The 144,179-nt window shown below is 34.5% G+C and overlaps 2 protein-coding genes across 5 annotated transcripts in view; one reads left to right on the top strand and one right to left on the bottom strand.

The window, feature by feature from the left end:
* The window catches only part of LOC142347925 (uncharacterized), a 7,854-nt gene extending 1,599 nt beyond the window's left edge, over positions 1 to 6,255 (bottom strand). Inside the window, exons 1-4 of the mRNA XM_075399093.1 lie at positions 6,034 to 6,255; positions 3,349 to 3,416; positions 1,363 to 1,587; positions 83 to 324 (exon numbers count right to left, since the gene is read on the bottom strand). Of these exons, the coding sequence (XP_075255208.1) occupies positions 83 to 324; positions 1,363 to 1,587; positions 3,349 to 3,416; positions 6,034 to 6,236 (738 nt within the window). The 5' untranslated portion in view covers positions 6,237 to 6,255. The remainder of the gene's footprint in view (positions 1 to 82; positions 325 to 1,362; positions 1,588 to 3,348; positions 3,417 to 6,033) is intronic.
* A 63,239-nt stretch (positions 6,256 to 69,494) lies between these two features.
* LOC142337586 (uncharacterized) lies at positions 69,495 to 133,746 on the top strand. Of its 4 annotated transcripts, none has more exons than XM_075386928.1 (10): positions 69,495 to 70,106; positions 94,208 to 95,316; positions 105,591 to 105,915; positions 108,841 to 109,017; positions 109,797 to 109,990; positions 110,402 to 110,689; positions 111,361 to 111,835; positions 113,837 to 114,021; positions 125,169 to 125,495; positions 132,943 to 133,746. In XM_075386928.1, the coding sequence occupies exons 2-10, from the start codon at positions 95,052 to 95,054 to the stop codon at positions 133,176 to 133,178; spliced, it is 2,472 nt and encodes an 823-aa protein (XP_075243043.1). In that variant the 5' UTR covers positions 69,495 to 70,106; positions 94,208 to 95,051; the 3' UTR covers positions 133,179 to 133,746. The 4 variants fall into 4 exon arrangements, with proteins under 4 accessions (XP_075243043.1, XP_075243059.1, XP_075243068.1 ...); XM_075386944.1 differs by lacking the exon at positions 69,495 to 70,106 and adding an exon at positions 92,022 to 92,278; XM_075386953.1 differs by lacking the exon at positions 69,495 to 70,106 and adding an exon at positions 92,935 to 93,208.
* The last annotated feature ends 10,433 nt before the right edge of the window (positions 133,747 to 144,179 follow it).

Here is a 144,179-nt window from a genome sequence, read left to right as displayed (position 1 = left end):
GAGGGGGTCGATTTTAGTATTCTCTAATTTGATGTTGGGAGTTAGGGGTCTTCACCCCAACTGAAGAAACAGAAATACTTGCGCCGTTATGGGCTAAATTTCTTTTAAGATCGTCCTGAACTGGACCAAGAGAGCCTTGTGGTTTGATTGGAGACGTGTCTTTGTTGGCCTGGAGTGTGAGGTTGTTGCACTTCTGGATGTAATCCACTTTGTATGTCACAGTCAGCTTCTTGTACACTTTGGGGGGTGATGAACTGAAAGCCTCGTCTGTGGAATCGTAGTACTTCTCAATCTCTTTACAACATGTCAGAGGCGCTTTGAATGCTGAAATGATGTTTGGTGGAACCCCATATCCATTTCAAATGAGTTTCACACTTTCTTTTGATACCAATTACTCCTATCAAAAATAGATCAATCATTCCACTCTTTTTTTTAACTTTTTGGATTTTCTATATCAAAATTTGATCACAGTTCTCGACCAGGGCTAACGGACATTTTTTTTATTTAATAATTTAATTTAAGGTTTTACTCAGGGTAGCTTTTCCTCTTAATAGGAACGGGGTTATATTAATTGATGAACTACTAAATGCTAGAGCCCTCATGATTTGACTCATTAAAGTGTCAGCATTTAGAATTTGTCCAAATAATAATAGGATGCATATTGAGATCACAATTCTACCATCTAAATTCACCTGCGGATGTTCATACAAAAAACAATCGATTTCAAAAAAAAGTTATCACACCACCTTTGGAGACTCTTGAATGACTCTTACCTGACCCTTCATTAAAAAATTCCTGAGTAGGGTCTTTTCATAAATCCAGGTCAAACTAGGCGGCAGGAATGCTTACAGATGATCAGAGCCAGCTCTCTGTATGTTTCATGGTTTTTAAAGACCACATGGGGACGGAACAACTAATATTGACCAATAGGGGGTTTAGCCAAAGGAAAAAATAGGACATTAAGCCGACAGATTAGTTCTGATTGGTCGACAAATTAATTGGTCAAAATATCTCTAGTTCGTCCAACCATTAAAATTGATGCGCGGTCGGGTTATAGGCTTAAATTATCTTTTTTGCATGGTCGGCGAAACTTCTGTCGATATTTCGCCCTCGGGGACATACCATGAAATGAAGTAGATGGATTTCTCTATAATTGACTCTCTTTTTGCATAAGGGGAGGCAGTTCTTGAAAAGAGTTTAAACGAGAAAATTATTGACCAATCAGAACTTAACTGAGCTGTAGGCCTATGTGAAACGTCGAAAGTTGTTTGTTATAACGTTGACTATAGCTTAATGTGTAGTTTTTGTTCTAGGGAACAAAATGGAGGCCATTGTTCTAAAGATTGAATTAGATGGACTAACGTTTGTTGTTCTTGTGCCATACTGAGTCACTATAGTCACCTGGTCCGTGCACCCCACAGGATTTATACTCCACTTGAATCGCATTCCAGTTAGCAGAGAAGGGGTCTGTGTTGTACTCGCCAAAATACAGATTCTTTAGAGTGAAAACCAGATTTTTCTCTAACTGTGTTCTGTCCACCAGTTTATTCATGCTTACTATGTACCCGGCAAACAAGCCGATGCACGCTAAACATAAACAAGACCGACTAACGTCGGGGCGAATTGCTCTCAAACGACTGGCGAGCTATTGGATTTGTTAGTAGCTAGCTGCTGCTTAGGAAGGGGTCAAAAGCGCGAGGGGTCAGACTATAGAAACCATCGTTCACATCAGGAACTTATGTCTCTGAAACTGCTTCGTTGAATCGCATTACATACTTAAATAGTTAGAGATAAGTGAGCAGTAAGGCGGCTGGCGTCCTCAATAGCTGCAGTTTAGAGAGCTATTATTAGCTTAATTGAAGGGCGTGGGGTGAGCATGGGGAAACTGAGTGGGGGGGCGGTAAAGTTGGAGGGTTCAAGTTCTAAGAAGCGCATAATTTGGGTCTAGTAAACCGTGCAGCTCTAAGAAACCTTAACGCCATCCGGGCGTTACCTGTCTATCCCGTTTTAGAGGAAGAGAAGGATTGGCGAGCCATTGGCTTCGGTAGTACCCAGCTGTGGCTCAGATATGCAAGCATTGGGAGGAGGGGGGGGGGGGGGTCAACTGATTGGAGAGGTGGTAAGATTGAGATGGCTGGACGAGAAGGGGATCCAAACAGCCAACGCCAGGTGCAGGAAGGTGGACGGAATTAGTAGGAGAGGGGGTGAGTGGGTAGCGGGGGTGATTTAGTGGGGGGTCAAACTCTCAAGATTAAGAACTTCCCTTCAAACCATAAAATTGTCGCCTCAACAATTTTGGTGAGTTGTTTTCTTAGAGACTAACAAGGTTTGACAAACATGCACACTAATTAAAGTTAAGGTAACACACTTCAACTGTTAAGGTAAATCTCTCTTTCCTTAACTCACCTTAACTTAAGCTAACTTCACCTGATTTTTACCTGAAAAATTAAGGCCTCAATACATTAAAAAACTTAAATTTACACTAACTTGCCCTAAAATTACCGTAATTAGTTACCATAACGTCAACTGTAAATTTCCCTCAAATGTGACTTAACTAAGCTGAAATTTGTAGCCTGAAATTAGGGTAAGCTATTTAAAAACATAATGTTGATGAGAAGAGCAATTGTTACATTATGATTACTTATCACTCCCCTCATTTAAATTGGTAATGTTTTTGGTGCCTCATGTTTGGTAATGTACTAAAAATATACAATTATGTACTGCAGAGCGTTACAAAAAAAATTAAGCTGATTTTACATAATCTTATCTTAACAAAGTTAAGGTCAGTTAATAACTTATTTCAAATTAAATTTAAGTCAAACGTTATCTTAACTTTGCCTTAACAACAATTTACCTTAACTCTGTTAAAATAATTTTTACTTAACTTTATTTCTTGTGTGCAGTTCAAATTTTTGCAGTCGAAGCGCACAGTTTTGATGTTTAGCTCTGCTGTAAAATAATTCAGCTCAATTAAAGTTTTTGCACCGAGGAGTGCTAATTTATTTAAGTTTTCCTATGACATCTCTAAGTCCGGTTCACTTGAAAAAGATCTATTACTTTATGGGGGTACCAAAACAAAAGATTTCCTTAAGCACAAAAATAGATATTCAACAAAGAAGCAGCGATTATATCCGAATGTAACTCTTGATGCAAATTTGTTTATCTTTAAAAAAAATGAAAATTTCGTTTGATTGAGGAAACTGAAAATCATTGTAAGTTTTGGATTTTTAGCACCATTTCATTGTTTCAAATTAATTCTATATTATTTTTTGCATACTCATGCATATTTGTAAAGTGTATAGTCAAATGTATCTTTAAATTGTGAATGAGGATTAATGATTGTCTCACCAAACATGACGATGAGTCTCGTAATGATGACCATGTGGAAGCAGCACATGTTCACATACGCTGCACACCTAAACGAACAGCAACTCGGCTCTGCAAGTTTTTTTAATTATCATAAGACAACCTCAACTTTTGTCTTCACTGATCATTACTTTGAAATGAGGAGGCTCCATTGCGGAGTTTTTGATTGCAGGAGTTTACCAATACTGAAAAAACTATTCTCTCAAGCAAAAAATTGCACTAAAAAGACCACAGGACTAATATAATTGCTGCAAATTTGTTTGCGAGCAATTAATGAGTAGTCAGGTGGTGTTTTGAGGTTACGAGAATAAGTTATTCTATTGAATACCTATTTAAAAAGCAAGATTATTACCACAAAAAATTGTAAGAATGATTGGTATATGATTGGTGTCAAACAAAATAATGATTGTCCAACACTATTGCAACATAGAGGAATATGTATGCGAGGCCGTTTTTTATCTTCCGTCGTAATTTCACATTTTGCTTGCGTGGTGTCGTAGAAAAATATCATTTTGTGGCCCTCAGAATTGACTCCAGATCTTTATAAAAAGCCTGCAAAGTTCATCGTAGGTTGAAAAAAATCTCAAGTTCTTTAAAAAGTGGAAGTAAAACAGGGAAAATATTTGGGGGTGGTGGATATGATAATTGTTGTAAATTGTTATAAAGCATATTTTAAAAATTAAATAAAGGACAAAACTGAAAACGTTTCTAAAAATTCACGGATTTTCTTATTCTCAGAACTTATCAAAGATTTCTATCTATTGTAGTTCAAAAAATTTGCGATACAGTCAAAAAAGAAAAGCCCTCTAAACGTGGCACCCAAAAATATTGAAACAGACGCAAAAATGTTATTAAAACGACAATTTTACCGTTTTTCCTTGAATTTTTTCAATAGCTTCTGAAAGTATAAATTATCTTGTAAATAATTTTGTGGGAAATACATACAAAAACGATCAATTGATAGACTGATTTAATCCTGATGTAGAAACAAAGCTTCAGAAAACAAATTTTCTTGATAACTAGAAAAAAAACCAAAACAAATATGAAAAATTTTACACATCATTTTTCTGACCTTTCTTGCTTTTTCATCAAACAGTCTTCTGCACAGGTTTGGAACTTTATATTACAGAATATTGGTTTAGGAAACCGCCAGGTTTTTGGTTTCAGAAGTATAAAATAATTTTTTTTTGAAAAATAATCCAATTTTGAACATCTCTGCAGGCCGTCACCTTCATACTGGAAACCTCGTCCAAAATCAATAGAAAATTGATTTGATTCGCCATATATGGGATACTTGAGACAATATTAGCCCGAAACTTAATTTCGTATGAAATAAATGAATTTTTTTCTCAAATGTATATGCTGTTGATTGTTCCCAATGCTTCCCGTGGCTTTAAGAATTAGGCAATCCATTTGCTTCCTTTCAGAAGCAAATCTGAAGAAGTTATCTGAAGAAGTTGTCATTTTATCATAATTTTACTGCTCTAGACATAAAGAAGAAAACCTCCAATCAGAAACTTTTATGAAGTAGATAATCTTTTTCGTACATTTCTGGGCAATTTTACAAAACATCTTGAAAATGTTCCTTTTAAGGTTTTAGAGGATTTTTTGACATTAGTTTTTCAGTTGTTTCTTTGGGATTTTCAAATACATCACAACAGGAAACAACTTTAGGAAAAAATGAAAAATTTTTCTACTTATAATTTGATTTTGTAAATTAACTGAATGTTCGAATTGTACATTTTGTGTCAAAATATGGTGCAGTTTTGCTTTGGAAAACTTATAGAAGTATGATTGATAGAAGTTTAAATTTTTTTTAGTGAAGTAGAAAATTTAAGGTTCTATTTGATCAACAGTTAGCTAGCTGAATTGTCCGCATTGTCGTAATTAGTAACAAGAAAAACAGAAAAAGCGGCCTTTGCGGATGAAATTAAAACTCAATTAAGATTGTTATCTTCTCTAAAACTTCTGCGTATAAAAGATGCGCAAAATGAAAACTAAATGAATTTATGTCCAAAAGTAAAAGGAACCTTTTCCTTTTATTCGGTTATATTTTCACAAAATTTTTATAAAGGCTCTTGATTTGGACTGATTGCAAAAGATTTACAAGTCTGATATATTTTAATTAATAAAAAAAGAAAATTGAAAAAAATGTAAAGGTGATTTTAACTTTTTACTTTGCTTTTTGAATTCTTGATCCGGTACTTGATAGTTTGCTGTTTTGATCGTATTGCAGCGAATTGTTTTGTAAATTAACGTCTGTGTTCGTATAAGCTACTTTTTGGCCAATTACTGCTCTTTTTGTGCTTGAAGTTTCTGTGAAGAGCTATTTTATTTTATAAGATAATTGAGATTGCATTTAGTTTTACATCTGGTAAAATTATATCAATATTAAGGTTCTGAGTTTTTCATTTTTCATAATCAGGAAAATTGCACTGAAGTGTAGTCTGGAACATTTGGCTCATTTTAGCTTGGCAAAACTGATCACCCAAATAGTTTTTTCTCCAGTTTTTGACAAACTTAAGACGTATATTGAAACATTCCGTGCTGAATTGTCCCACAGCCTCACATGAGCCATCTTGTTCTTTTTACCTTTTCCGTTTACGTTTACGTTCCTGTATTTAATTACATTTGAACAAATTATTCATTCGGGATTGGGCAACTAACCACAACACGAACTCGAACAGTATTGACAAGAATCCAATGGCCACGAACACTGTCAGCAGAAGGACAGCAATGTCCAGATTCCGTCTGTCCATTAGAAATACTATGTACTGGAAGCGTGTCATTACTGAACTGAACACTGCACAGATCACAATCAGCAGAATGATCAGAACCAATAACAGGAAGAAAGTCACCACACATGACATCAAGTGTGGGTTGTCCCCAGTGCACTGTTATATTGGGGTTATTTCATAGTTTAAGACGCTCACAGGGCGTATTATACAAAACTTCAAACTGCGAAAATTATTACCTCTTTGAGTCGAAATCTTTTGTCGAACTTTATTTAGGGATGTCATCTTGTTTGAAACTTAATCTGCATATAATATTCGTTCATTCAGCTTATAACGAATCTTCCAAATTTGGGGTTTCAAAAATTTAATTTTTTACAGTGACCTATACAATGTAGCCAAAATCCATTTTAGGGTATCAAACTATCACACAATCTGTAAGAAATGCATCATCATTAAGTGGTGCCCTAGTTGTGAAATTGTCAGCTTTTAAACATAAGAAGTTGCCGGTATCGTCGGTTTTTTTTCTAGCCAAAAAACGACGTAAATTCCAATAATTTTTTTGTCTGTATCAACGTTTTTGTTTGGTATTTAACATAAGAAAGAATCGGTATCGTCGTTTTTAAAATTAGAAGAGATTCGTTATCGTCGTTTTTCAAACATAAGACGATTTCGGTATCGTTGTTTTAAAACGTAAGAGATATTCGGTATCGTCGTTTTTAACGCAAAAGAGATACTGTAATGTCGTATTCTTGAACAATGACGATAATAAGAAATATTGTCAGAAAAAATAACTCAAGTTGATTTAGAAAACCAACATTTGACATTTTCCTGTATTTTCTAGCGATGTTTGCCTCCTCTTTTCTCATCCGGCTAAGGTGGAGTTACAAACAAGCAATTATAGGAGAAATGAGTCCGAGCAAACGGCAAAACGTTTTTTACGTCTATTAACCGAACATACCGAATCTGGCTAAACCAAAAATACCGAATCTTTCTTACGTTCCAAACCAAAAATACCCAATTTGTCTAAACCGAATATACCAAGGCATTTTTACGTTCCAGAACAAACACATCGACGATTTCTTACGTTTGAAATCAAACATACCGAACCAACCGAACGTACCGACGATTTCTTACTGGAAAATCGGACATGCCGAACATTTATTGCATCGTTTTTATTCGGTCTTCTGGACTAGGGTGACACCTTTTGGGGAATCAAAAAATGACCAGGGCCGTTGAATAAATTAAGTGCCATTTTTGAGCATCACAGAAATGGCACTGCGTAAGTAATCAAATTAGTTCTCCGGGCAATACACTTTTTTTGAAATCTGTCAATATGTCCTTACTGATTTTTGAACGATGTAACTATGTTTATAAAATAAATTGAGTAACTAGGTAATGAAAATCGATTAACAAGATCGAAACAAACTAAAACAAACTAAAATCGAAATAAACTTTAAAAAATGTCTACAACTTAGTTCTAGGAATTCTGGTTAAGGAAATCTAACAATTGAATTCTGGTATAGATAGTAGGAAGTGTTAGGAAATTATAAAAACGTTAGGAAGTTTTAGATAAATCATGAGAAAAAAGCTGTGAAAACAGCAAAGCTACTGAAAATCAATGTAAGTATGTAAAATTTGGGGCTGGAAGATGTTTATAAAAAAAAAGATCATCGACCTCACAAATTTCTTCTGGCAAAATTTTAGCTCTTTCAGCTTATTTCATACAAATTACCAGCGTATTGTTAAAGGTGTGATGTGGTTTAAAGCTCGATATCGTGCATCTGATCCCTGTCTCTCTGCACGTGTCAATAGATCTCAATTCTCTACAATTGTTTTTGTTTGTTTTGGACAAAAACATTTTGCAAGAAGTGTAGACAAACGCAAAAACGCTGAAAGAGTTGAATAAATTTGGGGAAAATGGCTGAAAATGCTGCAAATATGTAGCTGAATGAGAATCGCACTCAATGCTGGAATTTTGCTTAATGTGATCTTTAAAGCGCGGAAAAATTAAAAATTATTTCAGGGGAGGTGCCTCAACCCTATCATCAACACAACTTTGCGCTGACAGTGCGCGGGCTGCTCAACTCGGGTAACAGGTTTTGTTGGAAAATTCTAACAACAGTTTTTACATTTGTAAAATGATCATCCAAGAAAAATTGTTTTGATAGTAAAATGATAACGTGCTATCTGTTCGATAGCTGAGAAACTCCTATTTTATGCAAAAGTTCGAGCCATTCGTATATGCACTTGAATGTTGAGAGCAAAAACATAGCCGAAAAAATTCCGGAAGCAACTCGAAGCGTCAAAACTTCACAAACAAACCGCAATTGCAGCTGAAGCCATTACATTTTGTATTAAAGTATTAACTCATAACCTCCTCAGGTCTGAACTAATTGGTGAAATGTAAGCCACTGTCACCAAGAGAAACGAAATGCGGCAAAATTTTAAGTTAGTGATAACGTTTAGTAACGTGAAAAAGTCCCAAGTAATTGGGATGGCGAAAATACTGAGAGGTTGAAAAACCACTACAATTAGATTTCTAATCATTGCAAATAAAACAAAGCAAAAGGTATTTTTTTTTCTTCGCTGGAAATATTCTAGAGATGATTTCATACTAATTCAAAAATCAGGTTAATCATAGAAAAGACATAACAAACAGGATAAATATCAAAGGCAAAAAATCATTTAAGGAGAATGCCAAGGCTGAAAAATTGCATTAAATTGTGATAAGTGAATTATTTCAAAAAAAGTGTTCTAGTAAACTCTCAAAACTGCCTCATACTGAATGAAATCAATTGTAAGCCAAATAAATAACAAAAAACTAAGAAAAAGCTGAAATCAATCAATTTTTGAACAACTGAAAAAATTAATATAACGAATAGAAATGTAGGTGCTAGGACAAAGTTAGAATGATTCAATCTAAAAAGTGAAGAATATGGTCTCAATTTAAGGAACACCGAAACTAAAAGATCAATTCTTGATTTTTGAAAATTAAAAAATCAAATTTAAATAATCAAGAAAAACGAATAGATTTCATTGTTCAGCATTCGAAACATAGAAAAGACAACAGGTCTTCCAAGACAAAGATCCATCCTCATGAACTCATGAACAGAACAAAAAGAATCAAATATACGAAACAATGAAACGCTTTGCAAAAAATGTTCAAAAGTCAAAATTTTCTAGAGACTGCATTTATGAAAAAAAATTCAACTAGTTTTCAAAACGTTCACGCCACAAAAGATTGAATAATGAAAAGCAAATAAAATGTCTCATTTTCACAAAAAGTCACAATGACAAATCTCTAGCAAATAAAACGACATTCAAAACAAAAAAAAACAGAAAAATTTTTTTAAAAAATCTACCAAATTGGGATAAGCATATGTAAAATTTTATTAAACAAAATTACATCGAGGTGGAAAGTGTTGTTGAATATATGAGTTATCAAAGGTACAATGCCATATTAACTAATTTTTGACAAAAAGATGGCTGAAAGATCCAGAAAGACGGCTGAAAGATCCAAGAAAAATAATAAAAAAGCCAAAAAATAACTGAAAAATTAAAAAAAAACCAATTTTAAAATTCAAACCCATTTTCAGGCTCTGCAAAACACTTTGGTATCAATTTCCAAGGTTTAAGGTTCAATATAGCAACCAAGAAATATATTTTTACAAAAACCAAATTACAAGAAAAAAAACTTGGCTACTTAGACGAAATAACGGCTGAAAATGGTTATCTATATGCGCCATTCAGTCAGAAATAATTTTTCAAAGTCAAAAAGTCATTCAATAAACGCAGCGCATGATCAAAAAACTTCTCCCGCTCAGAAAAAAATAGTTCACTCTGCAATTTTACGCACTTTCGCTTTTAGGTCAAAACATCGTCTGAACGAATAGCACTTCCGACAAAAACCTCAAGAAAACAAATACTCCTCTTTGAGTCGTAACAACAGCATGCAAGACACTTAACCGTAATTTCAATACCAATTTTATGTAATAATCGTTATAAAATCTTCATTACTGGAAAAAGAATAACTTTACAAGATTTACTGTTCATGAAATGAGTGACATTGCAAAAGGTACACAAGAAAATACTCGAATATAAACAAGTATGCCTAATAAAAAAACCACGAACACCGGAGCTGAGGAGAAGAGAGCTGGCAATTCTAGCAATGCCACCAAATTTTTTTACAGTAATAGACGTTAATTTGATCTAAAGACAGTAAAATTTGTTGTTTATGAACAAAGTTTTGAACAATTATTGCACTGAGAAAAAAAGAAGAAAACATGTATTTTTGTTGCTCAAGTTTAGTTAAGTCTATAAAAATTTTCGGATTTACAGGTTTTGTGCCGAACCCACTAAGTGGCAGGTACGAACTAATTGCTCAATTCGTTATTATATTTCCTTCAATGAACTTTGGCCAATTTTTATTTTTATCGTAGAAAATTGTGAACAGTATCAACTAAAAGCTTGTTCAGCACAAAATATAAAGTAAAAAGTTTCCATTTTTGTTTTTATCGAGAAGTTATCGGAGTTTATAATTTTAGAGAATATTGGCTGATTTTCACTACTTTTGTTCACTTGTCTTGAAATTTCAGATGAAACATTGTTTTATTTTTCGAAGGCAAAATGTTGTCAATGAAAATAATGGTTTCAGTTTTTCAAGTAAATGGATGGTATCTTTGGTTTGGTATTTTGAAAAAAAAACATTGGCTAATTTTTATTCTAATTTAACTGTTTTTCATAAACACCAGAAAAATAAGTCAGTTTAGCTATAACAAGTATTAGCTTTTAAAACACGGGCCCAAAATCTTCTTGTTAAACTTGTAGGATCTCTACTTCCTAGCCAAACTATTTAAAACAGCAGTTCTGACTGTTATTGGCTAATATAGTTTAACTTAACGCAATTTTGTTCATTTTCCTACGCAATTTCATTCAATTCCGAATGTTTTGTTCTTTCGAAGATTTAGGTCTCCAGTTCATTTGCGAAGCAACAAGAGGTTTATTATTGAAAGGATTGTGGCTGCCTACAAACTAAAATCTGATAAAAAATAATAAAATTTGTTGCTGTCTCTTTTTTCGAACTTTTAAAGGTGATTTTTTCTCCTTTTTATATATCAACAAGACGCTCATATAAAAAGAGGTTTTATTAATACATGAGCAGTAAAGGGGTTTCCAATTAATTTGTTTAAAAGCCTTAATCTTTAATACTCTTTTTGGAGACAAATAACAAATTTGTGTTGCAGAAAATTTTCCGTTTTAGAGGGTTTGTTTATCAGGTACGGAAGTTTAACTGAATTGCTGTTTGTTGCTGGCCGTCTTGCGCAAATCCAGAAAAAACCGAACCATGTATCCCCTGTGGTGCATGAATCTGAATAATTACGTTGGAATGAATCAATGGGCCATTCACACCGTCTTTTTATAGAAATAAGTGTAAATGATTGACTTTTGATTTTTTGTCTTGCCTGAGTAAACTTTGATTTTTTGTCTTGCCTGATACTCTCATAACTGTCAAGTCCCCCTTGATTTTCTAAGGACATTTATTTCGCCAAGAAAAACTTATTCACGGTTTTCAATTAAGGGCTTATGATTTCTATATCTTTGACATCATCAGATGCAAAAAAATATAGTTTTGGCTGTTCTTGTCATTGGTACTTTAGTATTATCTTTCAGTCCCTGTGACAGGATTCATCATTTTTCAGGAAAAGTTTATAACATAAAAAAGATTTTCGTAGATATTTTTTGCTTTAACTTAAAAAAAGTTTTTTTTTCAAAGAGCAGTGGCTTTTTTACAAATCTTGTCCCTCTTAAAATTAAATTTTTAATCTGTCTCAATAAAAGCAGTGTCCAGATGCTCTATTGCAAAACAACATTGATTCTATTTTGTTTCTTTCAAAATGAGGATTTCGAGTTTCGCAGTATTTGTTTTTTTTAACCGAAAAGCGCTTTCTCTTGTCGCGTTTTAAAATCAATGGATGTTTGTCAGTTTAAAGTTAATATTTTTCAAAATATCATATTTTCGTTTTTTGAAAGATTATTATTTTCAAGATTTTTTTCTGATTTTCTGAAGCTATCTTTATTTTGTTGTTATTGAATTGCATTGATGTTTTTTGTTAGTTTGCCGTTTACTTTAGAAAAAAACATTCATTGATGTCAAACATTTTTTTAGGATGTTAATGTTTCTAATATTTAGTTACGTTTTCTTTTAATATTGATGACAGTATTTTTTAAAATTACTTTTTCAATGTTTTATCCCAACTACGATGATGTACGAATTTTTGAGCATATATGAAAAACATTACTTTTTCACTTCTTCTTCCACTTTATGTATCTCAATTAGGAACAAAATTTTTAACAACTTATAGTTTAGTCACATTAATGACAGATCTGATTTCCTTTCAAGCAAAAACTAAAGGAACTTTTTTAGTTTTTTAGTGTTGATCAAAGACTTCTTGGACCTCATAATTCCTGATCTCAAAGAGTACTGAATGTTTCGGTTTCACTGTAAATTATGTTGTATCAACAGAGCCTGTTTCGTTTTGAGAATAAAAGGCGTCATATGACCTTTAATATGACTTTTTTCCATTCAAATTGCAGTTTTAGTTTATATCTGATGTTATTTAGTACCTGACCAATTATTTTTTAAAAAATTTTGGTAACTGTTGAAAAATGACTTCATTTGTTCTACATAATTGGCTTTGATGTCTTGTATATTTTCGCATATTTGAATTGAAAGGCATTGTGAGAAGCGCTATAAAATTAAGGATTTGATAGATTTTTTATACGATTGCTTGCTTTTTTAGTCTCATTTCTACACAACCAAAAAAGGCACTTTTTCACGCAAGAGTGGAACACAATGCACTTTTTTCCATTCGAGGTTGCATAATAAAGCATAATCTAGTTTGGTTGTGCAAAAATCATATTTAATAAATAATATATATTTACTTTACTCGTTGTAAAATTTTGTACATGACATCGTCAGTGGAACTCTTAGTTGTTATAAAATGAAACTTTTTTTCTTAAATCCCCTGTTAATTGGTTAAGTAGAAAAAGTTAGAGATTGAGTAGCAACTAAACATTAATAAAAAAATCTTGCCAAATTACGCAATTGTTTCGGTGATATTGAATTCAGATTGTCAATATTGACTGAACAATTTAAGTTTTTAATCTCTTTGTCAACCCTCCCGCTGCTTAGTAGTGCACACTATCAAGGGATTGCAAAAAAAGACATCGTTCATCTTTATGCAAGAGTAGAAAAATATCATTCAAGAGTTTAGCGTATCCATGGGTCCAATAATGAACTGCGCTATCTTAATTTTTTTTTCAGAATTGCTTTAAATTGTAATAGAGACGCCACAAACATTTTTTAAAATTTTCAGTGCAAATTGAAAATTGATGTAGGATATACTGTAATTAACTTCAACATCCTTTCGTGAAATAGAATAACGTTGCTTGAAGCTATATCCTGATTTATTTAATCAAGCTATAAACAAATACATTTTCAAATACATTTTAAAACTCAAAATTTCTATGCAAAAATGTTACCAGGCGGTGTATGAATTAGACGTCATGGTTGTACTATGTTCTTATGGGTATAATTCTTTTTTTACAAAAATGAGTGAAGAGCGATCTATTACTAATCGAACACTTATTCATTCAATAGTTCACTTATACAAAAATTTCAAAGCCCCCAAAATTTTTGTACATTTTTATTAGAACCGCAAAAGCCAATTCTCACAGTTTCAAAAACGTAAAAATACTCTGACGGGTTGAAATTCTTTTGACCATTAAATTCACCCGGCTTCTATATTTAGACACTTTTAAATTCCACTTACTTTCCGACCAGAGAAGACAAAAAGAGCTGTGAAAATGGAAAACAGAAAAGAGAGGGTAAGAAAATGGGCCCAATTTGGAGGTCTTTGGCGGTGCTAGCATCCATCATAAATTGGAACTTATTTGTCATTGTCTGAAGGAAACAACTAATCTGTCAATAACTACTACCCTCAAATCACGCCTTAAATCCCACCCCCCTTCCTCCTGTACTCTTCCACCTCAACCCCCCATCCCATTAGCCTCAAGAGCACACTCGATCTTGCCTCTAACCAGTTTAAGTTCACATAATTGTACATATATTTCTTCAGGAAAAAATAATCCTCTCTTCGTCCTCGATAAATTGCTTCCTTTTTCGCACATCTCTTTTTTCCATTAACTTTGTACCGAAACCAAAATCTCCTTTTAGATTTTCTCCGTTATGGCTTGAGGTTATGATTAACTAGCATCTTTTTTGCAACCAAAATGCAGACAATGTGAAATCAGATGAGCGGAAACAGTGACTAAAAATCCTACGCGAGATTCGAACTTAATTACACAAATAAATTACACATAAATAAATCCTTGTTATAATCCGTTCTCTAAATCCGTTTTCACTCATATCAGATAAAAATGGAAAACTGCTCGTTTTAACCTCTTTTCTGTCCATTTTAATTTGGTTGCCTTTTACGAAATTATCTATTCATTTAGAACGAGTACCTTGTCTTAACTATACACTCAATCAAAAATCCCTTGTAAACGTCGCGTTCAAATTGGTTTAAAAGCCCTGTGAGCTCTTCATCAGAAAACTTCGATTGACCGTAAACAATCTGAAACAAACAGGTAAACTTCTATCAATTATTCGAATTCGAAGCTTTGTAAAATGCTTTTGCAGCGTTTTTATATGAGCGTATCAAAAAATGAGCGTATAAAAAACGCCCACTTATCAACATTTAGGGTCAAATATAAGAGAAAATAGATGTTCTCCCTAACAGCTCATTATGTTTCAGTTTGCGAACACCATAGTGCTTTTAGTTGAAATAAAAAAAACTAGTTGAAACTGACAACAATGTTTGCATCCATAATGTGGGCACAAGAAAACTGAATCAAATATTTCTTTATTTTTAATTTCTAACTTCTCATCTTTATCAATGAAAAGCCAAACTATTTTGACGCATTTAAAAACAGTGTTCGTCCAACTAAAAGCAAAATTCTACTGAAAAGGGTCCATTGCTTTTAACGAGAAGTCTTGAAAAAATGAAACTGTCATCTGAAAAAAACTAATCAAAAATAATTATCGGCGATGAAAAAAAAATTTACACAGCGGCCATTTACTTTACACATTTTTGATTTGTTGTTGGTTAATGCACAATTATTGTGAATGACAAATTTTCAGACATAATTATTGTGAATGACAAATTGAACTTCAGAAAGAGAACGAAAAAAATTGGTTGATGAAACTGAAAACCACAATCGGAAACAAAAAAATTTTATCATGAAATAGGTTAAATTGAAAACAGTTACTGAATTGTGCAATGTAAAAACAAAACTGTTTTTTCTTAAAATAAAATATGAGAAATGCATAATGTATCTAAAAAAAATTAGAAAAGAGAGTATAATTTTTCCAAATTTTTTGAGAACTTCTCCGTGTAAAAAATGGGATCTATTATTTTTCGCCGCTTTCCCCGTGTTTTTATGCCCCCCGTTATAATTTAAGCATTGTTATTTGAGTATTTGTACTCTAAACAGTTTTTCATGAAATAGGTTAACTGGAACACAGTTACTAAATTGTTCGATAAAAAAAAACAAAATTTTTATTGCTTAGAATAAAGTACGAGAAAGATAACGTAACTAAGAAGTAAAAGGAGATGATGAAAATTTTACGCCTAAATTTCATAGCAAAGTCAAATGATTTGAACAATTTATACTCAAAGACTGTTCTTAGCAGTAGTTTTGGACTTTTTCGTCTTACTTTTCGGTATCGTAGTAAAATTAAATTTGAGCAATTTCAGTATTTGTACTCCATTAATTCCAGTTTTCAATTACCTCTAAACTATACATTGTTGGTTCAAACCACTTTTATTGGTTGGAACTAGTTAAATTGTACCCAAAGCTCAAATTAAAATTATTACAAAGGCAAAAGTTTTTTATCGCCCTAAGAAATCCATTGAATTTGAAAACGATTAATTAGTGTTGATGTAAAATGTGAAAAAATTTGCATAGAGACAACTACAAATATAGAACAGTGTAACATTAGAATTATACAAATTAAACAAAATTTAATTTTCTGAAGATCACTTCATTTGCTTTTTTTGGTTTTAGAAATTCAAAATTATGAATATTGAATATTCGAAACTAAAACAATTTGAATGAAAGTTGCGCAGTGTTGAAACGTACAGTTTGGCCCTTTTACATTAGGTGTATCGAGTTTTATCTGCCGCAAATGGCATTTAATGAACACTTAGCATTTAATGAACACAAAGAAAACAACATTTTCCAACATTGCGAACAGTCCCAACAAAGATCCATCTCTAGAAAATGCATGCTTGAATACCAAATATTCATATGCATTTATATTTGTGTTTGTCTTGTAGATTCCCAAAAAAAAAAACAAAAAAAAACGTTTCATAAGGCTAGTATTTTTTTGAACTTAGTATGCTCAGTAAACCAATTAAAACTAAGATCCTTTCTGTTTGTGCCCCCCGGACGTTATGCAACCCCAAATTACAGAGCACGTGCCATTACATAGTAAATTATTATGTAAAAATATGGCGGATCTTTTCCGTTTGTGCCCCCCCCCCCCCAGTACGTTATGCGCCCCCCAGTTACAGAGCACGTGTCATTACATAGTAAATCATTATGTAAAAATATAGCACGTTTGTCTGGGGGGTGCAAATAATATGCGCCCACTCTGCTTGGGGGGCACAAACGGAAAAGCTCCAATATGGCACGTGCGTCTGGGGGGGGGGGGTGCAAATAATTTGCAACCACTTAGCTGTGTTATGCATACACTCCTACTTTTCGTTTAAGTAAACTCCTTTTGCTTGCAAGTGAATAATTAATATAACTTTAAATGAAAAAGCGTTATCGTTACCTTTCGTGTTCGACTTCTTTATCCCTGGATAAAAACAATCTGGATCTAGAAAACTGCGTCGGTTTTTCCTACCCTCTGTCTTTCATTATCTTGCTTCAGCATTTATTTTTATTCCAATTCACAGAAGCTGTAAAATTTAGTTGCAAATTTGTTCTATCTCTTAAACAATTGTCAAAGATCATATGTATGTTGGGCTCTTATACCCCCCCCCCCCCCCACCACCACCACCCAGCTTAGTGAACAGATGACATACCCCAAACTTCTCAAGGTAAACATACCGCCGCAGAGGGCTATTATTTCGTCAGTGTGGGGGATGGAAGCTATTACTGGAGAGACCCTCATTTTTAATGGCTAGCCCCACTTCAAAAATACGTTAACTTGTTGACACATGCCTATGAAAACAAAAACTGTTCGGGGGTTGGTGAGACGCAAAAGTTCCTTTAAAAAGGGAGCAAATCAGTTTCCTAGATCGGCTAGCAGCTGTTTTGGTGCCTGGATTGTTGCTCCGAGGCACTGTTGTCTGCGTGGGAGCACTTGACGTCTGGTTAGAATCCATTTACCCAACTTTTAATTTGTGACTCCAGTTTTACTGCACATCTGTAAGGGAATATTAATAGTCATCACTTGGATACAAAATTTCTATAGTAACATGCGGAAAGGGCAGTTTAGTTTTCGGAAGTCAACTAATTGAGAACGACTGAAGCGCGGGTTTCTGCTCATACGCTCGTGCTAATGAGAAAATTGAAGCGCCAATTTTTATGAAATGTTGGTGGCTATGTATTATTAAAAATGTCAGTACATGGCAGGATCACTTTCTGGCGCAAAATCAAACGTCAATAGGCCATCAGAGGAGTACTCTGAAAAGAGTGCAAAAAAGGAATCCCAGGTTGAGGTCCCTGACCGAAGCCGGATATGTCCAGACCAATGACAACGCACGAGGGGGGCGTCGTGCGTTCAAAATTACACGGTCTGTAAACACGGATGAACGCACGATGGTCTTGACATGAATGCACAAAAGTTTGAACATGAAAGCACGAAAGTCTCGTGAATGCACGAAAGTCTGAATATGAACGCACGGAAAATGTCGTGCGCTCATGATCAGACTTTCGCACGTTCATTTCCAGACCACCGTACGTTCATCCCAGACTTTTGTGCGTTCATGTCCAGAATTTCGTGCGTTCACCAGACGGAAAAAATTTACCTGCTGGGATGCAGTGCAGATCCTTGAAGATGAACCCAGAGGGTACAAAAGTTCCACAAATCCAGATATTTAAAGTCTTTTCTCTAGAAAACTTGAGGTACACGAACATCTCAACTCCAATAGGAAAACAATTTTTTTTGCTGGGCGGTATCAGACTTTCGCACGTTCATTTCCAGACCACCGTACGTTCATCCCAGACTTTTGTGCGTTCATGTCCAGAATTTCGTGCGTTCACCAGACGGAAAAAATTTACCTGCTGGGGTGCAGTGCAGATCCTTGAAGATGAACCCAGAGGGTACAAAAGTTCCAAAAATCCAGATATTTAAAGTCTTTTCTCTAGAAAACTTGAGGTACACGAACATCTCAACTCCAATAGGAAAACAATTTTTTTTGCTGGGCAGTATCAGACTTTCGCACGTTCATTTCCAGACCACCGTACGTTCATCCCAGACTTTTGTGCGTTCATGTCCAGAATTTCGTGCGTTCACCAGACGGAAAAAATTTACCTGCTGGGGTGCAGTGCAGATCCTTGAAGATGAACCCAGAGGGTACAAAAGTTCCACAAATCCAGATATTTAAAGTCTTTTCTCTAGAAAACTTGAGGTACACGAACATCTCAACTCCAATAGGAAAACAATTTCTTTTTGCTGGGCGCAAAATTTAATATGGAGTTTTCCTACCAACATTGAGAGCAAAGTGAAACGCTAAAGAGCCAATTTTGTAATGAAAAAACTCATTCAGCTGGCTGAAATCAACATGAACGCATAAAATCACCAAACCAAAAGGCAACAAAAGCGGGAGACAAGCCAGAGACGAATAAGACGAGCGAGAGACTTATTTATTCTGTTGTGCTCCCGAATTGTTTTCTACGCCAGTACCCCGTTACAATTTATATGTTGTTATTTGGCACGTTATGATGAAAAAAGCACGTGCGACTGGTGTCGTAAAAGATATAAGCCCTGTAACCTGGGGGGGTGGACAGAATAGATCACAAGAAAGAGTAAAAATTTTCGGCATCAGAACTTGGTGGCTTTAACTACGAGTACGAATCTTGATTATGTCAGTTTGACATTTCGTGTAATGACATCGTTAGTTTGCGCTATTTAATTTGACTTTTCGTGCGGCTTCGCATTCCAAATCTTTTTCCCCGGAAATTCACTAGAAGATATGGTCTGTTTAATCAGCGGTGTTTGAATATTTTACAAATTTGAATAAAGAGATAAAACTTTGCAAATCAAATACGGTAATGTATCCAATGTAAAGAAAACAACGAGGAGGCTCAGCAGAGTGCGTTCGCACATAAAGTTTCCACCTCGCTCAAACGCATCCTTGACTTAATTGGTTACCAAATGAGGAAGAGATGGAAAATATTCAGAAAAATACAATCGTTCAACAAGTCACTAATGGAATGAATGATTCCAAATTAGAGGGCCGATGAAAGTTGTTGTTATTATAACCACTAGAAAAGACAACCCTAAAATTCAAATAACCAATATTAATAAGGACAAAAACTCGATGTCTATTTTAAAAATATAATGGTATCAAAAAACAAAAAGCATGAGATAAAGCCTAAACAAAACAATGTAACCTACAATTCATTAGAAAAGGTATGGGATCTGTCCTCAATGCGACTAAATATCAAGTCGACAAAACAAAGAAGAAAGAGGCGATGTTCAAAAAATTCTATTTTCGAAAAAAGTTATTTTCAAAGTGACAAAAATCAATAGATAGTAACTGAAATCTTAAAAATTTTCTTTTTGCTCTCCATAGGAAGCAATAGAGACCCGTCATCATTGATTGTACGTCATGCGACTTCAAAAGTTCGGTCAAATAGCGGCAAAATTGTAAACTTTTATAAAACTTGGTATGAGCAAAAATGGTAGTGAAGCCGCTCAAACCAAAAGTTTTTATCTAAGAACAATAAACATGTTCAATTGAGCAATTTATGAGGAACCAAGGGCAACTAGTTTTTTGTTATAATTTAAAAAAACCTATAAAATGTACAAATCCCAAACTATTTTTAAAATCTTGCAATAGTAAAGCCGAGAGACAAATGTTAAAATTAAAACAACTCTAAGCACTAAATTACAACTCACTGGAAACAATTTTTGACCTGTCTTAGCAGAGATTAACCTACTAATTAACCAAAAAATGATTTTAAAAAATTGAAGACGCTCAAAAGCACAATCATGTTTTTGAAAATAAGTATTTCCAAAAGTCATAGCAGACATAATATTTCAACTAAAAGAGATGGACTAACTTGCAGCACCTTTGAAAAACAATTGCTCGTGCTATTAACGAGATAAAGGCACAAGACTACAAACAGCAACAAACACAGGCAGAAGCCAAAGATTTCGCAAAAATTTTTGCGACAACACAATGTTGAAGACACTATAGTTATAAATCTTTATCCACAAGTTCTGTAGATGAAGCGACAGGGTTTCAAAATTCCTAAAAATCCAGTTAATTAAAGTCAAATTTCCTTATTTAAGAACAATAAAAATGATTAAGTCAAATTGAAATTTTTCGTAATGACAATGTTAACTTGCGCTATTTAATCTGAGTTTTTGTGGGGGCTTGGCATCCCCATTCTTCTTCCCGGGGAAATCAATAAGAGATTTTCCCAGACCAAAACGTCCAGACCGAAATGAGCGCACAAGCGAGCATTGGGCATTCGAAACAACACGGTCTGGAAACGCAGATGAACACACGATGGTCTGCACATGAACGCACGAAAGTGTGGAAATGAACGCATTAAAGTCTGATGAATGAGATGGATTTTTTGCAGCACCATCGAAAGCTAATTTCGCATGTTAATATGGAGATCAAGTCACAAGACTATAAAACAAGAACAAATACAGGCAGAGGCCAAAATTTCACAAATATTCACCACAAAGTTCAAAAACACACCACAAATTTCAAAGCACAAATATTCACCACAAAGTTCAAAAACACACCACAAAGTTCAAAGCACTATAAATGTAAGATGTAATCTGCAAGGTCTGTAAATCATCATCTTCTCTGAATACCACCTGGTATTATTATTTAGAAAATGTGGGGCAAAGCATAATAGACCTCAAAAATTTTGGCATCAGTACTTGGTGACTTTAATTAAGAGTACGAATCCTGGCTATGTCAACTTGATAATTTGTGTAATGACATCGTTAACTTGCGACATTTGGTTGAATTTTGACGGGGCTTCTTATCCCAATTCTTCTTCCCGGGGAAATCAATAGGCAAATTGCCAGATACGTCCGGACCAAAATAAACGCATGAGCGGGCGTCGTGCGCTTAAAATTGCATGATCTGGGAACACCGATGAAAGCGACTTGTTTTGAATATGAAAGCAGGAAGGTTCAGACATGAACGCACGAAAGTCTGGTGTTTCAGATGGATTGATTGGCAGCAGCTTACAAAGCCAATTGCGCCTGTTAGAAAGGCGATTAGGTCACAAGATTAAAAAACAACAACAAATTCAGGCAGAAGCCCAAACATCACAAATATTGTCAAGACACCAAAATGCTGAAGGCACTATAATAATAAGACATAATCCGCAAGATCTTAAATCATCATTTACTTCTCTTCTCAATATCAACTAATCTTCTTTATAAAGAACATGGGGGGAAAACAGAATAGACCCCAAAAAAGATTTGAAAATTTTTGGCATCAGAACTTGGTGGCTCCAGTTAAGAGTAGGGATCTTGACAAAGTCAACTTGACTTTTTGTGTAATAACCTCGTTAACTTGCGCTATTTAAATGACTTTTTGTGGAGGCTTCGCATCCCAATTCTTCTTCCTGTGAAACCAATGGGAGATTTTTCAACCCAGACCGACGCCAGATATGACTAAAATGAACGCCCAAAGGGACTTCGTCATTCTAAAATTACGCGCTCTTGAACTACAGATGTACGCACAATGGTCTGGAAATGAACTCACAAAAGTGTGGAAATGAACACATTAAATTCTGATGAATGAGTTGAATTTTTTGCAGCGCCTTAGAAAGCCAATTGCGCATGTTAACAAGGAGATCAAGTCACAAGACTACAAAACAAAAACAAATACAAGCAGAGGCCAAAATTTCAAATATTTTCACAACACCAAAATGTTTAGAGCAAATAAAAACAAACTGTAATCCGCAAGATCTTTAAATTATCCATTGCTTCTCTTCTGAACATCGACTGGTTCTCTTTAAGAAAACAAGGGGAAAACAGAGTAGACCCCAAAGAAGATTAGAAATTTTTTGGCATCAGAATTTGGTGGTTTCAGTTAAGAGTACGAATCTTCACTATATCAACTTGACATTTTGTGTGATGACGTCCTTAACTTGCTCTATTTGTTTGACCTTTCATGCGGGTCTCGCATCCCAATTCTTCTTCCAATGGAAATCAATAGGAGATTTGCCCAGACCGGAGCCGGATATGTACAGACCCAAATGAGCTCCCAGAGGGACGTCGTGCGCTCAAAATTAAATGGTCTGGAAACACAGATGGACGCATGATGGTCTGGAAATGCACAAACGAAAGTGTAAAAATGAAAGCGTAAATGTCTGGTGGATGAGATGGATTTTTGCAGCACCTTAGAAAACCTATTGCGCCTGCTAATAAGGAGATTTAGTCAGAAGACTACAAAACAATAACAAATACAGGCAAAAACCAAAACTCCACAAATATTTTCACGACACCATAATGTTGAGGGAACTTTAATTATAAGATATAATCCGCTGTATAAGATCTGTAAATCTTCCTTTGCTTCTCTTCTGATCATCAACTGGTTTTTTCATAAGTAACACAAGGTTCAAAGCAAAAAAAAGTTTTTGGCATGAGAACTAGGTGGTTTTAGTTAAGATTACAAGTGTTGACTATGTCAACTTGACATTTTCTGTAATGATGTCTTTAACTTGCATTATTTTTCTTGACTTTTTGTGTGTGCTTAGCACCACAATACCAACTCCCGGGGAAATCAATAAAAGATTTGCCCATACCAAAGCCAGATGCATCCAGACCAAAATAAACGCAAGAGGGGGCGTCGTGCGTTCAAAATTACAAGGTCTGCAAAGACCAATGATGGCACGATGGTCCCCGACATTAACGAATGGAAGTATGGACACGAAGCACGAAAAAATTTTGTGCGTTCATAATCATACTTTTGTGCACTCATGTCCGGACCTTCGTGCGTTCATGTCCAAACCACCGTTTTACATCCCAGATTTTTCTTCATGTGCCGACTTTCGTGCATTCACTAGATAGAAAAAATAACTTAATGGGGTGCAGCGCAGATCTTTGAAGATGAATCCAGAGGGTTCCAAAGTCCCACAAAACCAGATTTTTAAAGCCATAAACTTTTAACTAAGAATATTAAACACGTTCAATTGAGCAATTTCTGAAAAACCAATGCATCTACTATTTCTTTTTAAAATTTAAACAAAGTCCCATAAATTGTGCAAGTATAAAAAAATCCCAAACATTAAATATGAAATCTTGTAGTAACAAAGCCGAAAAACAATTGGTTTAAATTAACATTAATTAACACTAAATTTTAAATCAATGGATATGGGTATGGCCTGTATTTACAATGATTAACCTAAAATCGACCAAAAATTGATTTCAAATTGGCCAAGCTCAAAAATCCGAATATGTGGTTGATAACAAATGTTTTCAAAGTCATAACAGACAAAATATTTCAAAAAAAGAGATGGGTTGACTTTCAGCAACTCAAAACCACACAATAACTTCAAATACAGGCAGAAGGAAAAGCTTCACAAAAATATTCACCACACAACAGTGTTGAAAGCACTATAATTTTTTATTGCCAGGATCAGTAATCAACAATGTCTTCTCTTCTGAACATCAACTGGTTTTCTTTGTAAAAGAACTACGTAGAAATGAAAACAAAAAGAAACCCAAAAACTGAACAATATCAAAAACTCAGAAATTTATAAGGTTTATTAGTCGAAGTGGTCAGTCAAAACTAATCACCATAAGAAAACTGATATGTCCAGACCAAAATGCACGCACGAGGGAGGCGTCATGCGTTCAGAATTACACGGTCATAGGAACAAAAAAACAAGAATAAATACACGGTGAAGCCCAAACTTCACAAATATTTTCACAACACCACAAATTTGAAGTCACAATAATGATAAGATGCAATCCGCAAGATCTGTAAATCGTCCATTGCTTCTCTTCTGTGCATCAAATAGTTTCTTTTATAAGAAACACAAGGGTCAAAGCAAAATAAACCCCCCAAAAAAAATTTTAAAAATTTTGGCATTAGAACTTGGTGACTTTAGTTAAGATTACAAATCTTGACTATGTCAACTTGATATTTTGTGTAATGATATCTTTAACTTGCACTATTTGTTTTGACTTTTCGTGGGTGCTTAGCACCCCAGTTCTTACTCCCGGGTAAATCAATAGAGGATTTCCCCCGACAGAAGCCAGATACGACCAGACCAAAATAAACGCACGAGGGGGGCGTCGTGCGTTCTGAATTACACGGGTGGAAACACCAATGAACGCACGATGGTCTGGATAATAATTGAATTTCTGGACATGACCGCACAAAATTCTGGTGAAAATACCAAAGCCTGGACATGATTGCACAAAAGTTTGGATACGAATCACGAAAAAATTTCGTGCGTTCATAAACAGACTTTTGCGCAGTCTTTTCCGGACCTTCGTAAGTTCATGTCCAGATCATCGTTGTACATCCCAGATTTTTATCCATGTGCAGACACTTTCGTTCGTTCAGCAGTTGGAAAAAATTATATTCTGGGATGCAGCGCAGATCTTTGAAGATGAATCCAGAGGGTGCCAATAGTTCACAAGTCTAGATATTCAAAGTCATATATTTTTAACTAAGAACATTAAACACGTTCAATTAGCGATTTCTGAAAAATCAATAACATCTTTTAATTCTTTTCATAATTTAAACAAATTCCTATAAAATGCACAATTATAAAATAATCAAAACCAATTTATGAAGTCTCGTAGGAACAAAGCCGAGAAATAATTGGTGGAAACTAAAACCGTTTTAAACACTAAAATTTTTTTCAATGAATAAGGGTTTTGTCCTGTATTTACAGAGATTCCCCTACAAACGACCGAAAATTGATTTAAAAAAAGCCCCAGCTCAACAATCCAAATATTTGGTCGATAAAAAGTATTTTGAAAAATCGTAACAGACATAATTTTTTAACTAAGAGGTCGGCTAATTTTCAGAAACTGAAGACCACAAAAAAACCATTAAATACAGGCAGACTTCACAAACGTTTTCTCTAGACAACAGTGTTGAAGGCACTATATTTATAGGATGTTATTGCCAAGATCAGTAAACCAACATTTTTCTCTCTACTGAACATCAACTGGTTTTTTTTGTAAAAGAACTACGTATAAGTAACAACAAAAAGATACCACAAAAAATGAACAATATCAAAAACTCAAAATTTTATAAAGCTAAATAGTCGAAGTCATCAATCAAAAAAAAACCATAAGAAAAATTAAACTGTAAACTGAAAAAAATAGTTGACACATCATATTGATGAGGTTCAGCTACATCATGACAAATTGAGAGCAAAAAGTGGACTGTTGACAAAAATTTTCATTCTATTTTCAAAAGTTCATTAAAACTTTTGAAATTCATTAAAACAGTTAGCTATAATTTGAAATCTTCAATTAGGTTAAACATACGTCTTGTGGACCCAATAGAGACCTATCACTATAAATTATATGTCATACAACAATAGAAAAAAACACAATCACCGATGTCAAATAAACAAACTCACATATATTCAAAAAGACGCACAAAATTATGCGTGTGAACTCTGTCTCAGCCCATAAAACAATAAAATTTTCAACAAAAACATTTGACATATTCGGTTGCGGATTTTTTCCATGCTTTAAATTTTTTCCACTACGCATTCTTCCAAATGAACCTTCCAATAATCTCAAAACTGAACAAAAAACACAATGAACCTAGAAAATGTCCAATTATGCTCAAAGTCAATACAAAATTTTTAAAGCTCGTAGCATCAAAACCAAGAAACAATTATTTAAACATAAAATCGTTAGAAACCGTAACTGATAACTTTCAGGAAATAGGTTTTCGCCTGTCTTTACTGATACTACGCCAGTAATTGAGAGAAATAAGGTAAAAAAAATGGCAACAAATAAAAAATTCATAGACATTTTTTATAACAATTATGTTCAGGGTTCTACTCGGCCTTAGATAACAAATGAAAACATGATCTATGATCCAAAGAGATCAGATCGATTTTTTATTGGGCAGACTAAATCATTGGACTACAAAATTATAACTATTTAAAGCAAAACATAAGGTCTTCAGAAAATTATACGAAAACTTTTTGTCAAAGGCATAAAAACCATGAGCGTAACTCTGAAACAAATACATATGTTTGTTCAGCCCCGTTTGTCAATTCTTATCTGTCAAAAATTGAGCCCTAATTTGAATTTCTTGGCAGTGAATAATACAAAAAAAAAACAATAAAGGCTGAAATTTGTTTAAAAAAGGCCCCGCCTCAATAAAATATGCACCGTATTTTAATGTAATCATACATGGTGGGACCAAGATCAGCCCTGATGACATTGTGCGTCTATGACAACACTTAATTGTTCAAAAGGAATCAAAATAAATCAACTTTTAAACAAACTTTCTGCATATATGAAAAAAATGCATTTTGTATTGTTATCGTTATTGAAATTCCGAAAAACTGACAAACTTATAATTCCAGAAGACTCTTGTGAATACTACTAGCTCTCCTTTTGAGCTAATAAAGAAAATTTCCGTAGTTTTTAACTGTTTAATTCCAGCAAAAATAAATAAAATGCGCTAAAAAAGCATATTTGTTCCTATTTTTGACCAAAATAAGTCTGAATTCTGAAAAAATTAGCTTTATTTCTAATAATAAAAAACTAGGATCGAACAATTCGGTAACCGTCTTCTATCTTCAAATATAAAACCAATAACACTACCGTTAACAATTACAACATATTTTAGCAAAATTGACGAAAATTGGCCAAAAGTTATGGAAAATTTGAATGAAAGCAGCGTATTTCGGCCGAATGTTCGCAAAATTTAAAATCTCGATAGCTCCCTTTAAGGAACGAAATTTGAAAAAAAAATATTCCGTATTCTTCACTGGACGGGCTTCCTAATGATACTCCTCACAATTCTTTTCGATGATTATATCGATCTGCGAAAATTGACTGAACAAAAAAAGCCCATTTGAGTATATAGTTCCTCCCCACACTTAAGTGCGTCGGAACAAAAAATGTGTTTTATTGTGATATCAATCAATTTGATCAGCAAGAGGATCATTGCTAGAACAAACCAAAAAAAATGTAAAGTGGATTTTTGGTGTAGAGGTTGTAGACCTACTGTTTGTCAAATCAAGTATCCAACGCCTGGGTACGTAAAAGATGTATTCCCACTAATCTGGGGGGGGGGGGGGGAATAAGGGGTCGTTCCCCTTATAGCACACCCTGAAAATATAACCCGACATTGTTTTATTAATAGTATGATTGAGGAGATTTACGTTATATGATTTTAGGCTGGGAGGGGGGCTATAATGGGAGAGTCCGAAAAAGAATAGGTCCTCAATTTCTTAGATTCAGTTTGTTCGGTTTTAAGCGTAAGAAACAGTCGGCATGTTCCAAATCATTGAAAAAATTACTTAAGTATTTTACTACTCATACGTATATCAAGACTCAGTGAGTTTTATTTAATAAACTGAATCCAAATCAATGTTCAAAAAGTCTGTTAATTTTTTATCTTAAGTTTTTTAAATCAGCTGAAGATAAAAACTAGATCAATTTTACTTATGAAGGAATTGGAGGTTATTTTACAAGAGGTACTTTTGAAAAGCCAGCGACTAGAACATTATCAAAACATTTTACTACTTAATAAACGAAGCACCTGAATTTTGTCTAGAAAAAACCAACGATAACTTACATTTTGAAAGGAACATACCGAAGCTGAGAAAACCTAACATACCGAATCTAAGAGACCAAACAAACCGAAAATTTTTTATGTTTGAAGCCAAACAAACCAAAAAAAAACTCGACCGACAGTTTCTAACATGGAAAAGTGAATAATCGCAACATTTCTTCGCTCGTTTTTATTCGATCTTCTGGACTACGTTTATCAGAGTTGACTGGGGATATTTAGTTGTTGCCTGCTGTTGATCTGTAGGGCTTGAAGATAGGATACAGTCAAGTAAATGGAACCACCTATGTTGGAGTACAAGCATTTGTTAACTATCAAAGATTCTCCAATCAGAAAAAAAATAAATTGCAATAATGAATGACAAATATCAGTCGTTTTGTCAAACAACGATTGAAACTATCGTCGAAACATTAGACTCAAAAACGTCTTAAAATTGATAATGCCGGAAACGACTAAATTAAAATCAATTAAAGCGTTTCCTTATAAACGATTTATCAGTTCACTTCTTTCCATCAAGTCCTGTTAAAATTTCTGGCAAAAGTAATCAATTCCTTTACTCAGCAGAAATTTTTATTAAAAAATTTCTTTTTCAACAGATAGAAACACTTTTTTACTGCTTCACGAATAACACTTTTGTGTTCAGAATTACAACCAACCGTTGATTGAGATGCAAATTTTTCAGGATACTTTTGTAGTTCTGAAAAAATGTTGAGATCATGTTGAAGTTTTTTTTCTACTTATTTTTATTCAAACTAAATAAACTGCTTAAATTGATCTTTTGAGCCAAAAAGATGGCCTTGACATTTAGACCATTTTGAGAGTGTGAAAATTCGAATACAATTTTCTCCGTTTCGTCACAGCTAAAACTTCTCAATTATTCACGAGTAATTGGGATCCACTCTTTTCGTTAGCATTGAATTATTGGTAAAAACGCAAAAATCTTTGAAACTTTAAACAAGATGAAAAAAGGGAGAACTGTCCCAGAACGAAATCTATATTTGTTCCGACCCTCTTGAGGGGGAGGAACTATATACTCATTTTTTTTTATCAGACAATTTTGACCGATCGATATATTCATTGTACCGAGTTGTGAGTGGTATCATTAAAAAGCCTGCCCAGCGCAGAATATGGAATTAAAAAGATTTTTTTGAATTTCGTCTTCTAGAGCGAGTTATCGTGGTTCAAGTTTTTGTGGATATTAGAAAAAATTGCCTTATTTTTATTCACATTTTCCGGAATTTTCGCCTAAAATTTCGACTATTTTGCTAAAATATGCAAAAATTGTTATCAGAAGTACGGTTGATTTTATTTTAAAAGATAAAAAATATTGTTGACTATTTTGATCTAATTTTTTTGGCCAAAATTTTGGCTAAATATTACAATATTCAGCATTTTTTATCAAAAATTGTCCGAAATAGGCTACTTTAGTCCACTTTGATTAAATTTACCGGAAGTACACACCAAAAAACAACTAAATCAATCTTCATAGACTATAATGGGAGATATGGTTACTTCCATATCCGTTGAGATTTGTCTGGAATTAAAAATTTGCCGTTTTTTGCTAACCTTACTCTATGATTGTCGAATACGCAGCATTTTATTTTGATATTTTAACTAACAAATTAATTAGATCTAAAGCTTTCGAAACAAATATTTTGGTTAAACAAAATAAATGGGACCAACAGCGATAGCAGGGCTTATTTTCGACTGTTAAAAGCGAAAAAATATTTCGGATTGCTTTTTTGTTATAATTTCGAGCTTTTTTATGTTAAATAAAGAACAAAACAATTCAAATCAGAGCTCACAGTTGATAGGTTCAAATTGCTTCCCAAGCAGTTCCAAATTATTTTATCTAGTTTCTTCACCCGAACTTTTATAGTCGTTTGGACTTTTAAAATTATTTTACTTTTAATGAAACAGTTGCTTTTTGAACTTTGCGACTATCTTTTCTTTATTTGGTCAACTTGTAGTGTGTCAACTTACAAAAGAAACAATGCTTCTTCTTGCTCTTCCTTCTATTGAATTAAAATTTAATCTTATTAGTGTTTTTACGCGTTAAGTTATGGTTTTCCTGCTTTGATACTACTAGATCTCATATATTTTTTTTTTATTTTTAGACGTTAGCCCATTTTTCACGTTTTTTCTCTATTTATTTCATTAGTTTATTTATGAAAGTTCACAAGTTACTTTTTTGGGTTCAACAGAATATATAAAAGTCTTTGGAGGCATAGATTAATGTTTTAATGGCTTCGATACCCCTTTCTCAAAGATTTTTTTAAATTTGTTTTTAACTTTCGTTTTCACTCTGTCTTTTTAGTCGCATGAAACCTCCTGGATAATGGCAGGTCTCATTGGTTTTCTTATGGAAAAATAAATATGTCTATAATCGGATCTGAAATGATAGTTGATGGCTTTCATGACTTCGAAAACCACTTTTTTCAAAAACAAAAAACGGTTTGTTACCTAGCCAAAAACCTACCTACAAAACAGGTTTTATACCTAGCCTCGTCAATTACGGGTCATCTATGACAATATTGTTATCAAAAAATGTGTAATTGTACAGAATCTAACGTTTTTAACGAACTCGTTATGGATTTACTGGCTTCGGCACGGGTTTTTCACAAAAAAAAAGAAAACTAATTTTTGATTTTTGACTTTTTTGGACGTTGTTATTGTAGACGTAAGTCATTTACTGAAAAGAAAACAATTTATCCAGCAATTTTTTTGGGACGAACAAACATTTCGATTTAATTATTTCTTTTTATGGCTAATGGCTTTCATGACTTTGAGAATAATTGTTTTCGAAAAACACAAAAGCATTTCTTAATTTTTCCTCTTTTTCTTTTTTTGTCTACTTTTTACCTAGTCTCATTAATGAGAGGTCACATACCACATTTTTTCGTTTATCGAAGAAGGCGCAATCAAATATTTTTTGAGGGGCAAATGTGCCTTACTGGGTCGACAGCTTTTTCTCGCAATTTTGAATTGATTTTTTTTTGTTTTCTCTATTTGTTGTTCTATTTGTAACAGCATAAAAAATCTAAAGGTGACCGGTCTTAATGCCCTCCTATAGAGCCATTAGAGGCATAGGTTTTTGTAAAACATTGAGATGTTTTTAGTTGATATCTAATGGCTTTCATTTCTTTTGAAATTAATTGCTTAATTGTCTTTAAAAAAAATAAAAGTAAATTTTTTAAACTTTGCTGATTTCGTTCTTCTGTCTAATTGTTACCAAGCCTAACTATGGACTGGTCACATATCTGTTCAATTGAATACAAGTTCTTTTCCTTAGTTTCAGTTTTATCTGACGCTATCTTGACTTTGTTATTAAGTTTTTTTAAATGGACATAAGTTTTGGATGTAATTAATGTTTGTTGTTGTTTTTTTGATTTTGTATTTCGTCTAGCCTTGCGGCGTTTTTTTATTCTATCGGATTATCTGCGTTGAAGGCAGTCTTCTTGTCCATGCATTAATTCTTTTGAAAAGTTCTTGTCCATACACCAATTCTTTTGAAAAGTTCTTGTCCATACACCAATTCTTATCTGTTCCTCATTTGATGGACAATTATGCCAAAAATGTGATGAGCGGGGTCGCAACTTTATGTTCGGACGCACATTACCGAGACTCTTTGTTTTTCAAAATATTAAATGATAAAACGTTTTAAAAGGAGTAAATGACAACACATCCAAAAAATTTCAAAAAATGTACAAAAAAATTACTGTATTTCTCGCTCAATAGAAAAAAAAACAATTTTAGAATTAAAATTTGTCTGGGAAAGCGTCAACTTCATAAGCTGTCTGCTAAGCTTCCTAGACAGTTTCCTTAAAAGTTGCATAAACTGAAATCAGTTCTTAATCGAAATTGAGAACGACGTGACGTTTTTGGGCAAGCAAAAGTTCATAGCTGATCAAAATTTTTAATGGGCAGTTTGCGTCTACTATGTTCTTTTCATACCCTTTTTTGGTAGAATTTGATTTTTTTGCAATCGATATCTAAATGGAGCAGGTTAAACATTGTAATCTTTTCCCTTGTTCTCGAACCAGCAGGGCATATTAGTCGGTTTTCACTTCCAAGAAGTAAGCTTTTCCTTTTTTATAAAGTTTGCTTTTTGTTTGGCTAATATTTGTTCACTTTGATAAAGCCAGGCAAATGTTGACAAAAAGCTGAAAATTTTGAAGAAAATAGAACCATACATGAGGCCAATATCCATAAAATACTTATTAATTTAATGAAGTCACAATTACGCTACACTCAAGTTCTTATTCTCATACAAATTTTTCTGTTTTGTAAATTGGGTGTCTTGTAAATTGCATTGTTCATAATGCATAGGGAGGTAAAAAGTTTTGAAAGCCATGCTTTATAACATGTATAATTTTAAACGGGAGGGGGTACAAAAATACGTAGGGCGCAAACTAAAAAACTTTCTAATTTCCCGGGTTGACCACCATACACCGATCTTTGATACCATATCAAAGTCATATATGGAGTGTATGGCTTCTTAGATACCATATCCAAGACCATGCAAAAATTTAAAAGTACTCTAAAACGAAGTGTTTTGGCCTGTTATACAAAGTTCTAGAGGCATTATTTCATTTGGATGCGGCATTAGATTTTTTTTTCAATGGCTTCTTAGATACCATATCTAGGATCATACAGTTTTATGGCCCATATAAGACCATAAATTCAAAAAATTTTTTATCGCTTTTTCCCGTTAAAAGATGTTAGTTGATGCTGAAAAAAGATTTGGTTGAATGGAAAACCTGTATGTAGAAGCTTTCTGGAAACAAGTTTTTTTACGGTTTCTTAGATAACATATCCAAGACCATACACTTTCATGGCCCATCCAAGATCATAAAACTTTGTTTTTGCAACATCCTTTTTTGACATAAAAATGTTTTTAACAACGTCCAATGTGAGTTTCATGCGATGATAATGGAGTTTTAAAAGTCACTCATGGAAAAAATTTTGATATCTAGAAAACCATTTCCAAGACCATAGACTTTTATGGCCCATCCAAGATCATAAAGGTTTGTTTGCGCAACTTATTTTTTGACACAGAAAGGTTTTTAACAACGTCCTATGCGAGTTTCATGCGATGAAAATGGAGATTTAAAAATCACTCATGAAAAAATTTTTAGGTATCTAGGATACCATTTCCAAGACCATAGACTTTTATGGCCCATCCAAGATCACAAGGCTTTGTTTGTCTAAAAATTAGGGTACACTTCCCTCTCTTTTATGATTTCTCCTAAACTAAGGAACAAAATTGAACAAAGATAGTCAAATTTTGCTTGCTACTAATTTTTCGTGCTTTGAATTAACAGTTAGTACCTTATATCTGTCTGATCAAAAAGTTATTCAAGGGAAAATTGAAAATAATTGTTTTCCTGGCTCAAATTGACGTAATTTTTTGTAGTTGGATTGTTTAATTGTCAACAATACATTAGTTACCGGTTTTTTTGCCGCTTTAGAGAGCATTTTGCGAAGATTTTGTTTCACTCAGCCATTATTCTTTTACAAATTTACCTGATTTCTGTGTGTGTGTTGTATTTTGTCAACCCACACAAACGATCACAGCGTAAACCAAAAGTGTAGCATTTTTTTCATCAATTTCAAAAACAAGTCAGTAGTCAATCACGTGCTTTTGCTGCTCAATTTTAAGTTTGCGCCGTTACATCACTGTTTAGAGGGAATTTGACTTTTGATAGGTTCTTTTGACGCAAAACGTAAAAAAAACTTGCAAATTTTTTAATATTGTGATTGGAGTGTTATATTTTCAACGATACGTCTTATCCCTGTTTAATTTGCGTTTCTCAAGTCAAACTCTTGACTATGAAGCCAGTTTTTTTGGTGGTTATAGTTAATTCAACATTTTTTGCTTTTTTGCCGACTTCAACAAATTTCTGTATGTGTTTTATATGTTGTCAAACCAAACAAAACTTTGTAGCCTTCATGACGAGGTGGGAGTTCTTTTCACCTCACCATGAAGGATTGAAATGACCAAGATCTACTAGTTTGAACTAGGATACTGCTGAAAAAACAATAGCAGTGCTGTTCTACTCAGTTATGCTTAAATTTTGGAGAAATGGGCCTTTGTCTCTTGCTTAAAAACGAGATATAATTCAGATATTTAGCAATAACTTCTGGAGCACTCCATCAAATTATCCGGACGTGAGCTTAATTTCTTGATACTGTAATTTTGTAGCACGTGCTGTCTAGATGATGCCCTCAGGCCGTTTTTTATAAAACTTATTCAAGGAAATATTTGAAAAATTTCTTTTTTATGTGATTTTGTTGTTCTCCGTAAATTGGTACTTTAAAAAGCCAGAGTAAACCTACATATATGGGTTCAAATATGGGTTCCCTTGTTTTCCCTGTTGATTCATCTGACGACCATTAACAGGTCTCAAAGGATTTGAGGTACATTTTGCGTTGGTTTTCTTTAAATTTGTTTACCCTCAGAGAACTAAATTGAGGTTACAGTTTACTGTTTTAATGATATCTGCCAAAATATTGTATCAAATTGAGCTGTCGAGGCAATATTTTGTTTCCATCGAACTGTGCTTAATTGTCTTACTTAGTTCGGTCGTTAAATTGACCGGAGCAAATAATTATTAAGGTGTAAATTTGAAGGAATTTATTTTTTTCTTCGTTATTCTGAACTGATGCTGTTTTTATTGTAATGAATGTTGTTGTTACTTGCAAATTAAATTATTTACCCTTCTCTTGGTTCAATCAAGCTGTCTGAGCTAAACGTTTTTAGTAATTTAACAATTTTTAATTTTTCGTGAAATGAAATTCTTGTTCATGATGTTTTTTTCGTCAAAACACAAAAGACCCTGGCCTTTATGGTGAGGCGAGAAATGTTTTCCCAGTTCGCGGTGGAGGTCGTCTGTTTCCTCTCACTACGCAATGGACTTCGAATGCGCCCAGAGTCACGTCCGAGGCGCAGATTTTAGTTGTCTGGTAAGAGTTATCGAGAAATTTAGGCGTCCTAATAGTCCAAAAATAAGGGTACGGCTCAGCTATTCGATTATTTCTTCAGAACTAGCGTACCAAATTGAACAAACTTGGCTACATTTCGTTGATATTGAGCTCTCCTTTCTTGCCCTAGTGAGGGGTTTTTACAATCTGATTAGTAAAAAAAGTTAATCAAGATCAAATTTCAAAAAAAAGTCGAAATATTAGGTCAAGTTGGTGTCACCCAAAAATCGGTACACAATATAACAAAGCAACCCTGTGTATATGCGTTTAATAGCTTCCCCTGATAATGAAAAACATCTCAGTTTATAATTTCGTATGGTTTTGTGGAGTTTAATGGTTCTATTTTTCTCTGTAAGGGTCGAACCACGGAAAAGCAAATTTTTTCTGAAATTTAATGTCTCAGGGGTGTTTTTTGCATTTGAACACGTTTTCTGGCTGGCTTTTTGTGTTTTCTGGACAGCATTTAAGATAAAGAAGCTAATTGAGTCAATCAATGGGGTTAACTCAACAATTTTTCTTTTTTCACGATTTCATCAAATTTCTGGATGTTGTTTTATGTCAAAACACACAAAACATCATAACCTTCATGGTGAGGTGGGAAATTTTTTCCCACCTCACCATGAGGGTTTTCCGTGACCCAGAACGTCGAAGTGGACCAGAATCATAACCACAAATACGCCGGGAACTCTGTTTCACGTTGTTTTACGTCAGTTCCGCAGATTTTGGGCCTCGCTTTTAGCCCAAAAAATGGGGTACAAGTCAGTATTTTGTTAATATCTGCTAAAGTACTGGACCAAATCAAACGGAATTAGTCGCATTTGCTTGGCACTAAACTCGTCTTTCTTGTTCTATGACATGGTCCCTGTAACCAAAAGGGTTAAAAAATTGTTTTGTGTCAAAATTGAAAAAAATTCTATATTTTGGGTCACGTTGGGCCACCCAAAATTCGTAACCCCAAAATACCCGAGTAACCCTGCATATATAGGTTCGTTAGATTCCTCAGATAGTGGGGAGTATCCCCATATATATTTTGTATGTGGTTTTATTGAGTTGAGTGGGTCAATTTTTGCTCTGTATTGCCCGAAACTCGATTTTGGCCCATTTTCGGCTATTTCGGCGGTGACATAGAAAAGGTGAAATTTTTTTCGTCGGGATTATAAATGATAGTGTTTTAGATTGCCCATTTGATGGGGAGTATCACCATATATATATCGTACCCCTTTTTTCCAGGTTCTGAGGGTCTATTTTAGCGAAACGTGAATCTCGGGAGTCAAAAAATGACATTTGGTACCGTACCTTTATTTTGAAATATCTCCTCGTAGAGTGAACCGATTTTTGATCTGTTTGTTGATTTGACCTCAGCTTGAGCCGTACTTGATTCCCTGTAAATGGCGTTTTGTTTCTTTCAGCCGTTTTTGAGAAATTGGCCAGGACACATACCTCAATTTTGACATTTTAGTGTCCGGTGTGTTTCGTGTTTCGACTTGGGAAAGTTTGAAAATCATGGAGTTTACTTACGTATATTGGTTCCTTGAACTCCATTTATGATGGGGAAACTCCCCATATATACTTTGTATAGGGTTTTTGGGGTTTCAGGGGGTCTATTTTTACTCTGCAAATGACCCCCCAAACCCCCTGATTTCGTGCTTATAATCAGATAATTCATTTGGGAAAATGGGAAAACTGTCGAATTCGGGCCCCCGGAATGGTCCCATAGACCCAGTATGTGTTGCTGGATATTGTCGTAACTTGGTTATAATGGCTCGTATTTATAACATTTATACATTCATTTATAACAGCGAAACAGTGCCCTGACAGGGACCCATTTGGTACGGTACCTTTATGTTGAAATATCTCCTCGTAGAGTGAACCGATTTTTGATCTGTTTGTTGATTTGAACTCAACTTGAGCCGTACTTGATTCCCTGTAAATGGCGTTTTGTTTCTTTCAGCCGTTTTTGAGAAATTGGCCAGGACATATACGGCCATTTTAGCACATCTGTGTCCGGTGTGTTTCGCGTTTCTACATGTGAAATGTTGAAAATTGTTGATTTTGGTTTCAAGAATATGCCTCTGGGTAGCTCCGTGAGTTGTCGCACCCTTAAAGTGGAGTGCTGAGATTGCATTGTATGTACACTGTATACAACTATATTATATATTTAATACTATTATTTATAAGGTGAGGGCCTCGGGCCCGCATGAGGTGCACTCCCCCCCTGCCCCGTTGAGACGCCGGATAGTCGGTTTCCCCCCCGCTGGGCCTTTGTGCACTTCATGTTGGGGACGTAATTGGTGTGGGGTCGGATTTAGGTCTGTTTGGTCTGGTTCAAAACCCATTCTTAATCGTAATCGGAAATCTCGACTTATTCGCTTATTCTTTTTTCAAAAATAGTGAAATTTTATCGGGTCAAGGAGTTGTTTAAAGTGAACCAAATTGATATCCCAGACTACCAGTAACATTTAGGTTGTAATGCAAAGAGAATGGTCCGCCTAACGTTCCTAGAAAAAAAGTTCGTATCTCAATCGGAAATCTCGACTTTTTCGCTTATTCTTTTTTCAAAAATAGTGAAATTTTATCGGGTCAAGGAGTTGTTTAAAGTAAACCAAATTGATATCCCAGACTACCAGTAGCATTCAGGTTGTAATGCAAAAAGAATGGTCCGCCTAACGTTCCTAGAAAAAAAGTTCGTATCTCAATCGGAAATCTCGACTTTTTCGCTTATTCTTTTTTCAAAAATAGTGAAATTTTATCGGGTCAAGGAGTTGTTTAAAGTGAACCAAATTGATATCCCAGACTACCAGTAGCATTCAAGTTGTAATGCAAAAAGAATGGTCCGCCTAACGTTCCTAGAAAAAAAGTTCGTATCTCAATCGGAAATCTCGACTTTTTCGCTTACTATATTTTCAAAAAAATAGTGAAAATAGTGAAATTTTATTGGGTCAAGGAGTTGTTCAAAGTTGACCAAACTCATTTCCCAGACTACCAGTAGTATTTAGGTTGTAATACAAAAGAGAATGGTCGGCCTAAGGTTCATACGAAAAAGTCCGTATATCAATCGGAAATCTCGACTTATTCGCTTATTCTTTTTTCAAAAATAGTGAAATTTTATCGGGTCAAGGAGTTGTTTAAAGTAAACCAAATTGATATCCCAGACTACCAGTAACATTTAGGTTGTAATGCAAAAAGAATGGTCCGCCTAACGTTCCTAGAAAAAAAGTTCGTATCTCAATCGGAAATCTCGACTTTTTCGCTTATTCTTTTTTCAAAAATAGTGAAATTTTATCGGGTCAAGGAGTTGTTTAAAGTAAACCAAATTGATATCCCAGACTACCAGTAACATTTAGGTTGTAATGCAAAAAGAATGGTCCGCCTAACGTTCCTAGAAAAAAAGTTCATATCTCAATCGGAAATCTCGACTTATTCGCTTATGAAGAATTTCATAAATTCTCACGGTATTTTTGGTTGAAATCATGGTTGAAATCATTCGATTCTCAGAAAGTTTTCCTGCGATCAGCCTTCTGACCACAAATCACCATGGTGCCGGAAAATCGGAAAATGGAGTGTCATCGACAATTGAGTATTTGTCTTTTATTTGTTCCCAGTAACCTTTAAAATCGGGTCTTCAAAATTCGCGTATTCTATTTTCAAAAATAGTCGAAATTTATCGGGTCAAGGAGTTGTTCAAAGTGAATCAAATTGATATCCCAGACTACCAGTAACATTTAGGTCGTAATGCAAAAAGATTGTTCTGCCTAACTTTCCTAGAAAAAAAGTTCATTTTTCAATCGGAAATCTCGACTTATTCGCTTATTCTATTTTCAAAAATAGTGGAATTTTATCGCATCAAGGACTTTTTCAAAGTGAACCAAATTGATATCCCAGACTCCCAGTAACATTTAGGTTGTAATGCAAAAAGAATGGTGCGCCTAACGTTCCTAGAAAAAAAGTTCGTATCTCAATCGGAAATCTCGACTTTTTCGCTTATTCTTTTTTCAAAAATAGTTAAATTTTATCGGGTAAAGGAGTTGTTTAAAGTGAACCAAATTGTTACCCCAGACTACCAGTAACATTTAGGTCGTAATGCAAAAAGATTGGTCTGCCTAACTTTCCTAGAAAAAAAGTTCATTTTTCAATCGGAAATCTCGACTTATTCGCTTATTCTATTTTCAAAAATAGTGGAATTTTATCGCATCAAGGATTTTTTCAAAGTGAACCAAATTGATATCCCAGACTCCCAGTAACATTTAGGTTGTAATGCAAAAAGAATGGTCCGCCCAACCTTCCTAGAAAAAAAGTTAGTTTTTCATACGGAAATTTGCTATTATTTCAAATAAATAATTTCAAAAATAGGTCTTTTTCATCGGGTCAAGGAGTTGTTCAAAGTGAACCAAATTGATATCCCAGACTACCAGTACTATTTAGTTTGTAATGCAAAAAGAATGGTCCGCCTAACCTTCCTAGAAAAAAAGTTAGTTTTTCATACGGAAATTTGCTATTATTTCAAATAAATAATTTTAAAAATAGGTCTTTTTCATCGGGTCAAGGAGTTGTTCAAAGTGAACCAAATTGATATCCCAGACTACCAGTAACATTTAGGTTGTAATGCAAAAAGACTGGTCCGCCTAACTTTCCTAGAAAAAAAGTTCGTATTTCAATCGGAAATCTCGACTTATTCGCTTATTCTATTTTCAAAAATAGTGGAATTTTGTCGTGTCAAGGAGTTGTTTAAAGTGTATTATGATTGCCTAATTGTTATTTTTCCTCCTCAGGTTTGACATGAATAGCTCTCCAGTCGGCTATAGGATCCCGAAGAAGAAGTTGGAGGCAATCCCGAAGAAGAAGTCGGAGACAGCTGTCATGAAATTGGTTAATATTATTAATTTTTTTTTTGCATGTGGGCCTCAATGCCAACGAGTAATATTTCGGGAAACAACCAGATTTTCTCGTTGGCATTGGATGAGGGCTTTTTTGTAGGAAAAATGACATGTATCAATTACGTTTTCAAGTTTCCACGTCTTTCAATTGGAAATAACCATTTATCGCACATTGCAATTCGAAAATATGAAAAAATATTGAATTTTTATCGTGTCAAGGAGTTGTTCAAAGTAAAAAAAAAATTGATATCCCAGACTACCAGTAACATTTAGGTTGTAATGCAAAAGGAATGGTCCGCCTTACTTTCCTAGAAAAAAAGTTCGTCTTTCAATCGGAAATGTCGACTTTTTCGCTTATTCTTTTTTCAAAAATAGTGAAATTTTATCAGGTCAAGGAGTTGTTTAAAGTGAACCAAATTGATATCCCAGACTACCAGTAACATTTAGGTTGCAATGCAAAAAGATTGGTCCGCCTTACTTTCCTAGAAAAAAAGTTCGTTTTTCAATCGGAAATATCGACTTGTTCGCTGATTCTATTTTCAAAAAATATTGGATTTTATCAGGTCAAGGAGTTGTTCAAAGTCAAAAAATTTGATATCCTAGACTACCAGTAACATTTAGGTTGTGATGCACCAAGATTAGTCCGCCTTACTTTCCTCGAGAAAAAGTTCGTTTTTCAATCGGAAAAATCGACTGATTCGCTTATTCTTTTTTCAAAAATAGTGAAATTTTATCAGGTCAAGGAGTTGTTTAAAGTGAACCAAATTGATATCCCAGACTACCAGTAACATTTAGGTTGTAATGCACCAAGATTAGTACGCCTTACTTTCCTCGAGAAAAAGTTCGTTTTTCAATCGGAAAAATCGACTGATTCGCTTATTCTTTTTTCAAAAATAGTGAAATTTTATCGGGTCAAGGAGTTGTTTGAAGTGAACCAAATTGATATCCCAGACTACCAGTAGCATTCAGGTTGTAATGCAAAAAGAATGGTCCGCCTAACGTTCCTAGAAAAAAAGTTCGTATCTCAATCGGAAATCTCGACTTTTTCGCTTATTCTTTTTTGAAAAATAGAGAAATTTTATCGAATCAAGGAGTTGTTCAAAGTGAACCAAACTGATATCCCAGACTACCAGTAACATTTAGGTTGTAATGCAAAAAGAATGGCCGGCTTAGCTTTCCTAGAAAAAAAGTTTGTATCTCAATCGGAAATCTCGATCTCGACTTTTTCACCTATTCTATTTTCAAAAATAGAGAAAATTTATCGGATCAAGGACTTTTTCAAAGTGAACCAAATTGATATTCCTGACTACCAGTAACATTTAGGTTGTAATGCAAAAAGAATGGCGCGCTTAGCTTTCCTAGAAAAAAAGTTCGTATTTCAATCGGAAATCTCGACTTTTTCGCTTATTCTATTTTTAAAAATAGAGAAATTTTATCGGATCAAGGACTTCTTCAAAGTGAACCAAATTGATATCCCAGACTACCAGTAACATTTAGGTTGTAATGCAAAAAGAATGGCGCGCTTGGCTTTCCTAGAAAAAAAGTTCGTATTTCAATCGGAAATCTCGACTTTTTCGCTTATTCTATTTTTAAAAATAGAGAAATTTTATCGGATCAAGGACTTCTTCAAAGTGAACCAAATTGATATCCCAGACTACCAGTAACATTTAGGTTGTAATGCAAAAAGAATGGCGCGCTTAGCTTTCCTAGAAAAAAAGTTCGTATTTCAATCGGAAATCTCGACTTATTCGCTTACTGTATTTTCAAAAAAATAGTGAAAATAGTGAAATTTTATTGGGTCAAGGAGTTGTTCAAAGTTGACCAAACTCATTTCCCAGACTACCAGTAGTATTTAGGTTGTAATGCAAAAAGAATGGCCCGCTTAGCTTTCCTAGAAAAAAAGTTAGTATTTCAATCGGAAATATCGACTTATTCGCTTATTCCGTAATCTATTTTCAAAAAATAGTGAAATTTTATCGATTCAAGGAGTTGTTCAAAGTGAACCAAACTGATATCCCAGACTACCAGTAACATTTAGGTTGTAATGCAAAAAGAACGGCCGACTTAGCTTTCCTAGAAAAAAAGTTTGTATCTCAATCGGAAATCTCGACTTTTTCGCTTATTCTATTTTTAAAAATAGAGAAATTTTATCGGATCAAGGACTTCTTCAAAGTGAACCAAATTGATATCCCAGACTACCAGTAACATTTAGGTTGTAATGCAAAAAGAATGGCGCGCTTAGCTTTCCTAGAAAAAAAGTTCGTATTTCAATCGGAAATCTCGACTTATTCGCTTACTGATGTATTTTCAAAAAAATAGTGAAAATAGTGAAATTTTATTGGGTCAAGGAGTTGTTCAAATTTGACCAAACTCATTTCCCAGACTACCAGTAGTATTAAGGTTGTAATGCAAAAAGAATGGCCCGCTTAGCTTTCCTAGAAAAAAAGTTCGTTTTTCAATCGGAAATATCGACTTTTTCGCTTATTCTTTTTTCAAAAATAGTGAAATTTTATCGGGTCAAGGAGTTGTTTGAAGTGACCCAAATTGATATCCCAGACTACCAGTAACATTTAGGTTGTAATGCAAAAAGAATGGTCCGCCTAACTTTCCTAGAAAAAAAGTTGGTATTTTAATCGGAAATATCGTGTTTTTCGCTTAGTGAAAATAGTGAAAATAGTGAAAATAGTGAAATTTTATTGGGTCAAGGAGTTGTTCAAACTTGGCCAAACTCATTTCACAGACTACCAGTAGTATTTAGGTTGTAATACAAAAAAGAATGGTCGGCCTAAGACTCATACGAAAAAGTTCGTATATCAATCGGAAAACTCGACTTATTCGCTTATTCTATTTTCAAAAATAGTGAAATTTTATCGGGTCAAGGAGTTGTTCAAAGTGAACCAAATTGATATCCCAGACTACCGGTAATGTTTAGGTTGTAATGAAAAAAGAATGGTCCGCCTAACGTCCTGGAAAAAAAGTTCGTATTTAAATCGGAAATATCGACATTTTCGCTTATTCTATTTTCAAAAATAGTGAAATTTTATTGGGTCAAGGAGTTGTTTAAACTTGACCAAACTCATTTCCCAGACTACCAGTAGTATTTAGATTGTAATACAAAAAAGAATGGTCGGCCTAAGGTTCATACGAAAAAGTCCGTATATCAATCGGAAATCTCGACTTATTCGCTTATTCTATTTTCAAAAATTGTGAAATTTTATCGGGTCAAGGAGTTGTTCAAAATGAACCAAATTGATATCCCAGACTACCAGTAACATTTAAATTGTAATGCAAAAAGAATGGTCCGCCTAACTTTCCTAGAAAAAAAGTTGGTATTGCAATCGGAAATACCGACTTTTTCGCTTATTCTATTTTCAAAAATTTAGAAATTTTATCGGGCCAAGAAGTTCTTCAGAGTGAACCAAATTGATATCCCAGACTACCAGTAACATTTTGATTGTAAAGCAAAAAGAATGGTCCTCCTAACTTTATTAGAAAAAAAGTTGGTATTGCAATCGGAAATATCGACTTATTCGCTTATTCTATTTTCAAAAATAGTGAAATTTTATCGGGTCAAGGAGTTGTTCAAAGTGAACCAAATTGATATCCCAGACTACCAGTAATATTTAAATTGTAATGCAAAAAGAATGGTCCGCCTAACTTTCCTAGAAAAAAAGTTGGTGTTGCAATCGGAAATACCGACTTACTCGCTTATTCTATTTTCAAAAATTTAGAAATTTTATCGGGCCAAGAAGTTCTTCAGAGTGAACCAAATTGATAACCCAGACTACCAGTAACATTTTGATTGTAAAGCAAAAAGAATGGTCCGCCTAACTTTACTAGAAAAAAAGTTGGTATTGCAATCGGAAATATCGACTTATTCGCTTATTCTATTTTCAAAAATATAGAAATTTTATTGGGTCAAGGAGTTGTTAAAGTGAACGAAATTGATGTCCCAGACTACCAGTAGCATTTTGATTGAAAAGCAAAAAAATGGTTCGCCTAACTTTCCTAGGAAAAAGTTGGTATTTCAATCGGAAATATCGACTTATTCGCTTATTCCGTAATCTATTTTCAAAAAATAGTGAAATTTTATCGAATCAAGGAATTGTTCAAAGTGAACCAAACTGATATTCCAGACTACCAGTAACGTTTAGGTTGTAATGCAAAAAGAATGGCCCGCCTAACTTTCCTAGAAAAAAAAATACGTTTTTCAATCGGAAATATCGACTTATTCGCTTATTCTATTTTCAAGAATATAGAATTTTCAACGGGTCAAGGTGTTGTTCAAAGTGAACGAAATTGATATCTCAGACTACTATTTATATTTAGGTTGTAATGCAAAAAGATTGGCCCGCCTAACTTTCCTAGAAAAAAAAATACGTATTTCAATCGGAAATATTGATTTTTTCGCTTATTCTATTTTCAAAAATATAGAATTTTCAACGGGTCAAGGTGTTGTTCAAAGTGAACGAAATTGATATCTCAGACTACTATTTATATTTAGGTTGTAATGCAAAAAGATTGGCCCGCCTAACTTTCCTAGAAAAAAAAATACGTTTTTCAATCGGAAATATCGACTTATTCGCTTATTCTATTTTCAAGAATATAGAAATTTCGCTTGTCTGTGAAGATACTGATCGCGGTTTTCCGTAAGATGACCTGTGCGTCTGGAAAACTGCTTTTAGTGTCCGAGCAAACAAGCTTAGTTTTTAATATATATCATTAATTGCTTTTAATAGGTCCTAATAAAAGAGTTCGTTTTTCAACTGGAATTTTACACTTTTCCGCTTATAATTTCAAAATAAGTGAAATTTTTTTGGGCCAAGGAATTGTTTAAAGTGAACCAAATCGAGATGCCAGACTACCAGTAGTATTTAGGTCGTAATCCAAAAAACTAATCTGCCCGACATTCCTAGAAAAAAGTTAGAATTTCAACTGGAAATATGCAATTTTTCGCTTCTCATTTTTTCAAATTCAGTGAAACTTTATTGGGTCAGGGAGTTGTTTAATATTAACCAAAGTGATACGCCATACTACCAGTAGTATCTTATTCTTAATACAAATTAAATGCGCCCCAAAATTGAATCTGTAATAGATTTGATCAGAATAAGAGTTTTGGAAGAAAAGTTGCAACTCTTAAGATGCAATTTTCCGTATAAGCTCTAGAATTCAAAGGTCTCAGGAGCTACATGAATAGTTTTTTGTCAATTTTTGGAAAAGGCAATCACACTAGTTCATGCAATAATCAATTGGCAAAAAATTGCTCTGAATGAGAGTTTTGAAGAAAAGTTGGATTTCTTAAGTTGCAATGTTCCATAAGAGACTCTAAAAATTGTCTTTTCGCTTGTCTGTGACGATACTGATGGCGGTCTTTCGTATGATGACCTGTGCGTCTGGAAAATTGCTTTTAGTGTCCGAGCAAACAAGCTTAGTTTCAACTATACAACAGCAATTGCTTTCAATAGGTCTTGATGAAAAAGTTAGTTTTTAATCTGGATTTATCCACTTTTCCGCTTCTTGGGCTAAGTAAAGTTTTTTGGGCTTAAGAGTTGTTTAAAGTGAGCCAAATCGATATGCCAGACTGCCAGTAGTTTTTAGGTTGCAATGCAAAAAAAATAGTCTTCCTAACTTTCCTAGAAAAAAGTTATAATTTCAACTGGAAATTGGCAATTCCTCGCTTCTCATTCTTTCAAAAATAGTGAAACTTTATTGGGCCGCAAAGTTGTTAATATTAACAAAAGTGATATGCCATACTACCAGTGTTATCTAAATCTTAAAACAAAATAAATGCTCCCGAATATTGAATCTGTAATAGATTTGATCAGAATAAGAGTTTTGTAAGAAAAGTTAATATTCTTAAGATTCAGTTTTCCGTATAAGCTCTAGAATGCAAAGGTCTAAGCTTGTCTGTGGAGATACTGATCGCGGTTTTTCGTAAGATGACCTGTGCGTCTGGAAAACTGCTTTTAGTGTCCGAGCAAACAAGCTTAGTTTCAAATATACAACAACAATTGCTTTCAATAGGTCTTAATAAAAAAGTTAGTTTTTCAACTGGAATTATCCACTTTTCCGCTTATAGTTGCAAAGTAAGTAAATTTTTTTGGGCTAAGGAGTTGTTTAAAGTGAGCCAAATCGATATGCCAGACTACCAGTAGTATTTAGGTTGTAAGGCAAAAATAGTCTTCCTAACATTCCTAGAAAAAAGTTAGAATTTCAACTGGAAATATGCAATTTTTCGCTTCTCATTCTTTCAAAAATAGTGAAAATTTATTGGGCTATAAAGTTTTTGAATATTAACCAAAGTGATATGCCATACTATCAGTGTTATCTAAATCTTAAAACAAAATAAATGCTCCCGAATATTGAATCTGTAATAGATTTGATCAGAATAAGAGCTTTGTAAGAAAAGTTAATATTCTTAAGAGTCGATTTTCCGTATAAGCTCTAGAATGCAAAGGTCTAAGCTTGTCTGTGAAGATACTGATCGCGGTTTTTCGTAAGATGACCTGTGCGTCTGGAAAACTGCTTTTAGTGTCCGAGCAGACAAGCTTAGTTTCAAAATTTAGATCAACAATTGCTTTCAATAGGTAATAATAAAAAGAGTTCGTTTTTCAACTGGAATTATCCGGTTTTCCGCTAATTAAATTGTCAAAATGAAATGTTTTGGTCCAGATAAATTTCCTGGATATATAATCTTTAAGTTCAGCCTAATTCTGGGTTTTCTCAATCAAGTGCTGAATGCGAATGAAATATGACTTCCATTTATTTAAGAGAATGAGTGATAGTGAAAACAAAGAACCAGCTTTATGCCCTAAAGCAAAGAAACGCGGTAAGAGGAGCGCTGCTAGTCTAGCAAAAAGAAAAAAGAAATATCAAGAAGCGCAAAGGGGGTTTCTCATAAAGCGACAACGTGCACTATTGAGCGAGTTGGATGTTGTCAAGGAAGAACTTGTTGCAAAGAAACTGGAACTGTCACTTGCTACAAAGAAAAAGAGTATACCAAGTCGTGTTAGTAACTTTGTCCCTAGAATTTGGAGTGCAAATATTATTGGAGTGCCTAAAATGAGATGAACTAGATTGCCGTCGAACGTTTTTTAAAGATAGGATTATTTAGTCTTTCGATGGCTATAGATAAATTGGAAAAAGTTGCTTTTGGTGTTTATTGTGAATTAAATTTTTAGAGCGTTCTCAGTCACGGAAGACCACAACAGCGGTTCTGTCCACGAGCTGTAAGTGAAAGAAAAGAGAACCACGATGGGAGAGCTCAGAGAAAAAACACAATCGAGAATTTGCCAGCAACTTCTTCATTTAGTGTTCAATTTTTCAAAGTTCGTGAGGACCGGCGTCTTGGATCTGGATCGTTCGGCGATGTGTTTGCATGTAGTTTTGGCTACAGTAATAAATTTCAATGCGTTATAAAGAAGGCCAAGCAAAGTGCTTATGAAGATTTAATTCTAGAGGGAAGAGTACTGAAAGCTATTTTTGATGAGCCCCCCGATTGGAGGCAAAAGTATTTCACTTTCTTTTATGGCTTTTCCGAAAAACCGTGTGGTCTTGTTCTCGAACGTTTCTTTGGTCAGTCTATAAAGCAGTACGCACTGCAAAAACTTGAAAACGACTGGGTCAAGAGGTTGATCGATAATTCCAACGCGTTGTCCTTCTTGCACTCGAGAGAGATTCTTCACCTAGATCTGCACACAAGTAATGTTATGGTATCAAAAGAGACATCCAAGATAATTGATTTTGGTAAAGCTACTTTGATCAAGCACCCCGTTACCTATTCTTTAGATTCTGTTGAAAAAGAAGAATATAACAAGCGCTATCAACAAATTGAATATGAATTACGCAATGAAAAGAACTGCAAAACTAATTACTGTTCCGATGTATATAGTCTCGGTGCTATTATTTTGTTTATTACAGAAAAATGTGTCATAGCTGGGGAAATAAAGTCAAAACTGAGAAGAATCGGTGAAAGCTGTTGCGCCCCTAGATGTGTTAGAAATTCTTTGGCAGTCGTTATTTTAGATTTGGCAGATATTGAGTCTGAATGATAGTTACATTCCAACAAAATCTATCAAAACGGGCATGTTTTGAGTTTCTTGCTTCTTTTCTTTCTTGCTTGCCTAATTTAACAGTTACCAGAGATTATAAAATTGTAGTTTTTCTGGTTAACGCAAATTATGATCTTGATTTTGATTTCAGTTGAAATGACCTCACAAAGCTTGCTAAGAAGAACTGAGCGTTCTAACAAGGGAATAAACCCTCAACTGTTCATCAATTCACAAAATGACGAGAAACTTGAAAAAGAGGCTCAAGGTCTAGAATGGGTTTTCTACCACAAAGGTGACGCCTACCCCTTCCCCGTGTCGTACAATAGTTGTCGTTGGCCAGACGATTATACCACTGCCATGAAAATGAATCTCAAACAGGGCGATAAGGTTCATCTGACATACAATGGAGGACCTCTCAAGTGTTCCCTGACTTGTCGGGTGAGGAAATCGGAAGTGACTGAAGCTGAAAGAGTAGTGGCAAGCAAAGTGGCTGACGCAGACCACACGTTGACTGATGTCAGCTATTTGCCGTTAGTTTCTGTTTTTGGTAGCATAGAATTAGCTTCAATAAAATTAAACAAAACTTTGTTGATTATTTTTGCACCGCTGCTCTCGTCAAACAGTTTTGTCTAAACAATAATTCTTTACAGTGACTCACAAGACGTACCAGATTGCGGAAACGAAACCGACGCTGAAAACGATGCTGATGCCAGGAAAAGAAACTTGAAGAAGGAGCGAAAAAGGAAACTTGGCCAAACATCTGCAAACAATGCTGCTAAGGTTCTTCGATTTGTTGAAAATATATCGAAGGAAATCGAAGAAGAGCCATCTGTGTTGCTTGGTGCAGCGTCTGCCACAACTTCGACACCAATAGAAACAGTTAGAAAAATTTAAGTTAAAACTAAATTAAATAAAACAGAATAATCAAGTTTTCAAAGGAGACTTATGCTACGCCTGCAAATGTTTTAGGTATCCGAAGTTCTTTTCAACTAGCAGCAAGTGTTGCATTTGTTTAGGCGAAATTGGTTTCGGAGGAAGTAGTGAAGGAGATCACTAATGCAATGACTGAGAAGTTTCAATCTCTCTTAGAGGCTCAAATTGAACATTCAAGGAAGACTTCGAAAGAGAATCAGTTGCTTCGGTCAAAAATTACTGCGCTTCTGAAACAATCTAAGACTGATGCTGGAACTAGTGGTAGAACTTCTGAGCCTATTCCTGAACGAGTTGAAGGAGACTCAATCTGGGTAGGAAGTGTGGACTTGATGACACTCCGACCGGATGGAGGTCCCTCAAAATTTGGAAGAGCTATTGCGGCCGCTGCTTTTGGGGCGAACGAGAAGTGCCTTTTGATCAACCATAGGATTGGAGCACGTTTTTCAAAAAGCGGTGCGCGAAGTCCGTGTGACCCTGAGCTTGAGAGTAAATTCAGGGAGTGTATCGCAAGAAACTTTCCAAATGATGTGGATGAAACTACGGCAAAAGCAATAAGTGGTGCAAACCAGTACGGGTCTGAGATGAGAGCAAAGTACCCTCATCTGATTATGAGCAATGAAAATGTCCAGAGTTGACTTGAGCAAAGTTTTTGATGTCTCAGCTTCTTTTTTCACTTGTAATACAATACATGCCATCATTGCTGCTGTGCTTGTTATACATTTTTACATTTGGCGCCCATGTTGCTTTTTTGTTACAGATCTTGTCTTCATGTATAAACTGCCCATTTTATGTTGCTTATTTATTCAGAAAGTTTTCCAGTTTCTGATTATTTTGGTTTTCAGTCATATATTGTGTTTTCTGATGTTTAATCTTTTCTGGTTAATTTAATCTCAACTTTCTATAAACTTCGGGATTGTTTTTGATGAGACATTGAAAAAGATTCAGTTCAATTTTGTTGTCCTATTTTGATTGTCCTGGGTAATTTTGGCTGTTTTCAGAGCCATGTCTCAATGCAGACCAATTGATTCATCTGATGACGAGTTGTTTGATAACCCAGCTCCTAGAAAGTGTTCAACTAGTAGGAAATCGCTTGCTTTCAAAAGAGTTCGTCTTCAAACTGATAGTGAGGAGGAAGCCATCAACTTGCCAGTGAGAAAAGTTCCGCAGAACAATACTGTCACGCCTAGTGGCTTGGACTACAAAGAAACAGCTGTTCCCGAAGGAAACAAACTGATTGACTCCTTCAAGGAAAACCTTGATGAGATATTGGTGAAGCATAGAGCTTGTCTTAAAGAGATCCGCCGAAAGGAGAAAGCATCCAATATCGAGTTTCTAAGCTCTGTCCGATATCTTATTCTGGGAGAAGTCCTTACCGTTGATAATTCTTCTCTATTCCCAGAAGTGATCGTTAACGGTTTAAACTTGATGACTTTGCAGGCTGGTCCCGAACCTTCAAAATTTGGCAGGGAGTTGGCAAAAAAAGTTTTTGGTGAAGGCGAAGATTGTGTCCTTATAGGCCAGATGATCGGTCAGGGACGAAAAGTAAGCGATGTTCGGATTAGAGTTGAGCTGCATCTGTAGAAGGCTTTTGAAGGTTTGACTACATTTCACAGCTTTTCATCCTTTAAATGTTAGAAAATTAGCAGTATCTGATAGTACTTAAACCTTCAAAAAAGAGTTTGTTTTCTTAGGATAGAAAGATGATATGCGGGTTGCTAAAATAGTTTTGAAAGCTCCAAAATTTTTCATCTTGTTTCAGAGGTTATCAGGAGAAAGTATCCAAAGCAGGCAGATCTTGCCTATCGAGAAGCCAAAAATTCTGCCAACCAGATGGGATTGGACATCAAAAAGAAAACTACGAAACGTCTGGTGGCACAAGGTGCTCAGAATTGAACTTTGAGAAGACAAGATTGAATAAAATTCATTTAACTGCTCTATGTATTTCCTCTGATTGTTGCCAAGATTTCAAATCCTTTGTCATTTTGATCTAATCATAAGCTAGTACATTCGCGGTTTAAAAAATTGATGCCTGTATTCAATCATAATTTTTTTTTAGTTTTCACGTGTCTTGTTGATGCTTTGAGCTCACGTTTAAAAACATTGTTGACAATAAATAAAGGTATTGTTTATTTTTTGTCTCAAATTCTTCGCTACTCTGAAACGTAGACATACAATTTATATCAAAATTTTCAAACCCCAACTATTTTTAGATTGGATGAATAGCAAACAGAAGGCACTGGTTCTCGCGCAATGTGACGCTCACGTGACAGTTGAACTGATAAATGATGGCACTTTAGAGGTTGAGTCAATGGTTGAGAAGATATCCGACGAAGAGTATAAATTTCTGCTGAATTGTAATCCTTTATTCAAAAAGTATGACCAGCTGCTGAGGTTGAGCTACGCTGAAGCCAAAGAGGCCAAATATACGATCAAACCCGACATTTTTGGTGGCTACGGGCTTTTCTATGAGGGTGACGAAATATTAAGAGTCCCTAAGAAGAAGAAGTTTCTACCTAAGCTGTGGTCTGTCCTGGAGAAAATTAAAGACTGTGACGAATCATCGATCAAAGCTGTCTCTGTATTTAAGCCGACATTAGCTTGTAGTCACTCCAGAATAATGGTTGGGGCTGTGAGGTTTGCAAATCATTCGTGCAGGCCGAACTGTGAGTATCAGATAAGCGAGTGGAAAGGACAACACTTTGTCAATCTTGCTGTAATACGAGATATTATGCCGGGACAAGAAGTGACCGTTTTCTATGGTGACTCATTCTTTGGAGACAACAACTCTGAATGCCTCTGTCCCTTCACAGCCTTAGATGAATTGTCGGAAAGAGATTGCACCGTTGATAACAGAAAAACTCTCAACCTGATGCCAAGAACAAATTCAAATCAATTGAAAAGGTTTTCCCAGAAACGACATCGCTTATTTGTCAAAACCACGAAAAGAAAAAGAGCCAAAATAGATATTGAATTGAGGCAATATGATACAGAAGAGTCAGATTCGGATGATGAAACCAATTATGGAGAAGAAATTTTGGCGGAAAATAGTGAAACCGTTTCCCAAGAAACGCAAGAGCAAAACGAAAATCAGACCACTTCCTCAATTCTGTCACCAGTACCATTTCAAAATCTCTTTTCTTCACCACAGCATTCAAATGTTGTCCCTTTGGTCATAACTGAAGTCCCGGAGGTTCCAATGGCTGCCGCAGAAAAAAATGAATCAGACAGCGATGACACTGTTCTCGAAGTATCGGAAAATGGAGTGTCATCGACAAACTTTCAAATTTGTATAAATGCTATAGCTGCTCAACATGGAACTTCAGACGCTGAAGCAGCTCATTGGATCAAGCTTCTCAAAATTGTGAGCGGACGCAACGATCTACCCAGTTTTAGAACATTAAAGAAAGAGTTTCATCTGTCAAAAAAGGAGCTTTCTGGTATTGTACGAGTTTGCGAAAATGGGGAAAGATACAAATTGAATTTTGTAGCTGAACTTGGTTCTATTGTGCAGAAAAACGTTCAGACAATTATCAAGTATGCCTCTATTCGAAATAAGAAGCGTGACCTCATAATTCCAAATGCATTTGATGCGGCAAAGAGAATATTGAATATTTTCCTGATACTCAATTCAGATGGTGTGCGAATCATGAAATCGGCTAACAAATCTATTTGGCCTGTGTGGTTTGCAATTGCTAACTTGCCGCCCCTCAGACGTTCTGCTTTCGAAAATATTGTTCTGGCCTCCCTTTGGATGGGCAGCAATAAACCCAACTGGGATGAGGTGTTCCAGGTATTTTTTTGAATACTTCATTTGGTTTGAATCCACAATTTATTCTGTGTATTAAATTATTTAGGAAATTGAACAGCAGATTCGCGAATCCTCCGTTGTTGTGTCTCATGGAAATCTCAAGTACTCGGTAGTCTTTAAAGTTATTCTCCTGGTCGCCGACATTCCAGCTACTGCCTCCTTGCTCAACATGCACCATCATTTGGCAAGGTACGCTTGCACCCTCTGTCTCATAGAAACAAAAGTAGCGAAAAATATTCGTTATTTTCCTCTCAAAATGACAACTGCAATGCGAACATCCAAAGTTCATAAAAAGTGTCTCGAAAAAATAGAAGAATTGGGCTTAAATTCGCTTATGGGAGTGAAGGGCCGCAGTAAGCTCTTCGATTTGATTGACAATCTGCCTTTGACTGCACCAGTTGACGTAATGCATCAGGTGTATTTGGGCGTTGGAAAAGTTCTGCTGCAAGTCATAGTCGCGAAAACAGTAAAAAAAGACATGGAGAATATCAATAGCATGGTGGCAAACCTAGAGGTATGATTTTTTTTCTAACTTTCAAAATAGAGCATTGAAGTTGTTTTTTTTTCAGCTCCCTAATGACTTCAAGAGAAAAGTGAGGACTTTGAAAGACCTAGAATTCTTCAAAGCAAACGAAATAAGAGCTTGGCTGCTATATATTGGACCTGTTCTATTCAGTTTTGCAGTTAACGAACAACTTTACGAGAGGTTCATGTTGCTGAGTTACTCAGTTCGCCTAATGATGATTTCGACCGACTACGCTGAAGATGCGAAAAGACTTGTGAGCTTATTTCTGAAAAAGACAAAAGACCAATTTGGCGAGGAGGTTTTCTCTGCCAATGTACATTCCTTGATTCATTTGCCCTGGCAGCTCAAATTCTACGGCCCCATTTGGTCAATGTCAGCAATGATGTTTGAATCCGCAAACTATTTGTTGCAGTCGAAGTTCACAGGCACAGTAAATCATCTCTCTTTGTTAGTAGAGCGTTACCTTAGGAATAAGCAGTCAATGAAGGTTGACGTTGTCAAAGATAGTCTGCAGGAGTTTTGCCTTTCGCTACGTAATACAAAGAGGTTCTGCAGGAAAGTTGTAACAAGTGGAATCCCAGAATCTTTGCTGTCACCGGGCAAGGTTTTCTATAGCAATTGTTACCATAATTTGCTTTGGCTTGATTCTAAGGCTCATTTATCTTCCAAGAATAGTTATCTGGCTTATTCTGATGGTTCAAGTGCCCGATACGGACAAGCGAGCATTTTCTTTACTGTAGGTGGCATCGAAAATGTTTCCGTGGAAATGTTCAGAGTAACAGACTCATACAAATGCAACTCGGCATCTAATTTTGACGTTTACTCCTATATAAAGGTTGAGAAACTAAAAAAATATGAAACTATTTCTGTGGAAAGGATTGTTTCGAAATGTCTACTCATAAAGGTTTCGCATGAACTCTATCTCGTACCCCTTCTTCAAATGCTGGAGCACGATTAACTTCATTTGTTTTTTATTGGTTTTGAAATTTCCATAATGTTATCATTTTACTTTGTATAACACACTGATATGTGCGCTAGAACTTTTTGTTCTAAGATTAACAGTTTGCTGCTGAAGTATGCTCTGCTATGAAGAAAACTTGTAATTCATTTTTAGACAATTTTTGTTTCATTTTGAAGTCGTTGATTGAGAAAACTAATTGTTTATATGTTTGTTTTGCTAACACTGTAAGCTCAAAATTTGCGTCCTAAACAGAAGGAAAATCCTTCTCAGGTTTTGAGCATCAAAATATTAACAATTTTGTCCTAATAATGAATTATTCTTTCGTGAGAAAGAAAAATCATAAATCAAGCGAAATTTTCAAATTTTCAAAGATACCTGCGAGGACAATTTGATGTATGCAATTTACTTGTAACCAGCCTAGAAAATTAGGGTTACAAGCGCACTGATTCCAAATAATTTTTGAACGAAAAGGGCGAACAAAACTTGCTGAAAAAAAGCTTTAAGCGCTTTGAAAATTGTTTTCAAGTCCAGCCACTTTCAAGAACGTTAATGCCAAAAACATTGCTTGTTTGGCACTGTAAACTCAATTCAGGAGCTTTAATTAGAAGAAAAGTCCTATTCCGGTTTTTAGCAAAAAATTACTAAGAATTTTGTCCAATTAAAAAATGCATCTTTCATGAAAACAAACAAAAAGCTAAAATCAAGCAAATTTTTCCGCAATAAAATTTTTATGGGTGCGTTCTACCAGTATCCAGCCTCAAAAAACAGTGTTACAAGCCTATTGGCTTTTTGAATGAAAATATTTTTTCATTAAGCTTTCCGAATGAAATATGAGAATCCTATTAGCTTATCGAATGAAAAATGAGAATCGAACCTATTTAAAAAAAACTTAAAACATTTGGAAAACTGTTGTCAAGTTGAGCCACTAATAAGACGTTTCATGCCAGAAGATTCGCTTGGCTAGTGTAAGCTCACTTCAGGAGCTCTAAAGAAAAAAAAATCCTATTTATGTTTTAAAAACAAATTATAATGAAATTTGTTCAATTAAAGAATGCTCCTTTCTAGAAAACGAGAAAAAGCTAAAGTCAGTCAAAATTTTCAAAAATTACGCCCAGAAAAAACTGTTGCATTTTTCTTTTATTCAGCCAAGACATTCAGGGTTGCTAGCCCAACAACTTCAAGTAGCTTTTTGAACGAGAAGTGAGGACCGAACTTAACAAAAAAAGGCCTAAGCGTTTTCAAAAAAGTTTTGAAATTTAGCTAATTATAAGATGCTTCAAGGCAAAAATTTTTTTCGCTAGCACTGTCAGCCTAATTCAGAAGGCCAAAAACAGAAAAATCTTTTTTGGGTTTTTTAGCAACAAAATATACGGAAGTTTTTCCATTTAATAAAAAATGAGAGAAAAATTTGATAATTGCAGTTGAAAAACAAACTTTTTCTTGGAATGTTAGGCGGAGCATTCTTTTTGCATTACAACCTAAGTTCTACTGGTAGTCTGCTATATGAATTTGGACCACTTTAAGCAGCTCCTAGGTCTTATAGACTTTTACTATTTTCAAAAATATAAGCGAAAAAAATCGATTTTTCTAATTGAAATACGAACTTTTCTTCGAAATTTTGGCAAACCAATCTACTTGCAATTGGTTTGCGATCTTGCTGTTTGTTTGTTAAATGTTTTTTTTTGTGTTTCAGGTGTCAAATAAAGAGAATGAAGTCAACCCTCCAAGAAAACTCGCAAAGAAGACAACGAGGATCAGGAACTTATACCATGTTCCCATATCTTTCCGATTTTCCGGATTTCTGCCGACCAATAAGGGATCCCTGAGTCTAGCGAAAGCGGAAATGAAGTCGTTGTACCCTTTAATCAAAAATGTGTCCTTTTTGGGGCTGCGCAAAGGATCTGAGGCGATGCATGGTTGGGCAAATTTTGCCAATCCGACCGATTGCGCTGTAACTTGTGATGAAGTAAAGAAAAACCCAAAAAATGGTCTTAAAGTTGAAAAGATGGGACCCACAAAGCCTGCCGAGTTTGAGGAAAGCATGAAGGAAAATGTGTTGCCGCCTCCAACAAGAAAACCTTGCCGCTTTGATTTTACACAAAACTTGAAAATTGAAAATTTGTAAATTTTGCTTCGGTTTTGTGAAAGTCAAAATGAGGAATACATTTTTTTCAATATGAAAATAAATGATCTCCTTGTACTTTTTTTTCAGTTTTTGGTTTCCACAAAAAACGCGTTGTTGAAGAACATTTTTTCGAAAAAATCGAGATCGGGTTTTTTCGTTCTTACACTTTTATATGGTGTCTTAGATAACATAACAAAGACCATAGAGTTTTCTTAGAAACCATATCCAAGACCATACAATTTAACATTTGTTAAAATGGATTGAAAAGCGTTCATTTGGTTGTAGTTTTAAAATATTTTGCCGAATCTTAGAAACCATATCCAAGATCATATATGGTTTCTTAGATACCATATCCAAGACCATAATGATTTCTTAGATACCATATCCAAGATCATACAACTTACCATTTGCGGAAATGTAGTGAAAGGCATTCATTCGGTTGCAGTTTTAAAATATTTTGCCGAATCTTAGAAACCATATCCAAGATCATATATGGTTTCTTAGATACCATATCCAAGACCATAATGATTTCTTAGATACCATATCCAAGATCATACAACTTACCATTTGCGGAAATGTAGTGAAAGGCATTCATTCGGTTGCAGTTTTAAAATATTTTGCCGAATCTTAGAAACCATATCCAAGATCATATATGGTGTCTTAGATACCATATCCAAGACCATTATGGCTTCCTGGATACCATATCCAAGACCATAAAATGTTCCATCGATGGGAAAACCATCGAAAACGCGTTGCTCTGCCTAAATTACCAATTTCATGTAAAATCTTGAAAATCATACCAAAGATCATATATGGCTTCTTAGAAACCATAGCAAGATCATGCAAGAAATTTTGCTTAGACTTGGATGGAACCATATATGGTCTTTGATATGGTATCTAAGAAGTGTCAACCCGGGTTACTAATCTTTGTGAGCATCAAATTCTCGACGTTTCTAGCGATTTCATTGAACACTTTTCAGAATTTGTTGACAAACTCGTTGGTGAAAAATCACGTTTGACTCACAATCGTGATTTCCGCTGAATTCGTCGATTTGCTTAAATTGTCATCATTGACTCTTTAAGCAAGCTAAATTGGTTCAAGCTTCTATTTTTGGTATATAGGTGGAGTAAAATTAATTCTTCATTGAATTTAATTCTCATTCACATCACCGATTTCATTCGCAAGTAAAAAGATCAGTTGTTAATTGTGCCTCATTTTGAATGGCTTCATTTCTTAAGCCTGTTTGATGCGTTGATCGCAACTGAAATGGTTAAAAGCGCAACTACATGTAAGAGGTGCTCTCGATATATACAAATAATGGATTCGACAGAGCATGAAGGCCCATTGAGAACCCAATTATAATCTGAGAAATGGAAATAGAAAGAGGGAGAGCAAAACAAGACACGCGAGGAGGAACAAATTGATAAACAGATTTATTGATTTCACACGATAATCACTTTAACACAGTAAGCATCGCGCAGCCGTCCGCCGCATTTTCAACGAATGAAGGCATTGTTTGCCATAAAATTTTGATTCCGTTTTGTCATCAAATAATCAAAACTGCTATCAAGCTTTTCTACTCTTTGAAGAGTCAATTTTGTTGTTTGGGGATGTTTTTCGGGTTGAGTTCATATGGCTGCTGCACATTTTTCTAACTTTTGACTATTATCTCAAGAAAAGTTTGTATATGAGATCAATGGAAGTTCTTTTTTTGATGTTTAAGAATCAAAGTTGGATCTTTTCAACAATCGCCCCCCCCCCCCCTTTTGCAAAAGGGGTGGCTTTTCTTGAATACAATTTAAGCGAGCCATTTATTAACCAATCAGAGACTACTAATAACTTTCCACGCCTGCACATACTATATTAAATTGAATAGAATAAAATACACCATGGTATGGCAACTAGCCGAACCGGAATACAAAGCGAAAAAAATTTCGACTGGCGGGTTGGTGGGCGCGTTTTGCGCGCGTCGCGGCTTCGCCTTGATAACCGACCCGCGATTTCCGTATTATATCCCACAGCGCATGAGAGGCATGGCCATGAACAGCGGTCCGCAATTGCGCTTAAACTATTATTCGGCTATCTGAACTGTAGGCCAAGTAATATCGTGGTAAAGTATAGCACAGAAGGGGTGGCGATTCTCTACTATGTACCAAAGGGGGGGGGGGGGCAATTGTTGAAAAGATCCTCAAAGTTTATCAATTATATTATTGGCGTATTTCGGCTAGTTCGACTTTCATTATCCAATGTTCAATTCTAATAATTAGATAAATGAATGTATTATATTGAACTGACTTCAAATTATGGCTTAATATCAATCATAGACCTTTAGTAGTTTATTTGCATAATCATAGAGTTCAAGTAACAAAAAGCGAAAAAAAATTGTTCCACGTGATAAACATCAAATATCAGTAGAGAGGAAAGATGAGGGAAGATTTTTCATTAACCCTCTGGTTTGAGGTTTCAATTAACTCCAGATCAACCATTTTTAAGATACAAGCAGATTCGGATGTACCATTTTTGAAAATTATATTTTAAAAAACTTGATGAGAACGTGCAAAAAAAATGTAACCTAATTGAATCGAAAAATTGTCTTTGGCTTTGTACTAGCGCTCTGGTTTTGTAACTATCACTTCGGTCACCAATTTGTGACGAACTTGAGCACAGTTCCGCCTCAACTAAAAAATGTTATAGTGATTTCCTGACCTGCTATCTTCCTCGTCCTTGCAACATTTAGACAACTCATCAGCTAAAAATCCCCGTCGATGTTATTTTTTCAGAAAAAATGAACGAAAAAAAATAGTCCAGGATGCCATATATGCGTATTTCAGGGCATTTCTTACATAATTTTCCGAAAATTTCTCTACCCGGGTATTTACGTTTTCTAAGCAACCACTCTTGTAAACTACTCTTCTGATTCCACTCTTCTGATTCAGTGTAAACCACTCTTCTGATTCAGTGTAACTAAACACTAAATCAGAATGATGCCTAATTATTGTTATCGCAGATTGTTGTTAGCAAGTTTTTAAAAACTGGTTTATAGAACAAAAAGAATTTTTTGGACAAAACTGCGGATGAAAATCTAACTGCTATTCTGATTTTTCTATTAAACTATCTTGGCATTTCCCGCTGCTCATTCACAAGCTCAAAATATCTAACAGTTTCTTCACCAGGAAGAGAAGTTAACGTCAGATGGGACAATTTATACTAAATTGGAGTAATTTTTCCTATTAGTCTATTTATTTGTTAGAGGTTCTTTTCTTGGGTTTTCTGTTTTAAGTGTAACGTGTATTGCCTGAGTAGACAGCGGAGCGTACAAAAGTATGAATAGGTCGCTGAAAACGCTGCTGTGCAATAACAAACAGTAGAGAGTTCTAGAAATCACCTAAACAAATTTTTCTTATCGTTTCCTTTTTACTTTGTTTTGTACGTACCTTTTTTGGTGATATATTTTTTTATGATTTGTTGGTTTGGAGTATAAATGAACATAAAAGAAATTTTTTTTCGTCAGTTTATTTTTTTCATGTTTCAATAATACAAGAGCAAGAAAATTTATTGCCTACAAATCCAACTGAGCAGTAATCTGGTTCAAAGGTCACATTTCAATTCAATTTGACTTTAGAAACTTAAAAAAAAACAAAAATTGAATTCCAAACTGTTACACACCTTAAAAGTGTTAACAAATTGGCAACGTACAAATCCTAAAATACATAAAACAATGAAAATTTATTTTTACAACGTTTGGAATATTAAAAAATTATATTAGATAATTAGAAACTTAAAAAAATTAGAAAAGGTCCCTCAACAAAACTCTTTATTCCAATGCTATTGGGTCCTTCAGATATTCCTTGAAAAAGAACTCTTTCAGAAAACCTTTGATGTTTTTTACAATAACAATTTTTTTTTCATATGGAACTTCATTGTACAATTTCATGCCCTGCAGCATCAATGATTTATACAAAAATTCGGAATTACTTTTCATAGTCGGATAAATTTTTCCTGTTCCCGCATTCTGGACGCACTTGGAAGTTTGCAATTCATTCTTATTGATAAAATTGGTAAAAGTTTCTTAGCATATTTCAAGACAAATACCATGTAACGATATTTGAGAGGGAATTCATCAGGCATGATTCTTTTTTTCATTTTTCAAGCAGTCGAGCGATTATACTTTTTTCTTTTGAAACACATTTTTAATCCCCAATTATGTTGCTTTTCTAAACTTATCATGAGATTTTTTCTGTTGCCAACAAGCATAAGAGATGGGTATTGACAGTGACTCAAAACAAGTGCGCTCAATAGTGCTACCCTAGGTTTTATAGGAAAACAATTCCTTATATCCTTCAAGATTTTGATGCTGCACGTCATTCTGGATAGTATTCTTTTGATCTCTTCTTTAAAGGTTTATTTGATGTCTAGTATTATTCCTAGATATCTTTCCGACGACGGTTCTCCTATGCTCACACCGTTAACATTGAGATATGAGGAGTTCTTGTTTCTAATGGAGCAAACATGATATATTCTGTTTTCTTATTGTTCCTCATCAATTGATGTAATTGGAAGCAATAACACAATTCTTCAAATATTTTCCAAAACCTTTCTGGCTACACTTTTGTTTGTATGAGAAGAATCGAGAAATGTGTCATCGGCGTACTGGATTACTCGAAATTTGTCATTATCAGCAGCTCTCTGAAGATCATTCACATAAATTTTGAACAATAATGGTCCTAAAACTGTGCCTTGTGGCACTCCTCTGTTAAGTAAAATCCAGTCGGACTAATTACCTGAGAAAATACTTTTCGAAATCTTTCCTTCAAATAGGATCTAATCAATTGTGTAGATGTTCCGTCGAATCCCAAATTATTTTAATTTTCTATTAGTATTTTGTGTGAGATTGAGTCAAATGATTAAGAGAGATCGAGGAACGCTCCACAAACTGTCTTTTTTATTCATTTCGTTTCTTACATATTCTGTACATTGTAGTATGGCATCCGTTGTCGACACTTTTTTCCTATATCCAAAATGTTTAGGTGACAGCAGGTTATTTGAGAACAAATAGTCTTAATTTTGTTCTTTATAACTTGCTCAAACATTTTAGCCAATGCACCGATTACTGATTTTGGTCGATAGCTCTTGGGATTTTCTGTGTTTCCTTTTTTAAAGAAAAGAGAGGAAAGCTTTTTGAGGTCAGTCGGCAAGAAAGATGCAAGGATCGATTGAGCATCTTTCAGCGCCCATGCGGAAATTTTTCAGAGACCCAAAGGTTTGTCCACATTCAAACATTTTATCAAATCCTGAACTTTTTTACAAATAACATATTTGAAAACAAACCACATTTACCATATCAGCTGAGAACAATGTTTTATCAAATATTTTTCTTTCACCAAAGTTTTGTCCTATAAAAGAAAACTTGAAGTTCAAAACGTTTGCAATATTTTTTCCGTTCGTAATATGCTCACCGAAGCTGTTACGCAGTGTTTCTATTAGAATTCGTTGTTTTTCACCGTTCCTACTTTCTTGCACAAACTTCCAGCGACTTTTTTCTATGTTCAGAGCAATAAAGTTTTTCAACAAGGAAGCTTCATTTTCTGATTTTCTGATTCAGTTAGAAATTTATTTCTATCCAGGAAAATTTTCAGTTTATCCTTCCTCACAAAACGAGATTTCAATGGCGCATGCACATTTTTTGCTTGCTCAACTATAATACAAAGTTGGGGCCTCATTTCGCTAGCATTTTGTGACATCCAGAAAGGACTCCAATCTGGCTTCCGAATATATTTCTAAAATTTTCCATTCGAAGAGTTCTTTTGTCGAATTTTTTTTTTGGAATTTGTTTCATGATCTTTTTTTCTTCTAAAATAGTAACTGTTCCATAATGATCATTTTTCAAAAAAATCTCTGTAACAAAACACTTTTTGAAGTTTTCTCGGGTGATACAATCAGTCAATGTAGTCCTGTGATACTTTGTCCTGTCCCTATCTTTTTTTGCATGACATCAACCCGTAGGGAATAAACAGCGTTTCTAACTTTCGTTTTTCGTTATTCTCAAAAATTCAAAATTGTAATCGCCCATTAAAAATATTTGTTATTTCTCGGGTGCAGCATAGTCAATCACAGAGCCAGTTCTGACAGAAACATTGGAAAAAGGTGTTTGGTCGGATAGTACGAAAGATTTATCAAATACTTTTTTATTGAACTCTCATTCTATCCGGATATTTCGAAACGAGATTCGGAGGTTGTGGTAAGATCTGTACGTTCTTTAGGTTGAATGATCTAAATTGATGATCTAAATTGATAGATCTAAATATATAGAGCAGCAGGCCATCTCCATTTGTTTTGTCTTGTAATGAAAGATTCCTATCTTTTCTGAAACATTGGAAATTTTCACAAGGTACTTTCCAAAAAAGGATTTTGTTATTTGTTTTGAGCCATGTTTCTGTAAAGCCAAAAAATTTTTTTTCTCATATCATCAATTAATTGTCTTGAGTGGGAGTTATGATCTTCAATGCTTCTACAATTGAGCGAGAAAAACTTAACATTATCCGTAAAAGACGCGCCTACATTATCCATAAAAGACGCGCCGACTTCAAAACCAGCCCTGGTTTCTTTTCTACATCTACACATTGAATCATGATAGAAGCCTTAACTATTAAAACAAAACAAATATTTAATACATAGGACAAAGAAATTGAAAAAAAAATGAAAGGTTTTCAAGATTGTCATACACCAATACATTATATCCTCATACACCAATACATTACATAAATAATTATATCCTCTGGTGTAGTAATACGTTTGTTTGAACGCTTTTCTTTGAAAGAGTTGAAAATTATTTTTATTGGATGATTGGTTGAAACTTGGATTGTATTGAGTATTTGCAATTACATTGTTTGATGTGAGAAGAAGGTGACCTAGAACTGTATTCTTTTGAAAAGATACTCCCTTCTGTTATTTAAAATGGATATCATCGTAAAACAGATACTTGTAATGGGGTAGTTTCATCATCATTTAGTCAATAGATAATTTTTTTTCAAAATCATATTTCAGCAGAGTCTGTAAAAATCTTCAGCCGAGTCTGCAAAAGTTTTTCTATGAAAGCTGATGTTCATTCATTAGCAATAGATTAATGATTTGATGACATGATTGGTTGGATCTCCATTAGCACTAAATTTTGTTAGACACTCACTCAACAAATTCAAAGCAAAGTATTCATAAAAACGTTCGTTCATATCCTGATGTTTTTGTTTTAAAATTGAATTATTTCTATTTTGCAAAACAACAGTTTTAAGTTCTTTCTCTGGATATTTTGCGAGAACGGCTACCCCTTTTTTTGTTGTTGAATATCTATAAGCGTGAATGCATATGTCTTGCGGTATTGAAAAAATATTGACCAGATTCTTAATCAAACTACTTCCAAGGAATAAATTCTCCGTATTTTCTGGAAAATTAAAAATGGGAAACGTTCTCACCTTGTATTCAATTTTTAAATTATGTGGTACTTCCGGATTTTTTTGTATGTTGCCTGATCATCGTCCTGTCTCCTTTATTTGATGTAAGCGCTGCATTGTAAAACATATTTATTTTTAAAGCCATCTTTTTCTTCAATTTTTTTGAGAAGGTCAACATAGATTTGATAAAGTTCGCTTTTAGAGAGTTTCTCGATGGATTGGAAGGTTAACATTGCGGTATAAGTGTACAATTTCTTATTTACAGATGGAACAGTGTTAACAATGAGGGTGTAATTCGTAAAAGTAAGCGAATTAGCGGATCTGTTCTAAGTAAAATTCATTTGGTAGGACGGGTAAAAAGAGTAAGAATTTCAAAGATGGAGGTTAAAAGTGCAATTCGAACAAATTAAAACGTAAAAGCAATTGTACAGTAAGAATGAAACGTTCGCTTGTGAGTGAGAATGAAAAGTTCGCTTGTGAGAATGAATTGTTCGCTAGTGAGAATAAAACGTTCCCTTATTTTAGTACATGCGTAGATATTCCCTCTTACCTGAAATTCCACACGAATAAAAATATCTAAGAGTTAATATGATGAATTATAACCAATTGAAGAAAAAAAACTTTTGTTACTTATTGTTTTTAGTGTTATCGAAAAGAACATAGAATTCGAAAACTTTTGCTGGTGATCAAATTGTTGCATCTCCTTATATTTTCTTAGTTGCATCAATTTAAAATAGTTTGGTCTTAAAATTGGTTACCATTTTCGTCTTGCTGTTCAAAGTGGTCTCCTATCATTGGGTAAGCCATCCAAGCAAATGAGAATTAGAAAATTTGCAGCTCGCTTGTTTTTTCTTTGTTGACCGATTAAGGCGGTTTAACATTATTCACAGAACAGCACAAATATCATAAGATGGGAAAACCTAAGCATCTCAATTTCTTTAATTTTGCAGGCCTTTTCACGTAAGGAAAACCCTCCTAAAGGCTGAAATCTAACCAAAATCTGGGATAAAACTTATTACTTTCATCATATTTCACAATTATTACACTTTTATTTTTAAAGAAAACCAAACAGCAAAAAAATGCTTCCTGAAACATCACATAGGAAAATTGTTTGGAGAAAATGGTTTATCAAACGTTTTCTCTTTATCCATTAAAACTTTCTGCATTTATCTCACCATGGGGAAAATTAACTCAAAAAAATGTTTTCAATGAACTTCAATGAGTGTTATTAAACAATATTCTAGGGATTAGCTTTTTTCAAGGATAAGTTACTCCAAAGCATTAGCATAGTCCTATAGTTGCACGTAGCTTACTCATCATCTCTTCTATACCAATTTGTTTTTATTAGATTCGTATAGAACTGGATGCGATTTTTTCTATGATTTTGGCTCATAGTAGAAACCTATTTAGCCGAAACGCCTTAGATGCTCGTTTTCTACCTACTGACCAAAATGTTTTGAATATCCTCATAGTTTTTTAATCGTTCATTATTATTTTTGTTATTAAAAACTGCGATGTATTGAAAACAGCACGGGCAATTGGTTCCTTGAAATTGTTAATTAATCAATTAATTAGTTATCAAAAGTATGTTAGAAACATTAATTTGTTACTTTATCATAATTTCTTTTTCTGAGTAATTGATTTGATATATGGCGGAAACTTTGATCAAGCCTACTTTTCTACCCCTGACCCATGAGTTTGGCCCATCATAGCGCAAGCTAAGAAAAATCACAGTGATTCTGCCAACCATTTGAATGTAATTCGTACGCCGTATTTCGATTATGTTCTCGCATTATTTTCCGTTTCTTAACTCAGAAATTGCTTTCGCAATTTACCCCGACAGATATTTGGTTTCGACGAAAAAAAATGTTAAACTGTTTCAAAGCCCGAGAATAGTGTATTAATGGTGAAACTTGAACGAAAAAGTATAAACAGTCAAAATGGCCAATGTTTTACGAATTTTTCATAGTTACAGTTCTGTCAACACCCTCTTGTTTGGAGAGCAAAATCATAATCAAATAAAAATCTGCATGTATGCCTGCGCCATTTTCAATTTTTCAATTTTGAATTATTTTATGAAATGTCCATTTAGAACTTTGAAATGTCCAAGTGCAAACACACATTATCGATCCTCATTAATTCAGTTTATTGTACTCTACTGAATAGTGCTGAACGCAAAATATTGCGGAAAAACTTAGTGTGGTTTTTAGGTGTAATGCTTAGGAGTTCAAGAAAAATTTCCTGGTGATTGCTAAACTGAAAACCTTCCGGCAATCTTACAAGAAATCTTGCAATGGAATTCGTAGTTCTTCCTTTTTGTTTGCAAGAGTCTTCCAAGAATTGAATCTATCTTGCAAGACTCCGGCAAGATTTAAATTCACCTTGCAAGAATCTTGCAAGATTTTCAACCCAACATTTTTTAATCAACTGATTCCTGGTTGAGCTCAAATAAGAAGGAATAATATTGAATAGATGATACTGTGTCGGAAAACTGTCTCAAGTCCAGTAAAAAAAAGCCACTCCTAAATTTTTCAATTATGTTCTGTTTTTTACCCTCCTCCCTTTTTTTCCGAGCAGTAGCGGAGTTACTTAAAATACCTATAAGAGAATTGAACAGAGCACTAGATATGAAACCAGGCCCAGAAACCTCTCCCCAAAACAAAACAAACAAATAAATTACGCAAATAAAAAAATAATGGCTTGCATCAGTCGGAAAATTTTCTCATGTCTATTTTAAAAATGCACTTAGTGATTTTTTCAGTATGTCCTGGTTGTTTTACATTCCTCTTATTTCATGGTTTGGGACAGGCCGTGGAGGAGTTAATTCAAAGAGCCATAAGCTAACTGAGCAGAGCACTAAGTATCAAACCAGTCCCAAAAAGTGTCTCCAAAACAACACAAATAAAAACAAAAGGCAATTAGAAGCATCATAAACGCCATCTGTCAGAAAAAAAGTTTCTATCAAATTATAATATATCTTCCATTTGTTACCTTCTGATAGAGTTGCATATTGTGTAAAATGAGCAATTATTCAAGACAAAAACTGTCAGTAAACTTCTAAGCGCGAATATTCAGTTTAATGAAAGGATTACGATGTATGACTTTTTTAGTGAAGCAGCTTGCACATGGTACAAAAGATGTCATGCACTTCGCCGTCATTCGCTAGCAACAAAGGTACTTTTTGTTCGAGGATCCACAGGCAATAGAAAAGGTGAGGAGCAATGTAAAAGTCATTGTTCGAAACACTCTTTTTATTAGTTTTTGATGTTCCAGATAATGTTTTGGTGAAAGTATACCGCTTGAAGACAAAAAAACATTAACAAACTTTTGCGTTTAACAAATGCTTCCGGATTCGCATCAATATCAAGTTTTTAGCAAGGCCATCTGAAAAATCGTTACCATTTCTAATCATGAAATTCTCTGCGACAATAAAATTTGAGAGCAGATTGAGTGGTACAATAAGTTTGATGCGGTTGTTTTGCGAAATATTAAAAAAAATCCGACTGCCGGTTTCCCTATAAATATTTTTTTGAAAAAAATTGAAACATATTTGTCGTTTATTGAGTAAATTGAAGTTGAAAACAAAGTATTTGCCTTGTTCGAGATGTTTTCAGCTTTTTCTCAGAAAAATGTTTTTTTAATTCAAAGTCTTGCAAGAAACTTGCAAGATTCTTGCAACATTTCACATTCAAAAGGCCTTTAGGAAAAAAAGTCAATTAGAATTATATCTGCTGATCAAATTTTCGTTAACAGTCGGTTCAATTGGTTTTCAGTTAGTTGTAGCTTCCAAAAACTCAAATAAATTTTCCACTTTTTAATAAATTACAAGATTATTGCAAGTTTTTGAATCCGGGTCAAAAATTTTTTCATTGATTTCAGTTTGTTAACTTTTTTAATAAACAATAATTTGTTTCAAAGACGTTTTCTAAAACGTTTGTACCCTGATTTATTTTTGGCCTTCTTGCATGTTTTTGATATTGATTTATTGATATCTTGCAATATTCTGGCAATAATCTTGCAAGTGCTAAATCATCTTGCAATACTCTTGCAAGATTTGAATCCGCAGGGTCTGTTTTTCTGCAGTAAAAGTTAAATACATTTTTATTGCTGTAGAAATTTCTAGTTTGTGCTAATCAATTTTTCGTTTTTTCTTATCTTTTCTCACCTGTTGATAGTCATCCACAAGAAAATTGGAATACGTTTCTTGAAATTTCTTTTGCTGATTTTCCCGAAAACACGCAGTCTAAATAGGTATATATCAAAAGTAATTGAGTAGTTTTTGAGTGTGATTTCAAGTTTTACTGCGAGTCGAATCCAGTGTCTTTTTGTTTTGTTTTTAACTTTGCTATTCACTGTTTTTCACTTTTCACCTCTGTTCAATGTTCTTAAAACAATTACAGTCGCTTGTGCATTTGCGAGTTTTTTTTCACAGCTGCAATTTCTTGAAATTGTATTTCATTTTGACATGGGCCAACATCAATATGATCAATTATTTGTCCCAAAAATATAACAAGAATCGATAATTATCCCTTAAGACCACTTTTATCTTTAAATAAGCTTTCAAATTTTGTAATTAAATGTAAATGTATTTTAAATGCTACGTCAAAACGGATTTTGGCGCGTAACAATCTAAATCCTGTATCCAATAGTAATAATATTGCGTGAAAAATTGACGTCACTGCTGCCAATTTTATGAAATATACCGGATTAGAATGAATTTACGCACTGCAATAATATTAAATACATATTATGCAGCTTATGCACATGCTTAGAAAAAATTAACCGCAAAATAACGAAAACGATTGATTGACAGATAGCCATGACATTTAATTGTTATAACCCCGCCTCCCCCAATCCCAGTCACCCCCGTGACAATACAACGGGATATCAAAACCCATAGATTTTTTTATTGGTATATATCGTAGACTAGACTGTCATTTTCGGCTAGAATGACAAAATGATGAAATTACAGAATAAATAACATCTTTCAAATTGTACCCTTTCCATTTTTTACTTTATCAAAAATAATTATTATTGCGGTGAGTATGATCTAGATAGAAAATTAATTGTGACCAAAAATAACAGAAACAGCGGGATGTTTTCATTTTCATCAATTTAGAAAGCAAAAGAGAGAGCGTAAAAGAGTTAAAAAAAACGAAAATTTTGATGTGAAAGGAAATAAAATTTATGACAAGTGAACTGATTCCTGAAAAGCGTGTCATGACTAGAAGAGAGCTAGTGGCGAAATGGAGGAATTCATTTTATGAATTTATGACCAGTTAAGCATCGAATGAGCCTTATTAGTACCATACACATCCCCTACCATTTACCATACCTTCGGGCTACTTTGTGAACAAACCCGTACCTTAATATTGAAAAAAAGAGAGAGACAGAATCACACATGTTTCATAAAGCTTACATTCCCCCAAGATATGAGCAGCCTAGCCAGCCCCGAAGGATCGAAATAAGAAACGGGAATGGGTATTCTATATTTTGCCTGAATAATTAGTATATATGTGTTCAATATTGACATTGTGAATACATTATACCATTGAATTGATTTAAGCTAGGATTGGACGAAAATCAGAAATTTATACTGTCAATATCTTACCTCACTTTTCAGTAAAAGAAAAAACTAATAATTCCTTTTCTAGTCTCGTTTCTATTTTTTAATGAAAACAAAGGCTGCTGTATTCCATACTTATATTTTCCTAATCGAAAAGAGCATCTACGCTAGCCAATAAATATTCACTATCTTATCTGGTAAATGATAAAAATTTTGTTTACCTGTTATTGTTTACCAAATAAATAGGCCATCTTTGTTTATTTATTTCTAACTTCCACAATACCGTACCGTCAAACAAAAAACAAATGAACGTATGTTGGCGCCAACAACGGAACTTTGCGCCTCCCTGAAATACAATAAACAATACGCCTTTTCCCTCTTTATGGTATCTTTCCATGGATTTATTCTGTCTTCTAATTAGCGCTCACTTCTTTTTTCCAATTAGTTTCTGAACTGTTTACGTGGTTAGTGTCGGCTGCTTTCATCTAACCTTACAAATGAGTGTTCAAATTCCATGCTAATATTAGGGAACTCGATTAAGCGCCGTTAACTATCTGCTAACTTTCCAACTGTTTATTTTGGTTCAAAGTTATTAATTGCAATTATTTAACCGTGAAAAGAATTAGATTGTTGTGACATTTCGCGTCTCTTTTTATATCCAAAACAGGTAGGAGGAAAGTATTTTACATGACATCTAAACTTATTCTGATTGCATTTTTTTGTTACTCAGAGTACCAATTCAAGATATTGTTCTCAAATATCACCCCGGCTCTTGGTAATAGATGTTAATTTTAACATAAAGTAGCATCTACATCAAAGAAAACCAGAGATAGAAATTAGAAAACGAGGGGACAACGAGAGACTGAATTTTCCACTGATAGGAGTTTAAAAAGTAATTTACAAAGGTTGGGCGGAATAGATTGGGCATGATTACCAGGAAAACGTGACTTTTTTGGAATAACCAGTACCCTCTATGTTATTGGTATGCTATAGCCTGGCTAGCGTTTGGTTAGAAAAAAAAACAGCAAAAAATTGCCTTCTGGTGTATATTTATCAAAGTGTAGGCTTTCATTGCGCGGGTCACCAGTTCTTAATAGTTATACAAGGATCAGAAATGGTGAAATAAAAATCACAATCTTTTTCTTTGTTCGATCCTTGTTCCGTTATGAGGAAATCATACATTGTTCCATTTGTTCGATCCAAATAAGATTTTAGAAAAATCATGAATGATTCCTTGCATGAGATCAAGGACATCACATGACTCTAGTATGACTAACAAGAAATCAAGAATCTTTTTTCGGATCTGTTCCGTTTGTGCACCCCCCCCCAAGCTTTGTGAGTGCATTTTATTTGTACCCCCCCCCCGACACACGTGCTATATTTTTGCATGATGATTTACTATGTAATGACATGTGCTCTGTTTCTGGGGTTGCATAACGTATTGAGGGGTACAAACGGAAAAGATCCTTTTTTCTTTAAAAACTTGTTCTCACTTTTTGCGAAGCGAAACCATTTATGTATTTACGCCTCAACAGTTTGTTAGACCCCAAGTTACTCTAAGATGCATTTTAATAATTGCAAAATTCGTTGCCAATATGAGGCTCATTCTGTTTATACGATAAAAATTTGATATTTCAAAAAAATATATCACAGTAATATATACCAATCCATGTCAAATTTTTGATTAAAAAAATTTTTATAAAAAATATCAAAACATCTTCCAAGCTCGATAAATCTGTAATAAAATTCTTGTTGTGTACATAAAAAGCACATCTTATTCTGTATGCTTTAATTGTTGATTTGCATAGCTGCAGATACAAAAAAATTTGCGGCGTGATAGCCGAGAGGTAAGGTGTGTGATTCACACGCCAATAATTGATAGTTCAATCCCCTGCCCCCGTGAAGCTGTTTGTGTAAGGATGAGCTCTTACTTAACCATAGCTTCAGGTTGACCATAGTCTGACCAATGTTGGCTGCAATGATGGTACCACGTGAAAGTTTCAGACGCAAAAAAAAGTGGCCATTCAGACGCAAAAAAAAGTCACCAAAAAAGAGCAATGCTGCTCATAGAAAGAACAGTCTGAACTGTGCGGAATAATAAGAAAAAGGGCAGCTGAGAACAGGCTACTGTATGACTAATGCTGTTCCGCTGCGATTACGCAGGAACCAAAATTATTATTTTTATTATTAAATTTGTCAGTGTTCTACGTGTCGTGTATGATCTTGAATGTTTTTGAAATCAAGTCACGATTGTCCAAAATATATCTTAGACAAACTTAATTAGCTCGAAATTTTTAAATGCTTCTGGTAAGGTAACTAGAACAAAAAATAACACTTGATCTCAGTATGTCAAACAACCAACCAGAAAAATACCATATGACGTTGTATGACAAGTAGAGCTGACATCGACCAATAAGTGTGACAATAAATAACTTTGCATGAGGGGGCAACTCGAGACACACTAGCGAACTACAGCGTGTTTAAAAAACGCAATCACCAAATATTTTGACTTGCAGCCGCTAAACAGACACGTCACGAATAATATCTAGGTTTAGTCTTTCAGAATTTCTAAGTGTAAACATAATACAAAATTTTTAAAAACATTAATTTAATTAAGAAAAGTATAATTTAAATTTACTTGGTGCTAAAATGTTGGAAGGCAGCTTATGCATTATCCAACTATTCAAAATGTAACTAGCTGAAATGAGTGGCCACAATGCGGAGACCTTTTAGGGAGAAAATAAACTTCTTAAAAAATCTGTTTTATTAGTGAGTTTTAACACACATATGATACCTCATAGAAAAGTTTGGCAAATCAAAGCAACGAAATTAATCTAAAATTAGGTCTGTTTTAATTACAGCCGTCTTGTAGTTTGTCAAGATTGGAAAGAATGTCAAATATTGCTATGACCATCTGTTCTTTCTATAATAATGAAGAGTAATTTAAATCAGTTTTCTCAAATTGCGTTTTGAACTAAGTTGCTGTGGCATTCTTACAGTTTAGTTATTACCGTATACAAATAGTGCAAAGCATAGAAATGTGTTGGGTTCGAGATTGTTCAAATTTTGTATTTTGCCCTAAAATCACTCATCCGCACCTCTAAGCCAAAATTGTTTAACCTCAATAGTGTTTTGGTGAATATTTGTTTTTTAAAACATTAGCACAGTGTGTGGTAAAGAGGTACCAATGTACCACTAACTCTGATCATTCCGTTGCTACTTTATCATTTTCATAATCTATTTCACTTTTAATTGTATTTCAGTCTGCCCCCTATTCAAAATTTTCTTATGCTGTGATGTTCATTTTCATGATTCTTTCACTCCTTATACTTTCCACATTAATATTATTCATACTCTTGTTCATTCCGCATCGTAAACAATTAGATCTGCTCATACAGTTCTCGTCTGCTGCTAAGTCATTCAATCTATTCAGAACTCTTCTTTGGACCAGTTGTAATTCATTCTTCCAACTCATGTTTTCTAATCGCCTAGCGGATAAAGCTCTCTAAAAACTTAACTCAATCGCCCCGCAATTAGCAGTAATCCTACAGAGAACCATAAACCTTTTTCGCTCTGCAAATCAGCACTGTTTAAAATCAATTAAGCTTTCGCAGTACAAATAAGTTTGATTCGCTACCCAATTCAGCTCTGCATTGTGAAAACACCGATTAGAACCGCGAATCAATAAATTTCTGTTTTGTACCGTAAGTGTGTACAACATGCCGCAGTTTAGCAGGATCGCAACGTTTCCACTGACGATTGGTTCTTTTTGGTGAAAAAGTCTCATCAAACCCACCACTTCGTTGGGAGAAGTGGAGGACACAAGTAAATCTTGCAACATTGGCCGAGGAGGGCATCAATCTAGACGTGCTAATAAATCCAAAACGAACCACCGTAAATCTACCAACTGAGCTTTGATACAAAAACCAGTTGATGATCCAACCGAGGTGACCGAAGCTGAGAAAAATCCCGAAACGCGCAGAAAGAACTCTCGTGGTAAATAAAATGCCAAAAAAAACAGACGCAGGAATACTATGCTCTGACCGCCCTTCCAATCTCTCTGGTCAGAAATAAGTTTGACTGTTGTATCTGAGCATTGGCACCGACAGAAGGCAAACTTTGATCCGCAAAGAAACCACACGCAGTAATAAACGAACTACCGACAATCGAACTCTGGACCATAATGGAACCCGCATTCGTGCACCTCCGACACATCACCTTCAAAATGTATCTATTTTGTTCTCGAAAAAGAAAAAGGGAGAAAAAGTAGAACAATTCTACAGCACACTCAAAGAATGAGTGGAGAATTGTAACTTTAAAGACTGTGAGGAGACAATAATCAGGATTATATTCATAACAAACTTGTCAGATATCGAAATACAGTGTCATTTGCTCCGTGAAGCAACAAAACCAAGCCAAGCACTACAAACGGCAATCAAAATGGAAATGGTAGTGCTTAATCAATTGAAAATAACAACACAACTCCTCTATCAACCAAAACAGCGTTCAAAACACTAGTGGTTTTCTCAACTCGAAACGCCAACAATAGACAAACACAAATTTCACAAAGCGGAATCAATCAAATGAATGCCGTAATTGTGGACAAGGGTGGCAACCAAACCACAAACAACACTGCTTTGCACCAGGAAAAAATGCAATAATTGTGGGATAATGAATCACTTTGCGAAAATGTGTAGAAAACCGAAGCTAACCGAGATGTACAAAATATCGAAAACGCTAACGAAATTGACTAAGAATCACTTAATGCAAATACACACAAAATTGCTCCGGAAAAAATCAAATCCACATTTGAAAAAATCCAAGTAACATTACTGCTCGATTCCGGAAGTGTCTGTTCAATAGTCACAAAAGACGTTGCACTATCGATCTTTGAAAACTGCAAAGAAGCAAAATGGGTAACAGAGGAGACAAAATATTAAAAACTTTTCAAACGAACCAGTAAAGACTCTTGAAACACTAATGACATCAGTCGAATGCAACAACTGGTGCGCCAAAAACGAACATAGATGGTGGAAAACGGCATACGACCATTATTCACGCGAGGAACATTGGGAATACACATTAAACAACAACAAGCCATAACCAGAATAGTAAACTGTATCAACACACCAAACCCCATGAAGCAAAAAAACGCTGACAAATTTCCCAGAATAGTAAACAGAATTGGTAAGTCAAAGAACCGCAGAATAGAATCACAACACCACAAAAGCTATTAATCCCGTCGCCAAAAAGGTAGAAACATTCTTATAAATATTCAAGACAAAGTTATAAAGGCGTTACAGACACTGTAAGCGCAAATATAAATTGAAAAACTTGTTTCCTTCTGCGACAAAACTTTATTTTTCCAATAGTCATCACAGTTAAAAAGGACAACTCTATAAAATTAGCACTTGATTCAAAAAGTATGAATAAATCGATCCACAAAAATAAATAACAAATGCCCAAAACATTTAGTCTGATTCAAACAAAATCACAAATTTTAAGCGTAAGCATAGAGCGAATTAAATCATTTTTTACTGTAATCGATTTGAAGTACGCGTATAGCCAGCTCAACCTACATCCGGAATCAGCACTTCATTGCACTTTTTATATATTAAGCAGTGATGGGACAGGCGCGTACTGCTTTAAAACGGCATTCTACAGACTCACGGATATGCCAGCCACTTTCCACAAAGCTATTGTTGCAATCCTTCCACGACTAACAAATACATACTGTTCTCTGGACGATATACTCATTGTGGGTTGCGGAATATTGAATGAACAAATGACACTAAAAGAAAGTCCCACAAAAAGCTACACGACGAAAAAATAAGAATAGATCTACCGTTATTCCATTTTGCAAAAGATTATATCAAATGGCCCGGCAAAAAGTTTTAAAAAAATGAAATAACACCACGTGATTCGAAAACAAGTGCAATACTAAATTTCAAGCCATACAATACTCTAAATAAATTAAGGTCTTTCTTGGTTCTGTCCTTCATCTCAGTAAATTCATACCAAGTCTATCATAACTATTCCACTCTGTTAGACCACTGTTGAAAAAATCAAAAAATTTCAATGGACTGATAATCAAAGAAAACATTTTGGAAAAATCTAAACCAAAATAGCAGAAGCAACCGAAAATAGACATTATAGCCCCAAGCCGGGAGAGAAATGCGATGCATCACAACAAGGCCTCGATCCTGCGCTAGAACAATTTGACCCTAAAGGGGGGGGGGGAAACGGTCGCATTTACATCCCCTTTTCTAAACTCTATCGAAACAAGATGTGGCGTGAACGAACTAGATTTATTGGGTTCATCTGGGCCATAGAACAGTTCGAGTACTAATTATATGGAAAAAAATTTTTCAATAAAAACAGGCTACCGCGCCCTAATATCTGTAATGAAAGAACGGCGCTCAAATAATTCAAATAATATTAGACTCAGGCGCCGGGTCGATAGATTTTTGCCCTTTAATTTCAAAAATGAGCACTTATCAGGCACACGCATGTGACGTGCCGACTACATTTCGCGCGAACCGCACCTCATAGCACCAAATATTATCCAATATGACAAGCAATTAATTGTTGCAAATTTGGCTCTAATGAAACAAGCTGTTTAACACTTTCTACTTAACAAATCGAATTTTGAGTGAAACGCGCCGCAATTACAAGCAATCTGTCAACCGAATTGTGCTAATTATCACTCAAATCGCTTTGCGAATGAAGATTCTATCAACGCCTAATTAAAATACAGAGTGAAGACAAATTCTATAAACTTTTCAATGAAAATGGGTAATTTAAACAACTATTGTGGACAAAATCAATCCACCAATATGATATAATAGCTACAGAACAGTTAGACAAAAAATCTGAAATTTAGGAGCGAATCGCAAACAAGTTTTTTAATCTAGTCGAAATGCTTTGCGAAAGCAAACAACAAAACACACCATCTAGAGTGCGCTTCGATGAAGAAGGTGGAAGCCAGGCCCCTCTCGCAACGCAAACACCAGAAAATTCAGCCACCGATTCTACCCGTATACCTGAATTAACCCCAATGCATCGGCGGAAATATAGGCAATGTATTCAATTTTGCTTTTAGCAAATTTTTCACAAAGAAGTTGCTGGTCAGTCTGACATTAAAAGGTGCAATACCCAATGAGGTACGCGATTGCGTACTAACCGGATACGAGGAGGGCTGCAAACAGATCAAGCCCTACATTCATTTCTTCTGGTGCGGCCTGCATATAAAGTCAGATTGCGTTTGCACCAACGACCGCATCGCAATACCACATGCAATTAAGTTTGCGTAGATCGATGTTATCCACAGCACTTAACCGTAAGCTAGTGAATGACTGATATGACTTTCCGCGCCTGGTGGCCATACTTGAACAGAGACATTGTAAACAAGAATTCAAAATGCACACCTTGCATTAGAATAGGTATAAACTTGCAAACCTATAATTCCCCCAACTAAATGTCAACATATTATACCATGCATTGAACCAAATGAGGAAATACAATTTGATTTTGGCGGTCCAATCTATAATTAATAGATTTATAGATAATTAGGACTAGACTATTAGATAATCAAGACGTATATTTTTAGCATGTATAGATTGTTTCTCAAAACTTCCATCCACCGCAAAATGCGAGCACGCTGCTGTTAAAAGCACGTGAAAGTTTCTACAGAATCGAACTCTGCTAAACGGCGTACCGCGCCGCATTCGCCTTGACCAAGCTCACTGCCAAGTATTAAAGCGAATAAATAAGTCCTGTGAAAGCCATAATTTTAAAGTACTCGTGGCTCCAATCAATGACCATAGGGGGATTGGCCTTGATGAGCGGCTAATTCCAACTGTCAAGTGCAGGCTCGGATGCAGTTTTGAAGCTATTTCTAATAACAACAAAGAAACTCAAAAAACTTGATTTTTTCCAACTTCGAATTTGCAGACAGAAAACATTAAAACTATGTCCATTTGGACACATTTCAGAAGTTGCCCTAATATGCCATTCAGCAACATAAAAATAGAACCAAATATGTCTAAACTGGCCTATAAAAAGGTTGTTGATAAGTGTTTAGATCAAAACACCGTGAATTCGACGCAGCTAATACCGTCAGAGAAATGAGACGATCCAGACAGAAGAGATACCGAAATAGAATTGAACAAGACCCACGCAAAAAAAACGCAAGCGGCAGGCGAATCATTGATCCGCAGGGCAAATCGCGTCTTGTTAGAGTTTAGGGACAGGGCAGACTGACACCAAAGTCTGAAGAATCGGTGCAGCTAATGCTCGCCAAAAAGATACCCGCGCACAAAAAAGGTCCAAGAAAGATTTTCAAGAACTATAAAAATAGTTGGAGCCCAGGTTAACAGTCGTTAAAGAAGATTGCTACACCTTAGCCATCAAAGAACCTGGTAAAAATTAGGTGATTGTAAGGTAATCAGACAAGGCAAAATTCGGGACAAAAGCTGAAAAGGACGATCCTCACGCAGATCGCCGATCAAAAACACACAACGGCAGGGTGACAGCGGATAAAATAACGAAACACGCCTAGACCTAATACAAAAATTAGGGGGGAACAAAAAGATTAGCCGCTAGACCCAACCGGATGACACAAGTGCGATCTCGTCACTGATATCAAACGTCTCACGCGCCCTAATAGTTCGTATACCGGCCAAACCACTTCCTCCCCCACCCTTACCGTCGCCGTCAAAAAGTCCCAAAGCTCCTGAAAACCAACATAAGCGCCCGAACACTTTTGCCCTCGAAGCGGAAATGAAATCCGATTGAAAATTCAAAATTTGTAAAACTTTTAACACAAATAAGACTAGTAGCTGACCAGCAGGTACTTTATTCAATTTTCGGTCATCATTCCAACTTCTTAACGAAAATTCACTAAAGCTTAATTTTCGTTTGTAAGGGCGGATATGTGGCACACATATCCCCCCTACAGATCCCCACGTACAACTAACTGTGATCAATTTGCTTCTTGATCGTTTTCAAAACCCATTTCCATATATAGTTGTAGTTCGATTTGCCCCATTCATAATTTGCTTATGTCTTTGATCTTCTTTTTTCATTCTTTCTACTTTCCATTTTAAGATTATTCATACTCTTGTTCATTCCGCGTCGTAAACCATTAGATCTGTTCAAACTATTCTCGTCTGCTGCCATGTCATTCAATCTATTCAGAACTCTTCTTTTGACCGGTTGTAACTCATTCGTCCAACTCATGTTTTCTAATCGGTAAGCAAATACAGCTCTCTAAAAACTTAACTCAATCGCCCTGCAATTAGAAGTAATCCTACAGATAACCATAAGCCTTATTCGCACCGCGAATCAGCACAGTGGAAATTCAATTAAGCATTCGCAAATCAAATGGGCCTGATTCGCTACGCGATTCAGCTCTCCATTCTAATAACATTGATTCGCTCAGCAAATCATCCAAATTCTCTTCCGTACAGTAAGTGTGTACGACACGATGGCATCTGTAATTACTAAAACTTAATATTTTGATTTTTCAAATAAAAATGTTTTATATGTCAATTAGAGCTGTGCTTGCATGGCACAAAATGTATTAGTTGTTTTTCAAAAACAAGAGCACCAAGTTTTATATTAAACTAAAAGTTTACACTCGGAAGGGAGTCTGGATTACAAGTTTGACAGCATGTTTGTGTGCTGCTGTTTGGCAAAGGATTGCTTTCTAAATTATTCCAAAGTTTAATTGCGCGAAGTTTGTCAAATTGATTGCAGGAAATTAAAAAATATATTTCACAACTTAAAGACCAAAATAGTAAATTTTAAACTTTTAATCTGTCAATTGAAAAATATACGGCTAAACAAATGCAAGATTGTGAGATTTTTTTCTCTCTAGTGATTTCTATAAACACGGACAATGAAAGAGACGCCAAATATTTAAAGGTAATAAAAGAATCATTTGTGAGGAAGGACAAATTTCGATGTGTCAGATATTTGCAATGTATCAAACCATAGAATTAACTGTTTTTATATTTTATATTTTAAAAGAAGGTTCCCTCATCCATTTTAGCGACTCCTTTTTAAAAAAATTATGATCAAATCAAATTAAGAGCCTTGTAGAAAAATTTACTCAAAAGATTTTGTTAATGCATGTTAAGTTTTAATTCAAAATGACTGGATTGAGATAAGACTTTCAACCTAAAAATGACCGCTATTGAGCGGCACGTGCAGCATGTGGAGCGGCAAGTGTATTTGTAACTCGCATTGTTTAAAACAGTTTGCGACAGTGGAATATTAGTGAGAAATATTGTGTTTTATAAGGCTGTTGCAGTTTTTTCAGACCATCCACTAACCTTAGCCAACAGTTTCGATCTTATATGGATCAGATGAAAGCGGATGGAGCGAACACTATCTAGAGAAATTGGCATCTATCTTAGTTTCATTCTCGTTATGACCTTCTGTTATTTGCAATAATGTTTAAAATTATGGTTTTTGTGGAATTTTTTTCCGAAAGAATGATTTTTTAACGCAGTTGTTTAGTATTACTTTGCAACATAAACTAGATGTAGTTTAGCATAATCATAAGAGGAGTAAATTTTAAAGTTTCATTTTACATTTTAAAAAATTTCAGTTTAATTGAAAAAATTAGTGCTTGCGTGGTTATTAAAAGGCAATGCATTGAGCATCCTAATTCCCAAGTGCTCCAATATATTATTATCATCATAATAAAAATTTGCTCTCATAACAATTAATTTCGTTCATGAAAGTATCAGTTTCAGCTCAAATGCGTTTGGAATCTCCGAAAAACCTCTGTAACCTCAATTTCAATGAGTGGTGTATATAGAATATACTAATCTATGAAAATGTTGAAAATCTTCTTTGTAGTAATTTTTATTGGGAGAATACTCTACTTTTACCATTCCCTTTTTGAAGAAATATTAATTCGAGTTGACAAAAATGATTAAAAGTAGGAAAAGCAGCCCAGTCATGGAGCCCTTTTCGATATCTTTTGATGCTAGATTTCACTGTTTTAATCATTTTGAACAAGACAATATGTTCAGCAGTTAGATTGCCATGATCTAGCCTTTTTTTTCTTGAGCAAATTGCTTTTCTGAATTTTAGCGTGATTAAAAACAACAGTTGTAGATTTCACAAGAAATAAACCTGCAGTTTTTTTTTAATTTTTGACAAAGCTTAAAATACTAACATACATTATCTGCGGTATATAATTATAAAGCGCTGTCACAGAATCACTCACTTTTTACTTTTTTTGCGAAATCTGAAAAAAGACAACGTTAACTCTGCAAACTACATTTATCATTGATGAACTGCCTCAACCAAAGCAATTTCCAGTACAATTTTATGAGAGCGTTTACAATGATTTATGAGGCAATTTTAGAGTTTATTTGAGACGTTTACGAGTTTTATTATTTAATGCAGACTCTGAATTCAAACATTGTTAACCCTTTTCGACCTAAATCGGAGGCGGAGACAACTTTTTTAACAGCTAGTTTCCGGGAGAGGTATTCTGTAATTTACAACTTAAGTGGAGAAATTTAATTTGTCTTTGCATCTCAAATTTCAATTGAATCTGATTATGGAAAAAACATCTTTTTGACCTTAGTACAGCTACTTGAAGCCCAACCATTGTTAAAATGAGCACAATAAAAGCGTTCTCAGTTAGATATTTGGTGTCCAAAAAATTACATTGCAATCAAATGTCATATGACACCTGGTATAATCATACAATGTCATTTAGAATTTCTATAGTTTCCATGTAAATCATAAAGGATCGCACAAAACTGAGTAAAAATGCAAAGCACTTGTAGTAACAGTTGCTATTGTAATCATTTGAAAAATAGACTACGCTATGGCTAAAACGTTTCGACATTTTTTCCCGGTAATCATTAAAAGTCTTGAATGATTTGCATGATTCCCGGTAATTGTACAAGAGTCGAACAGAAAATTTTCATGCATGAAGAAATCCCAATCTAAAACTCTCTCGTGTGAAATTACCCAATATTTCTTGCGTGATGAAAAATCACGCAATTTTTTGTGAGAAAAAGAGCGCCTCGTGTGATTTCACATGTGAAAATATTTGTCGTGTAATAAAAAATTACATGATTTTTCGTTTGAATGAGCGTATAAAAGAAAATAGCACTTTTTAAACAAATACGTTTTAAGCGCTAGCTGTTTTTTAGTTGTTGTAATGAAAAGTCATGACATGAACACGAATGTGAGAATTTTTATGGAAACCAAGAAAAAAATCAGCCTATCTTATTTTTGACAGGTTTACTGACCTTTGTCTGTTGTGTTTTAGGCATTGAAAATTTCCCGCCGAAACTTAATAAGGGTGAATTAGACTCAAAAACGATTGAATCGGAGCCTCAGAGAAAGATGAGCAAAAGAAACCAGAAAAAATTATTGTTCTTTTGCCTCATATGTGTGTTAGTCCATATAAAGCGGAAATTGCCTCAAAATTTCTGACCCTTTTTTGGTTGTAGCCAACAAAAAACAACAATGAAACGGGTGTTCCTGACATTGAATCAGTTGATTTGGCACAAAAATATTAAGAAAAGGCTGAAAAAAAGAAAATTTACCGAGACTTTATTAATTATATTTTGTTTGTACGTAATTTTTTTCCATTGTTTTCGTCACTTCAAGAGCTACTTTGGCAATATTTAAATCAGAACCTGCAGTTACTGAAATTGCTGATCTGATTGAAATTTTTCACAAGTGAAACTGACTGATAGCTCGAATGACATCAATTACAACCAACTACTAAAACCAAAACTTGTAATTTTGTCTACTAGATCTTGTTTAATTAAATTTTGAGATAAATGTTTTCAATTCTAGATGGTCACTTTAAGAATATAGTTGATAATATCTTTTCTATAAAGTGCGTATTCAGAAAACAACCTAATCGGTGCCGAGAAAAAAGGTTTTTATTTTTCTGCACATGAGTTTTAGTGGGAGTTCACATGAAAAATCGTTTGTTGACACCCAAATTTTGGGGAAAAAAGGAGTCACAGTTTATTTGGCTGTTAGACAATTTTTCATTTATGTTTAAATGAAACTTTCTGGTTGGTTACCACGATTTTTCATCTGATTTATAATAAACTTTCGGAAATTTTTTCATGTAAAATTTCACAACTTTTTCGCGTGTTTGCACATTGTTCAATTGTCACATGAGATTTCATGTGACAAATAGGTGACATTTTGTGTGATTTTACATGAAAAATGACAGAAAACTTCATGTAAACCACACCAAAGATCGTGGTGGCCAACCCGAGATTATCATGTAAATTTACACAAAAAATCATGTACCAGCCAGATTTATCGGCTGTGTCACGTTTTTCCCAAAAAAATGATTAATGGGGATTTTTTCTGAACGCTGAAATTAGAAAATGTCTCAAAAACTATTAGAAATTTTTCCTTATAATCGTACAAATTCGTCTTTGATTCGTATGATTTCGCAATAATTCCAAAAACAAAACTCAGGGAGCTTAAAAACATCAAATTCAAAGAAACGCATTAAGTAGGACAATTGTGGTCTCTAAACTTGTTTTAGAAAAGTGTTGGTTTTGTCAAGTACCCTAGTAATTTATTTGTCAAAGATTTCAAAAAAATCTCAACTTAATATAGTTTCCGATGTTATCTTTTTTACCTTTATTATCATAAAGACACTGAGTGAATGAAAACAATTTATCTGTTGACGGAAAACTTTTTACCACTGGCACATGATGCTAAAGTTTTTCAAGATAGCAAAATCCTGATATTCTCATTCTTGTTTTCAATTTTAAGTAAACATTTTCTGTCACGTTCTGATAGATGTCTTGAAAATAAAAGTATCAAGCTCAGTCTGTGCATTTTTAAAATTTTTACATGACTTTTGTTGCTAAGTTTTGAGCCGGCAGGCTAAACTTCTCTTTGAGTTTGAAAATCAATTTTACGAATTTAGATTAGTTATTGCATCAATACCCCTAAATGAGCCCTGAAAATGGTCAATTCTCAATTTTGTAATTCAGTTCTGAGTTATTGCATTTACAGCGCATTTTTTTCTTTTTAATTGAGTACTTTTTTGTGGAAAAGGCTGATTTAAACAGAAACAATTATAAGTAAACCCTTTAATCTCTAAAAGAGGACATTTTGTGGTAAATTCGACTCTGAGTTCCCTCTACACTTTACGATGTAACTTCCTCCAAGTGGAATGCAACATCTTTAGAGTTGAAAGATCTCGTTTGTTCTGAATAATTTTGAAAATTGACGTGTAAGCAAAAATTTGGGCAACAAGATTATAGTCAGCTCAAAATCCTGAGTGCTGCATTAATAAATGTCCATTAATGTCCCGAATTTTTTTTCAAGTCAGAAATAGCAATGCTTCACAGTTATCACAATTGGTGACTGTTCACTCGCCCGCTGTCCAAAATCAGGACACAAACAATTTGTTATCAGCTTTTTCCTAATGATTTCCCCAAAAATTATGCTGGCTTCATTGATGAATCCTTTGCAGAATGGTTTCTTAACAAAATTGCATGTGAAATTTTCATTTTTTAACTGCTGTTCAGTCTTGGTTTTCATTTCCTGTATTTTGTTTAAACAATGCCTTGTCTTTTTTGCATACATGAGTTGAGCAATTTTTTGACATGCTGACAAACATTTGTTGAGCAAAAATTCCGTTCAAGTAAAAACTAGTTTCCTTCTAATCGAGCGATTTTTTTCTCCGACTACTCCCTACACGACGTTAAAGAGCAATTTGTCAGTTGTACTGATACCATTGATTGTTCCGACCCTCTTGAGGGGGAGGAACTATATACTCAAATGGGTTTTTTTTGTTCCGTGAATTTTCGCCGATCGATATATTCATCGTAGAGAGTTGAGACTGGTATCATTAGAAAGCTCGTCCAGCGTAGAGTATGAAATTAAAAAGGTTTTTTAATTTTCGTTTTCTACAGGGAGTTATCGAGGTTTAAAATTCTGAGAAAAGTAGAGTGAATTCACGTTGTTTTTATTCACATTTTCCGGAATTTTTGCCTAAATTTTCGTCAGTTTTGCTAAAATTTGCTATAATTTTTGAGAATAGTGTCGTTTATTTTATTTTTGAAGACGGACAAGCATTGTTGATTGTTTTAATTTAATTTTTTTGGTCAAAAAATCTGGATAAACATTTCAAAATTTAGCCTTTTTCATCAAACACAGCACGAAATAAGCTACTTTAGTCCACATTGATTAAATTTCCCGACAGTACACCCCCAAACAACACTCATACAATCTTTGTAGACTCAATGGGGGCTATTTCTACTTCAGAGTCCGCTGAGAGTGCTCTGTAGTTAAAACTTTGCCTTTTTTGCTAACTTTACTCGTTGATTATCAAAAATGCAGAATTCATTTTGAGATTTCAACTAATAAATTATCTATATCTACAACATTCAAAAAATCAATTGTTCCTAACGGACAATAAGCATTAGCAGGGATAGTTTTGGGCCATTCTTTGACTGTTACAATCCAAAAAAATCGGGTTGTAATCAGTCGGTCTTTTTTTTTAAAAAAAAAGATTTTTTTAATAATAAAGAACAGAACATATCAAATCAAAGCTCAGGAGTGATAGGTCCAACCAATTCGCTTGCTAAGCAGCTCCAAGCTAATGCTTTTAGTTTTTTAATTGAAAGTTTGTGGTCGTTTCTTTTTTAAAAATAATTGACTTTTCAATAAATAATGGCTTAATTAACTTTTCCTCTATTTTTTTCTTAATTTGTTCAACTTCCAGCTTAGTGTCAGCAAAGAAAGAATGCTTCGTCTTTCTATTGATTTAACATTTATTCTCGGCGCAGTTTTAAGCCTGAAGTTATTGTTTTCTGGCTTTGATACTACAAGATTTCAGATTTTTGTTTGTTTTGATATTTGCCAGTTTTTCACGTTTTCTAATTTTGTCACATTATCACATTATCACAGTTCTCATGTCACATTATTAGCGTTCAGAATAAGGCACATATTAAAATCGTGAAAGATATACATCATCGTTTCAACGGCCTCGACGCCTCTTTCTTGAAGAAATCAATTGAATTTTTTAAATTTTGTCTAACTGTCATTTATTCTTTGTCGTTTCCGTCTTATGAAATTTCCTGTATAGTGATAGCTTTCATTGGCTTTTCTTGAAAAAATAGAAGAACCGATATTCTGATATTAGTAGATAGCTGATGGCTTTCATGACTTTGAAAACAATCGTTTTCCAAAATTAAAAAAAAACTTTTCAATTTCGCATTTTTGTTCTTTTTATGTTTCTTTTTGTTACCTAATCTCGTTAGTTAATTACAGGTCAGATCTGACATTATGAGTGTCAAGGGAATAAATGGGATTGGTGTCCCAAAATCTTTTTTTAAAGAATTTGTTATGACCTTACTGTCTTCGACACCGGTTTTTCACAAAAAAAAAGTAAATTAATTTGATTTTTGTCATATTTGACGTTCTTTTTGTAGATGCAAGAAATATTCTGGATAATTGCAGGTCTCGAGAGCTTTTTTTTAATGAATAAAAGACCCTATTTAAATAGTTCTTTTTGTAATTAAAGCCTTTCATGACATTGAAAGTAATTTTGTTTCGCAAAAAAAAAATTAAAAGTATTACTTTAGCACTTCGTCGCTTTTTGTCTACTTGTTACTTAGTCTTACTAATGAATGGCCACGTAATACGTTATAGCTGTTTGAAGAAGGCGCAATCGAATATATTTTGAGGGCCAAAATATGGCTTGACGGTTTTGACAGCGTTTTCTGGCAAGTTTCAATTGAAATTTTGTTTGTTTTTTTGTTGTTCTTTTTAGCCGCTTTAAAAAATGAATAAGGACAGGTCCTAATGCCCTTCTATAGAAACAGTGGTAATCGTAAATTTGTGGAAATGTTAATTGATTCATAATGGTATTTATTACTTTGTAGTTAACTGTTTCAAAAATATAAGTTAATTTTTTACTTTACTGTTTTTGTTCTTTTTTGTATAATTGTTACCAAACCTTTTTATGGACTGGTCGCATATGTTTTCTGGTGATTTATAAGTTATTTTTGTTTAGTTTTAGGTTTATCTGACGGTATGTTGACTTTTTTATTAAATTTAGTTTTTAAGAGGGACATAAATTTTTTGATGTAATTAATGTTTGTTGTTTTTGTTGTTTGATTTTGCTGTTCGTCTTGACTCGCTTTCTTAATATTGACATATTACAGCAATCTAATGCATCAATTTTTGCTCCACTGAGTTATTTGCTTTGGAGGCTATCTTATCGTTCATACAGAATTTTTTGAAAAAGACTTGGACTTTTGTGGGATTCGCAAAAAATTTTTTTTGGGTTTTTCTATCTGTTCCTCATTTGGTAGACAATTATGCCAAAATTGTGGATGGGCGGGGTCGGAACCTTATGTGCCATCGCACATTACCGAGCCGCCTTGTTGTAATTTACCCTAAACTACAGAACCAAATTGGCACCAGAGCATGACCTGCAGATTTATGTGTTAGTGCAGAATGATGCTATTCTGTTTGCTATTCTATTCAATTTTTCTGGGTTGGGAGGGTTATAATTTGATATGAAGGTCACGAAAGAGCATCTTAAAGTGCTTTCCGTGAGAGGTTGTGCCACAGGCATAATTCTAAACCTTACAATTCGTTGCTTTGTAAACAACAACAGCAAATTTTATGTCTGGTAAATGCACATTGGGACATTTAAACTAAGTGCTGTACACATCTTTCCCTCTCATATTATATTTACCTCTCTCACTCTATTTTGATGAAATAACCAGAAAAAGTACATTTCTTTGACGAGTAAAGTTGCAATGCATAAGAGTTCATTTAAGTTGCCTATAGGATTGCACAATGATTTTGATTAATTCTCTCTCAGAGCCAAATTTACGTGTTCTTTTAAGATTATTTCTTTAGCAATCATCTTGCAAGATAACCATTTGTCTTGCAAGATTCTTACAAGATCTTGCAATATAACCATCCGGTCTCGACTGGGGTATTCATGGAAAGTGATGTTCGTTTTCACGTGGACAGTATCATGCTTAAAGTGAACAGGGCCACCTAAAACTGACCTCCTCAGATTAACTTAAGGCAGACAATTGATGTCACCATTTATGTCTGCGTCTGACAATTGGTTTGTAGTACTAAATCAAAAATCACCCTACCATGGCAATTTTATATTTAACTCACAGACAATGAAGCTGAGATTGCTATCCCCTCTAGTCACCAGTGCGTGCGATTAACAAAAAGCACATCAAAATTCAAACTGCAAGGTCAAATGAATTCTCATTGTATTAACTTTTGTCCATTTATACGAAATGTTCAACATCATTTGCAATTTGTTCATGGTACTAAAAATGTCACAATTTTCTGCCAGCTATTAAGTTTTCAGTTGTAGCCTTATGCACTTTTAATGAAGTTTAAACTGTTCTATTTCAATATAAATCATAGGCTCAATGTGTTTTGGAATTCGCGATCTGATTAGTTTTTGAACGTCACGTGAACAATAAAATGATTCAAGTATTTGTAAATTGTATTCAACGTTACTGACCTGAAATTAACCAGAATCTTTTCATTAAAATGTACTCTTGTAAACCAACTGTCTTGAACCAATTGCTCTTACCACTTCGTGTCAAAAACACATGATTAAAGTAGAGTTAAGTTGCCGCCTGTTTTGCGTTCTCTCTTGACATGGCTCAAGGCTGAATTTTTATTGATTTTCAGCACAAGCACCAAATTTAACCTAATACCTACGAAGCGTAAGGCGACTTCAGTGATTCAATCTAATAAATGGAGGATACATTCTCAGAAAATATCCACACGTGACTGAATATGTGTGGGTTTTGAACGCTTAATGCAATCTTGTCTAAAACAGACAAATTAAATCAAAAGTTGATTAAAATGTCAGAAAGGATGCCATGTATTAATCTGTGACCATGATTTGCAAAATCTTTTTGTTATGGAGTCGAAAGTCTTTTTTGCGTCTGTCAGTTTATATAAAAAAACCTCCTCGAACCTAGCTAGCCGCAGAAAAATTGTTTGTCTCCAATTAATAAGTAATGGATAGTTCATTAGCTCTGTAAAAATGAACAAACAAAGACGAATACAGAGACGTGGGGTTAATTTTTTTTTTCAGGTGGTCAAAAATTATTTCCATATCCACTAGACGCGAAAGGCATTTAAGTTTAAAAATTATTGCTTAAGCAACGCCAGCTTTACTTTGAATTTCTACCTGAAAATGAAAGCATGAGCATGTCCTTCAACTTTTGTCTAATCTTTACAGACTGCGTGGCTATCCTATCCTTGCTCAAAATATTTTATTTCGGATATTAATGGCGCCACTCAAGCATCAATGTTAGCTTCTGAAGTTTATTCTGACATCGATTGCTCTTTTCTCTCATTACACGTTTCTTTTGACAGTGTAGAAGCTTTCTTTGTCTTAGAAGCCCAACAAAATCTTTTTAAAAGAAGCAATGAATTTAATTTGTTGAAATGATGTTACCTCTTGGTTGAATTATCTGGCACGTAAGCTTCAATTATTTATTTTCTGTCAAACAAAATACTTTGATGTAAGCTCGGCTCGGTTCATTCATGTATCTTATGACATTTGAAAATTGGATTTTAAAATCCAAAAACTTTACATTTCTTATTTAAAAATTTAGGAAAAACTACTTGGTTTCTATTATGCTCAACCAGATTATATTCAAAAATTCACCGGACAAGAGCACCTGAACTATTCGGTGCTGAGGCCCCGGAGTTCAGTTTCGACAGCTTATTGCAGTGCAAATCTGCTTAAAAAGCACTTAAAAAACACTATCTTTAGAAAAATAGCGCTTTTAGGGGTTACGGTCGTTGTAAAACGGCTTTTCACTTTAATTTTCTTTGAAAATGTTGCAAATATGATTGTGGGTATATTATACCAGTTTCGAAATTGGTAATTGAAATTTAAAGAATATTTTCAAAAGGGAGAAAAATATCAATTTTCGGGGGTTTCTACATTTTGACTATAGAGTAATGTGGGACTGGAGCTAGTAGAAGCAAATCAACCTGCATAATTCTGTTTCGTAATATTTTTTTCGGGTTATACCAACAGCGATTCAATTCAGTTTGTGAAAAACTACCAAAGATGCGCGGTAATGTTCCGACATCGCTCATCCAAATTTTTTACAATGGACTAACAAATGAGGAAAAAATAGGAAACTTTCAAATAATCACATACTATCAAAATGTGATAGTGCGACAGGACACCGAAAAGGAAACTCATATGTTATCAAAAGCCCAAAAAGCATACCCAAAAATCAAATGCTTAATTTTTTTTATCAAAATACAACAAAGCCCAACAAATTCTTTTTAACAAAGCCCACTTTTCTAAGCCCACTTTAAGGCATAAACCTGCAAAAAGTATTACGTTTGTTCAACTTTTCAATGTCATAGGAGCCATTAGATGTCAAAAGAAAAGATAGTTCCACGCATATCTTTCTCAGAAATCAATTGGACCATTAAATAATAGAACTAATTCATGTGGAAACAAGAAGAACGACAAATGCAGGCAAATTTCGCTGAAAACATAATAAATGTTGGGGCCTGTTGGGGCCTTAATTAAACGTAAATGGTGCGCATTTTTAAGAACTCGTAATTTTTTTAGTTCTTAGGGTAATGCGAATTTGGACACAAAGGTTTTTATATCAAAAATAAAGTATGCTTTTTTGATAATAATGGACTCAAATTAGCAGAAAGCCGGCCCAAATTGGAATCTAGAACAGTCTCTTAGGAATCAGAATTAAAAATAGCCCTCATCTGAGTTAACAAAGTTTGCTTCAGCAGTTTTAGTTCTTTACTTCAGTCACAATTGGACAAATTTGGCTAAAGAGTAGTAGGCGTGCCGTTTTCATGGAAAAATGAACAAAAATTTTAGACAAAAATTGAGGTCAAACCGTTCAGCAACCCACCTCTATCTATAAAGATAAAACTTATAACGCATTTTACAATTTTTAACATTTTCAACATAATTTCTAAATTTGATGAAAATTTGAGCAGAAGTTACGGAAAACGTGATCAAAACGCAAATCAGTCGAATATTCACAAATTTTTAGCCTCGATAACTCCTTGGGAAAAATAAAGAAATAGAAAAAATTGTAATTTGTTATTCTGCTCTCGGTGGGATTTATAATGATACAACTCTCTAAGATGAATATATCTTTGGGCCAAAATGTGCCCCCCCCCCTTAAGTTTGATCGGAAAAAAATCTTTCATGCATTGTCCAAGCAGTAAAAATTACTTTCCGAGCAATTCAGCAGCGCGGATAGTATTACAGGATAGTTCTTTTTCATTGCGAGCTTTTTAAACCACACTTGATTTTGCGATGCAAACACAGGCGAATGAAAAGGCAGTGTCAATTTTGTCCGAATAGCAGAAAAATTTACCGGATAGTGCATTCAACTGTGTAAATATGTCAGTGGAACATTTTTGTAGAGCTTTTAATCATTGGGCTAAATAATGTGAAAGATAAGACCGTAGTCACACAAGAGTTGGAATCCTTCATTGAACATCCTCATTAGGCGCCAAATATGTACCCCATTTTTTTAGTTGATTTTTATCATAATCGACGAACAGTCAGGCCATAGACTGCCATGAACAGAGTACAAAGAGATCACCCTAGATTATGCACAATGTTTTTCTGAGGTATATAAGCCCTCCTTTAGACAACCACTTAGCTGTGGATTATCATTTGAAGACCTCTCCATGGGACCTGTCTTATAATTTCAGAAGAGAGGTTTACTGGAGAAGCAGGTGACTACCGTTCTGAATGAATTTTTGTTTTAAGGAGAAAGGTGGGCAGTATCTCTAGCCAAGCATCCCCATTGTAGATGCATTTATATGTAGACATTCAGATTGCATGATTTTTTTTCATTTTGTCTATATTTGTTGGTCAAATAGCATCAATCTTTAATTCAAGCCATAATTCTTACATGATAATTATGTTTGCAGGAAAGATAGTGCCAAATGAAAGTCGTGTCATTTGACTCCAATTGTCCATTCTGAATTATTTCTCAAATCAGTTTGTGACAAGAAACTTTTCTAGTTTGAAAATTGTGTTTTTATTATTGAATTCGAACTTTATTGAGGAATATTTGATATGCTAAAAGTTCTTCGCTGCTTTAAGGATGCTTAAAGGAGTATTCGGAAAAATATCAGGCTAACAAATTCTCTACGGACCGCAGTATATTTCAAAAGCTGTGCCACGATACTTTTTCATGTGTTAAAAAATAGAAATCTTGTCTAATTGGAATGTTTTCCCGAAGACTAGGTACAAAACAGAGCTGCAAAAAATGAAAGTTGGTATTCAAATTGAACGAAAACTTTGAAATAGGTAGCCTTCGCATTTTTGTGGCTGAGGTAAAATTAGTATATTAGTATATTTTTGGGACTTTTCAAGCTCACATTCTGCGCGTTTCTTACTCATATTTGCTGCAATTCCGTGGTGTATTAATAGACTGGCTGAAGCACTTCTGTAAGAAAAAATACAAATGGACAAGCTTGTAGATGTGAAACTCTGTGACCGTTATTCAACTCTCATGACTTTATAATGAGGTTGGCAAGTCTCTAGACTGTGACCGGCATCAAGTCACATGCACAACTTTATTAAAAGCTAATGCCAAACTTAAGTCCATGGGGATTGGAAGACAATATAACAAACGCACCATCCATCTTCAGTAAGGCCAAATGGGTAAATGTTGATGTTATTAAAATGCAATAAGTATTCATTAAATTTCTGGACCATTCAATGAAAATCCAAAGTATTTAATCACGCCTTAAGAACTCTATTCATCATTTTTTGGAGGCAAACGAAGCGAGGTAAGCTTTCTTCCACAATCAGCTGATTATTTCTGAACAAATTAGACATCATTTATGAACAAATTAGATAGTTTTGATAGCCAAAAAAAAATCGTTCTTCTCTCTTTCACATACCAGAAAAAGTAGAGGATACTTCCTCTTAAAAAATGGTTCCTCCATCTTGAAACAAAAAACAAAAAATACGCCCCCCTCCCCCCCCCCCACACACACACGCACACACACACACACACACACACACACACACACACACACACACACACACACACACACACACACACACGCACACACAGACACACACACGCACACACTTATGCATACTCAAACACACACACACACGCACACATACACACACACACACACGCACACACACACACACACACATGCACACACTTACACACAGACACAAACACACACACACACACACACACACACACACACACACACACACACACACACACACACACGCACTAGTTGAGACCATTCCAACTTTTGTGCACCCGGAGTGAAGTGAATAAAGGGAGCAAAGTACATATTTGGGGGCAATTATTCCCACTGTTTAGCCTCCCCTTTGAAAAGACTGGGAATAATAAAGGAAAAGTAGTCAGCACCTTTTGTTATTTTTCAAATATGAAATGAAGTCGCTTTCTTTTTATCAAAGAGATCGCATTACCGTCTCTTCCTTCGACTTTTATTGTCTTTTCAAATATATCAAATATTGATGATATTTCAACCTCTTGAGAAAAGAGAATTTCAAGTCTTAATTGCCTACACTATCAAAACTCGATCCTTGACAAAAACAATTCCAATTACTTAACGTTGTGTATATTCTAGCCGCGAATTATTTCAACGATTATTTGCATTTTGTTTGCAAGTGTGGAGTCGTCAATGTTCAAATGTTTACATGCTGAAATCAAAACAAAAACAAAACAGGTTGAGCAAGGGATCAAATTGTGAGATTTTTTGAGATTTTTTATTTAACACAACCATAAAAACCATTTAAAGAGAACTGAAATTTGATAGCTTGCTCAATACTCCCAGACATTTCTTGATGGGAAAACCATTCAGCGTGATATGATAATCTTTTGTGTTTTACACGCTGTGCTAGTCATTACAGCCTTTACCCATTTATAACCAATTGTTTGGCCGCTCAAACTGCGTGCAATTATTCTCCAATTGTTTCCCTACAATAAAAAACACCAGGAAGCCAGAGCTGAACACAGAAAACAACTAACGACTAGACTCCTCAGCTCCTCTGTGCCACAAAGACGCTTACCCCCTTTTGTCTTCATTTTTACCCAACTCAGGGTTAATTTCTAGACGCGTCTTTACTTTTTTCTTCTGCTAAGTGCAAATTAGCTTCAGCCTTGTGAATCGATTTTTTTCCTCGGGTTGCTTCTTTACTATCGCTCGGCAATTAACAACAACAACCCCCCTCCCCTCCCCCTTCTCTTCCTTCTCCTTGGCCATTACAGGGTTCTCAAATCAATTATACAGTCGTTTTCTAACCTCTGGAGAAAGTAAGAAGCATTCTACGCGTATGAGGAACAGTAAAAAAAATAGAAAGATTTTATTTCGGAACATTAAGTCATCATAGCTTCAGTATTGAGTGTGTATGAGTGCGTATGAGAGATTGTGTGTAAGAGGTAGAAAATTGAAAATCAAGGTGAAAGGTAGTATGGATGGAACGCGTTGCGTCGTGGGGGTGGGACAGGAGTGGGGGAGGGGTGCGAGGGATAGACTTTTAAGTCTGAAGGATCCAATAAAAGTCACCGTGCTGAGCTGTATAATCACTAGCATTGTATAATTCTATCAATCAATTTTTGGCTTTTTAAATTTTCTCAAGAACAATTAAGGCCACGTCAATTGTTCGGTTGTTTTTTCCTAGTCTAAGCAAAAGCTGTAATCCTAAAATCATCAATAACATTTCAGATCGAGCATCAATTCAATCACTCTCAGCCAATCAGAACAGTTTGCAGTACTCTACGCCCCCAGAGTTCATATTTGAAGGGCACGAAAAAGAAGATTGCTATTCCTGCAGCTGAGAGAAAAAAAAACGAACCTTCGCAAAGCCCTATTACATCCAATTTACCTCTAGATCTAGCCTAACCAGCAAATTAGGCCGTTTCCCTTTTCACCCTCAGTTAAAAGCTGTTATTTAATGCGATAGCAAATTGGATTAAGAACCTAGACTTCGTTAAATTGTTATTTTACTATACCTACGTTATATGACCCCACCAGAAAATTGATACTAGAAGGTCAAAAAATTTGTATCGTGTGGACTTTTCCAACCTGGATCAGCTTGCGGAGTTTCCTTTTGGGACTTCATTTTCAAATAGCGCCGAATCTTGATGTGATTTATGGTTCACTCATTACTTGAAAGTGAACGTCATTTGATAATTGATTCCCGGGCACATAAGACTAATTAAAGCTCGAAGACGCCAGAAAACATTGGTGTCCATTTTCTTCTCATTATTTAGAAAACTGGGATTTGTTTGCTTTTTGCAAGATTTTTTAAACAAAAAACCATTTTGCTCATTTTCCACTATTATAGCAAACGCAAGTACGTTTTGTCATCTGGTCAAAAGTTATAATTTGTCTGAAAAAAATCAGGTTACCCACTTACTGATCTTACAAGTTTGTTTACAAGAAATCTGATTTACGGAGACTTCACTAGACCTATTGAAACTGTAGAAAAAAATCAATTATCCACAAAAATTTCCTAATTTTAATCAAATCCTTCGGTGATTTCTTCATTATACTGCAACTGCTCAAAATGTTTGGGACAACTCGACCCGAATCGATTGCCCAAGTATTTTCCGAGAGCTGCTCTCTGCTGTGTCGGTTCCACACACTCATTCTAATTCCCCTTTCGTTACCTCTGTTCTGTGGGTGGGGTTGGTGCACCCTTGGAGTGACTATGGACAAGAAATCCGTGCGGGTCCTGACCACGGGGCACCTGATCGCGGGCGTCGAGTGTCAGACGGAGAGAAACAACTGCTATAAATACCTCAAAGTGCCATACGCCCAGCCTCCAGTTGGTAAGACAACAAAACTACTAACTCGCGTTAAACAACTGCAAAGGGAATTAAGTAGTCGACCGACTATCAGCAGAATAATTAAATACTCTGTTGAACTTAAGAGGTACAAGATTTTAGACATTTTTATTATTGACCTTGTTTGAGTCATTGAATTCTCTTACTGTGTGGGTAATGAGACCAAGAATCATGAGCAAAATCAATTAATTGTTCACATTTTCTGAAGAAGATGATGTTGTTGTGGTATTAGTATCATGAACCTACTTTTCACTAAGTATTTATTTTCATGAGCAAAATTAGTTTCATTAAGTTTTTTTTCAGAGCTACATACCCCAAATTGTATCGTTCAAAGCATTCAGCTATGCTGTTTTTCAATGTAAGTGGTAAATTGGTCTAGTACATTGGAGAAAAACAAAAAACATTTTGAGTCCACATATATCTCACCTAATGTTAACAGGCAACAAATTTCTGAACATATAAACTAACAAGGAGGCTCGGTAATGTGCGTACGCACATAATGTTCCGACCCCGCTCATCCACATTCTTGACTAAATTGGCTACCAAATGATGAAGAGATAGAAAACTTTCAAAACCATACAAATCGTTCAATAAACAACCAATGTAATACGGAAATACGATGCCACGCTTGAGGGCCGATGGAAATTGTTGATAAGAAGATTAGTAGGAAGGACAAAAATAAAAATCAAATAACAAACATTATTTACTACCAAAACTATAATAAAATCTTTGATAAAATATAATAACCAAATCTAAAATAAAAAAAATTATAACAAAATTAAACTCGAATCAGATAAAAATCAAAACATTTAAACTATACTTCATTGGAAGAAATATGGGACTGGTTAACAGGTCGACATAAAGAGCAAATAGGTGCGAGTTCAAAAATAATTTTCCGTTTTTGAAAATAATTAATTTCAGTTATTTATGTTATTAGATATCAACTGAAACCACGAAAATGTTAATTTATATCTACATAGGAAGAATTGAGACAAGTCATTATCCAATGTTTGATTGCGCGAAATTTCAAAACCAATGGGATCAACAATTATTGTTATAATTTAAAAAGAAACCAAAAATCCTTTGAAAGGTACAAATATATGAAAATCTAACATTTTATGAAATCTCGTAGTAACAGTAGTAAAAAAAGCCGAGAAACAAGTGCTTGAAGCTAAATCTGTTATAATTGTTGGCTCACTTTAAGTGGGTTGTGACTTGTGTTGACAAAGACTGAGCTACAAATCGAACGAAACACTTTTAAAAAGACGAAGCTCAAAAACCAAATTTATTTTTGAAAACAAATATTTTCAAAAGTCACAACAGACTTAGGATTACAACAAAAAATGATGAATTAATCTTCAACACCTCAAGAAGCCATTTGGGCCTGTTAATAATGAGACTAAAATATGAGCCCACAAAAAACAAATTTATAAAGAAGCCAAAACTAAAAACAATTTTACGACATGACACTGTTCATGTCACTATAATTATAAGATGTTCCCTGCAAGAACTGTAAATCATCATTTTCCTTTCATCTTAACATCCACGAGTCTTTCTAATAAAATGACTATTTAGACATGACAACAAATACCCCAAAAATGAACAGTTTAGAAATCTCCAAAATTTGTTATGAAAATAAGCTGTCGAAGCAATCAGTCACAACGTATAAACAAGCGCGAAAAAAATGTTTGAATCAACAAAAGTAATTGACACTTCTAATGGTTGAGATTGAGTTACATAATAACCAAAAATAAAAGGAAAAAGGAGACTGATGAAAAAAATCTTTGATTTTAATTTGAAATTATTCTTTTTTCTTAATTTAATTTGAAAGGCATTAAAACAAACAGCTACGAATTAATCTCTTCTACTAAGTTGAGTTATTCGTCTTAGGAAATCAATTAAGATCTCTCGTTATCGAGTATATGGCGTACAACAACGAAAATAAAGACAAACTTAGGCAAAATCAAAAAACCACAAAGTTTTGCGAGATAATTGTTTATCAGCCAAAAAAGCAAAAAATTCAACAAAAACAACTAACATATTCAGATACGCCTTCGCCAACGTTGTGCAATTTCCATACGATGCTTTCCATTAAAAGGACTTGTCAATAATGTGATAATTTGACAAGGACACAAAATGAACTCATAAAATATGCAATTATGATAAACAATAAAAGAAAAATTGAAAACGCATTGTACCAAAACAAAGAAAGCTTTAGTTGAATATAAAATCGTTACCGATATTAAAATAAAAATCACAGAAAGTCGGATTCGGCCTGCTTTTACTGAGACTGCCTCCGAAGTTGAGAGAAAAAAGAAAAAAGTGGCATAGTTCAAAAAATCACCGCTATTTTCTCAGAAAATATATATATTCAAAGTCATAACAGACATTAGACAAAAACTGAAAAAAGTGTCTAGATTCTTTTATACTATCTAAGAATTAACTGGATGTTTCATTGGGGACACTAAGTTAGTGAATTACGAAAATCATAAGAAATGAAAACAAAACGCAAGAAGTCCATAAAATTTTTACGAAAACAATTGGTAAGAGCCATAAAAACCATGAGCTTAATTCTAAAACCAAAACACAATCTCGTTGGGTCTCGTTTATTGTAAACAGTATCTGTCATTAAAATTACTGATTCGAAATTCTTGTTCCTAATTTACGTAAAAAACTTTTACATAGCGGAACTTTTTTTGATAAAAAGGTCGCGCCCCATTAAAATCGAAAAAATATATATCATACGGATTCTTGGTGAGATGAATATCAACCCAGATTTTGCTGCGCGGCACGAAAAAGACTTACTCGTTTAATTCATCGGTTTTTAACCAAAATTTTCCAATATATCAAAAATAAATAATAAAATTTGTATACTTATTGAGTTTATATTTCCAAAAACTGGCAACATTGTAGTTCCAGAGGTTCATAGAGCCAGCGCGAGTACATTGAGCTCTTTTTCTGAGCTCACGGGGGATTTTTATGCAGTTTTTAGATGTCTAGGTCCAGCAAGTTACAAGAAAGACTAACATAGAAAAACTGAAAAACTACAAAAGCCGAAATGTTCAGAAAATTGCTCTGCCCAATTAAAACCTAGAATTTTCACTGTAAGGATTTAAGGTGAGATCATTTATGGTGCACGTCTACGAAAACACTTAATTGTTGAAATGGTTGCGAAAAAGATTAATTCTATACAAAATTTTTCAATTTGTCATAAATAAATAATGCATTTTGTATAATTATCGATTTTAAATTTGCAAAAAAATGGCAAAATTGTAATTTCAGAAGATGCTTAAAGCCAGCGGGAGTACAACCAGGTCTTTTTTGAGCTTAAGACGAATTTGGTTGCAGTTTAAAGGTGTCTACTTACAATAAATTTAAAGCAAGTGGTCTAAAATGCCATTTTTCGACGATAAATGTCTGAATTTTGAAAAATTTGGCATAAATTCTAGCCAAAGAACTCGGATCCAACAGTTCAGCGACCTTCCTCTGTCTTTGGAGATAAAATGCATAACACTACAGTTAACAATTTTAACATATTTTAGCAAAATTGACGAAAATTTGGTCAAAATTGACGAAAATTTCGTCAAAAAGGTGAACAAAAACAGGTGAATTACGTCTAATATTCACAAAACTTTAAACCTCGATAACTCCCCATAGAAAACGAAAACTTAAAAAATCTTTTAAATTCAAAATTCTACGCTGGACGAGCATTCTGATGATACCAGTCTCAACTCTCTACGATGAATATATCGATCGGCGAAAATTGACTGAACAAAAAAAAACCCATTTGAGTATATAGTTCCTCCCTCCTCAGAGAGGGGTCGGAACAACAAAATGTCTAACAAATAAACTAAGAATCTTCTCCGACAAAAAACATATTGAAAACATGAAAATCCCATTAATTTGAGTTCTTACATTTTACTGGTAGTTTTGTTGACCTCTTTAGCCAATATTAATTTTTTGTTAATCACACTTCAAAGAGGTTGACCCATTATTATTCTTCATTCTACAGTTTGTTTTCTAGCAAAATATTCCGATGCAAAGCAGAATTTCTTGAAGCTCCGGAACCTTTGGTCAAAAAAATAAAACAAAAATTGTTGTGATTGTCTACAGCAGCGAACACTAAACGTTTTGAATTTTAAAGCACAACTCAGTCATTGATCTCATCCTAAAACAAAATCGACATAATAACTTGACTTCGAAAAAAAACGGCTTATGAAAACCCGACATCAAAATAAAAAAGAAGAAATGTAATCATCTAGTTCATGCATTAAATATTTCTGATGAAAACAAAAAGCGACTTTTTTTGTTCGAGTGAAGATATCAAAACAAAATGCATATTCGAAATTAAAAGTTTATTAAAATGTGGGAAAATGCATCTGTCAGTGTTATACTCTGAAAAATGGAAACCAAGCGATAAGGATGCCGTCAGAATTCTGCAAACTTTTTAGCTCAACTTTAGTTTCAATAAAATTAATTAGACTTATCGTTGTCAAACAATATTATGAAGAATTTGCCTGCACTTTTTTTTTGCTTTGTTAATCAAAACAAGGATTCAGATATAGCTCATCCTTAAATTTGACACATTAGCTAGAATTTGCAAAATAAAGTGGCGGCTTATAGGCTTTGAAGTTTGAAGATAATAATGCTCGAGCTCGTCACTGCCTCCAACTATAAGTTTTCAAATCATTGATTTTTCCCAGTAAGTCGAAACTTGATAACCTTGATAAGACATGCATGATATTGACATCTCTTTCAAAACTTGAAACATATTGCCAAGAACTTGAAATATCAACATTTCGTGGTAAATCTTGAAAAAATCTTGTTAAGATCTCATCAAGATAAACCAACAAAATTTCATGACAATTCATGACAAAATCTTGACAAATCATGATAGCTTTTTTAATCTATTCTGAATAGTTATCACTAAAAGACGTCTTCAAAAATGAAAATTTTGGTCTAGTTGGGTCCCATTCATGATAGCATCTCTGTTTTTGTCTCATAAAAATTTTCTCAAAAGTCTTTGATTTTCTGAGATTTAGAAGATGTGATATAACTTCACTTTTTTGTTTTTTTTTCATTTTCCCCAGCTTGTCTTTTTTTAAGAAAATCTATCCAAAACGTTTTAACAATGTTCAAAGTTTATCATAAAGCTCTGCATCATAGAACATATTAGTGATGCAAGCTTAATTTTTTGTACGGATAGTTGCAAAATTTCTAACCGAACTATGTGGTGATGAAAAAAAATTCACTCTTGTGTGTGGGTTTGTTCCTCAGATTTTTTATAAATAACACTGTGGCGATCAACATTTTTCTGATCTATCCTGAGAAAATCAAAGCGTTTAAGTTTTTCAAGAAAAACACAGGCACCGAAGATCATTTTTGTTTGAAAAACTCAAACAATTCAAAAATTTTTTACGTTTCAGAAGTGAACATGACATCATTTTCTTCCCTAATAGATATATTAGGGTAGCAGCAGACTGTACCAATGAGTTTTCTCATTTGAAGGCAAACGGAAACAGGGAACTGTATTTCAGTTTCATTCTGAGAGCCCAAATTAAACCCAGCTAATGCACCGTTTTCACGTATTACAAATGAAAAGGATGTCCAAACACATCCAACAACCACCTAAATATCAATATACTAACTTTAAAATCATCACATACTAGCCTGAAAAAGTAACCAACAGACCAACTTTAAAAATAACTTACACGATTGGAATGTAACGACTTTGGTTTGCGTGCCTGTGAAATTGTTTTTAATTCTATTTTGAGAAATATAATCAGCTTGTTTGGAGCAAGCTGACTAACTTGAGGTCAGTGGAAATTAAGTTAATTACATCCGATTGTTAGTTTAAAAAGGTAATGATGGTTTCGAAACCAATTTAGAATCAGAATTGATTACATTGTTGTTAACTCCAATTATTGACTCTGTGTCCAAGTTCATCAGGGAGAACATCTGTTTATATCGAAATCGCAACTCTTAGTCAGAATCCTAAACTTGTCGAGAAATCACATGCTTTTTAAGCAAAATTGCCAAGACAGCTGCTGAAATGTCTACTTGATGTTTTGGGGGGACCTGAAGGTTGTATCTCGTCGGCTGACAAAGCTTACACACTAGTGTTAAGTGATGCTACGTCTATGATGTCTCAGCAGCTGTCAAGTTTATTGATCAGTAGATTACTAGTCATGCTACTAGTCGAAGAACATTTTGACTGATGACGGGACATTAGGTGATATTTGGACTCCTGTTTCTGCTGCTTTTTGGGGTTCAGAAATTTTTTAAATGACCCCAGTACGAAAAAAAAGGCATAAAAACACAAATTTTTTCCCATTGAGGATTGTCTAACAAATTTTTTCCTCTCTATGCTTCAGAACGCTACTTTCCTTGGCCAGTTTTTATACTTCTGATGCTGTTTTGCAATAGCTGATGCTATTCTAGCTAATTTTTGCGGTCCGATTGTTACACAAGGTTAGATGGAACAAAATTGATATTGTGAAGATCAAAACAAACTAAATGGTTGATTTTTTTGGCGTCAAAATGTAGTGCGTCTCACGCTTTAGCATGATAAGTATGCTCTCATGTTATTTATACTATACCTAATTCAAATGCCGACAGCTCTATTACTCATCTCGTGACTTTTCCTGATGTCGTCAGGGGTTATTGAATTCCTCTTCTGATGACATTTGAGAGATTTTTTGAACAGTCAGTAAAGTAAACCTCCTTCACAGAGGCAAGTGTTTCAATCAAGTGACAACAAAGATATTTACAAGTCGCTCCCGCTCTAAATTGGAGAAGTTCTGTTCGTTTGTGACAGTTTTTTGGAGGCGCAGAAAACAGATTTTCTTGTTTTGTTAATACCCCGACTAATGCGTTTTTGAGGTCTCAGCTGATAGGGTAGCCAATTTTGTTAAGTTGTAAGGCTGAGGTAGTGATTTTGCTAATAACTTATTTTCAATCTTTTCCAGAAAAAATTCCAAATTTCATTAAATGAGAATGCTTTTCACCAAAAAATCTGGTCCCTTTTGTCTGTGAAATTTTGGTAAGACAACAGAACACCACAATTTCCTATTTCTTTTAGCTTTGCATTACTGATATTCTAAATTATTTTGATGTTCCTTGCTTAGAGATAGAATAACTTTTTAAACTAGCTCTTGATACTAGGTTTTTGTTGAATCTCTTTTCATAAGTCATTCAAATTGTATCATTGACTTTTTAACGCGACTATTCGTTTTTCGTACCGCTTCATTTTTGTTTCCTATACCAACACATCGACTTCAATTATGGACACAAACCTGATCACTTGAAGAGGATTATTTATGCAACTCGAGAAGATAGAAGAAGAATTCTTCAATCAATGAGAACGCCTTCACATCTCAACCAATACTTGAGATGTGTTTATTGAGTACAATTCTTTTGCATTTTCGACTATAGTAAGCTCCGTCCCGATACGAAATGATATCACACTGCTAACATCACCTATGTCAAATGCCTATGTCAAATCACCTATGCTTTTTTTGGATTTCTTTTACTCTGATGTAATCGGATGCCATTAACATGTCAAACGCATTTTTTGCAGTCAGTAGGTTCACAGTTCCGTTTCGAAGGTTTCATTCACATCAATTACAATTGCTTGTATTAACAATGAACTATTTTTCAACTGTTTTTCTCAGGGTCTTTTTGTAGCTCTATCCCATATTTTCTTTTATTACATTCCTTAGAACTTTAAACTTTAGAAGAATTTGCAGTAGCTATTGTTTTCCCTCTCGAGCTGAAGGCTTTCGGCCATTTCAATAAGAGACATAATGGATTTAATCTTTTCGCTCTCCGATTTTTCTTTATTATATTTCGAGGTACTTCAACAAACTTTCAGCAATTCCACGTTGAGTTTGGTTGCCGTTTTAAGGGCTTTACAACAGCCGCTTCTTCCATAAGGCATGCTAGAAAATTGTCATAATATTCTTCTATGCTTTGGACGACGGTCAATTTTAGCTATCGCTGTCATTTTTACCATCTCCTTTGGAGAAATATAGTTGTAAATTGGTATCATAATCTCTTGAAAAATGGTTTCTAGTAGCTTCTCAGGGGAAATAAGACTCTTAAATTTTCTTCGCAAATACGAGAGACTCCTATATCTTGGTCACACATACTATGAAAGAGATTTAGCACTTTAAGGTCCTCGATTGCTCGGTGGTTTTTGTTTCCCTCCGATTTCGCCTCTATCCAATTTTATGTCAAAAGGAGGAACATGCATGCCTTGTCAGTCCGTCGTTGGTCTGGATACCAATGAGGTGCTCTCAAGCACGCGTTAAAAAATCAATCATTCGAATTTGGAGGTAACTTTGAACTGAACATATTCAAATTAGGGCTAGTATTCACATATCTTTTCAAAAAATATATGAAGAAATTTCTGAATTTGTAAAAAAAAATATGAAAAAGTATAATTCTGAATTTCTAAAAATGATTTATATGATTGACTTGTGAAATTTTTGGGTCTCACAATCCAGTTGAAGTTAGTTGTTAATCCATCATGAGAATCATGACCAGCTTGGTTAGATCGCGTTGATAAATCAACTTCGATGTGATTCTTAAGATAATCAGAACTCTCTAGTTCATATTCTTTATGTGTTTTACATTTTCATTTTGTTTCCAATTTACATTTCCTGTTGGAGCTTCTGGGAATGAAGACTAAATTTCTCTTTTTTGTCATGGCAACAATTTTTCTGTTTGGTAGCATTGGAAAGGATTTTTTGGAAACCCTCTTTCATAAAATATTAAACATGCTTCCTATTCATAGTTTTTCCAAAAACAATAGGTGCTACTTGAAGTGAAGAAAAAGGAACTCAAGAAAGCTGATAAGGATTCTCATCTCTGAATGACAGCAACGATTTCCTTTACCATAACTCCACTATGCTTTTCTACCTTTTTAATATCCTTTTTTAAATATTTATTATAAGCAAGCGCTTAATGCTCTCGCTGCGCGACAGGATATGAAAATCAGAAAATGAAAGATTCGTAATAATTCTAAAGTAATTTTAGAGTAACTACTTCGAAGCAGAAAACAAGCGACAAAAAGTCCAGAACATCTTTGTACAGACAATTTGTCTTGAAAATCGTCAGCACAAAAAGTAATGTTGTCTCACCTCTTTAAGAAGAAGATTGGAATTTTAAGAAAAGGGATTTTTTTACTGAATTGTACTCTGTATTGTATATTTTGTATATTTTGCTTTTGAAGAGTCCTGGGTGAAACATGATGCTTATCTGGAAAGATTTTGTAGGACAATGGTTTTTGGGTCTTTTTCTTTGCGGCTGTCCACTAAGATGAGGAGGAGTGGTTTGTATGGGGAGAAAACGCTGCTTTTTCAGGAAGAGATATAAACATTTACAGATGTTTTATTCAAATAAAATTCAAAAATGCGATAGAATTTCAAATTGTCTATCAGAAATTGTCCTTGACAGTTGGCAGAGAGCGTTTCGATGGGTCAAAATTAACATCGAATCCCAAATCAAAATTAACATCGTTAACAAGAAAAAAGCGTGTCATTAATCCTTAATAATCGACTATGACATTAGATAGGACGTACTTGTATCACTTTAGTTGACATAAACTTTAACATACGTGTCTAAGCGGGGAATATGGATTTCCCGTGAGTTTCCTACTAAGCAACGTTAACAGACCACTTCCGCTGCAGACTCTAACCCATATTGGGTAATATAAAAAGTGACTTTTGGCGGTCAGCTTATCTCTATCCACCTATAAAATACGCCCAAAAATGGTGAGGGCGTGGCAGACACGCGGAGGATAAAGGCGGTTAAGTTGCAGACATCAAAGGACACAATTATTTCTGCATCATGAGAAGTTGGGTAATCAAGGCTTATTTTCGGATATTGTTTGACACATTCACTTTAGTCTGTGAAAATTTGTCACATCAGGTCACGAGAGTTCTGTAGTGATGATGAAGATGTAACGAAATCGAAAATGAGGTTGAAATAACTGCAAAGAAGACTCGATCATGCTTTGATATGACTACGCATGTAAAGTGTAGATTTATTGTCTAATTTTTGAGAAAACGAATTCCGATTGTTTTATTCTCGGAGATGTTTGCTTGATCTCCTGCTTACATTTTGATAAGCCGCTACCTGGCTCGTTTTATGTGCATAATTTTTATTATTAAAATTTTAGTGAAAAATGAGTGACTGATTAGAAAGAATCATCACATAACGTAGTTCAAGTGAAAATGTTTCTTTTCTGTTTCCAGGGCCACTCCGATTCCAGCCTTCAGTTCGCATCAAAACGTTGGAAAGTTCTAAACCAACCTCACTCCCAGATCCAGATGATGTACCAAAAGAACCAGGACCCAATTGCATATCCTCCAGCTCTTCCACCCCAGAGGAGGAATCGGAGGACTGTCTCTACTTGGATCTATACAGGCCCTCAGATGGGGAAAATTATCCACTTGTTGTAGTGTTGAACTACTTCGGGAGAGGGGACAAGGAGAGAAGGAGGAATTACGGGTGGGAAAATTTTGGTCCAGAGCATTTCACCAACACTTGTGGATGTGCAGTTGCAGTTGTCAATATCAGGTAACAGAAACTGTAGATAAAACTCATCTCATATTACATGCAAATTGTGTAGGCTGTGGTTCAACCTCTTATAACTATTTAAGGAGCCAAAAAACTCTGCTGAGTCTATGATAACTAGTGTAGCTACATTAAGCTCGGTGTTCTAAAACATCAAAGGTTAATCTGTGTTGAAACTCTTTTCGCTTCCATCTTTTCGCATTAAGAATTTGATTTTCTTTTTTAATTTGCCGGTTTTGATCTCAAAAAACAAAAAGCTCTGGCGAATTCTTCTTCTCTGTTGATTATACCTAAGAATTTGAGGTGATAACAATTACTTTTAAATCGTGAAAATTAGGTTCATTCACTGTTATAAGTAGTGGAAGAATCCTATGGTGCAGTTAGAACATAATGTTCCTACACTGGGGTATTTATTAGTATCATCGGCCGCTAATGCGATCATGGATACTACAAGGAGACTCAGAAGTGTGCGTTTGCATTTAATGTTTAACCATGTTTCGAATTAGTTGTCCACCAAATGAGGAGCAGATAGAAAGCTTTCAAAGAAGTATTTTATTGTTCGAAAATAATTGGTGTAATTCCATTTAAAAAATCGCTTTAAGCTCAAACCACTATACGAATTAAACAAAAACAAATTGAGGGCCCTTGATACCTGCCACTATTTACTTAAATATCGATTTACTTAAATCTATTTAGTTAAATATCGATAGTAATCAACTCCGCCCTCCTTCACCGCAATTCTTGTGAGACGCGACTTGTCATTAATATTCAATTATTGTGATGATCCGACAAGATAGCAAATGATAGCCTCAAAAGTTGGACACCTGCAGAAAATTTGCAAAGAAAAAAGATATGAAAACTCGTTGTATCAACGACAGAAGCCTATATTTTAAAAAAAAATCAATAAAGACTACTTTATAATTCGTTTGAAAAATATTGTAGCCTTTCTCTGCGCTGAGACTACGCTAAAAGGCGGCAGAAAAACATTGAAAGTGGCAGATTTCAAAAAAAATCATTTTTTAAAATAAATTTATTAAATTCGTAAGAGATAACAACCGTGAGGTTTCAACAAAAAAGGGAGAACAAAACACTATTACTGCTTAAGCGGCCAAGTGGACATGCTTTTGAGACTAATTCAAAAGCCTAAAAACTGGCAAACAATACAAACAGATCTCAAAATTTCATAAACATTTTGATAAAAACGGTATTGAAGTAAAAACATATATTTTTTGAATAATTATGTTTGCTCATTGGCCTTTAGTTGAACGTAAGTTGGACTTGTCATTTAATGTGGCGTGAATTGAAATCTTTTTGTTTTGTAACTAGCGCAAAATAAAACAAAAAAGGCAAAAGTATTTTTAAAAAATATAAATGTCTATTGCAATCCAAATAAATTTTTGAGCTATAAAATTCTACAACTGGAACAAAAATGGTGCTGCTTTTGCTGTTTTTTAAAAACGAATAATGTTCCAAATAATATCGAAAGAGCTAATTTGATTGAAAAATCATGATATCAAAAATGTTGCACTTTGGGTACTTATCGAGTTATAACACCGAAAAACCAGGGATTAGATATTGTCTTTAATAGCTCTCTCAAAAATGAATGAGCCCATCGACTAATAAAACTCTGTCATAAGACTACAAAAAGAACACTAAATGCTGACAAAACTCAAAAACTCACTAACAAATTTAGGCAAAAAAATCATGTTTCAGAGTCATAAAAACAATGAGATTTGCTCAAAAAAACACGACATTTTTCATTGGACCTCAATTAAACTTTATACGGGCCTCTTTTCAATTGAATTTTTAAACAAAACAAAATTGCCTGTAAATGCAAAAACAAAATTGCAAAAAATATATGAGAAGGGACCGAACCAAAAATGCAATCCAAATCCTTTCTCATTGCAAGAATCAACGTTCAGATCAAAACTGGCGTTTTATCGCTGCCCGGCTGTTAAATTTTAGTGGTACAATAAGCGCAAATCTCCGTAAACGAAGATTTTATCAGTAGTTTTGATATCTGCACTAGTGGTCAAATTGGTCAATGTATGCCAAATAAGGACAAAAATGCAGACATTTCAAAAATTTAGCTGGAATTATAGTCAGAAGAGTTAATTTGAGCAAGTCACCGACTCTCTATCATCTTTAAACGTCAAACCATTGATGCTATTTTTAGCAATATTATCAAATTTTGAGCCGAAACTGAGCAAAAACCAAACAAAAATTACGAAAAATGTGAACAAAACAACGGAAGTTTGGCTGACGTTCACAAATTTTGAACCTCCGTAACTGCTCGAGAAAAACGCAATTTTAAAAAAAAATTAATATGAAGTTGTACGCAAGACAAGCTTTCCAATTATGCCACTTACAATGCTGTCCAATCAATATATCGATCGGCGAAAATTGGCTGAGCAAAAAAAAACAGTTGAGTATATAGATCTTCCCCCCACTAAAGTGGGTCGTATAGAAGTTTGTATTAACACTGTTTCTTGCCAAATACATCTATTTGTTCTTAGGATACTCACGTGCAAAAAAAAATGCGTTTATAAAGCTTTTTTGAGTAACTTACAGCTGATACCTAGATGCTAGCGCGGACGATCAATATTGTGCGTTACAGAAAAACAGGATTCACATTCAGAGGAGTAAGATATTTATTGGTTAAATTATTTTTACCCAATCAAACGTAGTTTAATAATTTGAAGAGGTTTATTATATTTAACTGGCTCCAGAGGTCTACAACAGGATATTATTTCTAAGAAAGATATACGGTGGCCATATACGGATATAAGAAAGATATACGGTGAGTATCTTCTCAAAGACTAAGATTGTGGTGTACAAGTCAATTCTCTTGAAAACCTTCCTGGCTGTAAAATTGTTTTTCACAAAATCAATATCTATTTTTAGTATTACAAACGTTATTTATTTCAGAGGGAAAGGTGCCCAGGGCTTCTTCTCCCTAGACGATCTGGGCTACCCTGGCAACTTGGGAGAGAGTGACTTGAAGAGAGCCATGGAGTTCCTAGATGAGAACAGGGGCAAATTCTCCATCGCAATGGACCGTCTACACCTTGTATCTCAGAATGAACACAACTCCATCGCATTTGGGTATTATCAAATTATGCGTCATTTGTAAAATTTTAGTCAGGAGCAAAAATTTGTATTAATTAGAAATATTTAGTTCAAAGAAGAGCAAAAATAGCATTCTTAAGACTTCTGGGATTCCAAGCAATAACTAGGCTTCTATTCCTAGAATTAGTTTTGACAATTGGAAGATCAGGTCAAAAACGCGCATATTAAAAATGAGATCTTTTCCGTTTGTGCTCCCCCCCCCCCCCCCAGTACGTTATGCGCCCCCGGTTACATAGCACGTGCCATTACATAGTAAATCATTATGTAAAAATATGGCACGTGCATCTGGGGGGTGCAAATAATATGCGCCCACTTAGCTGGGGGGCTCAAACGGAAAAGATCCTAAAAATGTATAGAATGAGAAAGTTTTTATGAGATTTGCTGTAGATAACTTATACTTATTGCTCTTTATATGGGAAGTGACCCAACATTAAGCATTTTGGTAGATCAATATCTGCATGTATATTTCAGTTGTGAGTTCTCACAAGCTTACTGTTCATTTGGATCGCTGTACCGAGCTAAAAATTCAAGTATAGCAGAAACTTTTCATCGCAATTTAATCCTGACGCGTTTGATATCGGTGGACAGTGTAGTGAACCATAGACATGAGTGTTGTCACTCCAATCACCTTGATTTTTTTTATTTTTTCGATATTTTTCTATTTATGAAGAATGAATTTATTAATTTCTGTCGTAATCAACTTAAATACCCATTTATCCTAGATTTTCAAGCTTACGAGGTATAATTTTTGATAGGTTCCTGCTGAAGCACATGAACAAGTACACATTCCGCTCTGTAAGTCTCCTTGGCAACCATCACTTCTCAGAAGACCCCTTCTTTTTCACCCAATCAGCCGATGTACTCTCGCGAATGTCACGTGACTTCATACCATCCTGCACAGACCAGGTCGAAGCCGGGAACAGACGCGGATTCCAACACTGCCTACATGGCAAGTATTCATTGAATCTTAGATATCATTATTATCCAAGAGTTGGAATGTTTTGAGCGCGCAATTTTGTTTTCTTTCCTCTACATACTAGAAATTTAAACAAGGAGTCCCTGGCACTATGATTAAAATTCACACTGTTATAATCAATTACTGTCACGATATTAACTAACAGCAAAATTTTTAAGCTGAAGACTCGAATTTATTACCCATATAAAGCATAACTGGTTTCGGAGAAAAGCCCCACCCAAAATGGAGGTATGGCCCACATGAATTTCCAAACATGGGGCTAGTTAAATTGAAGCATCCATTATAATATACGCTTATACGCTTTACGCTTATTATATATAGTTGTTGCGGCTGATTACAATAAGTTTGATTATTATTTTGACACATAGATCAATGTTTTCACAGGTATTGAAGACATCAGAGTCTACTACAGGAACGACTCTTCCCAGTACAAGTGGGCTCCGAGAGATATGACTGAAATGGACACGAATGACAGTGGCGGAAAATTCCAGGAAACCAAGATCCACTTGAGTCGCCGATCCATGGAGGAGCGACTGAAGAAGCTGGGTTCGAACAAGAACAAGATTATGATATTCCACGGAACTTCCATGCTAAGTGGGAAAAGCTTAGTGGACTCTCGAAAATTCCAAAACGAACAGCTGGACGCACTTGATCCGGATCTCTATCCACGAAGTTAGTTCTTTTGTCAATTTGAATTGTTTTGTTTTATTCTCAATGACTATTTGTTAGCCACGTATGCTTTAGATCATCGATTTTGGTCTCTTCTTAATGTTTCCTATAAATGTACACGCTGCTTTCGCGCACACATAGCGTCTTCAGTGCTTTGCCACTCTAACCTTGGGTTAATTGTCTGAATGGATTTATGGTACCATAATACCATAATTTGTTGTACAAGGGTTTTATGATTCAATAAAGCAATCACATAACAGAATAATTCGCTGGCTTATCAACTATCAAGTTTCTAATCCTCATCTCCTTTTCGTTGGAACATCTCTCAATTTGTTTTTCGATAAACCCGGGATTAACATTTTAGATAATCATGCAAAGAACATTTATAGTTCAATCTAATTGAAATTTATCATTTTGCAACAGCTAATAACTAAAATCATAAACAATCTGATATTGAGTTAACGCCTGCCCTCAAAATTTTTTAAATATCATTTTCCCTTGTTCAGGTGGCCTATATTGAGCTGAAAAGTTCGTTAGGCAACCTCCTGTTTACTAATGCATACAGTATTTAATTTTTTCTTTGATGCGTGATCTAAGCTGGATTCTAAATAAATGTCATAAATGTAAACAGAATCAGCAAAATCCGATTATAAAAATTGAACTAATCTTTTCAGCTCTGCGAAACCCGAACACCGATTCTTCCGTCCCTTTCGATTCCTACACTAGAATGCTTAATACCACACTGTGCAGCTTAGACCTCGAGGGAAAGCCAAATTCCCTATCCCCTCTCCAGTGCAACCTCATAATCCAAGAGTACCTGCCCACGGACAACCGGATCCAGTCCATAGACAGAATCCATGCCCTCAAACTAGTATCAGAAGCCCTGTTTGACAGGCAGCAGAAGACATTCCTAGAACATTTGAATGTGATATCGAAGCATTTCGACACTTTCGCATACCTCATTGACAAAAGCAACATTTTGGAGAAGAGGTTCCAGGCTACTGATGCTCTGGAGATAGACTTCATTCTGGACTCTAGGCTGAGGATTGGACAAGATATTGGTGGTTTTGGAAGAAGCAGTGGTGGTGGAATGTCCACCAGAGTGGATGTCGTTTTCACTAACCTCTTGTCTTCCGCTATCAGCGATCAGTTAGTCATTCTAACTAATATTTTCATCACTTTGTTCAAAGAAGGATCACATCTATATTAAGAAGATCTAGATGTAATTATTGAGCTGAATGTATCAGCCAGAGCAAATTTGGCGATTTTATTAAATTTTAAAAAAATCTGTGACGCGCCTAATTTTTTGTACCATATACCAACAGTGAGAGAAACTTAAAAACTGTGCAATTCGCATGTTACACAGACTTGGAAATGAAATTTACATAATACTGCAGAAATGTTTTCTCTTAATTGCCAAGTATTTTTCTCTCTCTTAGTGTGCATGAACGACCCAAATTTTGAACCTCAAAACGTGTTTAGTAAAATATTTTGAGGCAAAAAAATTGCGCTCATGGGTCTACCTTTTCTTTTTATTATATATCGGTGAGAAGCGCCTTAAAAAGTGTCTAATTTATTCCACATTGTTATATAAAATTTTTGTAATAATTTTTGTTAGCATTGAAAACCAATTTACAAAGGTAATGATATTTATTGGGTGGCATCACAAAAGCGAATTATTCGAGTCAAAGACCAACCGATTTATCGATTCAGTGATTTTTAATATCCTCAAAAGGCTCTTGTAAGTCCTTTCAGAGTTATGATTGATATGAATAGCACAATGTATTCATAAAGCCAAACTCTGCTGCACTCTTAAGACTTAACCCTATTCATCACAAGTTGTGCTCAATAAAAAAGCATACCTTGATATCATTATGATAAGAAACAATAGACTTAACAAAAGCCATTGAAACGAACCTTTTGTTTGTTTATGATTGGAATTAACAAACCGCTATATATACTTTAAAGTCTCTCTTTTCCACAATTTGCCAAAATAAATTATGGTAAGGAAAATGTTGCAGCAGCTATAAATTACAACAGCAGCAATGGAATATTTGAGAGTAGGATTAGAAATTTGAGTGAAAAAATAGGCTTATGTGAACAATAGGCTCTGTCATTTGGGTTCTCCATTGAGAGTGGAGTCTGAGACGGCCTTAAGTGGTCCCACACAACGGCTCCTTGACAAAACTCAATTAAAATATCAAAGGCAGGTGCGGCTAGTTTTGAGGGTACTTTTAAGGGAAAAGGTATGCATTATAAGGGCCCTCTGTAAGAGCTGGCCTCAAAAATTAGAGAAGCATCGCGATTTTGTCCATTCATTAAAATATGCTGCAAATTGAGTTCTGATTTTTAGAGATTGGAACTTATCTTTGGGAGATTTTTTATGATCAAAATGGGAGAGCCTTTCATTTTAAAGAAAGAAAGTGTCTCTTGTGAACCTATGTTGTCTACTCAATTAATGCTCAAACTCATTCTGTGAAATTTTGATATGCGCTCTGCTTTGAAATTAAAATATAGGGATTACATTTTTGTAAGGAAAAATGGCTGTTTAAAGTTGTAAGTACAAACTAACTTCTAAAACAGAGACTTAGTTGATACGACTACGACCGTTTCTACTTATGTTAAAAGAGCCACTTATATGGTTCCTGCGTTTTATTTTGTATTTCTGCGCAACCAAAACAATTTGAACCAGAAAGATACTACTGCTCCTCAGTAACATCAGTTAACGTGGAGAAAAATCAGAACAGCAAATGAACTTTAACTCATTGTAAATTTAAAGAATGCAGAACAGGACCAGACCAAAAACATATATTTCGGCTCTAACTATGAAAAATTCTTTATTTTAAATAATTAAAGTTTTTAAAATATTTAAAATATTTAAACATTAAACTTTAGAACTCGTGTTAATTTTCATAGAACAAGGCTTCTAATTTGTCAATTTGACCCACAAAACTTTAATTTTGATAATTTTGATCAAAAATAGAATTTTATGGGTAAAGTTGACAAATTAAATGCTCGCATTTTTGTGGATAAGTTGGTCTTTAATCGTTTTTGTAAATGTTGAAATTATCCTTGAGATTTCATGAGAAAAAGTTTCTTTTGTTAGAATACAAAGTTGAATACCGGGTTGAATACCTTGTCAATTGACAGGATCCAGGACCCCTCGTACATGGAGTGGAACTGGCCCAAGTACCAGGCAGCAACCGATTACCTTCTCATGACAATCACACCAGACAAAGACAATCAGGACAAGTCAGAAGTGTCAGTGTTGCCGGCCAGAGACTATAGACCGAGAGCAAAGAGATTCTGGACCGGAATCCTTCCCACATTGTCCCGTAAGAATTTTTTACTCTAAAGGGGGCGGTTCAAAAATATTGTTTAAATTTCGATTTCCTTTTTAATGTATGGTAAGACCGACAATAAAATTTCACGCATGTCAGGAAATTGACAAAGTTAACAAGAAAGGCAAATTAAACTAAAACAAAATCTGCTTTTGCTAGTTAAAATAGTTCAAATAACAAGGAGGATCGGTAATGTGCGTCCGCACATAAAGTTGCGACCCCGCTCATCCACATTTTTGGCATAAATGACTACCAAATGAGGAACAGATAGAAAACCCCCCAAAAAAATCAAGTAATTTTCAAAAAAAATGTGCATGAACAAAGGTCGCCTCCAACGCAAAAAACTCAGTGGAGTAAAAAAATTCCAAATCATATTGATGAGATCAGTCATTATTAAGAAAGCAAGTCAAGACGAACAAAAAATCAAACAACAATAACAACAAACATTAATTACATCCAAAACTCTATGTCCATTTAAAAAAGAAACTTACTAACAAGTTCAAAATAGCGTCGGATACAACTGAAACTAAGCAAACTAACTTGTGCTTCACTAGAAAAGATATGGGACTACTCTATAAAAAGGCTCGGTAACAATTAAACAAAAAGAACAAAAAAAGCAAGGGTTAAAAAAATTGGCTTATATTTTCAAAAACAATAAATTTCAAACTAAAGAAAACCATTAGATGACAATTAAGAACATCCAATATTTTTATGATCACATATTCCTCTGTAGGAGGGCATTAAGACCTGTCATAAATCAAATTTTATGCGGTTACAAACAGAACAAATAGGGGCAACAAAAAAATTCAATTAAAACCTGCGAGAAACGCTGTCGAAGCCGTAAGGCCACATTTGGCCCCTCAAAAGATGTTCAATTGAGCCTTCCTCAAACGCCACCAAATGTTTGGTATAGGCTTTCTCTCTAATGAAAATAGGTTTCAAGCAGACCAAAAAAAAAAAACAGAAAAAGGGTCAAAATTAATTGACACTTTTGTATTTTGTCGATTAATTTCAAAGTCATGAAGGCCATCAGCTACAAAAAGAAAAAAATCAGATGGTTTAGTCTATTCGCCCAACGGAATTCTTGAGACCTGTAATTATTCACAATATGTCTTATGTCGACAAAAAAACGTTAACTATAGACAACAACCAAAAATTAATTTACTTTTCGTGCGAAAAACTCGTGTCGAAGCCATTGATTTCAAAACGAACTCTTTAAAAAACAGTAATAAATTTTGGACACTTAAATCTTCTCTCGACAACGAAAATGTCATATGTGACGTGACCTCTATTTATCGAGACTACGTAACAAATAGACAAAATTGAACAAAAAAGCGAAGATAAACAAAGTTAAAAAGAGTCCTTTACATTTTTGAAAACAATTGTTTGCAAAGTCATGAAAGCCATCAGCTATCTACTCAAATCAGAATAAAAGCTCTTGTATTCCTTCATGAAATGCCAATGAGACCTGGCATTATCCAGTTAAATTCATACGGCTAAAAAGCCAAAGTAAAAAGGACTGTTAAACATTATTTTAAAAAAGTCAATTAAAGAGTTCGAGAAAGGGGCGTCGAATCCGTTGAACCATAATCTATGCATTTCAGTACTTTTATATAACCAATGGTGCATTTTTGAACAACAATAAAGTAATGTGTGAACTGTCAACAATTTGATAATTTGACAAAACCAGAAAAAGAACATGTAAAAGGGGCCAATACCTAAAAAAACAAAAAAATGTGATTTCTTGTAGTATCAAAGCCAGAAAGCCATGCCTTAACTCGTAAAACCGCAAAAAATATTAAATTTTAATTCGAAAGAACGAAGAGGAAGAAGAAGCTTTCTTTTCTTGCTGACACTAAGGTACAAGTTGATCAAATTAAAAGAAACTTAGTGGCAGAGTTCACCAGGGAATTGTTTATTTAAAAAGCAAACATTTTAAAAGTCAAAACGACCGTTATCTTTCGAGTAAACAAAGTTGATACAATACTTTGGAACTGTTTAGGAAGCCATTTGCGCTTTGATGTGAAATTTAGAAAGCCAGTGAGCTTTGATGTTTAGGAAGCCAGTGAGCTTTGATGTGAATTGTTCTGTTCTTTAGTTAACATAAAAAACTCAATTTTTTTTTAAAAAAAAAGACTGATTGGTTGCAATCCTAACTTTTTTAAATGCAACAGTCCAAGATTGTACCAAAACCAGCCCGCTATTGCTGTTTGTCCCATTGGAACACTCAATTGTTTCGAAAGCTTTGGATCTAGATAATTTGTTAGTTAAAAGATCAAAAATAAATGCTGCGTTTTTGATAATCATAGAGCAAAGTTAGCAAAAACGGCAAAATTTTGGTTCTAGACAACTCTCAATGGATGTGGAAGTACAACTAGCTCTCTTTTTAGTTTACAAAGGCTGTGTTTGTTGTTTTTGGGATGTGAACTTTAGGCAAAATTAATCAAAGTGGACTAAAGAGCTTACTTCGGGCAAGTTTTGTTGAAAAAGGCTGAATTTTGAGACATTTAACCAAAATTTGAGCCAGAAAAATTATATCAAAGTAGTCAAAAAATACTTTTTTGTTGCTGAAAATTAAATCAACAGTACTATTGTAAACAATTTTTATAAAATTTTTGTTAAAAATTGACGAAATTTTAGGCGAAATTCCGGAAAATGTGAATAAAAACACCGGAGACCCGTCTATTACTCACAATATTTCAAACCTCGATAACTCCCTGTAAATTACGAAATTCAAAAATATCTTTTTAATTCCATATTCTACGCTGAAGGGCTTTTTACTGACACGACTCACAACTCTGTACGATGAGTATATCGATCGGTCAAAATTGGCTGAACAAAAAAACCCATTTGAGTATATAGTTCCTCCCCCCTCAAGATGGGTGGGAACAAGAATTCTGCTGTGCAGCAGCATTAAAAGATCAAAAATAACGACAGTAGGCATGAGCAAAAACTGAGCAATTAGTATGAATTTGGATTTTGTTATATGCCATTTAATTTACACAGTTTAGAAAAACTAATCAGGTGACTGTTTTGATATAACGTTTCATTATTTCTTAAATCAAGCCGTTTATCTCAAATAGAATTTCATGGGCGCTAACTTGAAAGAATCTTGCAAAATAATCTTCCTTATTTTATAAGTATTTATCTGATACTAGAAAACTCTTTCTACTGAAACACTTCGTGATTTTGTTATAAAAGAGCCTATTATAAAACTTAAAAGCAAATTAAAAAACTGCCAAAAATATTTGCTTTCTTATCCTTTTATTCAATATAATAAAATCATCAAATTTTTGAAATCCTTCACTGGCCAAGTCATTCTCACAACTCAAGTGAAGGAAAGCGTACCAACAGTCCGATTCCTTTTACTCCAATCGAAAAATTTATAAAAATGCAAAAAACATATCCAGCTCTAAAAAGAATGATTCAATGCATAGGAAAACATTAATTTAAAGGAAACATTTTGAAAGTTTGAACCAAGAGGTGGCTGGCGAAAAATTCAAGCTGATGCCTGATATGATCCGGGGGGAAATTGTTTGTCTGAAATTTTATCCGAAAAAAAAACAAATAAGAGAGCCAAATAAGAGATGGCAAGCACTTTTTTTATCTAAGCATTTTATTCAAATAAGGGACGTCAAGCATTATTTTAACGCTTACAACACCAAACCAAACGGCAAAGGCAAAAAAAACAAGCTAAACAGCACATCACGCAGAGAGACTATGTTTACAACAATAAAAGAGAAATTTATGTCTCATAAACTTGCAAGAGACAGTTGCGAAGCAGTTTTCCGAAAAAAGGTAATCATTTTCTCTCCACTGATGCAACCCTAATATTTTAGAGACCATTTCTCGTTAAACTGGTCATTATGTTGCATATCATTGTTTTAATTAATCGCTTCGTTATAGATAAAACTTGAGATATAAGTTTAAATGTTTTGGTTGTTTTTTGTGGAGATCATCAAAGTATCAAAAATCAATAATAATTGAAATAGTTTAAAGTTTGATACAAAAGAGACTTTTTCTAGTCTTTGTTTATTCTGTTTAAGTTGAGCTGCATTTCGATACCTCAAAAATGACTTCATGGTTTCCCTGGATCAAAGGTTTCAAAATGAATTCGAAAAATAAAATTAGAAATTGTTGCTTTTATAGTTTCCTTTGAAACACTCGTCTTAACTTAAAACGCTATATAGGATCATATGAAATAGTTTCTCCGTCGAAAAATTGTTTTCATTATCTTCAAATTGATCAGTTGTTGTGCTTCAGTTTTATCTCAGCATGATTATTTTTTGGATGTAAATCTTATTATGACAACGGCGAGGACAGTTGAACACAATTGTTGCTAAGATAACATAAGCCTTGAAAACATATCCAGTTTGAGAATTCGGAATATTGTTTATCAATTTTGTGGGGTTGGTTTTTGTGTGAGTGAATTTTTGTCAGCGAAATTTTATATGCGCTAAGTTTTCTGCGAGATGAAAAATTTTGATACTTTTTTGAACAAAAATGTAATTGAGGATTTCAATCTTCTACAACAGTGCGATTTGCAAACCAATTTTGGGGCGTTTAGATAATATGTTGCGATCCCTAGTTGATTTAGGATATTAATCTTACAAGAATCTTGCGAGATCTTGCAAGTTTATGCTTAATCTTGCTAGATTTTCTTGCAAGAGCTTTCAAGATTAACCAGTTTTGCAAGATTTTCCTGCAAGATTAACATCCTCCTGCAAGATCTTGAAGATTAACAACCAAACGGATGCTATTTTTTTAAGATTGATGCTAATGGAATTGGAAAATCTCCAAGCTAATAACTGATCCCAACTACCCTAGTGATGAACGGACTCAGAGATGGCAAGATTTTTTTACAAGATGATTCAATTATTGTATGATTGTAGTTAAGAGAAGAACTATGTATTCCCTAGCAACATTTCAATTTTTATAAAAAGCAGAGTATTATTATCTAAACTTTCGAACTAAAAAATGTGTAAAAAACTATTACTTAACATGAAAAATCAATTTTCCTCCTCATTCTGTTAAATTGATTTTCAAGGCTCCCCTCATTCATTTGAACAATATTTTGCGATTTCCCATGAATGAGCTGCTTTGTAATTTTCACAAGAAATATTGATTGTGAAAGTTGTCTGTACAAAGAATCTATGGCGAGAACTGCAACAAAAGATGCTATTGTTAAGCGAACAAACCACGAGACGTCGTCATATTCATTAATTATTTAAACAGGAGAACAAAATAAGTTTAAGTGGTGTAAGTTGTTATGAAATGCAGTATATGTAACCTCTCGGTCACGTTACTCCATGGACTTTTGGCAATATCATTTAGGGTTTTCAAGTACATGTTCTTGTCTGGCTGAAAAAAATTTTTAAAAAATTTAGTGTTTTCGGACCTTTTCCAGCTGTCTTACCGTCCATGTTTATTTTAATGATCATTTGAAGGCCCTTTAAAATGTTATTATTTTTTCCCTAAAGTAGCAAACTTCAGAATCAAATATCGCCTATGAACAATTTAGTATAAAAATCATTACAATAGCTTTTATTTTATTTTAAACTTTATTTTAGAAGTTTTATTGCAGATTGAGTTGCTACAGATCTATACCTCATCAGAAATTATATGGGCCACTCGTTTTATTATTAATAAAAATAGATTTTGTTGCAAAGGGGCGCAATTTTTGAAGGCTAGCTATGCAAAAACATTAGGCGATCCTTCCATCCAGACTTAATCCGGAAACAAAAGGAACTACTGTACAATTTTGAAATCCAGAACCTATGGCCACAAATGTGTCCAAAGTTCCCTAACATTTATACATAGTATTGACATGATATTTTCAATTTTGCATTTTTCGATATTTGTTATCATAAAAAGTTTACTGAAGAGTTTACGAATCTCTTTATCATGAGAAGATAAACTTGGCTTTTTATGCGATGATAAGTTCTCATATCATCCTGTTATAGACCAGTACAGACAGAAAAGCATATATTCTCAATTGGAATACTCTCCATTACTTCATTGGTTCGCATACAACGTATCAACACCCAGAACTTATGCATACCCACCAGTTTGTTCATAAAAATGCACATGATGAGATGAAATTTATTCTGTGTAGACGATAATGAATCCCTATGGTATACTAGTTCTATCCTAATGTGATTACACCAGGTGTTTGCATCCTGAGACATGCAGAAATTAGTTCAATTTAATAATACCAACACTCCCTTTTGAGGGAGGACCTTTGCAGATAGAATAATAAAAGCAGGCATCATTACAGTGTCTGGTGTTCTGTCTAGACGATCATTTCCACGTACAGGAAAATTTATAATCTGAACAAAAGTTGCTACTTCCATGCAACTGTTTTTTGAAGTAAAACATGCAGTATTTTTGAAGTAAACGTAGCATGAGCAATGCATCTCTTTTGAAATTTGTGAATGTTTAGAAAATTCATTTCTTTGATTTTGCTGCATAATAAAAAATAAGGAATTTCTTTTCTATGTTGCTGCTAGTTTGGAAAACTTTGCTGTGTTACTTTGACTTCTCCTAATACAAAATTAGAAGGAAATGATTAAATTTGACAACTTTGATAAAGTTATTGAGAACCTCGAATTCATTTAATGAGTAACTCCTTTTAATGGCGAACGAGCGCAGAGCAAGATATTTTTAGCTTGAATTGTTTACAAAAGCAGCATGCTGGGAACATCTTCACCTCTTTATTAAGTGTTTGAGCGCTTTCACCTGAACCTTATAGTAATTGAGTTTACCAACAACAAAGACCATAAAAAAGGAAAATATGTCAAATTTGTGACATTTTGAAAGCTAGAGGAACAAAGGAGAATATTTGCGAAGTACAAAATTTGCGAAGTTATGATGGTGCGTAAGAAAAATGTGAAATAACATTGAATACTTTGAAAAAATGTAAGCTTTTCTCCTAAAGCCAGGTCAATATCAGTACTGGGCACGTCTAATTGTTCCGACCCCTCTTGAGGGGGGAGGAACTATATAGTCAAATGGTTTTTTTTGTCTGATCGATATATTCATCGTATAGAGTTGAGACTGGTATCATTAGAAAGCTTGTCCAGCGTAGAATATGGAAATAAAAAGATTTTTTGATTTTCGCTTTTTACACGGACTTATCGAGCTTTAAACTTCCTTGAATTCCGTTGATTTTATTCATACTTTTTGGAATTTTTGACAAAAAATTCGCCAATTTTGCTAAAATTTGTTAAAATTTTTTCAAGAAACTGTTGTTGATTTAATATTTAGAGACAAAAAAATGTTTTCGGCTATTTTTAATTAATTTATATGTCAAAATTTCTGGCTAAATATTTCACGGAATTTTTTTCATCGAAAACAGCACGAAATAAGTTTCTTTCAATTATTTGACTAAATTTGCAGGAAGTGCACACCCAAACACAATTAACAAAAAAATTGTAGACTCAAAAGGGGCTATCTTTTTTTCAAATTTCGTTGCGAGTGCTCTGTAATTAAAACATTGCCGTTTTTCGCTAACTTTATTCGTTGATTATCAAAAACGCAGCATTTATTTTTGATTCATTGAAAACAAAATATCCATATCTATGACATTAGAAATTTAAGTGTTCTTAAGGAACGAACAGCATTAGTAGGGCTAGTATTGGACCAATCTTGGACTGTTATAGTCCCAAAATAAATCGGATTGTAATCAGTTGATCTTTTTTTTTAAAAAAATTAAGATCTTTTTTATATTAATTAAACAACAGAGCATTTCAAATCAAAGCTCACTAGTAACAGGTCCAATTGACTTCTTTGGTAGCTCCAAATTATTGTATATAGTTTTTTGCTTGAAAACTTATGGTTGTTATGACTTTTTAAAATGTTTTATTTTTAAATAATGATTGGCTTTTTGAACTTTGCCTCCATTTTTCATTTAATTTGGTCAACCTGTAGCTTAATGTCAGCACTGAAAGAATGCTTCTCTTTTCTACGGAATTCAATTTCGATCGTTATTGCACTTTTACGCCTTAAGTTATGGTTTTCCGGCTTTAATACTACCAGATTTTACATTTTTTTTTTAATTTTTAGGTATTTGCACATTTTTCATATTCAAACTTTCTAGATTTGTCAGATTATCATGTAAATGATAGTTCATATATGACATTATTGGCGTTTAAGATAAAGCAAAATTTATAAAATTATAATTTAATTTCTTAAAAAAAACAGATTATGGTTTTTTACGGCTTCGACACTACTTTCTCGAAGAATAAAATTGAATTTTTTAATTTTGTTTTTAACTGTCGTTTTAACTTTGTTCTTTTAGTCGTATGAAAATTCCTGAACAATGACCCAGTTTCATTGGTTTTTCATAGATGAATAGATGAGTTGATATTCTGATATTAGAAGATAACTGATGGCTTTCATGACCTTGAAAACAATTGTTTTCGAAAACAAAAAAAACTAACTTTGCAATTTTGTTCATTTTATTGTCTATTTGTTACCTAGTCTCGTTAATCACAGGCCAAACATGTTATTTTTGTTGCCAAATGAAAGCGTTAAAAGGGATTGGTGTCACAAAATCTAATGTTTCAACGAATTCGTTATGAATTTAATGGCTTCGACACGGGTTTTTCGCAAAAAAAATTAAATTAATTTTTGGTTTTTGTCATATTTGACGTTCTTTTTGTAGACATAAGACATGTTCTGGATAAATAAAGGTCTCAAGGGCTTCTTTTGGCAGAAGAAACGAACCTAATTAATTATTTTATTTTGTAATTAATCGCTTTTATGTCTTTATGGCATTCATTAATAAATGTTTTCATAATACATCATCAGTGTCCAAAGAATGTGCAACCGATCATATTTTAAGGGCCAAAGTATGGCTCTACGGCTTCGATTTGTTTATTGTCTATTTGTTGTTCTTTTTAACCGCATAAAAAATTGAATACCGACAGTTCTTAATTCCCTTCTATAGAAGCATTGTTAAGTGTAAACCAAAAAGATATTTTAGTTGATTTCTAATGGTTTTCATTGCTTTGAAATTAATTGTTTTTTTTAAAAAATAAGCAAATTTTTCAACTTTACTGTTTTTGTTCTTTATTGTCTAATTGTGACCTAGCCTTATTATGGACTCGCCCCTATCTTTTCTGGTGAATTACAAGTCATTTGGTTTTATTTCAATTTGATCTGGCGCTATTTTGACTTTGTTATCAAGTTTTGTTTTTTAAAACGGACATAATTTTTTGATGTAATTAATGTTTATTGTTGGTTTTTGATTTTGCTGTTCGCCTTGACTCGCTTTCTGAATATTGGCATATATTGTCAATCTAATGCAACATTTTTTACTCCAGTGAGTTATTTGCTTTGGAGGCTGTCTTTTCGTTCACACACCATTTTTTAAACTACTTGAATTTTTGGGTTTTTCTACCTGTTCCTCGTTTCGTAGACGATTATGCCAAAATTGTGGATGAGCGGGGTCGAAACCTTATGTGCGATTGCACATAACCGAGCCTCCTTGTTGCAAGTCTCATATCAGTACTGATTCAGAGCTATGATAATGTCACTTTTTACAATTGCTAGTCTAAATGCAAGTCTTGGCTAAAATATGCACGTCTAAATGCATGTCTATTTGGCAATCAACTTGCAAGTGTAATCAAAGTCTTGGGAAAGACTCAGACTTGCAGACTTGTTTTTAGACGTGCACAGTACTGATATTTACATGTAAAACTAAATATAGGCTGGCCCAGAACTGATCTTGTTTTCCCATTGAGTCCAGGCTAGAAGACGCGATGAAATTATATATGTTAGTTACTAACGCTAAAAATTTGTTTTTGTTAAAATAACTAAAGATATTTGATCGCCCGAGAAGATGTGATCAATCTTTTTCACATTTTTCACTGTATGAGCAGGAAAAGTGTCCGTGTTTTGTTGGAATATATTATCTCGCCAAATGAGGAGCAAAATTAGAGTTCCTTTGACCTCTTCGGCTAGCTTCTACCGAAAAACGGGTCGTCATTGTTTTCATGTTATCTAGCCATTTTTATTTTAATCAATTTTTGCAATTAGCTCTTGGCAGGCTTGAATATTATAAAAAATTATTTTGACTGACACCTATTTGCCCCTTAGAGAAAAAAAAGTTCGATTACTTACGTGCATAGCTACTGTGAAAAACATACCCCAGGAAGGCCAACAGACCTCAGACATGGATAAATTGCTTCCAGCAATAGTGAGATCTCCCCCCCTCCCCCCCCCCCCGAGTTTTTTTATCAACAACCTTACAATTTATGTCTTGTTATCTACCAAATGACTATTTTTTCAAAAAAGCCCGTCTGCCCGGGGCGATATATGCCCACTGAACTGGGGGTCGAAAAAATAGAGCCAAAGTGTCCTTGAAGTACATCAACCATCGGTAAGATCAACCTATGCTATATATCAATGAGTCCAGAAAGCTTGAAAGAATCTTCAAATTCAGTTTGTGATACTGTGTTACCAGCTATAAAAAGTTCTTAATATCTTTTCGATTTGTTCAAAAGAAATCACCAGGCCTTCTTCTGGAGAAAAAGTTTGTGACAATAGCACACCAATTAAAGCACTTTAACAAAATTTATGGTACTTATGTGCACTTGAAGTTGCACTTGATGCTATAGCGTAGTCAGTACTCTAGTCGATACCAGATGATTATCTGGCAAGATCTTTTCTAGACAGTGTCTATCTTGTAAGATTTTGCGAGACAATGGCTATCTGACCAGATTCTTGCAAGTTGGTTCCGGTCGAGCTCTGCTCTCATACTTTGTCATAGACGCTTTATCCTTCATTTCGACCCCAATTTAATACAGAAAAACTTTCCTGGAATCGTTCAAGTTTCAATCTTTTTAGTACCAGTAAACATCTTTTTACACACACGTGTTCAATTTGCAAAAGTTTTTTGAATCACAGTTTGGTAATATTAATCACATTTATTAAGGAGTCTAGGTAGAGAGAGCCCAAACCAAATAAATTATCGTTCCAATAATTTCCTCAAAGAAAACTACATTGATTGAAAAAATGCCATAAATTTTTTGCTACATGTTTGGTACCGGACTTAACTGCAACACACTGGCTCTGTGCATTCAATTTGTTCAAATTGAAATTTATGCAAATTCGAAATCTCGAAATTATTGTTCTAGAATATTCGTTCTACACCAACTACTGCACCTCGCTTGCCCTTCAAAATGGTGTCACAGCGGGCAGCCTGGGATTGGGTGGGTTGAACGGAGCAGTGGGCTATCCCTCCCCCGCCTTGCAGGAAGCCCACTTGATTCTAGCAAACGACGCGGAACTGAAAATGGCAATTTTGCTTGGAACGACAGCCTTCCTCGGAAGTCTCGTTTTCATAAGTTGCATTATGCTAGTGGCCACCAATCAGCAGTTGAGGAAGATCAAAGCGGAAGCAATGCTGGGAGAGGACTTGAAGAGGACCAATGGAGTCAGTTGCAAATTCGACAGCATACATGGTAGGTGACCCCTATTAAACTCACCCAGTGAACAGTGAAATGAAACACTTGGTTGCTTTGATAGGAAATATGGGTAATCACATCAACATCCTCATACTCAGTACTTGGTATAAAAGCATCAAGATATGTGCAAACTTATTGCAAGATCTTTGTTTGGCTATCAGCAATTGAAACATTATAGCTAGAACTACTAAACCAGATACCGACCTCCAGGTCATAACAAGACAACTAATCATTGATCTGTTTGAATTGTTACTAATTGTTCCAACCCCTCTTGAGGGGGGAGGAACTATATACTCAACTATTATTTTTGTTCAAACAATTTCGGCCGATCGATATATTCATCGAAGAGAGTTTTGAGTATCATTGAAAAGCCTATCCATCGTAGAAAATGGAATAAAAACGATTTTTCTGAATTTTGTTTTCTAGAGTGATTTATCGAGGTTTAAATTTTTGTAAACATTGGAATTGATTTGCGCTATTTTTATTCACATTTTCCGGAAATTTTATCGAAAATTTAGTCAATTTTGTGAAAATTTGTTTAAGTTGTTAACAATAGTGTTGTTGTCGATTTGATTTGCAAAGAGACAAAATTATTGTGGACTATTTTGATTTTTTTTTGGCTAAAATTTTAGGTAAATATTTCAAAATTCAGCCCTTTTCATCAAAAATTGAACCAAATAAGCTTCTTTGGGCCACTTTGATTAATATTGCCTAAAATACACACCCAAAATACCACCAACACAATCTTTGTAAACCCCAGGGAGGCGAGTCCTACTTCCACTTCCATTGAGTGCTCTGGAATTACCGTTTGGCTTTTTTGCTAACTTATTCCGATGGTTATCGAAAAAGCAGCATTTTTTAATTAACAAATTATCTATATCTATAACATTCGAAACAATTAAGTGCTCCTAGTGGACGAACAGCAACCGCAAGGCTAGGTTTGGTCCCCTCTTGGACTGCTACAACCCAAAAATATTTCCGATTGTAATCAGTCGGTCTCTTTTTTAAAAAAAAATCGATACTTATTATGTTAGTCAAAAAATAGAACCATTCAAATCGAAGCTCAATGGTGATGGGTCCAATGGGCTTCTTATGCAGTTCCAAGTTAACTTACCTAGTTTTTCACTCGATAGATTGTGATCGTTTTAACTTTTCAAATTATTTGTTTTTAAATGAACAACGGCTTTTGAATTTTGCCACCATTTGTCTCCTAATTTGGTCAAACTGTAGCTTAGTGCCAGCAAAGAAAGAATGCTTTTTTCTAATGAATTAAGATTCGTTCTCTATTGCGGTTACATGCGTTAAAGTATGATTTTCTGGCCTTGATAATACCAGATTTCACAAATTCTTTTTTTGACTTTTAGGATATTGCCCATTTTTCACGACTTAACATTTTTCACATTTTGACATTATTGACAGTTCAATAAACATATTATCGGCTGTCAAAAAACAAACGATTGAACAGATTAAAATCTATAAAGGTACAGAATATGGTTTTAACGGCTTCGACACTACTTTCTTGCGGAATTTATTGTGTTTTTTGTTAGTTTTTGTCCTTAGCTGTTTTTTTTTCAATTTGTCTTTTATTCGTATAAAAATTCCTGGAGATTGATAGGCTTCACTGGCTTTTTGTGGAGGAGTAGATGAATCTATATTCTGATTTGGGTAGATAGCTGATTGTTTTTATAACTTTGAAAACAATTGTTTAAAAAATCAAATTCTAACTTCATCTTTTTGTTGTTTCTTGTGTGTTTCTGTTAACTAGTCTCGTTAGCTAAAGATCAGATATGAATTAGTAGCGTCAAGAAGAAACGCGAGTGAGCAAGATTTAGAGTTTTTAAAGAATTCGTTATGAGAGTACTGGCTTCGACACGGTTTTTTTGCTTAAAAAAGTTTTAAAATAATTAATTTTTGTCTTTATTTGACGTTGTTTTCGCAAGCGTAAGAGATATTCTGAATTACGGATCTCAATGGCTTCCTTCAGACGAATAGAAGAATTTAATTAATGTTTTCATTTTGTAGCTAAAGGCTTTCATGACTTTGAAAAAAAAAGTTTTCGAAAAACACAAAATTATTTCTTACTTCTACAAGTTTTTCGCTTTTTGTCATTTTTTTTACCTTGTCTCATTAATTAGAGGTCACATACCTCATTTCTGGCATTCTAAGAAGGAGCAACCGAACATATTTTGAGGGGCAGAAACTGGCTATACGGCTTCGACAGCGTTTTCTCACAAGTTTCATTCAAATTTTTGTTTGTTGTCTCTATTTGTAGTTCTTTTTGTAACGCAAGGAAATTTGAATAAAGACAGGTCATTATTCTTTCATATATAGGCATCGGTGATAATAAAACGTTTGGATAATTTCAGTTGTTACCTAATTGTTTTTCTTACTGTGAAATTAAGTGGTTTTAAAAACAATCGAATTTATTAACTTTGCTGATTCTTTTTCTTTTTTGTCTAACTGTAACCGAGCCTTATTGTGGTCCCATATCTTTTCTAGTAAAGTACAAGTTATTTTGCTCAGTTTTAATTTATCTGACACTATCTTAAATTTGTTTTTAAGTTTTTTAAAGGATAACCATAAAGTTTTGGATGTCCTGAAATACTCATGGCAAACTGAGATTACCTTTGCGAGAACATTGGTACTGAATACATTCTTGATAAATCTTCACAAAACATAATATAATCTTAACAAAACAGTATAAATATATAAATTACGTATTATTCATTCATCTATTCTGTGTTCATGCCTAATCTGCCAAAAATAACCACGATTGTCTTAGTCTTCATCAGAAGTCGTTCTTGTAAAAGAATGTGTCTTTTGTTCTATTGAACGAAAACAAAATTTCACAATAAAAACTCAGCAATACATTACCATCTTGACGATCTTTTAGGACTTATTCCATTTAATTAAATTGGAATGCTCTCTCATTCGGACTCAATTAAAAACAGGTGCTCGATACAATAGACGCCAATGGGTGTTTGTATTCTTTTTTGACTCCACCTCGAGATTGAATAAAAGCAGAATCATAATAACAAACGCAGTATTGGCCTTAAGTATACTCCTCCGCCGTTCAGTCATTCATTTTTAATTTTTCAATTTATTCTGCGCTTTTTGTTCATGCGTCGGCACGTATTCGTGAACAAATAGAGAAGAAATAATTCAGAACCAGTCAATATTCTCATCAATATGTCTTGTCTTTTCCTGCTACCGGTTTGCCTTGCAGCATGAATTTTAATTACAACGCATCATCATTTTTTCTAATATTTTTGTAATATTTTGTTCACGTTTCAAGTTTTAATCAGCATAAATTTGCGCATTTAATATCCGAAACAAAACACTAGGGTAGTCATCGAAAAAATAATTCTTCAGGGCTTTCAACGTCTCAGCAGATATACATTAAAAATTTTTCGTTGGTAGAAGAATAAGACACACGCTGCGTAAAAAAATAGCTTTTGATAAAGCCTAATTAAATCATTTTGAGCCACTTTTAAAGCAGATAGACGAATGGAGATATTTACAAAAAAGCGTTAATCTTTTCCTGACGTCACTAAAAATAGAAATCATGAAAAGTATTGCAACATGAAGAAAAGGATTTTACTGGTCGTACAATTCGTAACAGTGTAAAAGTCATAAATTGGTAATGGGTCACTGTATATTCAGCTTCGGGTACACAGAGTCTGCTATAGCCCCCCCCCCCCCCCCGCAGCTTAGTGGTGATAAAACATATAACCCCCCATCAAGGTAAACGCTACAATACGAAAGAGCCGGAGTTTAATAGATCCCATTTTTTAATAAATCGTTGAGAGATTTTCTCGGTTTTCTTTCTTTCATAGGACTGTATGACTGAATTGCTAACTAATTGTGAACTGATAAAAAGTTGTGTCTATTTATTGCAATAAACACATAACCCAATATAAGGACTCGCGGTTCGCCCCCCCCCCCCACCCCTCCCAGCTTAGTGGGTGTATATTACTTGCACTACCCGAAGCAAACGTTCCATATTTTTACATAATCACCGTAATGATCCGTGTAATGACACGTGGTCTCTAACTGGAGGGTGCATAACGTGCTGGGGGGGGGGGGGGGGGGGGGCAGACGTAAACAATTCCAAATATCTGATCAACTAGAAACGATCAAGTTCTACCCTGGCGAAAAAAACTTCTTTTCTCTTCTACGGGACAACTTGTGCAAAAAATTCTGCCTTCAATGTGACGTAAACCTGATTATTATTTGATGAACTTGTGCATACTTTTTCATTCCATCTTAATTACATGTGAATACGACTGTGAAATATAAGTTCATATCAACTAGCAGTCAGGTGTGAAATAAGAAATAAATCACAGGCTGAATTGGGTCTTGCAATACAGAAACTTGGATAACCCTGAGGCTGAAAATCCAAAATTAAATTTGTCTGTCGCTTGAAGAAATTCAAGTATAGGAAATGGGACGGATATTTTATGAGCATTAATATGGTGCAAAAATCATATTGCTGACAAATTAGATCAAAGTTTTTAGCAGTCATGTAATCATTGCAGCCATGTAATCATGAATACATGTTTTCAAAAGAGTGAAAATTTGCCGCCTTTTTGATTTATGAAAATAGCAGCTTTGAGAAAAACGAATGCAATAAGAATTCCACATGCAGAAGCCTTGATTTCAATAGCGGCAACGCAAAATTTAATAGAAGCAAAAGTAGAGTTTGCATAATTCAACTTGAATAAAAAACATCCCCAGTGATTCAGGAAATTGTACCGTGTGAATCAATTCTTGTAAATCAATGAGAAATCGATAGCAAACAATAAGAAATCTTTGGTAACGCGAGTGCAAAACTAGATATCAACGTAATCAAAAACTTAATAGTGCTAACTGGCAGAGAACATCTGATTTTTTTTTACATGAACTCCGGGATAATAGCATAAAAGTAAACTAATTCCTTTTAAAAATAATTCTGACAGGGCTCAGTAAAATAGCTCTTTATCTTATGCTTCATTTCTTTCAATATTCTTAAAAAAAGACATCACTCGACAGGCTCCGACCTATTTGAATGTCTCTCAAGCGCTGATTGTGGCAATGTATTGTACTGTTACACAGCGATCGGAAATTCAAATCTTATCTAATCTCATTTATAAGGTTCATAATTCAGTTTTTCTGAGTTACTGTCCCAGAAGATTTTATAAAACAATTATCAGAGATAGTAGAATCTTACAAAAACTTTCAAGTTGAGCGTCTTGCCGAAATAGTTTTATGATCTGGTATGGTCTCATGGGGATTATCTGTTCACAAATGCAGCATCGAAGTACTTTTACCGTGATTAGTTGGTCACAAATTTATACACATTGTGACTGTAAAACTAAATCAAGAATTTTTCATAGTTTGTGCCAAAACAATTTGTGATATATTTTAAATAAATTTCTTTTCAAGTATCCAATTTTATGCCAAAACTCGGTGAAACATTTGAAATACAATACTTATCTAAAAATTTGCTAAGCACTATTGCGATTGTTTTCAAGCAACCCATCCGACGTCTAAAATTAAAATTCCTAGTATCAATGTGCAAAGAATCTTTGTGCGTCACTGCTATTCGCTGCAACTAACATCCTGCTGAAGATGTTGTTCAATTTTTTTAAATATAATTCATACTGAAAACGTTTTTTTTTCCATTTCATTCCACTGAATATGTTTATGTCACAAGATCTTTTCAGATCATATACTTTGCATAAGATCTTATCAGCCCGTACATGGCTGAAATTGTTTTTGATAAATTTGAAAATCTAACATCTACCACCTGGAAATGAGCTTCATCATGAAAATAACTGATACAATAATCCTAATTTGTTACGAAAACAACTGACGCTCCTTCCTGCAGAAAAGATGTTTAGCAGAAAAGATCGTAACCTCACGCTAAATGTCGGCTGGACAAGGATTAGTTCCATTTTCTAAAGAGTGGGATTGAATGGTCACACAAGGCGGCGTTTTATCTGCAACAATTTTTGTAAAAACCATGAAAAACGTATTAAACAAATAAAATGAACAAAAATCAAAAATACAGTATTAGTTGTTAAAAGTTTGAAAATTCAATTAAAAATTAACAAGTGTATAAGATTTTTATTAACTTTGAAATGCAAAAAAAGCGTAGTCTAGGTATTGACTGGTCCAAAAACAGTAAAGATATCCACATTTCTGCGCAACAGTAGTTCTAATAGACGCTTCAAAATACATCAAGAACAAAATTCAACGACTAATTTTGAAAAACCAAAGTCAAGAAATTTATCCATCTTTCAACTTGAAATTGGACAAGATTAATTGCAAACTTGAAGCGAACTTAGTCGTTCAAGACCAAAAAAATACTTAAGGAAGACTTTAAGCAAAACATGCAGTCTAATGATACAAGTTCACATTTTGCACGTGGAAACTCAATTTGTCAGTAGCTTCTTGTGGTCGAAACACTGAACGTCAAAATTAAGTAATCACCTTCTAGTTTTTCGTAGTAAAACTTAAATTGCCACGGGTTATTACTCCAACTAGTGATTAAATTTCGAAAAAAAAAGAATTAAACCATTGATCCCCTACAATGGTGTTGTTGTCTACCCATGAAATTGAGAAACTGTGCAATGATAACCTACCAGAAACCTGATAATGTAGATGACAAAATTCAACCCAGCTTCACAGCAAAAAATGTACAACCTTAGCTCGTTCACATCTTTCCTTTTTGCTGAATGAGAAGGTCAAACTACAAAAAACCCTCCGTCACAACATCATTTTATGTCTCTTCAAGTTTCAGTGAACTGCTTACTTAGAGACTAGTTAGGCGTAAGGCTCTAAGAGAGCTGCTCAGCAACTTACTGCCCTCCGGCTTTACGTGTTCAACCCCTTTTTGAGGGTACAAAGTCAAACTATCAGTCCAAAAAGGTGTCAGGTGGATGGTTGTTGGCACAAAAAAATGCAGTAGAAACACTCTCACAACTAATGTAGTTGTTACAAATTTTGTTTGAGCAGCATCAAAAAATGTTTAATGAGGGAGAAAAACCCAAATTTATTTTTAGTCACAAACATTCCTGGATTAATTTTAGAAGTTCGCTGCCCATGCATAAAAGTTGAATTTCCAAAAAAAACTCATTTTTGCTGAATGTTCACTGAAATTTCCTTAAAAATTCCTTTAACTGGAAATGAATTTTTCCTTTGAAAGACCTGAACTACAAATTTGATGGTTAAATATACTTTCAACAAATTAAAAGTCAGCTCAACAAAATTGAATTAATGACATGATAGAATCATAATTGAATAGTTCCATTTGTGTCTTTTCTTTCTTTCCTAGAAATGCTCCCAAGTTATTCTCAAGTTGAATGTTTTCATGTTTTGAGATTCAGTATTTGTTTACAGTTTTCTCAAAAAGTTTTTCGTTTCTTGCAATCCAAATCCTTAGTGTTACTCTTTTTTGCAGTAAAATGTGGTGGCGAGTATGGAAGAGGAGCAACCTCACAATGCCAGACATTACCCAGTGGAATGGGAATGGGTCTGGGAGGGGGAGGGGCTTCGGGGGGAAGTGCAGGCAGCCAATCCAGCCAAGTTATACACGACGAGTATTTCGACTATACCCACACGAGACGACAAACACCCGAAAATGACGTCAGTTTTACAACGAGCGGCTCGGCCAAACCACTTCTTTATGATCACTGACAGCAAAACATTTGCCAAACAATTCTTTTGCAAAAAATGACTCGCGCTATAAATTCCAATCAATTAATATCGTTTAAAAATGCAGTAGGAAATGATCACGTTTGAATTTTTGTTACCATGGTTTAGTTTCTATCAATAAAAAGATGTATTTCGTTAGCAAAGGGTGCAGTTGTTATTATCGCCAGATTTGTTTCTTTAATCAATTTTGATATCCAATTTTTGATACCGGGAAATTCCTAGAAAATTTTTTCTCATCATCAGAGAAAACCAACATAAACATGTTGGATAAAATGAAGCTTGTTGGGAATTTAAAATCTGGAAATCCCGCGAAATAGAAAAATAAAAATTAAAGAGACAACTCTATTTTATTCTACCATATACGTTATATACTATGTACAAGTAAGCAAGTGACCTAAACAAATTTTAACTTGTATTATGAAAGATATTTTTGGTTTATGATGTGATCTATTGCTCCATTCCACTATAGTTTTAGTACATATTTTACGTTTATTTTCATAGTAGTTTCTCTTCAAAAATTTTTTTTTTTAAATTCAACTTTTCAATCAGGTTTCAAGTTCATTACTCTTCGGCTAATGTCAAAAGAATTTAGTTGCTTCAAATAGCAAAAAGGTGTAACCTTAATTCTTACTCAAGCTAAATTGGAAATCTGAATTGATCTGTGAGTTTTTTAGTTTCACGCGGGGCTGGTGGGGGCTCCAGAAACTATACGGACCCATAGCCGATTTTCACCCCATGGTGGATGGAATCATTTCAAGACATAAATCATAACTCAAAGTGGAATTTCGTCCAACGAGGGGTGGATGGAATAATTTCAACAATCCTTTTCAATTCTGATAAATTTGTGTGACTTATCTACTTTTTTAATGCACTTTCTTGCAATAATGCACTTAATACCTTTTTCTATTGCACTTATCCACCTTCTTGCAATCCGTACATGAGGCTGATCACTTCGCAATTGTGTTCCAATTATCTTTATGGTACAATCATCTTTAACAATGGACCAAAAGCAAAAAACAACTAATTTCGTTACATTTTACTCGGAACTATTCCAGACAAAACTCAATCGTGATTTTGCGCTACATGACTACTCAGCAAACAAACAATACAAAAAGTTATTTCGAAAACTCGCTGATAATTATCAACAAATTTTGAGCTCACATTCACTTTTGAATTGAGTTAAAACTTAAAACATACCCAGCAGATTGCCGGAAAATAGCCACTGTTGATTCAGATAACCAAGATTGGGATTGAAAGAAGAGATAAAAACTGGTGCAAAAATTATTTTTTACAAACAATTTTAAAGTGCGAGCTATTTTATGTCATTTTGGAGCTGAACATGCTCCTGTTATGTAGTGAGACCACACTAGTATCAATACCAATAAGCATTAGAGATGGTAACTTAGAACAAATTTCGAGTCACGGGCATTTAAATCGGGCTTTATGGGTTTATCCTGTTTCTTTTTCTAATTTCGTTTTTTAATACTGACTCTGTTCATTTTGAATTGCTTTGCTGAGCAAATGCTGTCTCAAAACACTTTTAGCAGAATGAGAGAAGAATTAAACTAACTTAAAAAGTCAAAAAAATTTCACACAAAATGTCAAAAAATCGGCAAAATGAGTTAAAGCGAAAAATTTTTTTACACGAAGCAAAAAACACAGCAGGACAAGTCCTGACGTACAATTCAGAGAATTTTCTTTTACTCAACAAAAAACTAGACCTATAACGGACTATGAGTGAATTGGGAAAACCATTTCAAAATGCCGCATGTGAACAAAGAAGCCAATAGCCAGAAATGGAATTTGGTTCAAACAAAAAACTAGGTCCAGAATGGACTACTAATATATTGCAAGAAATTTAGAAAAAAAAATGATCCAAAAAATCGAAAAAAAGAGTAAAAATCAAAAAAAAATTGCCGCATGTGAGCACAAAACCACTAGAGAGAAAGCAAATTTTTGTTCAAACACCCTTTTCTCACTCTACTTTAAAATTAGAGCAAAAAAATTTCACGCCGCCAAACCACTCGATTTTTTCGCTCCACTTTCAGCTTCGGCGTGACCAAAATCACTACTCCAATTTGACTTCAAAAATCATGAAAATGTTTGAACAGATCTTTAAAAAAAGACAGCGCCCCAATACATTTCAAATTCTTTGGATTGTAAAAAAAAAATAGGAGCGCTATAATAGAAGGCTGAGAAACTGAGGCGGCTTTTAAAAATAACAAAAATGGATGACAAAGGAGTTACGTTGACTGATAAATGAAAATTACCGGGCATTTATCGAAAACCCAAGTTCCACAGACAGAACTAAATGTTCTACTGTTCATTTGTTCTACTGACATAACTAACAAGCAGTTATACTCTGGCTTTTTTCTCATAACCAAATACGATGCTGCCAGGAATTGTCTTTTTGAAAGAGAAATGTTTCCACCAGATTTCCAAATTACTAATGTTATTTAATTAACTTTTCAGTACCCCCAGCAGTCAAAGGCCTCTTCTTTTTTGCGTCAAACTGTAAATCAAATTGAACGAACAGTTCAATTATACAAAATATTAGGGAGAGGAATAATATTTATATTAAGATTAGAAAAAAGACTTCGAGAAGAAAACTAAAACAGAAGGTAAAAGAGGGAGCAACTGAACGGCACAACGGAGATCCAATACACAGAAAACCCGGGTCGAGGTGTCACCGCCATTCAACGCAAAATTATGTAAGATAAGCGGTGAATGCGGAAAATTTGGTAAGATAAGCGGTGAATGCGGTGAGCTTACATAAATCAGGCGGTGAATGCGGTGAAAAAACCTTAATTGCCTGGTAGCGTTGAAATTACATAATTTTACCGCTGAATTTAGCGGAAAAAATACATAAATTCACCGCATTGAAACAAAGTGTCCACTTTATGTAAGATAAGCGGTGAATGCGGTGAAATTACATATATTCACTGCTTAATTTAGTGGTGAACTTACATAATTTCACCGCTTGGAAAAAAGTGTTAAAATTTTGCGAGAACAACAGTGAATGCGGTGAAATTACATAAATTCACCGCTTAACTTAATGGTGAACTTACATAAATTCACCGCTGAGAAAAAAGTGGTAAAATTGTATGAGAACAGCAGTGAAAGCGGTGAAATTACATGAAATCACCGCTTTCTTTAGTGGTGAAATTACACAAACTCACCGCTTGGAAAAAAGTGTTAAAATTGTGTTAAAACAGCCTTGAATGCGGTGAATTTATACAAATTCACCGCTTTACTTAGTGATGAAAATATATAAATTCACCGCTTAGAAAAAAAGTGGTAAAATAGTGTGCGAACCGCAGTGAAAGCGGTGAATATACATAAATTCACAGCTTGTTTTAATGGTGAAACTACACAACCTCAGCGCTTGGAAAAAAAGTGTTAAAATTTGGTGAAAACAGCAGTGAATGCGGTTTAATTACAAAAATTCAACGCTTGTTTTAGTGGTGAACTTACACAACCTCACCGCTTGGAAGAAAAAAGCTATAACTTCGCGAAAACAGCAGTGAATGCAGTAAATTACATAAATTAGTCGTTACGTTTTAGTGTTGATGTAGTTTTTCTTCTAAATATTGTTATTGTTACTTGCAAATTGTGTTATTTAGGCTCTATTTGGGGCCATGCAGTTTTTCGAATCCGTAGTTTTTGGGAATTCAATATTTTTTTGTTTTTTTTGCGAAATCGTGAAACTCTTGTTTGATTTTTTTTGTCAAAACACAAAATACCCTGGCCTTAGGATGAGGTGGGAATTTTTTCCCACTTCGCAGTTGAGGTTTTGGGTGTTCAGTAAATAATGAGTGTTCTTTACTTGCGTCCTGATATGTCTACGTTGCAATGTAGTGACCCTTTCGCGCAGCACAATACCCCCCGCCCTCTCTGTGCCCCCTTTGTTGTGCATTTAGATGTTCCTTTATTTGTATGCTTGTCTATTTATTCAGCGCGATAACCCCCCGCCCTTGTTTGTGACCCCTTCGCGCAGCGCGATAACCCCCCGCCCTTGTTTGTGACCCCTTCGCGCATTAGTCTTAGCTATTTAAGGTCTTTCTTTTTTTCTTTGGCGGCTAGGTCAGGTGCGCTCCTTAAGGAGCACAGTAATGCGCCGGCTCTAGTCTTCAAAGAAGCTAAAAAGGCCCATGCAAAAGCTAAGACAAGTTTACTGCAGCAAGAATCTGAACGCAAAAAAATCGGAAAAAAATGTAAGATAAGCGGTGAAAAGTTTTTTTTCACCGCAATTCTCGTACATAATTTTGCGGTGAAATTATGTAAGTTCACCGCTTGAGTAAGCTGTGATCATATAAAAATTCTCCGCAAAAATTGGAAAAATGTGTAAGATAAGCGGTGAAAAGTTAGTTTTTCTACCGCAAATTTCGTACATAATTTTGCGGTGAAATTCGGTGAATGCGGTGAAATTATGTACGATCACCGCTTACTCTAGCGGTGATCTTACATAATTTCACCGCATTCACCGCATTTCACCGCAAAATTATGTACGAAATTTGCGGTGAAAAAAACTAACTTTTCACCGCTTGTCTTACATATTTTTCCAATTTTGCCTCGACCCGGGAAGTAGCAGGATTGCATTCAAATAAAATTTTGATTTGATTATTTACAGGTTTTCGCACTTTAGCTTGTTATAATTTAAGAAAATAATAATACTTTAATTATAAATTTCATGCAATTAGTTTTTAGAAGTGGAGATTTTTAATCACATGTCTTATATTTGATAAAAACTTTCGCCAGAGGAAGTGCGAATGAAGGCATGATCAGAAGCTAAAAAACACCACTTATTGTTTCCTCTGAGCACGCGAAACGATAAATGGTCTGAGTCTGAGAGCGTCTAGAGAACAAGAAAGAACAGGTTCTAGGAAACTTAATTAACCTTATTTAAAAGGTCTAGAGCAGTCGTTGAAGACAGGTTGACTTCTTTTGAGTGACATTTGTTGAGCACAGAGTTCTCGTGATTTGACAAACACTGTATGCTTTCAAAATTCATATAAAACTAAAGCAATATTGAAAATAAAAAACAGTGGTCGTCTCTCCTGCAATCGCAGTATAGTTTCGTATTTGAACTGATAAGGTTTTAACAATAATGGTCCTGAAATAAAAATTGACTAGTAATGGGCTGCAATTTTAATAAAAATTTATTAAGAGATATTGCGATTTTTGAATCCCTACTGTATCAGATGCTTTCACTTGTTACATTTTAGACTCCACTTGAGTTGAAAGGGGACAGAATTGTGCAAATTTGGAGTGAAAACTTATGTGAAGTCTTCCCAGTGAACCGAAACTTGATCGATCATGAAGAATCAAGAGAAACACTTTGCAGCTCCTGCAAAAATCTGGCAATTCCAGGTATCTTTTTTAGCTAATTGCTCCCTCACAATTGGTGTTAAAAACCTGTCGAAAAACTCAATTTACCAAACTTAGAAGAGATAAAAAAGATCTGTACGGATTCTTAACCTGAAAATACCCTCTAAAATATTGTTTCAAATTAATCTCATCTCTAATTTCAGCTAACGAATTTTTGAAAGAATTTTGCATCTTCATCTGCTAAAATGTCAAATAACAGGACCTCACAGGTACGTGGGACTGCTAAGTGATATTCTATTAGAGCAAAGACGTATCTGAGGGATGTGACATAAATTTGTAAGTTTCAACCGTAATTTCTTTTGGTTCCTCGTCGAATTAATTATTTTCATAATTTTAAGTTTGTTACAAAACTTTTTAATCCATATATTCTAACTTCTCTAGCTATTGATATTCCAAGATTTTTAATATTTAAAGGTGCTTTTTGATGTATTTAGCCCTGACAAAATCAAGCAGTGAGCAAAAGAGGGTGAGCTTAACTGTTAGAAAGTGGACCAATAGGAATTTTGAATCTCATCAGCCTGCCACAGAAAAGAAATATTTCAGCCAATAAAGTAATTCGAATTGGGAAAAGGAGCGATATATTTGATATCAGTATAAAAAGTAATGTTATTAACATCTAATGATGAACTTCAACTGCTTCAACATCGATCATCAAGAATTAGACCACGCAAAACTCAAAATAATCAGCATTAGGAAAAGTTAATTCTCGGCAAAAAAAAAATGACTAACAAGACCATGTTGCGTATTGCAACCTCATGAACACAAACTTTTCACCTTAAATCAGAAGATTTCGTTCTAAAACTTTTGAAAAAATTAGTTTTTTAAAACCGAAACGAATTGTTGAGCTTTTTAAAAAAACTGCTTTAAATCGTATTCCCTTCCGAACATGGGCTTTTAGATTTACATATAAACAATAAATTATATATGTTTTAGCACACAACGAAAGATAGCAGTATTTTGTCTCCTCAAAATGTAACAATTGGAACGCGAGCATCCCCTTGTTTACGTTTCTTTCTTCTTTTCGACAATCAAAGGCTGGTGGATATTCTACAATTGTAGGTCCTCCGAAAAATCATAGTAATATCGGAATTTCTTCCACTTCTACAAATTTAATTGCAATTCTACAAATTGTACATTGCTGTTTATTCTATGTACGAAGACTGGTTATACGAAAGCTGGTTTTTTGAATGCAGAAAACTCAACTTTTTTAAGGCTCAAGATTTCAGTAATCAGCCAGCAGGAAAAAATATTATTTTATCGGTTTCAGTAGTTAAAGCAGATGATAGCCGACAGACAATAGATGTCACCATAGAAATCCTACTCCCTTTAAAAAAACTATTGATCGTAACTAATTTTTGATAAAATTTTCTGAGTGAGTGATTTTACAGGCTGATCTCTGGCAACCACAAATAATCTTTTTTAAAACCTCAGTGCATTCACTTATTTGTATTTCAGAAAGCATTGATGAATAGTTAAGTTTCATTCTGAAAAATTGCGCAAGAAGTTTGCCTCGTCAAAAATGAAATTTCATTCTGAAAAGTTACACAACAGTTTTGCTTTCTGACAACTTTATTTTTCTGTCTCTGCATGTGAGGCTTCTTGTGTAGAATTTAGTTCCTGCGTAGTTTATTGACACCTTTGTTAGTCGCAACTTTATCTTTCACACCCAGAACTTTTGCGGGTAAAATAAATAGGCCCTAATTTTGACAGGTCTCAAATACAAATATGCGTCTTAACATTAGGGCTAATGAAACAAACACTTAGGACTCAAATACCTTGTTCTAACAAAGATAAGACCGAATTAGCACACAAATGACCAACAATACCAAAAGTGGAGTTTTGCACGGCAAATAACACCTGATAAGAGGCACACAAAAATGTGGCGCGATTTAGAGCAAGGCAAATAAGACCAAGATTATTCGAGTTGGAAAACTTTGGGGTCATTCACTTTAAAACTTAGCCTGCTGAAACTCCAATCAAAGGAAAAGGAAATCAATTTGGTGCCCTTATTTTTTTTTGTTCATTTAAAACTGAACATAGCTAATCGCTATTATTGGCCTTGCTCCATATCACCCTTGTTCGCCAGGCTTTAAAATATAGCTTACTCGCAGTATGGACGGCAAGATTGTTAAAGCGCGACATGGAAAGGCCCCGATAAAACTACCTCCAGTGGCTGGCAAAACGCCACGGGCAGAGCATATTCGAAACTCCAAAACGAAGGCAAAGAGGCGAACAAAAAGCGGCAAGTCTAAGAATGGAAAGAAGACTCTCGCAGCGAAATCAGACGAGCAATCAGAGCAATCAAGCAAGCAACAACAGCAACCAAACGATCAACAACAACAGCAACACGAACAACAGCATCAACGAGCATGTGATAGCGACTTGTCCGACGACGAAAAAGCCGAGCAACAGGCGCTATTGGAAATAAAGAAGAAAGTGCAAATCGAGCGTCCATATGCAGTGTAAAAGCGAACTTTAATTTAACTTAGATATCTGTCATGTGTGTGCTAGTCCGGGTTAATAAATTATGTCATCTAAATTGAACAATTTACCCCTCATTTTTTTTGCTTAACACGAGTAACGATAAAACAATGCATTGTTCCACCGCTCATGCCGGCCTTTAGGTAAATTCCTCCTCTATTTGGGCCCATTTTATTTCCAATGTAGCAATCCCAGTGGGCTTGCTCGAACTCATGGGTGTCATAAAACATGTAAATATTAGTTCTAAAGGTTTGGGCTAGCATTCTCAAATCTGTTGTTGTAACGAAATTAAGGTCATCTGGGCCATTAATAAGAGGGGCAGCGCCCATCAGATTTAATAAGTGGTGGTCCGGGCCTTCTTTCCGTAAAGAACGAATTATTACTTCAGTTTTTCCGCCTTGATTAGGGTTTCCAGTCAAAATTGTGCTAAGTGCAGTGCACACGCAATTGTAATCGGGATCAATAGTGTCCACAGTTTCAGGGATAAAAGAAGTAGGATCTAACGATGGGGCGTTCTTGAAACAATTGTTTTCCAGTAACGGCCTTTCGTTAATAACTAGTCCCAGTTCGTAACAGATTCCATCCAGTGTAGAGCGAGAAGCACGAACTAAGGGACCGGTGAAACGTCGATGAATAATTTGTTCATTGCAATAATCACAGTTGCGTACTACTTCCCGAACAATAAACCGGGCTCCTTGGACATCGGAGGATTGTTTAACAAGCCGCTCGAGTTTAACTGCTTTAATATGCCCGTGGTCCCGATGTAGTTTTTGGATAATAAAATTTGCATTCCTCGAATGCGATACTTTGAGTCCGGTCTTTTTATTATATAGAGTTAGTTTTGGTTTGTTCTAGCGACTACATAATTGCTTAAAATGGTGCTTTTTCTGTCGATTAAAATTGACATCTTGTGAAAATGTTCCCCGACGATGAAATTTGAGAATAGACTGATATAAGTGGAAATCCATTGGCGCTCCAAGTTAGTAGGTAAATGAAAATTAGTAGGAATTAATGTTTCATGAATTTGTTAGTTGGTGATTTGCTAGTTCATTAGTATTTGCATAAGTTCATTGGCAAACAAGAATTGGCGTGCACACCTTGACTGAGTTATCAGAGCATGAAATATTGATCTGCTACTCTCTGGTACAGCTTCAGGGCCCCTATTGTCCCAAATCCAAGGGTCCATATTTTTGCGACCCCCCCGCAAGTCCTGAAAACCCTACTTCCTCAAGTCCGATCACCATGAAATTTTAACTGATCACTCCCAGGACAATTTTTTACACATTGAGAAGAACAACGGGCTTTTTCCAATACCCAAAACCGTTCTTTTGGCTTTTAAAGTAAACAAAGAAAAATGATGAAATATTAGTATCTTATACTCCTTTGAAAGAAACGACATTTTTTCCAGAGTCAAAACATTTTACCAAGGCCTCGTTCAGAGTGGAAAGTTGAGATACCTTTCAATCCCAAAGTATTCGCACTGAAACCATTCCTCAACTGAATAAGGGACAGAAAGAGCTAAGTTTTACTTTTCCTTTTTTTTGATGACTCTAAGGAAATGGTTAAAGTTTTATTTAGAACGGAACATTACTCCAGCCTAAATGGGAAACAAAGGTATCATAGTTTAAATTGGATGCGTAATCGTTACTTAGGAAGGAAAAAGCAAGCGTGCGAAAAATTGCACACATATTGCTCAGCATGAAACATAGATTGTGCCATTTTGCGAAATTATCAAACCGAGTTAAACACGCAGCTCCGGTCATCTCGAACAAACATCAACATAAGATAAGTGGCATCTTGTGACTGACCTTCCACGCCAACTATAACACTTAGACGTTACGTCAGGATGTTCTAAAAATACGACACGTTACGTTTTGCTGATAAAAAAACTGATAATGTTGAGTACCCTTAGGCACAAGAAAAACGACCAGAGAGAGATTTGCGAATCTGAAAAGCAGTAGTTCGTTAAATAAGTCAGTTATAGTTTGAGAGACAAAGTTGACGCGTGAGTTCAACTTTCCTAGAAGAAAAAAAGTGTTGAAAAGAGCGATTAATCGATCTTTCGGATTAGTTTAAATTACTCTGACTTAGTGGAATCGGGATTCTTGCAACTGTTGTAAGTTGTTTATGATTCGTAAATTTGAATAACAGGAGAATATTTGATTGTGTTCATTATTTCTCTACTCCGTAATTATTTATTCTGGGCATAACTCTTAGCTTCAATTCGACGAGGAAAAGAACCGATATATACTCGGCTGTTTTAGTAACTACATTTCGACGACTTATTATTTTCATAACTTGGAAAGGAAATTAATTATTGTGCGCATCAAATATTTTTTATACAGCTTTGAGAGAGCACAGGGGACAAAACTCTATACTTAATTGTCAGACGGACTCACTTTTCTGCGAAGAACCTTTCAAATTTGATAGAGTTTTGGGCGCTAGCCAGTCCCCAGCTAGAAGCCTTCTAACGATAAAAATACAAAAATTCTACAGTGGCGCTCCTGGGTGAGCTTTCTGACAGATTAAAATAGATTAGTTTTTCCGAAGTTGAGTCTCAATCCAAGGTGTGTACAACATACTTCCTCAAAACTGGATTCAATACTCGCCCAAAGAAGCCAAGAACACGTACCCGAACTCCCGAGTACAAATCATTTAACTCAAACCAGAAGTCGGGCTGATTGATTGAGAGAACTACTCAGACTCCGAAGAGATCGCGAAGTAAGACAAGAAGTGGGTTCGCAAAGTTTAGAAGAGCACTCTAGTTGAAGTGGTTAAACAATTACATAACAAAAATGGCGTTGCAAGCGGAAGATATACAACGAATTGCCGAAGCAGCCATTCAAGCTGCGGACGCACTGAATGGTCATGGACTGTATGGGCGAGGTGCCAACCCGATCGTTTCCCTAATCCGATATACAAAACTTGTGTGGATTGGAAAAAACATTTTGTATGCATTGTTGAGTCGAATCGTTGGGATGAAGAACAAGCAATGGCTTGTGTCCCAACCTGCCTCACAGGCTGGGCTCTTGACGAGTACACTTCAATGTCCAACCACTTTCGAGAACAGGAAGATGAACATCCGGCACCTACTCTGGAGCGGATGTTTGAGTA

The sequence above is a fragment of the Convolutriloba macropyga genome, chromosome 1, assembly GCF_964194025.1.
Source record: "Convolutriloba macropyga chromosome 1, txConMacr16.3, whole genome shotgun sequence".
In the NCBI taxonomy this organism is placed as follows: domain Eukaryota; kingdom Metazoa; phylum Xenacoelomorpha; order Acoela; family Convolutidae; genus Convolutriloba; species Convolutriloba macropyga.
This window is presented reverse-complemented; position numbering and strand designations above follow the sequence as displayed.

Excerpts from the sequence above, each read along its gene's own strand:
- LOC142337586 (XM_075386928.1), top strand. The coding sequence starts at position 95,052 with ATGTTTGGGACAACTCGACCCGAATCGATTGCCCAAGTATTTTCCGAG. Across the intron at positions 95,317-105,590 it reads ATACGCCCAGCCTCCAGTTG|GGCCACTCCGATTCCAGCCT; the intron begins GTAAGACAACAA and ends TTCTGTTTCCAG. Across the intron at positions 109,991-110,401 it reads ATTCCAACACTGCCTACATG|GTATTGAAGACATCAGAGTC; the intron begins GCAAGTATTCAT and ends ATGTTTTCACAG.